We start from the raw sequence: 142,495 nt of genomic DNA on the forward strand, positions 1-142,495 counted from the left end.
AATTTTCAGGGGACACAAACGTTTGGTTCATAATACCTCGCAACAACCATGAGGCCAGCCGACCAGGAAGCAGGCAGGTGGGAACCAATAGCCATCAGGATGTGATTTTCTAACTCTTCCCCCCGAACTAAATCTCTGCACTGGAAGTCCCATCTGGGAGCACAAGGATGGGGCTTATGTCCCCCCATAATGATGATGGGGAAGATCCCCTGAACATTGACTCCACACCCTGCTAAGAACGACATGGCTTCAGTGTACATACCCACCTCACCCCACCCCATGGGGAGGACCTGTGTGTTAGCCACCAGGGCAGAAGCGCTATGCTTCTCATCCAGGCCTGCCTGCCAGCAAAAGGCTGAACCAGCCTCCAGAATATGCTCTGCAGACCTGCCCCTGGGCTGCCCCCTGAAGCAGTTGCCTGAGCTAAAAATATTCTCACTTTAAGGGCTGCTGTTGGGAGAAATGGAACGAATTTATCAAGCACTTGACACACAGTAACTAGTTTATAATGTTAGCTGGAATTAATATAATTATCATCATCAACATCATCCCTCAGACACAGAGTGGGCATCTGATGAATTTTTGAATGAAGGGGTGAATGGCTATGTAAGTTTAGTAACAGCACGGTGCCGATTTTACAGGCTCAGCCAGACACAGAGTCTGCATCTCCTTCTTCGTTTAAAAAATTACTGTTATTAATGTAACTAACATTTTTATTAAAAATAACATTTCCAAATTAAAAAGATATGGCATAAGACATCTGGACCCTCACATCTGAATCTTCGTTCAGTCTGTTGCAATATGTCATTTTGGTTGACATATCTAAGGAAAACCCAGCCTCAGACATCGATGTAGTTGGAAAAGAGATGAGCATTTTAATAGCTTTTTCAGATAATTGTGGGTATCTTTTTTGATACTACGTGAAAATTTGACAAGTGATGGTTTCTTAACGGTTAGTTGCAATGTGGAATTCTATATCCGTGCCTTTTGTATTGTGTTACATTAAAATCCACTAGTTTACCTTGCTTCGAATGGATCTTTTACCCATGCATGATTTTTTAAACAGCTCTATTGGGATATAATTCACATACCACACAATTCAGCCATTTAATGTGTACAGTTCAATGGTTTTGGCATATCCACAGATATGTTCAATCGTCAATGAATCAGTTTTAGAACATTTCATCACCTTAAATCATCTCAAACGGAAATTGTACCCTTTAGCTATCATTCCCTATCCCCCACCACCACCCCAGCCCTGAGCAAATAGTAATCTACTCCCTGTCTCTTGATTTCCTTATTCTGGACATGTCTCATCAATAAACCATACATGTCCCTTTGTCTGGTTTCTTTCACTAGCTTCATGTTTGCAAGGATCACCCATGTTGTAGCATGTGTCAGTGCCTCATTCCTTTTTATGGCTGAATAATCTTCTGTTGTGTGGAGGGTCCATATCTGATTATCCATTTGTCTGTTTTTGAACATTTGGGCAATTTTGAATAAAGCTGCTATGAACCTGCATGTTCACATTTCTGGATGGACTTTCACTTCTCAGTCTTAAGACCCCTGGTGGTTTCAATCCCCCGGGTGGTCTCTTTTTAATGCCTGGAAGTTTTGGATGTGGGAGTACTTGATTGATTAAGTCAGCATAGAATTTAAAGTCCAAACCGGGACACTCTGAGAGTAAGACAGGGCAGTGCGAACGGTTACTCCTGGACAACGGTCCCTCGAACATTTGGTCACTCTGCTTGCCAAGAGCCTCCCCTGCGGACACCCATGTCCCCCAGGATGGCAATCACCTTCTTAAGCATTATGCAGATGAGGCTACCTGCCCCTTTCCCAGTTTTCAAGCAAGCTTTAATAAGTCTGTGATGCCCCAGTCACAGAGAGTTTACTAACTTTCCCACCTGGCTGTTTGGGGTTTGGAACTTGACCCGAGGAATCTGGGCATGAAGACAACCCAAACCTCACCAGCCCCTAATCCCAAGTCTGGGTTCCAATGGGATATTTTGTCCAGCCTATGTTTTCTGAAACTCACTAGACTGAACTAGTGAACAACCTGAGAGAAGGGACCTCATTTGTCTGATTCAGCAGTCATGGAATACATGTTGGCTCAATGAACACATGAATGGAGGGACGATTGACTAAGCTGCTGGCTGCTCTGCCTGGAGAGAAGGTGACCCTGATGTGTGTGCACCACTGTTTTCCTAGTAAGCCGCTCACAGGCACGGGCAGCTTCACATCCCTCACAGCGCTCGGCAGACCCTAGCCTACAGCAGGTCCTGCTGTTCCCGTTGAGGAGCTTATTACTCTCATGAATATGCATGGATGTCGCCCTGGCTTTCTTGTTGTGTGAGTTTCTTACTCTCTTCTGAGATGCAGACACTATCATTCCACAGCCACTCACATTTGCTTCTGCAGGAAGACAGGCTAGGAACGTAGTTTGCAGGCTTCTAGCCCCTGAGAGCAGGAGAGAGCTCAGAAGGGAGGTGATGGTGCCGAGTACCAGACAACAGCCAGCCACTGACCTTCAGAAATTTTTCAATGGACGATTATGCACTTCTATCTTGGATATCTGTTTATGGTCTGAATTCTACTCTGAACTGTAAGTCCTATGAGGACAGAGTCCAGGTGTGTTTAACTTTTATCAAAGTTTACCTGGCACCTAGGATCATGCACAATAAATATTTGCTGCATGAAGAATAAATTAATAGCTGATGCCTGTTCTCAGATGTACAGCAATTTCACTGACAGCAGCCCCTTCCTAAAAATGGCAACCATGTATGAGCATCTAACATGGCAGGAGCATTGCCCAGGTTTTATGATCTAACCCTCCTGAAGTTTGCCCTTTCCTCTCCCATTTGAAAGATGTGAGAACCACGGTAAAGGAAGTGACATAACTAGTCTGAGATCTAGGAAGGGGTGGAGGCAACACTTGAAAGTATTTGTTTGATTCTTAAAAAAAGGAACAAACAAAACCTGTGCCCTTCTGACTACCGTGAGCTTCCTTTTGTTGCCTACAAATGTCCCTGCTGATTACGGAGGTGGGGGCAAGGGGAAGAGTTCTAGTAGCATCGCTCCTCAAAAAGGTACCCTGGATTGCTGATGTCGCTTTATATAGCTTGGGGAAACGAAACTCAAGCTCATCTGGGAAGCCGTGGGCCTGATTCAGCTTTTAAACACCTGCTCCAGACACGGCAGACCCGTGCTGCCTTCTCTGGAACCTTTTGTTGGCTCCTGCAACAAAGGAGAACTAGGAGCAACAGACATGAGACCCAGATGAGCCAGGAGTCACCGTCTCCTGGGAGACATGTACCTCCTCGCTCAGTGAAATTTCCAGAAACAAAGGGATGATGGATTCCTTAGCTTTACCACACCCATCCCAAGGCAGAACTCAGCTAAAGATGTGACATTGGTGAAACAGGCATAGATCAAGATGTTTAGGGGATAATGTGAAGACTTAAGCCCCCTGTGTTATGTTTCTATTTAGACTCTTGATTCCAGATTGATCTCAGTCATCCTCTTCGATTATAACCTTTAGTAGGAGTTGGTAAAATTCTATCCCAGAAAATTTAGAATCTTGAAGAAACGAAGGCCTGCACCTGAGTTTTACCAGTCTTACAGGTAAGCACTGGCCTGCTCTCAGTGAGGGTTACATTTAGCCGAAAGTTATAGAAAACTGGGATCAACCGAAGCTTGAACTAATGAGAGGTTTATTTTCCTTACCTAACAGGTAGTCTGTAGGCAGGTAATTTGGGATGCATGTGGCTGTCCACCATGCCCCCAGGGGCCTAGACTCCTTCTATCCCTTTGTTCTGGCATTTTTGGCATGCAGCTTCCACCCTCATACCTGTCACCTCGTGGTCACAACATGGCTGTTCCATCTCCTACATCCCATCTGCATTCCAGGAAAAAATAAGGACAAGAGAGAAGGCAAAAGGCAGATGGTAAAAGGTCAGCCCCCTTCTAATGAACTTTGCCAGGCATCCCATCAAACAATTTTTGCTTACATCTCATTGGCCAGATCTATATCACAAGCCACCCTAGGTAAAAGGGGGGCTGGAATGTATAAACTTTTGGCCAGGCACATTTATCACTTCCCCCACCACCACCTCCACCAAAGTTCTGTTAGTTAGAAGGATGGGGACCGTAGATATTGGGTGGTCATCTGGCAGTGTGTAACTGCAGCCACATTCCCTAGAGGCCAAACAAAAGTGAACATTTCATAAAAGCACAGTTTCAAAGGTGAAATTCAGGACCAGCATTGATTATGCAGAGACCAGCTCTACTGTGCATAAGAAAATAACGATCCAGGGCAGCAATTTGTAGAAGTTGGGTATCGCTGTCTTGAACACACGTTGCCTACCAGGGCTTCTGCTTTTTAACATATTCAGAAAGCAGGCAGTGAAATGGGTTTCTGTGACGTGTCCTTCGTATGTTACACTAGAGAGAGCCTTGGGGTTGCATTCGCCCAGGCTGGACCACTGAGTCATCCTTCCCCTGCTGGGGGATCCTGGACAATCCACTTTGAACTTCTTATGCACATGCATGTGATCAGGCCGGGTATTCAGCCCGCATGGCCGGGAGCAGCCACGCCGGATATTACAATATTGAAATACCTTCCTACCAGCTGGAAACAGCACCCCCCCGCCCCCAACGCCCCAGCCCCTCCCAGATTGCTGCCGGTGCTCTCCCAGAACCCCTGCCTGGTCCTGTGGCTGTAGCCAACCTCTATCCCAGTCCCCAAGCTGCACAGTGTTAAGATGTTTTCAATATTAAGCCCAGGTATGATAATATCACCAACATCTCCGGGTTGTTGTGGCACTGAAAAGAGATCAGAAATGTAAAATTCATCATGATGGCTGACGCTTATACACAGGGGTGACCTTCAGGCTACACTGGCGTGAACCAGCTAGGCGTTTGCTCTGCGCTGGGGCGTTCAGTAAACAAGTCTTCCTCCCTCCTTGGCATGTTCCGGATCCTCTTCAAGCGGAGGGTAACAGCTCAGACAAGACATGGCTAGAGGAAGAAGTGGCTTTTCTGCTCAATTACTCTCTAGATTGGCTGAGAGAAGCCCAGATGTCACTTGAGCTGCTGCGGGGGGGGGGTGGGGGGGAGACAGGGTCCAGGAATTACTGGCTGAGAAAGGGGGCCGTAGAAGGATCTTAAAGATGATGATGACGTAGATGATGATGGTGATGATGATGATGACCCTTTTTGACTAATCACAGCTCTCTCGTCTCGATAGAAGCACAGCCCCCAAAGACTCATTATCTGACCATCTGTCCAGATAGGGGTAAGCCAATCACCCTCACCACTGTTGACAAGCGTCTGCCTCTAAATTTCCAGCATTAGTCAGGTGCCTTTGACTCTTAGGTAGGGGATGAAGTTGAGACCAGAATCCTCCCAGTCTTGAGATTCAAAGATCCATCTAGAGTTCAGGGATAGAAAAGGGTATGCAAACACAGCATGCTTGCCAGAAAACATGCTTCCCTCCTTTGAACAAATCCTGGCATTGTCCACTTTAGGGGCTCTGTGCAAACAAGATATTAAATCTCCTGGAATTGTTGGTACCAACTCATCTGTAGAGGTGTCACTTGCCCCTCCCTGTGTGAGGTTTCTGTTTCCTCAGCCCACTGATGTCAGCCTGGACATGCCACTTGCTTTTGCCAGCGAAACGTGCATGGAAGTGTCACGTGCCCCTTCCCGGGGAAGCCTTAAGGGTCACAGTGAGGTTCCGCCATGACTCTGCCCTGCGCTGTGTGATGGGGTGTCCAGGTGAGAGCAGCTCCTTCAGGCTGGGTCCCAGGATGATGACAACGTGCAGATGGGATGATGGAGCAGACGGTGGTCCTGAGCATGAGTGAGAAATCGACCTTTATTGGCTTCAGCCACAGAGCTCTGTGGCTTGTCTGCTGATGCAACATCATCTAGTCCGAGCTGACCGATGCAGTTTATGGAGTGACTTGGAAGAGACACCAATAGCCCGGAATCAGTGGCATCCAGCTCTGCCCTTTCTGCTTGGAGCCAAGGGTCCCTGGACCAGCCAGTAGGAGCGACTACTCAAGGGTGAGACCGCATCCCCTGTTTGGGGAGCTTTTCCCCGGGGAGCCTCACTCACTGTTATTTTCCTGCACACCCTCAGGGCTTGGTCAACACAAGGAGGGCATCCTCATTCTCTCACCTCTCCTCCTGGAAGGAGTCGGACCTTTGGGGCCAGCGAGAGATGTCCCCCAGGCCCCTTACCTTATTGGTAAGTGTGTCAGCTACAAATTGGTATTTGCCATTGGCACTTGCCGTCTACCTTTACGATGATTAAATCATTGCTGCTGCAGCTGCTGACTTTCAACACCCCTTGAAAGGAATTCAGGGTGAAGAGCAGAAATGAGGCCCTCTGTGCTCTGGGAAAAGCTGGCAGAACAGGGCTTCAGATAGTTAGATACTTTCAGGAGCCAATTTTATGAGTCTAATTCTTCTATCTCCTCATATCTAGAAAAGCACTAAAATCCTTCATGGTGATGTCTGCTCCTCATGACTAGCAGAAACCTTTTGCAAAAAAAAAAAAAAAAATGTGCTGGATTGCATGGACTCCTCCTTCACCAAAATCACATATATACTGACCTTCCCCCCTACATCTTTGGAGCAGTTTCTCAGAGCTATCTGAAATGCTTCCTCATTTTGCCCCAAATAAAACTTAACTCACAACTCACACGCTGTGCCTTTTTTTTAAGTCGGCAAGTGTAACCAGGGGTCTGACCCTTTCACGTCCCTGACCCCCGACCCCCCGATTTTCCTTAATACCCAGATAATCCATCTAGAGTTCCATCCTGAGAACTCTGTGAAGTCAGGCAGCCCTTCTTGCCACCACAGCCCCCCAACCACCCAAGGCCCGGAGTCTTCTGGATTGTGAGGGAGGAAGGGCGTTTTCTTCACATCTCTTCTGGAGTTAGTCACCATGTCCCCATTCTTCCTCCTGGTTCTTTCGACTACTGTGGGCTCCCCCCGCGCCCACCTGCCCCGCAGCAGAGACCATCCTGCCCGCGTCACTCCCTGACTCTCCTCAACACAAGCACCACTAACCCAGAGCGGAACTGCCACACAGGACAAAAACCTCAGACTTTGGACTCAGTCCTATGAGAACATGTAAGGACTCAACTGGATGGCCCCAGCCCCCGGACACCCCAGCCCTGACTGCCTTCCGGCCCGTGTCTGCCCACCCTCCAGACCCTCTCCTCTCCAGCTTCATGCCCCAAACCTCCAGATCCCGTAATGCCGAAGGACTGCGACCAAATTGCCACTTTATTTTGCGATGCAAATAAACCCTCATCCTCCTCACCCTTGTCCTTCTAAATCGAATCAGCAAATCTGGCATCACAGAGAATTTCTAAAAGCCTTGAAATGAGGGTTTTTCTCTATCCCAGACCAGATCAAATTCTTAGGCAGCCCTCTTTCCACCTGTGGTAGGAACCCATCACTTGCTCAGAGGAAGGGGAGGGACCATCTTTTTCTCTTTCTGATACACAAGGGTATTTGGATGGATAGTAGAGACCTCGCATTTCCTCTGGCCAGGCCTGGGGTGCTGCACGATTGTCCTGTGAGGCAGGGGAAATCTCAGCTTCCCTCTTAGCCTCTGACCCCGCAGCCTCGCCCTTGCCCTCAGGTGGAGTTCACGGCTGGGGGCAGACCCACCTGGGAACAACTCAGATGTGGGCGGGGGTAAGGGCAGGATTCCAAAGTCAGGGCACTTACCCTCCCCAGAGAAGGAAAAGTGCCTTGGAGTTCCTCCCCACCTCCCCCTGCCCCTCCCCCTCCTCCCCACTGCACGTTTTAATAGGTGGGGGAAACTAGTAAGGCCGGGGTGCAGAGAAGACAGCATGAATGCTTTAAAGAAATGTATAATAATTTTAATCAGCATTTCCCTTCCATTTAATATCACAAACTTAGCTACTTAATCAAATGTCATGCTTAAGACACATTTACCTCCTTGGGAGAAAAATGAAAAATGGCAGCTCAATTTGGCTTTGGATGGGTTTTAAAAATAGTCAAGTCTGTGAAGGCCATTAGGTAAATGGCCTAAGAGAGCTTCAAAGAGAGCCTCCTGGGGGGTCAGCCAGCTCCTTTGTTGGAAAAATAGGGCAGGGCAGAGGCGAGGGGGCTCCTGGAGGGCCGGGGCCAGCCTGTGATTCCAGGTTCCTGGGCACAGATTTCTCCTGGTAGGGGACCAGGTGATCTTTCCACAGTGGGTATGTCTGAAAACTTCCGTTTTGCACTTGCTGAAGCTGGTAGGTTGTGTGTGTGTGTGTGTGTGTGTGTGTGTGTGTGTGTGTGTGTGTGTGTGTGTGTGTGTGTGATGACTTACACTCTCCTTCCCAAATTCCCAAAAGAGGAGAAAAATGAACCGGTCAGAAATATGAGATGCTGTCCAAGTACAAGAAACCAGTTACCTTCATGGTGAAATATGTCGTGGTTTTATTATTATTTCAGCCTGTAAAAAATGACAATGTTCGCATCAAGAGAAAAAATAAAAACAGACCGAATAATAGACGGTCGCTCTCTTTGGAGGAGTTGGAGTGACCAGTGCCCAAGGGTAATAGAAACTAGTGGGTCCTTGCCCTAAATCCGACTTTCTATTGTGGGTGGGGGTGGAGGGCAACCTCCCTCCCCCAGGGGTTGAGGCGGCCAGGGCTATCTTGGTGCGCCTCTGCTGTGTGACTTCCCCCCCTGACTCTGTCACTGCTTGGCCTCACAGCTGTTTCCCGAAAACACTTCTATTTACTGTGTTCTCAACCCAGAGGTTCCTACCTGAGGTCTGGTAAATCCTCCAGGGTAAGTGGGTAGAATTCAAGGAGTCTTTTCACTTGGATGGTGAAAAATATCACATCCGAAACCCAACATTTCTTTGTTATAAACGTAGGCAGCAGAGCGAGGTGGTATGACACACCAGTGACCACTAAACACAGAAACTGCAGCCATTTCCCTCGTGCATTGCCACGATTGTGGACAGCCCAAACTATTACTGCTGGGTGTCCGGACACCCAAATTGTGGCACATTTTGGATCTGGCAATTCGTTCCCTAACATGATAAAAGGAATGTACATTGCTATATCAAAAATGTGTTTTAATATTTTGATAATGTGTTTCAATACACTTGGTTTCCTAAAAATCCTGTGCATTTTCGTCTCTGCACTAAAAAACGTTCTGAGGCAAGGTCTGTGGGTTTGCACAAGGCTGCCGAAGGGGTGCCTGGAGTAGAGGGGGTCGGGGTCCCACCAGGCCCACCGGGCCCCTCAGCCTCCTCCAGGGTTATTCTGGCTCCTGGAAGGGCCTCCCTGGTGCAGCAACCCCCCTCGTCCCGCTAGGTGGCAGCAGTGAGGGCACCGCTTGTCTCCCAGCTGCAGGGGCTCAGCCCTTTGTTCCAGGACGTCCCTCTGGGATCTGCCCCCGAAAGCCCTCAGGGAGGGAGAGGGCTCCAGGGGAAGATCAGCCAGGAGTGGCCAGGTAGGCAAAGTGCTGACTCAGCCTGCTGTTTCTTCGGACAATAATAGTGAAACTGTGTGTGAGGCAATCTCATTTAACCCCCACAAAATCCTCTGTGTGGAAGGGACTATGGAACCCATTTCACAGACGTGAAAACTGAGGACCAGAGAGGTTGATAATGTGCCCAGGGCCCCACAGTGAGTGAACAGCGGCCCCTGGGCTGCCCGGGTCAAGACTTGTGATCTGGCCACCACACGTCCCTGTTCCCTGCCCCTCTCCTTCGGGAAGCAGGTCACCCCACTCTGTCCTCCTGCCTGGGTGGAGGAGACCCCTACGGCTCTCAAGGACCTAGAGGCTCAGGGATGAAGGGCCTGCCTGTGAGTCCAGAGGCGCTGGGCCTGGCTCCGCCCCACAACCGGCTCCCACCCCCCACCCCCCCACAACGCCCTTCCCAGGGAGTCCTCTCCTGCTACTGGGGGTCTCTCACGTGGGCTGGGCGGTTACAGAGCTTCACTGCGGGAGGCACCTGCATAGAACACCTCTCGCTTCCCCTCCCCGGACCCCCACATCCACACTTGCAGCACAAGAGCTGATTTCTAAGGCCTCTGATTTTTCACCTCCCTCGGGGGCGCTGAGAGTTGAAAGCAGGGCTTTGTCCGCGGCTTCCCACGGAGTCAGCAGGTCTGGCCTTCAATGAGGAGTTTCACTGTAGTCACTTCTCTCAGTGTAAGGGACCCCGCCAAGGGCCCTTTCTCCTGTAGTCAAGGCCTTGCAAGTACAGCCTAACCAGGTAGGCCCATGGGAACTCCTGGGGCCAAGAGTCTGGGGCGCGGCGTCCTGGAACTCGCAGGAGTCCTCCTCCAGGGCCTGGACGAGCAGCAGCTGCAGTCGGGCGAGCCGGGGCTGCCGGACGCCCAGCCCGGGGCCTGTTGCAGCGTCGGGATGCAGGACCGACCGGGCTGGGCGGGGGGCAGAAGGTGCTGAAGCTCTGACCAGGGACACAGAGACTTCTTACGCCAGGGCCCGAGGCACGCGCCCAGGCCGCGGGGAGAGAGGAATCCCGAGCAGCGGACCCTCCCCGCCTCCTTCAGACTTCCGCGGCCTTTTCCGCGCAGCTCCGCCAGTAGGAAACTTTTCTCCTAGCCCCCGCCCCAAGCGCCCCCCGAGTGCTTCCTCGGGAACGCCCCCTGCCCAAAACCAGCTCTCCCGGTGCACTGGGCGCACCGGTAACCGGGTCAGAACCTCGAACCGCTTCGCATGCCCTCCGGTTACCGTGGCAACACCACCCGGCGGCGCCCAGCGGTCCAATCCGAGCCAGCGGCCTCTCTCGAGCCTTTCCCAAGGTGGGGACCGGGACGAGGCCGGGGCTGGGGAAGGGGTGGCCGAGGCCCCGCCTGCGGCGTCACCAGGGCCGGGCACAGCCCCGTGCGGCGAGGCGGGCCACCGCAAGGCGGGGCGGCGAAAGGCAGCCGGGGCCGGTCAGGGGGCTCGGGCTCCAGTTTGAGGGGCGGGGAAGAGGGTGACGTGAGCCGGGCCGGGCGGGCGGAGTTGGGACCCGCTCGGGGAGGCGGGGGCGAGCGCGCAGGGAGGCAGACGCGCGGAGGGAGGCGACCAAACGGCGCGGGCGGCTCTGCGGCGGGCGCGGTGGGCGCGGGCGGCGGGGCCCCGGGATCCCCGCGCGCCTCCTCGGCGCGGCGCCGCCGCCGCGCGTCCCCACGCCCCGCGCTCCACGGCGCCCTCGCCCCGCGCGCCTCCCGCGCCCGCCTCCTGCTGGCCTCCCGCGCCGCGGCCGTCTGCGGAGCGAGCGCTCAGACGGAGCCCCCGGCCAACTTGAGCGGCGCCGAGCGGCAGCGGAGTCCCCAGCAGAGCCCCCCGGCCCGGTGGCGCGCGGAGGGGACCTGCGGCCGCCAGCGTCGCCGCTGTCCGCACCCCCGGACCTCGCCGCCCCCTCGGCGCGGGGCTCGGGCCGGTGCGAGAGCCGCGCCGCGAGACACGCACCGTGCGCGGCGGCGCCGCCCGCCTCCCTTTTCGCCGCCCCGGAGGGCGAAGCCGCCGCTCCCCCGACCCTCGCCGCGCGGCCGCGGCGCTGGAGCGCGCCCCTTCCGGGCCGGCAGCGGGCGCCCCCGCCTCGCAGCCGCCTTCGCCGGGTCGCCCCCGGAGGGGGCCGCGAGCTCCGCGCCCGGGCCGGAGGATGTGCGCCCCCGCGGGCCGCCCCGCCTGAACCATGCGCCCCAACGGCGGCGGCGCGCCGGCCGGCATGGAGCCCCGCGCGGCCGCGCTCTGACTCGCTCTGCGCCCCGCGGCCGGCGGGCGGCGGGCGGCGGGCAGCGGGCGGCGGGCAGCGGGCGGCGGCGGACCGAGAGCCGGAGACCGGCGCCGCGGGACGGAAGCGAGCGGGCGCGGGCGCCGCGCAGATGGCCGGGGCGAGCGAGATCTGAGGCTCTGCTCCCCGAAACGTGACCATGTGGATTCAACAGCTTTTAGGACTCAGGTGAGCAACCCGGCCGGCTCCGGGGAGCGTGTGGGCGCGCGGGTGCGTGGGTACCGAGCCGGGCTGAAGCGGCGCTTTGCTCGGTGTTGCGAATAAAGGGACCCCCTCTCCGCTCCCCGCGAACGGCCAGCCGGTGCCCCTGGAGCCGGGTCGGAACTCCGGTCCGGAGCTCTGAGCCCCGTGGCCCCGCCGGGAGCGGCCGGCTCTCCCGGTCTCTGAGGGTCCGGGTCGGGGCAGGGGCGCCCCGCTCCAGTTTCCCGGGTTCTGGGGCCGGCCGGGCGCACCCGCGGCTCCCGGCGCCAGCAGCGCAGTGTCCTGGCCGGCCGCCCCGGCGCGCCTCCTCCCCGGGGCCCAGGCGAGGCGCGGGCCGCTGGGCGCGGCGGGCCATGGGCCCAGGGAGGGGGCCGGGGCTGCCGGGGAAAGCCAGGGCTCCGGTCTCCCGGCGAGAGCTTGCCAGGCGGAGTTGGAGCCAACCAAAGCCTGATAGCCACGCCGCCCGCCTTTCCCCTTTCTCGGGGCCCCGTGGCGGACTGAGCAGGGGCCTGCCGGACTCCCAGCTGCCGATCCAGCTGTTTGCCGGTGACCTCCGGGCCCGACGGGCGCGCACAGCTGGCGGGCAGCTGGGGCGGGAGGCGCTGGGGCTCTGGGGGAGGGCGGGCGGGCACTCCCTGTGGGCACCCCCTCCCCCCCGCAGGCAAACACCCCGGGAGCGCCCCCGGGGGCTTGTCTGTGTCCCGGACTTCAGGGCCAGCTGGAAGAGGGGGTTGGAGCTCGGAGCCCCTGGTGGGGGTACCCAGGAAGACCCTTTTCGGCAAACTTTATCTGCCTGCCAGTGGTGCTCGGGTTTCAGCCCCTGCCTCGAGAGGTCTGGGACCCGGCAGGGCAGTTGTCCCCTTGGCGGGGCAGAGTGCCTCCAAGACGTCGCCCTCCTGCCGGGGGGCTCCGCGGAGCTGGTGCGTTTGGGTCCCGGATTGCATCCGAGACCTAGGAGGACACAGGCGGAGGCAGGGAAAGCAAGCGTGCCGTTCTCGAGTTTGTCCACTGGGATGCACTGCGCTCCTGCGTTGGGGAGAAAGGGGCCGGTCTTTGCCGGAGCCGGTGCCTGAGCCGCCCCCATCAACACCCGATAAAAGCTCGGGGGGAGCGAGCTGAAGGGAGAATCAAATGCGCGTCCTGATTTTGAGAAACTGGAAGAGGACGGAGCCCGCCAAGCGTTTCCTAGCTACCCTTGTTTTATGAGCCAATTCCCCACTCCTGGGGTAAAGACTGTTTAAAACATCTAGTGAAAACTGTCAAATGTTATCATTGGCGTTTTCCTGGAAAGGGGCATTCCTTGTCTTGGTGGCCGGGTCGTGTTCAGTGGGCTGGGCTTTAAAAGGTTAATCCTGAAGCGGATTGCGTTGGATACTGGCTCTGCCTGAATCGATGTCCTGTGCTCAGACTAGATAAGGTTTAGGCTCAGCCGTTCTGGGACGCAGACTGAATGGAGCGAGGGCAGCTCTGCCCCGGTGACCCCTTCCAGGTGCCTTGCCATCTGCCTCCCGGGTCTCAGCCAGACCCCAGGGCCTTTGGAAAGATCAAAGGGGTCCCTGCTCTGTGGAGGAGGGGGGGTGCACCTTCAGCTCCCAGATGCCTCCTGAGCTGCTGTCTGGCACTACCTTCCTGATTGACTGCCGGCAAGTTATTTGAACCGACATCTTTTTTTGTTACTAACTTGCTAGATTGAAAGATTAGTACATTCTGATAAAGAGAGAGGAGAGTAAATATCACAGAAAAAAACCTCTGTGGGTTCAAAATTCACTAAAACAGTTCCTCTAAAGCATCCCCGAATGAGATCTACTTGGGATTTTGCTTTAGGAAATAGTTCTGTTGGTGATTTTGAAGTTTGACCTTTTGGTTTTTTCCCTTCAGTGTTAGCACAATAGATTTTCTGTAAATGTGCCTCTGAGGACGGGCTGTCACCTCTCTGGGAGGCTGACAGGAGAGAGCTCTGTCATGTCTGAGAGCCATCCCCTGGCCAGGAGAAGGGGCCGAGCTTCGAGGGTCTGTGCTTTCACATCCCACCAGGCACAGGGTAACAGTCACTGAAAGCCAGGGATGGCTTGCCTGAGACCTGGTAATGTGCTTCTTCCTTGAACACAGCCCATCACCTTTGCTCCTAAGCCCCTCCATGGCTCCCCAGGTGAACTCTGGGCGTCCTGCTGCCCGGCTTCAGGCCTGGTTAGGTCAGGCAAACACGGAACCTGGGGCCCAGGTGACAGAAGGCAGTTGTGGGCAGGACCTGAGTGAGGACTCTCAGCTCTGACTTCCGAGGCAAAGTCTGGGCTTGGATTTTTGCTCCTGTGTTGGAAATGAGCTGTGCGTGGAGCCTTTTCTTCCAAGGAGGAGGAACAGATTGAGTCTTTTGGAGCTGTTTTTATGCCTTTTTGGTGGTCGTTGTAGCAAAGCTCCAAAAATACCGTCTATCAGCTCAGATAAAGGTATCTCTCTTGAAGGTGGATCCGGAGCCTGGCCAGCTGCATCGGAGCTCGTTCTAGGAGCAGCTTGGAGGGGATGCTTACGCAGCAAGCAGTGCAGATTTTGGAGTTTGGCTGTCTGCTTGTGAGTGGCCTCTGAGGCCACGGCCCTCCACGTCGCAGCTTTGGGGCTTGGAGCCTGCAAGACGCTTGCCTTGAGTATACGCGCCTTGAGGTGTCCTCAGGGGGGCAAAGGCCAGCTGTGCCATGCCCCTCCCAGGCTGTGTCCCTTGCTGTCCCTCTGCCTCTTCTTCCAGCCCAGGGTTCTGTCGCCCCTTCTGTTCTGAAGGCCCTGGGTGTGCCTGGGGTGGGGGGGTGGGTCTATAGCAACATAACGTGACTCTCTTCCTTCACTGGGCGCTTCACAGCTTCCCAGGCCTCTGCCGGCCACGCGGTACCACGTTCAGGCCTCAGTGAACAGTCCCAGTGGATTGGCTGTCCCCATCCCCACCTGTAAAGTCCTCCAGCAGCTGGGGCTGTGCATCCAGGCTTTGGAGGATGGAGTCAGAGGCTCTGTCCACAGACGTTGCCCTCCTGGTCAGTCCTGGCTCGTGCCCACTTCCAGCTGCTGGTACCAAATTGATTGCCACTGGAATCCCTTGAGTGTCAGTGGCCGTGATACTCATCCGGGACAATATTGCTGGAATTAATCACCATTTTCGGAGGCAGCTCACATCTTTCCTGCCACGCGGGTACATCCCCCTCCCCTCACGCCCACCCCCACCCAGGGGATCCACTGCCCAAGCAGAGGAGGGGGCGGTGCGCTCCTTCCAGCCTGTCCCTTCGGTTGATTTCTTTTAATCATCTGCTTCCTTTTCTTCTGTGCATCAAAGAGGGCACAGAAGTGGGGAGCAGGGCAAGGTAGCTTGCAAGCAGAGACAGCTCTACACCTCCCTGAGGTGCCTGTCTCCTGGTCCCTGGAGAGGGAACAGTTTGCTTTCCCACCACATCCTGCATCCTCCTAGATGGGGTCCCTCAGATGGCAGCGGGAACGGTGGAATCCCGTCCCGCCCTTATGGTCTCCAGCCCACTGACCCAGGCACCGTCAAGGTGTTTGGCAGGTGTGGGCTGGTGGTGCTTCCTCAGTCCTTCATTTCCCTGGCTGTTTTGTAGGAAAACCACAGGGTGCCCAGAGCATGGTGGGTCAGAGCTGCACCCTGGGTCACGGTGAAGTGGGTGAACACGAAACCCCGACCCGGCCGACCACTGCTGAGCCTCCCAGAGCCCCTGGGCTCCTGCCTGGGGTTATGTAAGAGTCATCTGCTTTCCAAACGAAGTTGCCAAGTTTTCTTCAAAGGGCTACAACTCAGTAGAGACCAAATTGATGTAGAGATTAGCTTGGAAAGCCAAATATATCCTTGATCTAGATTTTCATGTTTGAAGTCTGGCTCGAGAGGGTTTCTCCTGCCCGATGCCAATCAGACAGGAGGGGAAGGCAGGAGGAGGGCTCACTGCCGCTGGAGTAGACAGACCCCGCTGCCCCCTGACTCTCTGTCTCTCCGAGACCCCCTGGAATTCTAAGGAGCCAGTGAGTCAGAAGGCCGCCCAGTGGGGAGTGGTGGTTACATACCTTGGATTAACTCTTGAGTTCATAGAAAGTCAGAGGCTGCAGTCCACCCATGTCAGAGCTCTGGGGGCCCTTGGGTCCTGGTTACAGAAGAGCGTGCAGGACTCACCCCTACTGCTGCTGGTGGGCAGGGGAGGGAGCAGGGGCTGGCCACCGAATTGTCTCCCAGCAGCCTCTGCAGCAGCCGAGTTAACTGGATGCCCCAGCAGGTGCAAGGCAGTGGCTAGGTGGCGAGTGTTGCTTCTCCCTTTGGAAGGGGCCCTGTGGATGGTGAGAGGTCAGAAACCCACCATCCATCTGTGGGGATCTTCATAGTTGACAGATATCTCCAACGTGACCCAAAGAGAGGCCGGAGTAGAGGGCGGCGGGAACGATGGCATCCATCCCGCCCGGTCGGCCCCAGCCCACTGACCTGGGTACCACCAGGGTATTATGTATTGGCAAAGAATAGGGTCCTGCTGCAGCACCAAGGGGGCTGGGGGAGGAGGGGCTGGGGCTTGTATTTGCATTTCCATCCCATGCGGGCACTTTACAAGAGGCTGTCACTTTCTTTCTTTCTCCCCTTCCACCCAAGAAAGGTGGGTGGCAGCCGTGCAGGGTCCATCTGTGCTCCAGCCTTCCCCGTTCACCGTTCACGTGCTGGTTCTGTCCACTCACTGGGGCTTCTGCCATTTGGTGCACTATCTCTCGGGTGGCCAGCCAAGGAGGGCTGGTGTGTAGACCTTGCTGCATCTGCTCTCCCACCGTTTCTAGCCCTGAATGGACAGCAGCCTGGACCGTGTGGCCAGTGAGCCCTCCCTGCCTGCCCTCCCCAAGGAGTTGGTGTTTAGGCCTGTGTGTGACCTCAGGGTCTTCAGCTGGCAGTGGTGCACCTGTGCTCAGGCTCCCTCGTTGGCAGTAGGGACGATCTGTGGACTGTGGGCTCGTGAGGGCAGGGACTGTCTCATCCTTCATCACCTCTTGAGAAGAGTGCTGCCACTTAGTCGATGCTCAGGAGCTGTGAATGAGTCAATTTGCTGCCTGGCACAGTGCCCTTGCTTTACAAGTCTTGCCCTTGTAGTTACTCATCCCTGACTCCAAACTGAGACTCAGGAAAGGAATGCCCAGCCAGGGCTGGCCTTAGGTTGAGACTCTGTCCTGTCCCCAGTAAATATAGTACTTCTTTAACCTCACTTACTAGTGCTCACAATTCCACCATTAGAGATCCATTCATTTGGCTTGAGATTTAGTCACAAGTGGAATGTAGACATGTTCACGAAAAACTATCCCACTGAGTGCTTTCAGTTATTACCAGTTCAGTAGGAGCGAGAGCATCCACTTTGTAACTTTCTGAGAGGAAAGGTGGGTGTAGAAGGGAAGAGAACATGAAGGCAGGTGGCACAGGTCCGGCAGTGGGATGGAGGAACTAAGGTATCACCAAGAGAGGACCGGGAGACACGGGGGTGCAGATCAGGGGCAAAAGGCAAACTTATTGTCCTTATAGTGGGCTGAGGTCTCCACTCCCCGTCGGCTTTCTTGGGGAACTGGGACAGTTTATGTACCTACTAGGGACTAACTAGGGGCAGGGCTAGTTCACCTGAAAGAGAAGGTTCTGGTCAGTGTGAGTCCAGGTGGGCAGGTGGAGGATGTTGAAGAAAGTTAGTGAGACATACACACTTTGACATGTCTGCTCCTGTCTTAAATGTGAGCTATGGAATTTGCACTGTATTTGGATAAAATATGCATGCTTTTTTAAAAAAATTGAGGTATGATTTTCATAAACATTATATTAGTTTCAGGTGAACAACTTAATGATTCCATACTTGCATACATATGAAATGAGCAGTACAGTAAATCTAGCTAACATCCATCAGTACACATAGTTACAGATTTTTTTCCTTAAGATAAGAACGTTTTTGGGGAAGAGAGGGATAAATTAGTAGGTTGGCATTAACAGATACACACTACTATATATAAAATAGATAATCAGGGGCTTCCCTGGTGGTGCAGTGGTTGAGAATCTGCCTGCCAGTGCAGGGGACATGGGTTCGAGCCCTGGTCTGGGAAGATCCCACATGCTGCGGGGCAACTGGGCCCGTGAGCCACAACTACTGAGCCTGCGTGTCTGGAGCCTGTGCTCTGCAACAAGAAGAGGCCGCGATAGTGAGAGGCCCGCGCACCGCGATGAAGAGTGGCCCCCGCTTGCCGCAACTAGAGAAAGCCCTCGCACAGAAACGAAGACCCAACACAGCCAAAAATAAATAAATAAATAAATAAATAAATTTAAAAAAAAGAGGCTAAATGAACACAGAGTGAGGAATAAGTAATATCAAAAAAAAAAAAAAGATAATCAACAAGGACCTACTATATAGCACGGGGGAGTATACTCAGCATTTTGTAATAACTTACAAGGGAAAAAGATCTGAAAAGGAATGAATATCTATCTATCTATCTATGTATCTATATCTGAATCACTTTGCTGTACACCTGAAACTAGCAAGACATTGTAAATCAACTATACTTCAATTTAAAAAAATAATTAAAAAAAAAAAAAAAAAAAAGAACTTTTGAGTTCTACTCAACAACTTTCAAATATGCCATGCAGCAAACAGATTGGTGGTTGCCAGGGGTAGGGGTAGGGGTAGGGTTAGGGGTGGGGGTGGGGGAGTGTGAAATGGGTGAAGGGGTCAAAGGTACAAATTCCAGTAATAAAATAAATCAGTCCTGGGAAGGACTGATTTATTTACTGGATGTCATGTACTGGATGTCATGTATAGCATGATGACTATAGTCCAGAAAACATGTCTGCTGTAAATGTCTGTAAAACGTAGAGAAATGCCCTGATCTCTGCGTTCACTCATATCACTCATTTAGTTTATTCCTCAGTTCCTGAGCACCCAGGGCTGCCTGACCCTGAGCAGGTGCCGTGCAGACCAGGAAATGAGTGGGTTTCTGCCCCTAAAGACCCCTCACTCCAATAACGGAGGGGGAAATAAGTGCAGGGGTAAAAATACTCTTATCGGAGTAGAGATTAGCACTGTTTGGTAGAAATACTATACGGGCCACATTGGTATTTTGAAAATTTCCAGTAGCCACATTAAAAGAAAGAAAAAAAAAGGTGAAATCAACTTGAATGACATATTTAATTTTTCCAATATATGCAAAATATCATTTCAAGGTGTAGTCAATCTAAAATGGTACTAATGAGGATTCATTTTGTGTTCTTACGCTGCTCTAAGTCTTGGAAATCAGGAGTGTGGTTTATTTTCACAGCACATCTCCTGCTAAACTAGTCACTTTTAGTGGGCTCAGTGGGCCCGTGGGTAAGAAGCTGTCATATTGGACGTTTTCCTATGGAAATTCAGAAGTGAGAAAAGTAAATGTTTAGAGACCACCACCTCCCCAGCCAGTGTGTGATATTGGCACCATTGCTCCTTTAGTAAGAGCTCCGAGGAGGGCCAGTCTGGCTAGCAGCCCTCCTGATTCAACAGTGGGTGTTTGCTGATGACAGTTCTGTGCCAGGTCAGTACCAGGGCCAGAGGCAGAACAAGGAGCTGGGGCGGGGGCACTGGCTGCTGCCATCAGGGGCCCTCGGTCTGGAGAGGGAGCTGGGCTGTGCAAGCAGGTCCTTCATACCGGCCGGGGTCGCATACTGTAATGAAACGCTTTTGGAGAACTGCAGAGGGCATTTGTAACAGAGGTGTCACAGGCCGGGGTCAGCTGATGGAGAGGAAAGACCAGTGAAAGAGCTTGCTGAACTCAGAAGCCATGTCACCTGTCAGAAAGGAGAGCTGACCTCCTGGAGGGATGTTCCCAAAATGTGCCCCAGAGCCAGCAACTGGAATGAACTCACCCTGGGGTGACAGACATCTTGGTGGCCCCTCCTAGCTCCAGCAGCGCACATTCACTGGACCTGACCTGAGGGAGGGGCCTCCATCCTCTCTCCTGCCCCCCCAGCATCTGTTACCAATGCTGAGAGTCCGTGACACCTCGGGCCCATGGGAGGAGGAGAGATGGTGAATCACCAAGGCCTGGTTTCAATGAAGACCTTTAGGAACTTTGTAGAAGTAAGTGTGTGTGTGTGTATGTGTGCATGTGTGTGTGGTGTGGGTGGAGTGGGTGTGTCTTTGGGGAGTTTAGGGGCCAGTGGGCATCAAAGCACTTATTATCAGGACCTCCAACTCCAGGTGAAGAGATCAGGTTTTAAACAAAACTCCTGTAGGAGGGAACTTGCTATGTTCACCAGACTGAGGGTCTGGATGAGGAAGCCTGGAACACACCACATTAGGACCTGGCTTCTGACAAATGTGCAGAGAGGAAGCTTATTCCACTGGGGCTGGTGGGCTGCCTACCGATGCTGCACGGGTGTGACGGGGCTCTTGAAGGGATTTGGAGGGAGCGCCCTTGCATTGAGCAGCCCACTCTGTGCCTTCAGAAAACACTGATGGGGCACCTACTAAGTGCAAGGCCTCAGCACTGGGCACGGCTTCCTGGCAGTGGGGCATGATTTGTGAAGAGAGTGTACTTTGCTGAGGTGCCCTGAGTGGCCATCCTTTCCTTCACAATACAAATAAAGAATTTGTATTGTGGGTCAATTCCACAATTTGGGAGCTCTGTCTAAATTAAATGGTAAACTCTTTGAGCTCTGAGAAAGCTCCCATTTTGATCTCATCTAAATCTTTTTGAATGCACAGATACAGTTAAGCAGGGCACAGGTTCATTGTAAGAACCCTAAATTCAATCTTAGGGAACTTTGGGGCAACTGAATTGCAGATCAAATGCCTTCTTTTGACCAAATCCAATGGTGCAGCTTCTTCAAGTGGACATAATGCTTTGTCAGCTGTTGTGAAGATTCTAGCAAAAAAGGGTGAAGAAGGACTAATCACCAGTATCTCCAGGAGTGGTATCTCAGGAGTTCAATAGTGATTGATGGACCACAGTATACCAGGGCCCTGCATGGAATTTTCATGCTATTTCATGGAATCCCTGGTCCTTAAAAAAGAATGCTTAGGTTGGAGGAAGGGAAGGTCTCAGTGGAGAAGTTCTGGCAGCAGGAAAGTGGTATTAAAGAACAAACAAACAAAAAACCCCAGGAACTAACATTCTCAATTCTATAGACCAATATGGTTTGTGAAAATAGACCAAGAAAATCCTTAACAAAATATTAACAAATATGCAAATTCAGCAATATATTAAAAGAAGTGTATACCATGGCAAAGTGGGGTTCATTCCGTGGATGCAAGGATGGTTCAATGTTTGGAAATCAATCAGTGCAATCTATCATAAAAGGCTAAAAGAGAAAAATCATATGATCATATGTGTTTGATAAATTCTACACCTATCTATGATAAGAACTCCTAGAAAAAAGCAATAGAGGAGCAACTTTATCAACTTCCTCAACTTGATAAAAAACATCTATAAAAAACTACCACTGACTTCACACTTAATGTTGAGAAACTGGACACTTTTCCCCTGAGACCAGGAACAAGACAAGGATGTCCACTCTCACCACTATTATTCAACATAATGTTGGAAATTGTAGCCAGTGTGATACAGGAAGAAAAGGAAATAAAAGACATACAGAAAGGAAGAAATGAAACTTTTCCTATTTGCAGAGGATATCATTGTCTACATAGAACATCTCACGTAATCTGTTAAAAAACCTCCTAAAATTAATAAGTGAATTCAGCAAGGTTGCAGGATACAAGATAAATGTAAAAAAATGGATTGTATTTCTATCTATTAGCAGTTAACACATGGACACTGAAATGAAAAAATGCAATACCATTTACAGTTGCTCAAAAAATGAAATATCTCAGTGTAAATCTAACGAAACTTATGCTGACAACTTGTATGCTGAGAACTACACAATGCTGATGGAGGAAATCAAAGAAAGTCTAAATAAATGGAGAGACATACCATGTTCGTGGATGGGAAGACTCAACATGGTACGAATGTCACTTCTTCTCAGATTGATATAGTGGTTTAACACAATTCTTATCAAAATCCCAGCAAAATATTTGCACATATAGATAATTCTAAAATTTTTATGTAAACGTAAAGGAACTAGAATAACTGCAACAGTTTTGAAAATGAATAATAAAATGAGAGGGGTCCGTCTATCTGATTGTAAGACATACAGCTACCATTATCAAGACTGTGTAGTATCAGTGAAGGGGTAGATATACAGATAAATGAAACAGAATAGAGAATCCAGTGTTAGACTCCCACAAATATGCACAGTTGATTTTTGACAAAGGTGCAAATTTAGTGGAGGAAAGATAGCATTTTCAACAAATGGTACTGGAACAAAAGGACATTCATAGCCAAAAAAAAAAAAAAAAAAAAAGAAATCCTCACCTTATACAAAATTAACCCATAATGGGTCACACAATTAAATGTAAAATGTGATTATAAAACTTATAGGGAAAAAAAAGAGAAAATCTGAACGATATGGGGCTACACAAATAGTTCTTAGACTTGACTCCAAAAGCACAATCCATAAAAGGAAAAACTGATTAATTCGACGTCATCAAAATTTTAAAATTGGCTCTGTGAAAGACTCTTTTATGAGGATAAAAAGACAAGCTTCAGGGAAGGAGGAGGAGAGAATATATGCAAACCACATATTTGACAAAGAACTAGTATCCAAAATACCTGAAGACCTTTCAAAACTCACAGTAAAAAAAATGGAACAATCTAATTAGAAACAAATAAAGCCATGATGGGGTGTTGCACCAAAGAGGATATTTAGACGGTAAAAAAGCGTGTGGAAAGATGTTCAACATCACTGGCCATTAGACAAATGCAATTGAAACCATAATGAGACATTACTATTCATCTACCAGAATGGTTAAAATTAAAAATATTGACACCAAATCCTGGCGAGAATGTGGAGAAACTGGATCCCTCATACACTGCTGATGGGAAGGTAAAATGTTACAGCCACTCCAGAAAGCACTTTGGTAGTTTCTTATTAAATTAAACATGCAGCTGCCATACAGTTGAGCATTTTACTCTTGGACATTTATGCCAGAGAAATGAAGAATTCTGTTTACACAATAACTTGTAGGTGAGTGTTTATAGCAGCTTTCTTTATAAATAAAGTCTCAAATTGGAAACAACCCAGGTGCCCTTAAGGGAGGTGAATGGCTAAACACATCATGGTACCTTCACACCACGGAATAGTATTCAGCAATAAAAATGAGGAAACTATTGGTGCATGCAACAGCTTGCATGAACCTCCAGAGAATTACGCTGAGTGAAAAAAAAGCCAACCTCAAGGATTACATGCTATATGATGATTCCGTAGCATTCTTGAAATGGCAACATTATAGAAATGGAGAACAGGGTCCTAGCTGTCAGGGGTTAGAGAGAGAGTGGGATATAGAAGGGAAGAGAATAGCTATAACAGGACAACCCCAGGGACCCTGGTGGTGATGGGAAGCTTTCTGTCTTGACTGCATCCCTGTCAGTATCTTGCTTATAATATTGTACTGTGGTGTTGTAAGATGTTGCCACTAGGGGAACTGAGTAAGGGTGCACAGGATTTCTCTGTGTTATGTCTTGTAGCACTTGTGAACCTATAATTAACTCAAAATAAAAAGTTTCATTAAACTAGTATTCTCTACCTCACTGTCAAAGTTAACATCTGATGTGTGTGTATGTGTGTGTGTGTGTGTGTGTGTGTGTGTTCCCTCTTTAGGCACCATGTATTTGGATTTAATGACAGTCATAGGTGATGTGGAAATGGGGAAAGGGGTAAAAAAATTACCAAATTTGCTGTTGTGATTCTGCCACACTTTTCAGCATGCAAAATACAGCAGCATATGAACGTGCGGTGTTGCTAATGTGATGAGATCCTTTACCAGTGACAGTAATGAATGACCTGGTACATAATTATTGGATAAGAAGAGCTGTCCAGATCCTTACATAAATCAGGTCAGCTCTGAAAATAGTGCAGCCTTTTTGGGGACAGCCCCACTTTCCTGCCCTGGCACATAGGGTGGCATCAAGACCATGCTCCAAGGAAACACAAGAACAGTTGGTTTCTTGTTTCTAGATCAGTAAGACAAGAGCCTCAAGTTTGTGAAGGCACAGTGTTCGTTTGTGTCTTTGCTGTTTTCACTTCATTTGGTCTTTATGATAAAAGAGCTGGAGTGTGTGTGTGTGTGTGTGTGTGTGTGTGTGTGTGTGTGTGTGAGTATGTACATATGCGCTTTATTAATGCTTGTGGAATGAAGTTGGGTAATGCAGTGGGAAACTCTATGTCAGGTTTGACTGTGAGCCTCTGAGATCCCATGAACCAGACCTGTTACTTCTCTTTTTCTGTCCTTTTATGTTCAGCTAGGAAGCACTGAAACACAGTAGTTCCAGACCTTTCCATAACTCGGCTTTGCACTAAGTGACCCAGCCAATCTATACCATTTCAGTCTGTCCTCAGGATCCACATGACGACTCTGCAAGGCAGGTGTTGCTGCTCTCATTTTACAAAGGAGGAAACTGTAGCTCAGAGAGGTTAAGTGATTTGCCCAAGGTCACACAGCTGGCTAGTGGGGGAGCTGAGATTTGAATCCAAGTTTCATGGATTCCAGGGTCCATGCATGCTCTTCCCACTGTCCCCTATGGCTCCCATGTTTTATATAAAATCTCCTCACTCCCCTGATTAAGTCACACATTGCCCTTCTGAGAGAAACAAAATAAGATTTAAACAAAACCAAACATAAAACCGAGAAGGACCCAGATGCTGTGATGTCAGGTCAGCGCTTTGTGGAGCTAGCCCTGACTCTGACATTACAAGTCCTTCAGGCACCCACAATTTTAGGTAAAAGTTTTGTAGTCTAAGTGAGAGATGATTTTGCAGCAAAGAATTCATAAAATGTCATTGATGAAAACATACCTGTGCCACAGATACAGCTATTCAATCTATTTAATAATTAAAAATAAATATGTCACCAAATCCAAGGAAGCCTCTCTTGAAAGCTCTTGTGAAATTAAACTGGGAATTAATGAATGACCACACTGAGAAAGCTGGGTTTAACATACTTTAGAAGTCTGGATAAAAAGGATTGCCCACCACCGCGTGCATGTGTGCGTGAGTTTATTGAGGTATAATTTATGTATCATAACATTCACCCATTTTAAGTATACAATTAAACTTCTAGTAAACTTACTGTGTGTGCAACCATCATCGTAGTCATCTTAGAACATGCCCATTCCCCCCCTCCCCCCAGTAAGATCCCTTGTACTCTTCACGGTTAATCCCATTCCTACCCCCAGCCTCAAGCAACCCCTCATCTGACTTTTGGCTCTATAGATTTGCCTGTTCTGAGCATTTCCTCTAAACAGAACCAGATTTTTTTTGTCTGGTTTTCTTCACTTAGCATAGTGTTCTTGAGGTTTGTCTACGTTGTGGGCTTCTTTATTTCTGGGTAGCATTCCATTTTTTGGACATACCGCACTTGGTTTATCCATTCATCTCTTGATGGGCATTTGGCTTGTTGCCACTTTGTGGCTGATACAAATAACACTGCTGTGAACATTGTTTGCATTTCTTTCTCCGGCCCATGTACTGTGTAGCCATCGATGTAAATGCTTTGGCAAGGGTGGGGGTCAGAGAAGCCCTTGGTGTGTTATTCATTTAGTGGAAATGCACAAGCCAGGTATCAGGGATTCCACCTCTGGCTTTGGATTTGCTCCTTCCCTTCGCTCTGAAGAGAAGAGCTGACTACACATAAGCCATTGTTTATTTGTTCCTTTTTCATGTGATGCACATTCACTGAGTGTCGATTGTGTCTCCCCAGGGTGCTGCATTTTGGTGAGATAAAGACCAGGACAAAGTTTTCCATTCTGCCTTGGTACAAAGCTACTGTGAAGGGGAACATTTTGACTCATTAGAGCAAGGGCTCCTAGCTGGCCTGGGGGTGGCTCCCATGGCTGGACGGAGGCAGCCTGTGGCCTGGGGCTGGAGGGGAGGGGTTGGCAGGTGGTCCTGCAAAACGCTTCCCCACCACAAAGCATCCTCCTGCACTCAGCCGGCGTAGCTGAGGCAGCCTAAGGGGGGCAGCTGTGCTTATCTGGGATCCTGTGCTTTCTTCTAGTGGGGCAGTGGTGCCGTTTTAGGGAAATCCACCCTCATGGAATATCTTCCAACCACAGCTCTCATTTCAGATGAAAGAGACAGTGCGGGTGCAGAGCTTTTGGGTTTGCCGTGTTGGCTGCAGAACCTCCGGACCACGCCCAGCTACTGGGGATGGGTTGGGAACGTCACCTCACGCAGGTCAAGGATGGTCCTGGGAGATAGCCGTGATTTTGGAGATGGAGCAGGGCGAGTCCACACCTGATTCTCTTTCCTTAAATGAACCTTTGGGTGAAGCTCCGCTGGGCTCCCTTGTGGTCCCGTTCGAGCACCTGGATAACACACCTCACTTTGACGAGTCTCGTCACTGCCCGCCCGGCCTGGCTGCACCCATGATCAAAAGTGAATGTTCTCCTGTGGATCCAATCTCCCAAACTGATGCAAAAAGCCATCTTAGGCCAGGAATTACCCGGGGATGGCCGATGGGCTTCATCGGTGCGTAGCCACTGTTTTACAAAACTGACTTTTCTAAATAAGGATCAGTGACTACGTAGGGTTATGTCTTGCATACTTACAAGGAACCTCCAGAAACCATGGGACCAGACTGTGACAAAAGCCTCAGCCTGCAGACCAGCTGAAGACCACGTTCTCATGCTTAGCAAGGAGCACATTGTGATGAGGGGGAAGGATCCACCCAGGAGTTTGCTTCCCTCACTCCTCCCACCCCCCCTCTTTTTTGTACAGAGAAAATGCAGGACTGTACCCAGATGCTGAAAAAAGCTGTGCTTCCTGCCGAGGGACACGGTGGCTTTCAGAATGCAAGGATTCTTTAGGGAGCCAATTATGCAAAGACAAGAGTAAGCATGTTTATTTTTATGACACCACATTTCAAAATCCCAGAAAATGTTGATGGAATGGCCCCATTAGGCGCCGGCCCGTGGTGCTGTGGTATCACACCGGGCGGGTATCGGGGGGCGCTGGCAGGCCCTTGATGAAAGCCCGGCCCTGGGCTAATTTACTGCCCGTTACTACCTTGTCCCCAGCTTCCTCCTTCCCTTAGCATTTTCAGGCTAATTTGAGTCTCTTCACAGAAGCCTGATGCTTTAGAAAACCTGAGGCTCAAGCTGCCATCCGTTTCCCAGGTTCTCGTCCCCAGGGTCACCGGGGAGGTCAGGGCTGTGTTTTTGTCGCACCAGCCGCAACGTGGCGCCCCAAGGGTGTGCCGCCCCAGGACCGCAGCTCAGGCTGGCTCCAGGCCTGACGGGGCCGAGGGAGAGTTTCTCCTGCAGCCTTCATTCAGCAGGCATGGTGGCCTGCCCCTGGTGCTGTGCTGTGCTGGCCACGAAGACAAGGGACCCTCTCTGGCCCTGCAGGGACTTTTCATCAGAGCGGGAGCAGAGAGGTGCAGGTGGAATTGCAGGAGCCGAGAGGAAGAAGCAGGAGCTGCTGGGAAGACTTCCCGGAGGAGGTGGCATTTGGCCCCCATCTGGAAGGAGGAGGAGGAGGAGGAGGAGGGTGTGTCCAGACAGAGGGAGCAGGGTGGCTGCTGTTGATCAAGGAGCACTTATGGTGCACGTGCTTCACAGCCAGGGGCCTGGGGGCACCTAAGGGTCAGTGACTTTGTGAGGATGCACCCCCACCCCTAGGAGGAGCACAGGTGCCGGGAGTGGGCAGGGCCAGGTGACCAGCCGACAGTGCCGAGTCAAGGTGGAAATTTCCAGTAGGAAAGGGAGGACTGGGGGATTGGTTCCTCCTCAAATAATGTCATTGCGGTGGCTGCTTCCTTTGCCCACATGTGGGTCCAAACCTGTGTAGCAGAAAAGATGAAGGCCCTCTTCGTAAAGTAGCTTAAGGAGAGAGCTGGGGTGTGTGTAGGTTTGTGTGTAGGTGTGTGGGTGGAGGTGTGTATCTGTGTGAGGTGTGTGTATGTGGGGGGTATGTATATAGGCGTGTGCGGGGGTCTGTGTGTTGTGGGGTGTGTGTGTGTGTGTGATTGTGGGGTGTATGTTAGGTTTTGTGTGTCTTTGTGTGTCTCTATGTGCGTAGGGGTGTGTACAAGTAGGTGTGTGTGTGTTTTTGTATCTGGGTCTGTGGGGTGTGTGTGGTACATGTGTGTTGTGTAGGGGGAGTGGGTGTAAGGCATCAGTGGACGTGAAAATCCCCAATTAACAAATCTTTGCCCTTTTCATCCATCAGCTACCAAGCAGTTCAAAAACTTTAATTGACAAAATCTCTCAACAGCTCTCCAAGGTCAGGAGACATCATTAGCTTTATTTCACAGATGGGTAAACTGAGGCAGAGCAAGGTTAAGCAGTTTTCCTAAGGTCTTGCAAAGTCAGCAAAGGAACTTGACCAGACTTCCGGGCAACCAGCTGTCTAGCCCCAGTCCTGGGAGGGGGACACCGGGGACAGCACAGCACATCCTTCTCTTGTTCTGTGTGTTGTACGTGTCCTAAAGCCGGGAGCCCCCACCTGGGAGACGGGGTGCCTCCAGGGCTGATGTCCATGGAAGCTCCTAGAGGTGATGGGAAGGGTGGACTTCAAACCAGCACCCTCCATAATCTCCTTCAGCCCCTCCCATCATGCTAAGACCCCCTATTGTGTAGGAATTCCAGAGTCCTACTGAGTCACAAGCAGGTAGAATTTATGTCAGTGGCCACAGGGAATCTTTGGATTTCACAGGAGGGACCCAGACTTGGCCACCAGGAGGGATCCAGACTCAGCCAACACTCCTTTTTCTTTTTTAAAATGAGGTGAAATTCACATAACAAAATTAACTGTTTTAAAAATGTACATTTCAGTGGCGTTTAGTACAAACACAATATTGTGCAACTGTCACCACTAGCTAGTCCCAAACTATTTTCATCTTCCAAAGGGAAACTTGGTACCCATTAGCTGTCACTCCCCATTTCCCCTCCCTCATCCCCTGGCAACTACCAATCTGCTTTCAGTCTCTATGGAATTGCCTATTCTGGACAGTGCATATAAATGAGATCATACAGTATGTGACCTTTGGTGTCTGGCTTCTCTCACTCATCCAAATGTAGCCTGAGTCAGTGCTTCATTCCTTTTTATGGCTGAATAATATTCCATTGTATGGATAGACGACATTTTGTTTTCCATTCATTCATTGGCAGTGATTTGGGTTGTCTCACCTTTGGCTATTGTGTATAGTGCTGCTATGAACGTGAGCGTACAAGTGTCTGTTTCAGACCCTGTTTTTGATTCTTTGGGGTGTGTGCCTACGTGTCAGCGCTTCCCAAACACGAGTTTCATCCACACCTGCCTGGGTTGGAAATAGCTGCACCACTTGTGTGATCTTGAGCAGTTCCCATGGTCCCTCCAGGTTTCCTCATGTGAAGGATGGGGCTGTCACCCCATGTGGGGCTGGGAGGATGGTCACTGCGTGAAAAACACAGCCCAGCGCCTGGCAGCCCAGTGACAGAGCTGATCCCAACCCCTACCCCATCACAGAGCAGCCAGGTTTCCGCTTTGCCTGTGGTCCCAGTGCTGGAGCCCTGGGCACGGAGCAGCTGTTTCATCTTTACTCCTAACACATCCCTAGGGGAGAGGCTCGGGTGAGAAGCAGCACTTTTTATAAGCTCTACACTAAAGAGGGATTATGAGCCATTTGGGGAGTGGATTAAAGCAGTTGCCCCTGGGATGAATCTTATTCTCGGTGGCTTTTGCTTTCCCCTCTTCCTGGACCTCAGAGCTGAGCCATGTGGTCTATTGAAAAACACCTGAGCCGACGTTTATCCTTTTAGTGAGATGCCAGCCTGGATCCTGCAGTTAGGTGGGACCTCTGTGACCCAGCCATGGGCTGTGAACTTGGAGTTTCCCCAGTGATGACCCGGCTTCTTGAGCCTGTTGCCTTTCCTTGAGAGCTGCATCTTGCTAGCACAGAAGTGCGATGTCCACTCTGCTCTTGGCTCCTGGGACACTGCCACCCCTCTGGTCCAGTGCCCAGGTCCCTGATAAGTGACCCGGTGAAGGTCTCACCACCCGACCTCATCCATCTGTGGTTTCCAGTCCTAAGAACCTGCTGGGCGACGTGTGAAGAAAAAGTGTGAGATCAGGAACAATCCCAAATTAACTGGAACATCGTTTTCCAGAATGTTCTTTTGCCCTCTCCCTTTTGGAGGAATGGAAAAAGCAAACAACAGCCCACCATGTCAATAGGGGGATTTAAGTTTTAGGAAAACATCTTTTAAGGGATGTCCTGGCACGGAGATCATTTGAGAAAATGTCCTGAACCTTATTCATCATTCCTCCTCGGTGGAGGTGATGGTAATAGTAACACTTGCTGGTATTTTAGAGTTTGCATCACACATCCCATGCATCATTTCCCTTGTTGTTCACAGTCATGAATAAAGTTGGGTGATTTTGCTCATTTTATAGTGGAAGAAACTGAGGTCCAAAGCATAATGGTGATGATAATATTGATACAAGGATGACAGCCTTCATAAAAAATAGCAATAGCAGGCAACTGTTACCAGGAGCTTACGCTGTATCACGTAGCATGAATGCACCGTCTTTCTTAACACTCATGCCCATTGGAGCGTCGGAACCTGGGTCTTCCCATTGAACAGGTGCGGGGCCAAGGGCTCAGGACAGGCCCGCCTTTCCCGATCACAGCCCAGGAGGTGGAGGAGAAGGACCTCTCCCAGGCCCTGCAGTCCTTCTCCAAATGCCCTCCCGATTCTGTGCTCACGTCATATCCCCGTTCATACAAGGACATTGACATGATGACATGGAAACCTCGTTAGCCATGCTTCTAAATCTAAAAGGTATTGGCCTATTATTTTTCCTGCTTTTGTAGATCTGCAGACGGAACAAAATTGAATCCGTGGGTAACCAGAAAATGTAATTAATGGGAACACAGAGTTTCACAGGGAAGATGGTTAGAGCCTGCTTTCATTGTGATGGTCTAGGTGGGGACCTGCAGTGCAGACCTCCCACTTGCATGCAGGTGCTGCGGCAAGAATGTTACTTTTGGAAGTGAGCTCTCCAGAGCACTGTCCTTCCCCATTTGGTGGAGTCTTTCAGAACCCCTCAGCCACCATCCCTGGTTTCTGTGGCTTGAGGCTCTCTGAGCTGCATGGGAATTGTTAGGACATGTAATTTAAGCTAAGTACTGGCTGTCTCCCGGGTGTGGACCATGATGGGGGGTTGTTGTGGAGCCCATGTCTGTACTGGGTGGAGGGGGCAGTCGGGGTCACTCGGACCTTCCATGGCTGGACCTTTTGTCTGCCAAATGTTACCAAGGCTATTGGACCCCAAATCACTGGAGCATTAAAGGCTCCACACACACATTGAACAAAAATGAAACAGCCGAACCTTCAGGAGCCACAGGGCCACACACAGTCAGATGTTCCAGTCTTGGGGGCTCTGCAGGGATGGAAGACTGTTTCTGTAGGAGCTTTGCCCATATGGTGTTGGGATATAGTCTGTTTCTGTTTGGGACCCTGCACTGTACTTCCGATGATGGTAAGCCTCTAAGCCTGAAAGTCTGGGAGCAGAATGTCTGGCAGAAACTCCTCAGATACCCCCAAAGCAGCCATTTCCGGGGACCGGAACCCAGGGTAGAGGTGCTTCCATTGCAAATGCCAGCTCTCTCCAAGGTCATTTCCAGGGAAGGGGCCGTGTCTGTCTGGTGCACTATGGGGTCCCCAGTGGTGTATGTCCCAGTGGGTGATGGGAGAGAATTGTGGCTCCCAAGCAGGTCCTGGTCTGTGACTATGATGTGATGCTTTGCCCTGAATACACCACCTGAACACAAAGGGGACTTTGCAGAGGTAATTAAGGTCACTAATCAGTTGATCCTAAAATAGGGAGATTATCCTGGATTATCCAAGTGTCTCCAATATGACCACACATGCCCCTAAATACTGAGACAGAAAGATGGAGAGATGCAGCAGGGGAGCAGGGAGATTCAAACCATTAGAAGGGTGTGACATGGTGTGGATATGGAGAGGGCCACCCATCAAGGAAATGGGGACCTCAGTCCTGTAGCCATGGGGACTGGATTCTACTGGCTGCCTGAGTGACCTCAAAAGAGGACCCTTCCCTGGGGTCTTCAGAAGGGGACGCAGCTTGTCAGTGCCTTGATGTGAGCTTGTGCAACCCTGAGCAGGGGACCAACCACGCCACTCTGGACTCAGACCCACAGAACTGAGGTTCTGTGGTGTTTCAAGCTGCTAAGTTTGTAGTACAGGTGCAATTTGTTACACAGTGTAGCTGACTGATACAAATGACTTAGGTAACGAGGTGTCCTTGATGTCCAGTTTTCTTACCCCTGCCCCACTCCTCCTCTCTGTCTTCTCCCCATCCCCTTCTTTCTTCCTTTCTCTCCTTCCCTCTCCTAAGGCTTTCTCAGAATTACTGGTTCAGGAGAGGCTCCACTCCTGAGTCAGGAGTGGGGAATTTGGGGCCTTCATGGACTGCATTGAACTGCATTGCCCCCACATAGGGCAGCCAGGTAAAATACAGGGTGCCTAGTTATGTTTGAATTTCAGACAAACAACAAATGCATTTTTGGTATAAGTATGTCCCAAGTTTTACACAAGATATCCTTATACTAAGAAAGAGCTGTTGGTTTTCTGAAATGCAAATGTAGCTGGGCATCCTGTATTTTCATTTGCTAAATCTGGCTGCCCTAGTCCTGGAGATTGCAGACAGGCTGAGAGCCTGGGTTGCAGCTCAGGACAGTGGGCAGGGAGAGGGCACTGGAGAGAGGATTCAGTGAGAACCTTTGGGCTTTAGGAGCTATTATGTAGGTCAGGGGCCAGCAAACCACAGTCTGAGGGCCATATCCCACTGCTGCCTGATTTTATAAATAAAGTTTTATTGGCACATGGCCAAACCCACTCACCTGTGTATTGTCTGTGATTGCTTTTGTGCTACAAAGAACAGGATTGAGTGGTTGTGCCAGAGACCCCTACCCAGCCCACAAGCCTTAATCACTTGCTCTATGGGCTTTTCCAGAAACAGTTTGCTGATCCCTGCTGTGAGTTCAGAGGTCAGAGGGAAAGCAGAGGTGCTGGCAGTGGAGTGAAGGACTGAAGTCAGACACAAGGGTGGACTTTCTGACCAGAAGGGCAGCTGGCCGGGGCTTTGCACACAGTGGGCAGAAGCTCTTGGACGCTGGTCCGGGGCTCAGGTTTGAGGAGAAGATTGCAGAGCCCCAGTTCTGACTGCACAGGGGACAGGGTGGAGTAAGCAGGCTACACCCTCCGCTGCCTCCCATCTCCATATTTCGGGGTCTCTGGCAGAAAGTTCTGTGCAAACAAAAGCCTCCTTTCATCTGCATGTGCCTATTTCTGTCTCGTTGCCTACTTCTGCTCTTCCTTCTTGACATTCAGCGTTTTCAAACACAGATTCTGCACAGGGCGTGAATCATGTTGCCATGTGGCCATGGCGACGTTGTCTGGGGTGCTGGCTCCAGCATCTCCTGCAGGCTGGAGAGCGCTCTCCCTTCCCCATGGGGCCCAGGTGTCAGCCCGTCAGGACAGGAGGGAGGGGGCAGGACCCAGAGCTCTCCAGCCACCGTCCCTCTCCTGAGCCCCTTAGGGGCCGGCGATGGGAGCATGCTTATGCAGAGTCAGAGGGCGCTATCCCAGGATCACTGTCACTTCCTATGTGAGGTCCGGTGTTTGGGGGTCCCAGGACCACTCCCACTTCTGACACCAACTGCAGCATTTAGGGGTCCTCAGTACCACCCTCAGGTTCAGTAATTTGCTAGAGGCTCTCCCAGAACTCAGAAAAGCTCTTATACTCACAGTTAAGGTTTATTACAGGGAAAGGATGCAGATTAAAAGCAGCCACGGGAAGAGATGCATGGGTGGAGTGCAGGATGGAACCAAACACAGACTCCCAGCTGTCCCTTCCCTGTTAGTCAGAACATCTCACTTTCCTGGTGACAGTGTGTGACAGTGCACGTGGAGTGTTGTCCCCCAGGGAAGCTCACCTGAGTCTTGGTGTCCAAAGTTTTCTCTGGGGCTCGGTCACATACACCTGGTTGACTGCCCATGTGGCTGACCTCAGTCTCCAGTCCCTTGGGAGGTCAAGCAGATACTGTGAGGCCCAACCTTCCCCCCCCCAAATCAGACTGTTAGACTGTTTGGTGGCCAAGCCCCCAGGAAAACACAGACACTCTTATCAGGCAGGACATTCCCAGGGCCTGGACCCGCTTCACAGTGGCCATAGGCAAAGGGCAAACCTCCTTGGTCATGGTTAAATCCTTTACTACACAGCGTGCCTTACATCGGGGTCTGAGGGTCCCACATAATCCCACTGTGGACAGTGGTGTAGCCAAAGCCAGTTAAATGTTGCCCCGAAGGCCTTCTGGGCGGAATAACAGATGGAGAATGGTTTCTCCTTGAATCAGCAGGACGTCCTGGGGTGTCCAGTGAAGTTGCTGCAAGAAACAGCATCAAAGCTGCCTCGTTTCCTGCAGGGACTCAGACACTTGCACTGGAGAGGAAGCTTGTGTCCTTGCCCAGGGACAGCAGTCCTGTCGGTCACTCGCTGCTCCCCCTCCTCCTCTGTGGCTTTTGGATGCTCGGCCTCTTTCAGGAGAGGACCCTTTGCCGCTTGGTTCTCGTGCTGCAGAGATCAGTGGACACCGTGTGTTTGCCTCGTTTCATTTTGGTGCCTGTGTATCAGTCACACTCCTCCGATTCCCTCATCTCCTATGCACTTGCTCGTGGTTCTTTTTTGTTTTTTCTTCATCTTTTTTTTTTTTTTTTAAACCAGTTCCAAAAAAAGATGATTTGTGTGAAGGGAGTGAAAATTGAGTTTATTTACGACAAATTCAAACTTTGGCAAAGAATTCCAGAAGAGGCTACTGGCTCCCGAGATGAGTCTTGTTGCGTCACCGTCGTATGTGAAGTTTCCGGTCCAGCTGGCCGGTGAGACTGACCCTCGCTTCTGTCCTCCTGGGGTCCCCGAGGTCAACTAATGCACTAGCCCTTCTCAGAGACAGTAAAGGGACCCTGTGAAGTCCGCTTTCAAATAATACACACATCAGAAAGAAGAAGGAAGGCAGTTTCTTGGGAACTGCAGCCCAGAGACTCCCTGGACATTGATCTGGGGGTGGGACAGATGGGCCGAGGGAGGGAGACCGGGGATCGTTGGGTCCCCTGTGCGTCTGTCATCCGGGTTTCAGGGATGACACAGCCCTCAAACAGGCTTTGTCTTCCAGTGTCTCGCCAAGGGCCAGGCACCAGAAAAGAGCAATGTGAGGATTTTAGCCTCTAGATGCCAATGGGGGTATTGCATTATTGAATTTGCTAAGAGTGGGTAATATAGATGCAGTGGTGTTGGCTCCAGAAGTTAAAAAAAAAAAAAAAAGAGCAATGGACAAAACTGCCACTGTGAGCTGCTTTCTGTTGGGTGTGAGTAGGAGGTTAGGCCTTTGCCCAGCCCTGGGGGCTGGGGCTCGATTTTGGTGGGGAAGGGAGGGAGGGGGTAAAAGGCTCCACCTGCAGAAGCACCAGCTCACTTTTGTTTTCTTGACTCATCCTGGCTTCTTGCGACCCACGGCTCTGCCCTCCCAGCCCCGCCCACCTGTCCCGGCCCTTCGTGGAGAGGATGGTGCTAGGCTCTGCCTGCAAAGAGGCAGCCCTGCCGGTGGTCTTGCCCACCCTCGGGGGGCAGGTCAGAAGGTGACTGCACAGACCCTGACCCATGCCCACCACCCTCCTTCCTGTTCCATCACAGAGATGACCAGGCTGAGCCTGTCCCACCCAGAACCATGGAGAGAACTTTCCAGAAGTAGAAGCGACCATCTGGAGGGTCCCAGTACCCAGCGTTCTCTTTGGCTTGTTTGTTCTCACCCCCAGACCTCTGTCCTGACGTATGTCCCTGGCCGTCCGTGTCCAAGCCCCCCCCCCAAGACCCCATCCCACAGTTCCGTGTTTGTAGGATATTGGGGACCATCTAACGTGGCCTCGTTGACCCTCTGGCTCCTTCCACTGGGACAGATGAGTGATAGACGGACTGAACACATGGGCACATTGGAGCGGTTTGCTCATCTAGGAGGAGGGAAGGCTTGGGAGAGTCAGGAAGGGACCTGCGCTGTGTGAGCTGAGGTTCCCAGTCAGCAGGGCTGTTTAGGAGCATGTGTGGACCCTGTGACTGGACGGAAACGTGGGCAGGAGTCCCAGGGTGGCTGAGATTAGTTCCAGGTAAACAATGATGTCATTGTTGCAGGAGGTGTCCAGTGATGCAATCACCCGGTCATGGAGAGAGTGAGCTCCCCGCTAGAAGAGGTGTGTAAGCCCGGGCTGAGTGGCAGGTGGCAGGGACGGTGCAGAGGGGAGACCCCAGTAGACAGTCGGGATGGACTGTGACCTCAGGCGCGTTCTAGCTTGTTGGGCTCCCAAAGGCTGAGGACTCTGACCTCACGCCCCTGCTTCCCCTAATAGAGAGGCTGCCTGGTGTGTGCATCCCCTGTCGAGCCTGCTGCTGAGATTAATTGCTTTTATTTGTAGTAAGTGAGCTGTTTTCAAATAGAGGAGGGTCTCCACGGGAGATGGCCAGTGGCTTTTCTCTTCTCTTCCCAGAGGGGACCCCACCCTCTCCTGACCCACTCTGCTTTGCCAAGTGGAGGACAGAGAGGGGGTTAAGAAGGGATAGAAGGATTAAAAAGAAAAACAACCCAAGAACCTAACGTCTGAAACCAAAGCTGGCCTGCAGTGGGCGTGAAGCTGTGGTTTGCAGGAGAAACTCTTTTCAAGTCAGTCGGCGGAGATTCACATGGGGTGGAAGAGACTGGCCTCATAAGAAGGAACCAGCCAATGTTGCCAATGAAAATGACATGAAATTAAAAAAAAAAAAAATGTATGTGTGAGTACATGTTCGGGTCATTAAGAGCCAATAGTAAATATATCCATCCCATAAATGATGAAAATGAACCACTTTTTTCCTCTGTCCATGGCGGTCCTTGGAGCTAACTACTGGTTCAAATCAGAATGCCAATTCACTGATTTTAAGAAGAAATATTAGAGGATTCCCTGGCTGTCTAGTGGTTAGGACTCCAACCTTTCACTGCCAGAGCCCTGGGTTTGATCCCTGGTCAGGGAACTAAGATCCCTCAAGCCATGCTGCATGGCCAAATATAAGATATAAATGTGGAGTGTGGTACTTCTGTTGTTCTCGTGAATAGTGACTTTTCTTCCTGTAGGGGGCTTGGTGAGTGTGGATCAGTGCAGGGAACCAGTAAGTGGTGGCTTCAGCAGCCCCCAGTGGGACCGACTGAAGCATCTCCTGCAACATGGAAAGGGATGACCCTTTCTTCAGCACTAGGGGCCACGTCAAATTCTCCCTTATGAATCTTCCCTGTGACCCCCAATTCATGGGATTTTTGCGGGTTCAGTTGAGGAAGAGTGTGTATTTGTGAATCACGTAGAAAGGTGCCTGGAACAGAAAGTGTGTGTATCACTCACATCAGTGAATCTGGTCCAGCTTTGTGCACTGCAGAGCCCGGCCTGTTTCTAAAGATGAGCAGTGTTTGTATTAGTTATCCATGACTGCATAACAAAGCACCACAAACTCAGTGGCTTAAAACAATTCATATGTATGATTCCCCACTTTCTGTGGGTCTGGAGCCTGGCCTGGCTTAGCTGGGCTCTGGGCAAGGCTGTCGTCACCTGTAGGCTGGGGCTGTGGTCTCTTCTGAGGCTCAACTGGGGAAGGACCCACTGCCAAGCCCCTGGCTGTTGCAGCTCCTTGAAGACTGCCTGACCGAGGGCTCCATTTCTTGCTGGCTGTCGACCCTTCACCCTGTGGCCCTCTCCACGTGGTAGCCTGCAACGTGGCAGCTGGCTTCTTCAAAGCCAGTGAGAGGGAGCGTCCCTTAGCAAGAGGGATGTTAAATCTTAAGTGATGCTATCCCGGAAGCGACATCACCACCTTTCCTGCTTTCTGTTGGTTAGAGGAGAGTCCCAGGTCCTACCCACACTCATGGGAGTGAATTATATAAGGCATGGACACCAGGAGGCAGAGACCATGAGGATGGTCCACCGCTGTGGTAAACTGCTCTGCTGGGGGTTCCAAATAATTGCTGACATTTGTGAACATAATAGGACGACGGGCAAGGTGCACCTACCTTGAAACATCTCATACTCACAACAACCCTATCATCATTCCCTTTTAACAGCTGGGAAAACTAATTCTCAGAGAGGTTCAGTAACTTGCCCAAAGACACACAGCAGGTATCTGAGGTCAAGTGTGCACACCCATACCTGTTTCACCCCTGAAGGCCAAGAACAAGCTGCTGACTAGGACCCTGGGGGACATCTCTATGCCTTGCATCCCCGGCTCCTCCCAGTCTTAAAGGTACACCGCCTGACTTCAGACAGCACCCTCCTGAGTGTTCTGTACTGCACTTCCTAATGCAGTAATTTCTCAACAGCCCTCTTCACTGTCTGGTCCACCATACCTTTTACTTGATTTGTGTTTTGCCTGTCTCCTATCCCTAGAATGTAAACCCCACGAGGTCAGAGAGTTGTATCCTGTGTCCCCAGACTGCAGAACAGAGACGTTCAAAGAGCAGACATTCACTAAATATTTGATGGGTCAGTGAATGAATGAATGAAAGATCCTCATGTCTTGGACTCTTTGGTAGGAACCTCAGATCATAAGTGACACCAGCTGATTAGTTTTTTTGGGCTGCCATAACAAAGGACCCCAAAGGCAGGAGGTTTAAACAATAGGAGTTTATTATATCAAAGTTCTGGAGGCCAGAGGTCAAAGACCAAGGTGTCAGCAGGGCCACGCTCCCTCTGAAGGCCCTAGGGAAGAATGCTTCCTCGCCTCTTCCAGTTTCTGACAATCTTTAACATTCCTTGGCTTGTGGCTGCATCACTCCAATCTCAGCCTTTGTCTTAGCATGGCTTACTTTTGTCTGTGCCTCTGTGTGCCTTCACTTTCTTCCTATAAAGACACCAGTTGTATTAGTGTTCTCCAGAGAAGCAGGACAAAAAGAATATACATATACATATATATATATATATATATATATATATATATATATATTTGTATACACACATAAAAAGAGATTTATTATAAAGGATTGGCTTACGTGACTCTGGAACCTGACACATCCCAAGATCTGCATTCGGCCAGCTGGAGACCCAGGAGTGCCGATGGTGTAAGTTCCAGTCCAAAAGCCAGCAAGCTTGAGACCCAGAGAAGAACTAAGGTTTTAGTTCAAGTCCAAAGGCAGGAAGAGCCTGACGTCCCAGCTCAAAGAGGTCAGGTAGAAAGAGATCCTTCCTACTCAGCCTTTTTGTCTTATTCAGATCGTCAACTGATTGGATGAGGCCCACCCACAGCAGGGAGGGCAATCTGCTTTACTCAGTCTACTGATCCAAATAGTAATCTCATCCAGAAACCCCCCCACAGACACACTCAGAATAACATTTAGCCAACACCCCTTGGCCAAGACAAGTTGACACATAAAGTTACACATCACACCAGTCATTAGATTTTGGGTCCACCATGGTACAGCATGACCTCATCTTAATTACATCTTCAAAAAGACCATATTTCTAAATAAGGTCACATTCTGAGGTTCCAGGTGGACATGAATTTGGGGTATGCTATTTATCCCACTCTACCCCCTTGGGAGGCAAAGTCTAGGAAGGAGTTCAGTTGTGGGTCGGCTGGGCCCACGGCCTTCTCCTCAGTAGATGCTCGTGTGTGAATGACCGTCATGGGACTGCTTGACCATGGGACCACCCTGCTGGCCCTGGTTCTGGCCACCATCCAGGCCCCACTGTCCATTTCACTCCCATGCAAAGCCATCCTCGAGGCTGGTACACAGGCCAGGCAGAGAGGGCCACCTGGGGATGGAGAATTACAGCTGTATTTTCAGGTGCACTGGGGATTTTATATCTAGACAAATAAAATTTGTTTCTACCCCAGTAAGAATGCAGAGTCACTGTAGCATTGCTACTTAGGAGCTTGGGTTCCAGCACAAGCATCTTTCTAGATGTGTTTTTATATGGACTTTTGGCTGAAGGGGAGTAGAAATGGACCATTTCTCTGCAGAATTATAGTCTAGTGTCTTACAACGTATACAGTATATGAGCTAAATAATAGGTCTGTGACATTAGAATTCGGGTGGATTTGGAAACATTGTGAAGATAAACTTCTGAGCAAGTTCTGTTTCAAATGGAGTGTTTTCCAGCACCTGTTATTGGCTTAAAATCCTGAGGGGAAGAATTAAATAAATCAAAGAGACAGGTGCAGTTTTTAGATTAAACAGCCAAACTCATACAAAATCCCTTTGTCTAGACTGGACAAACGTCAAGTGTTATTTCAGACGTTTTGATGAAATGCCCACTGTTAACCGGCAGCCTGCTGAATGCCCGCACTGTTTGGTAAAGCCCCTTGGAAGCTCGTGTTTTCAGCACCGCGGACAGTGTGCAAAATTGCCACAGACTGCAACAGAGAGGGGTGTCCACTGGGCCACGCTGGTGGCATCCCCGTCTGCCAGCCACAGGCCAAGGAGAGGAGGCCAAGCGCCTGCCAGAGTCAGGCCGGGATGCAGCCGTGCCTGCCCCTCTGGCAGGCCTCCAGGAGGAGGCGCCAGGGCCTCTGGGGATGGCCTGAGGCAGGGCTGCTCCAGGCGTTTCTGCCCACTCCTCACCGGACAAGTCAGCTGGGGCAGAGGGGACATGGCTGCACAGAGGCGATCCCGGGGCAGAAGCTCCTCATTCTGAGAAATCCCTGTGCCCCATCATGGGTGTGGAGAAGAGGCCTCTCTAGAAATGCCACATCCTGAACTGGCACCTCTGGCTGTGTCCCCTTCAGAGGAGAGGCAGGCCACGACCAGGAAGCCGTGTGCTTGGGATCTGACAGACCAGAGGGGGGACACTGTCAGCTCATGACTCCGAGCAAGTCTGTCAGGGTCTCTGCCCAGATCTCCCCACCTGCAAAATGATGAGGGTGACGGTAGCCGTGGTGACAGCATCTCTCAGCCTGCTGAGTGCTGGACAACATGCTGGTCAGTCCTTAGCACCCCTGTGATGACCTATGTCTTACAGGTGAGGAAATTGAGGCACAGAGAGGGTAAGTTCTTAAGGCCACACAGCCAGGAGGGGCCAGGGCTGGGATCGATCTAGGGAGTCTGGCTGAGGGTCCGTGGGTAACACCGTGGCCCATCAGGGCCGTGGTGCCGTGGATTCGGAGATGCTCAACGTGCAGGCAGCTTTTGTCTTAGGATCGTGGAAGTGGAGGTGCTGGTGTCGCAGGGGTGTGAGGCTGGTTGATGAGGGTCTCTGTGAACGGTGACACATTGTCACTACTGAGGTTGTCGTTGCTACAGTGGCCTCTGCCTGCTCGGGGATGCTCCGCCCGTGCCCTGGTCCAGCCTGGCCGCCTGTCCTGCTTCCACCTTCCCCGTGTAGTTCCCTCCCTCGACCCCGCCCAGATCCACCCTCACCTGTGCCTGCACCTGGACCACCTTTCCTCTGCTCTCCAGGCTCGAGGCCACATCAGCCCTCAGAGGCCAACTCCCGTCCCCACTGCCCCAGCCCTGGCTGTCAGGGGCCCCTTCCCAGCTGCTTCTCCCAGGTGGCTCCTGGGTGCCTGCAGAGCATCTACTTGGTTTTGTGTGATTTCAAACCCAAGGTGCCTTGTGTATTTCCTGTCTCCCCACCCACACAGCACCCAGAGCCATGCTGAGCCTTCATGGGGCTTTGGACGGGGGCGTGACGCTGATGATTTTGTAAGGAGTAAGGTTGCATCGTTGTCAAGCTCCCCTTGTCAAGCCAGGTCCCCTCTGCCTTGTGAAGCCCAGTGGGCGGTGTGTGGGCTCCACCTGCACCACCTGCCAGAGACCCAGTTCTGCATTAATTGTAAGAGTCAGATGGCTCAAATCTGGACTCTTACCTGCTGTGTGGCCTTAGGTGCATTAATCACCCTCTCTGTGCCTCATTCCCATTATCTGTAGAAGAAGGTTAGTAACAGCATCTGTCCTTCAGGGGCACAAGAGGATTCAATTAAGGCCTTTACAGTGCCATGCACAGTGCCTGCCTGCAGCCCTTGTTCCGTGAAGGGCCGCTGGCATTCGCACTCGGCCGCAGAGCTCGGAACCCCCATCCCTGCAGGGCTTGTGAAAACACAGATTCCTAGGTCCAGGGTCTCTGATTGCGTGGGTCTGGACTGGGGCCTGAGAATTTGCATTTCTTACCAGTTTCCAGGTGATGCTGGTGCCGCTCGCCAAGGACCCACTCTGAGAGCCTCGGAGCCGGTCCGTTCCGTTTCAGTGGGTCTTCTGTGACCTTGGTGTGTGCAGAAGGCAAGGTGACTCCACGAACTTAGGAGAGCAAAGAGATGTGGGAAATGGCTTCTCGGTGCATTGTGGGGGACGTGGCTTCTTGTACTGGGTGCCTGCGGCCCTGGTCCTCCTGGGGGGCTCTTGCACATCTTCCGGCCTCAGAGCTGCAAAATCACCATGAGACTCAGGACGAGATGAAGTTGTCACTCACCCTTTGTCTCATTCATTCCGCTGCCATTTGAGGTCCCTGCCTTGTGCCAGCTCCAGAGTGGGTACAGATGGGGCCACGGGGGCAGGAAAGGCCATCCCTGCCTGGGAAAGCCCCGGGTGGGAGCTGGACAGGTGCCTCTGAGAAGGGTCAGGAGAGCGCGATGCACAGGGCTGGGGGCCCAAGGAGGGCATGCGGGGTGGGCGGGGAGCCCAGGGGAGCAGCCCATAAAGCCAGGGAGGGCGGGGCCCTTGGGTGTGCAAGGGCTGGGCTGGCCAGGCTCATTGGACAGATTTAGTTTCCTGTCTGCAAAGCTCCAGGGTTCAGAAAATGTGCTTCCCTCCGCGTGTGCAGGGTGGGGAGTGCATCCCGGCTATTCGGGGGCAGCTGTTAAAGAGCTGATAATTGTCCTCAGTGGAAACTGTTCTCCGTTTCATTTGCTCCTGGCTCAGCATTTCTTGCAGGTTTAAGAGTTCACAGGGCAGGTGGGAAGGAGTGGGCTGGGAGACCGCCTCGTGCCTGGGGCGAGGGAGCTGCCCGCCACCTCTGTGAGCACGGCTTTCCCAGCCATCAGCTTAATGAGCGGCAGGAGGCAGAGTTCAGGGGAGCAAGACCCAGGGCAGCTCAGTGGCCTGCCTGTGGGGGACAGAGGGTGGGGTTGGAGGGGCTGGAGCAGCCGGGAGGGGAGGGGAGGGGAGGGAGCAACGTGAACAAATGCCCTGTATGTCCTGATTTCAGGGAGCTCTTTCCCTCCTGCTTCTTAGACATTCCAGATACATTGCCTTTCCTGGGTAGAATCCTGGGATGAGAAGGTTTTGCAGGCACCTGGGGCTCATCACTTGCTTCCAAACAGAGCTGCGTCCTAACCATCGGAGACAGTCGGGCATCTCTCCATTTCACAGATGGGAAGGCTGAGGCACGGGGATATCAACTTGTCTAAGGGCAGCTAGTAAAGGCAGAGCAGGTACAACGATTGAACAGAGGTGGGATCAGACCATCTCGTGAGCTCACCTGCCCCTGGAGAGCCAGCCAGGTTCTTCCTTGGGAGAGCAGGGCTCCTTGGTGACCTTGGAGATGAACTCAGGCAATTGTCTTCAGCGTTCTGTCACTGTAAGTCATCATGGCAGGGGGGAAAAGGCAGAATGACCAAGCCAGCCTCCTGCTGCTGGAGTGTCTCCTCTTAGCAAGCCTTCTCTGCAGGGCGTGATAGTGACCGAGAGCCTGTCCACCGCCGTCCCGCGTCTGTGTGACAGCCAGCCTTCCTGGGTTCTGAAGGCCTGTGTTAGCGCGATTGTGTCCAGAAGAAGGAGCTGCGAAATGCTCGCAGCCCATAAATCATGAAAAACAAGGACGTAACCTTGGTTCTTCCTGCACCATCAATACATTACCCAATTCAATCATAAAATGAAAGAACGGTTCCATTTGTATAATTCCGTAGGAAACATCAGCAGATCTTTGCATTCTAGGTGCTGCCTGCACAGCCCCTCCACAGGCCGCATGAGGCCTCTTTTGATGGAACAAGTGTCGAGCAGAAAAGGGTATAAACAAGCTCCCACCTCACTGCCTTGCGTGAAGATGCTTATTTAGGGGATCTTTTAATGCCTCGCTGCCGGGGTTTATTTGCAAATGGTCTTCAAGCTGCTAACAATTTGTGTTTCACAATTTGTGGGAGTTTGGTGGCAGCCACGATCCTAACTAATAATGCTGACAAGTCACCAGACGTGGCATCTCCGTCTTCAAGCTGCTGCTGGCAGGCGCTCCTTCCTGAGACCAGGAACTCTGGGGCTGCAGCCCCCTCCCCAGGCAGGGGATGGACAGGCGGGATGAAGACCGCACCCTGGTGCCTTCTTAACGTGCACTGTGGGGCCTCCCCTTGCCCCCCAACCCCAGCATTCCACCCACTGCAGGGACAGGCGCTGTGGGTGGCCCGCCATCAGCCATCTGGTCAACCTGAGGCTACAGGGCTGAAGGTCTGTTTGCTTGGTTATTGCAACCTCTGCCAGGCTGGAGCTGGCAGGAAGGGTCAGGTGACAGACACAGGGACCCAGGCAGCCATTGAAACACACACCACATTTGATAGAATCCCTCTCTTTAGGGATTGTCTCCTGTTTTCCCAGGAAAAACCCAAACTGTAGCCTGGATCTCAGGACCTTTTCTGCGCCTCTGGGGTCTTTACCCCAAAAGCACGTGTCAGGTAGCTGTTGGTTGATAGTTGCTGAAGCGATGAAACAATTTAGCCTCATGTTTACTTCCTCCTTAAAACTCTTGGTAGGGAGGGTCTCCTCCATTCAGTGCCCCCTTATCAAGTGATCACACCTGTGTGAGTGTCCTGGGGCTGCTATAACCATAGACTAGGGAGCTCAGAACAACAGAAATATATCCTCTCCCAGTTCTAGAGGCCAGAGGTCTGAAATCAAGGTGTGCGCAAGGCCGTGCTCCCTCCGGAGGCTCTAAGGGAGATCCTTCCTGCCTCTTCCAGCTCCCAGTGGTCCCGCGCATTCCTGGGCTGGTGGTCATATCCCTCCATCTCCATGTGGCCTTCTCCTCCTCACCCCAAATCTCCTGCTGCCTTTCTCTTACGAGGATACTTGTCACTGTATTTAAGGTCCACCCAGCTAGTCCAGGATGACCTCATCTCCAGGTCTTTAACTTGTCACATCTGCAAGGACCCCTTTTCCAAATACGGCCACACGCTCAGGTTCAGGGTGTTGGGAGGCGGACATCTCTTTTGGGGGAGCACCATTCAGCCTGTGCAGCAGGCCTGTCACACTGAGCTCCTGCTGTGTGCTGGAGACTTTGCATCCATCATCCCTGTTCCTTCTGAAACCCTACCAGGCACCTTCTGTCCTTTGCAACTTACAGATGAGGACCCTGAGGCCCACAGAGGGGCAGATGCATGAAGGCTGCGTGGTTTGCCCAGGAAGCGAGCAGGCGAGCTGGCCTTCAGCCCAGGACTGTTGGGCTTCATGGACCAGATTCCTACCTTGATGACCATCTCCCTCCCTGCACCTGGAACCTTGAGCAGGGCTGGGGTCAAGGTTTCTTTCTTCCCTGAGAGTGTGAACCCTTAATTCCTTTGTGCCCCCAGCATAACCCCATTTCCAAAAGAGTGCCCCACGCACAGTTATTCAGCCTCAGTAAGTAAATGAAATGATAAACCCCAATCCTCCTAGATCCCTCACCGATGCTGAGGGAGCAGGTAAGCCTGGGCCAGGTCCGCACTGAGCCTTTCTGGTCAGGAGGCACCAGTAGGAATTTATCCCCTCGCTGCTATTCTGCCCATCTCAAAGCCTGCAGATAAAAAAGGAGATTCACTTAGATGCAAACGTGGACAGACCATCCTTCTGGAATGTTTTATCTGCTCTTCCCAGCTGCAGTCAGGACCACTGGCCACAGCCTTTGGCTCTGGGCAAGATGAACCCCTTGGTCTGTGTGTCCCCTTGGCCTTCCAGCAGCCACCAATCCCTGTGGTCCCTCAGTGTGACTCACGGGCTGTATCAGCCCTGCTTTTAGGATTTCAGTGTTCAAGCAGAAGATAGTCTCTGCTTCTGCAGAGGGATCAGGGTCGACAGAGGTAGTGTCCCTAAGTTGGACCAGTATCCTTGCTGCCCACTCCCTGCCCTGAGCTGATCAGGGCAGCTGCCCGTCATCCGTGAACCAGATCCCCTGCTAGGAAGCCCCCACCCAGGGTGTATCAGGACCAAGAACCTGGATGGTGACAAGACCCAGGAGACCTGGTCCCTCCGTCCACAACCTTTAGCTTGGCATCTTCTTCCTGAAAGACTGATGAACGTCTGTCTGTCTCTCCTCTCTCTCTCTTTGTAGAATCCACTCAACAAACATAGAAAAGTATTTGACTTTTAGAGCCACGATCAGAGTGAGAATGTAGGATGGAGTGCTTAGAAACCTCATGAAATCCACGTGGGCACTCACTCACCATATTGCAGAATCCTGGGGGAATTTAGGGAAGCCACGGATCGTTTTTGCAGTCTCTCCCCAAATTATCTGTTGTCTCTGCTGAAATTCAGAAATAGGTTTCCCTTAAACCCGACCTGGAAAAGTATTGAAACACCAGCACACTTTCCGTCAGCCTCAATGCACCAATCCAGCCATAACACCTCAGGCCCCGTGTGAGGTCAACCTGGGTAGCGGCAACCTGGTGGGCAGCCTCTGGATGGGGGCCGGAACCCCTGGGGTTTGTGTGGTGGACCTGAGTCTTGGTTTCCTTTTTGATTGGAAATGAACGGCCTAACATCTTATCTGCGTTTATCATCGGATGGTGGGGGTCAAGGGTTAAATGGTACCAGGTGGGGCAGAGAGCGGACAAAGTTTGAAGGGATGATAGCAGGAGTTTCTGTCCCCCATAACTAAGGCCTCTTTAAGAAGAGAGAACGTTCATGTGTGGATTATAACCGCTTGGGCCACAGCTGTGAAATGCTGAACTGAATTATGCGATGAACATGGCTCTCGTTCAGAGAAGGGAGGTGTCATTCACCCCCAGGACCGGGGTGGTCAGTGCAGACAGAAGACGGAGGGAGGCACCCCACAGAGGGACCGACACAGGTGTTGTCCATCCATCCATCCATCCTTCCATCCATCCATCTATCCACCCACCCACCCAACCATCCATCCATCCATCCATCCACCCACCTGATGTGCTGGGCATCAGGGGGGCTGGGGTACAGACCAGGACAGAGCTCAGAGCCTCAGGGGCCCCCGGCCAAGAAAAGGGATGCAGCTCTAAGTGGGTACTGATGAGGGCTGTGCCTTGAGAAGGTTTCTCTGGGCCTGGCCTTTCCCGGGGATGCAGGAGGGCCTTCAGAGGAAGACGCATTCACGCCTAGGCCAGAGGATGCAGGAGCGGTGGTGAGGATGGGAAAAGGGCGGTGGGGCTGGGCTCTGCTGCACAAGGCTGGAGGGGCGGCCCGAGAGCGGCCTCGCGAGACCCGTAGGGTCGGATGTGGGGCGTGCGGAGACTGGCTGGGGGTCGATGGCGCGTGGCCCGGGTGTTGGCCGAGCCGTGGGAGCGTCACATGCTCTCAGAGTGACCACGTCTGCATGGTCCGAGAGGCGGCATGGCTGCCCAACCCCTATCACTCTCAGGCTCGGAGGAAGTGGTTCCTCCACGGTCTGGCCAGGCCTTGGGCCAGCTCAGCATGCCCGGGTCTCGGAGGCACGTGCTGGCCGAGGCCCGGGAGGGTCCAACAGGGAGCTGGTCCGGCTGATGTCTGTTAGCTCATCGGTGGACTGTGGGTCCAAAAAGGAGAGGAGGGTGGGAGGGAAGGAGGGAGACAAAGAGACAGAGAGGGAGAGACAGAGAGAGAAACAGGGAGAGAGAGAGATGTCCTTAGGTGAAATGCAACATGTGAGAAATTTAAAAATACATTCAAACATAGATTTATTTAGTGAAAACACTCAAGGTGTAGCTTCTCACTTAAAAACAAACAAGTGATTAACTTGAGAATAGAATTCTGGGGGAAAAAAAGAGCCCCGATTCGATGTTTTCTCTCGTTGTTTTCCTCGCTGCGGAGATGATCTGCATACTGGGATCATATCAACTCACAAAGTGCAGGGACATCCCTGAGAGCATCATTCCCTTCCACAGATGGGGATACCGAGGCACAGAGGCACTGCAGGCCCCGAGGACCCCCGCTTAGAGCCGGCACGCGGGCAGCACACACCCATCAGAGGAGGAAAGACTCGTCGGGGCTCAGGCCCAAGGGTGTCTGAGGCTCCCTGGTGAGTGGGGTGGGAGACGAGGCCCCCGTCCTCTGTCACCCCATCTGTCTGGGGGGGGACTAGGGCTCCTGGCTGACCTGGCACAGCGGCCCTGGTCCAGGACACTCTCTGTTCTCCATGGGGTGTTCCCGAGAGCACGTAGAGGGGTCCCATGGGGGGTTCCCGAGACCACGTAGAGGGAACGGGGTGTCCAGAACAGCTCCTGGCTGAGTAAAGAGAGAGAAACACACCGACATCCTTCTGCCCCAGAGAGGTTTCAGACACAATTACCAATAAATCAGAACAGCACTCCCAGTATGAATTCAAGTGATTGAGGCGGTTAAATTGTGTGCCCTTGCCAAAGGGTGGCCCGATTAACAGCCAAACAAGCAATTTGTTACACCTGAAGTACCTACTTTCCTACTTTCCGAGCTGATGGCAGAGTGAGTGGCGCCTGGCGGAGCCCCCATGAGCGGGTGGAGGCTGGACCAGAGACCCAGCCCACCTTCCCTGCAGAAGGTAGAGGGCGTTCCCGGCAGATTCTGCGCATACGGCAGGGTGAGGACCAGACCCTCCAACACCGAAGGCCCTCCGGTAGCTTCCCTCTGAAAGGGGTGGCGGCAGGAAGCCACCAGGATGCAGGATGAGGACAGGGCCCCTGAGACCTGGGGTTTGGATTTGCTCCTCTGTGGGGGCTGCACCTGGATGAGTCTGGCTTTCAAGCTTCAGTGTCCTCAGCCTTGAGACGTGATCGGGCTGTGAGTGTCCAGCGTCAGCACGAAGGACCATGTGCTTTCCACGCAGCGAAGCGCTGGGCTTCCGTGAAGGGCAGCTGTGAAAGGTGGAGGAGGGACGGAGAAACGGGGCTGGCCGGCAGCATCCCTGTGAGGGGATGGGAGCCCCCGGCAGAGGCAAGTCAGAGGAGAGCTTTGTTCTTCTTTTCCTTCGAATGAGAAGAGGGGTGCCTGCCTCAGGGGGGCTGCCTGGCCCGAGGGCAGCATCCGGCTTTCACCGCTGCCCCAGGTTGTAACACAGAACCTCCCCAGCTCTGGGCTTAGGTGGCACCCAGTGCACCCCTGCGGACTCATGGATGTATTTCCTGCTGCCGGACAGAGACAAACAGGACCCGGCCCTTCCCTGGAGGAGCATAGAGTCAAGGGGGGGCCTCCCCACTGCCCAAGGACAGAAGTGTGCCCAAGTTCCTCCGGGAGGCCCGAGGAGGGACTGTACCCAACAAGACCCCACACGCAGTTTTCCAGGCTCCAGCCCCTGTCATTGTTCCCTGGGCAGGGCTGGCCACTACCCTGCCCTCACCTCCAGGGTCCGGGGTGCTGAGCTATGTCTGCAAAGGTGTCCAGAGCTCTCCAACCCTTTATGATGGGTATGACCTCTTGTTTTAAGGATGGGGGCCCAGTGAGCAGCCATCGGCTGCCCCCATGGCTGCACCCTCTCGTGCTCAGGGATCTGCAACCTGGAGCTGCCCCGGGCACCCCAAGGAGGCCCTCGGGTGCAGGACGGCACTCTTTGCACTTGCACCGCCGGGCCTGGCGGGCGCCAGACGCAGTCCTGGTTGAGAGAGGCGGCTCCTCCCCATTGATGGAGCATATGCCCCGGCCAGGTCCCAGGTTGACCTTGTTTCATTTACTCCTCACCGAAGGCATTCTGTCCATCTTACAGGTGGGGACGCTGAGAGCTTAAACCGTTGCCCAAGGCTGCACAGTCCACAAGGAGAAATGGGACTTTGCAAGTTCTCTGGACACTCGAGGTCCTTGAACCATTTCTGGTGGAAGGGGAGAGTCCCCAGGCTGTGACTCTGTTCCTGCCCAGGGCTGGGAGTGTCCAGCCGCTCTCAACATCCATGCCTCCCTCCCCCATCCTTCTCAGGCCGGAGCTGGGCAGGGCCCACTGGCCACCTCCCTTGGTCCCCCTCTGGGCAGCAGGGTTCATCCCCCTGGGTCTGTGGATGGTGCGGGTCGGTCAGCAGGGGTTGGTGCTGTGGGTGGACGGATTCCTCTGCCCCCTCAGTCCTCGGCTGCCCACGTGCCCTGAGAGGGTGGGGCACACAGCAGAGCTCCGGTGAGTTACTGGGCACCAGTCTTGGGCCAGCCAAGGGAGATCCAGGGAGGAAGGTGGGGTGCCGGGTCTTCTGATTCATCTGGACTGTGTGAGCCCCAGAGGTGTCTGGCGCTTGTCCCTCCTGAGAAGAGGGCTGCCAGGCACTTGGGTCATCTCTCCTGTGCCTGGGTCGCTGCCCTCTCCCCTCCTCCACGTCCTCGCTCAGCACCTTCCCTCTTGCTGACCCCAGACCCACACCTGGGAGGCGATGGGCATGGGCCGCTGGAGGGAAGTGCATCCGTGTGATTCACGGTCAGGGTGACTTTTCAATGCATTGCTGGGCAGGTCCCAAGGAAGGGCTGCCTGCGAATAAAACAAACCGAGGGAGCAGGAGAGTTTCCTGGTCAAAAGAAAAGCAGCCAGACCCAGGGGACCCCAGGGCTGGGAGCCACCACCACACGAGGTCACCGGGATTGCAGGGCTTCAACGTGGCTCCCCAAATCCTCCTCCAGGAATCACTCGCCAAGTGCATCTCTTCACCCTCCGCACCCATGAGGCAGCTAGCAGAGCCGTGGTGCCCCAGGGCCATTAGGGTCTGAATCGTGTGCACCCGGAAGGTCACCTCCCCCCGATGTGCAGATGAGGAAACTGAGGCTGGGGAGGCCGGCTGTCCCTCCATCATCAGGTCATCGTGGGGACTGACTGAGTTCGTGAATGTAAGAGCCCAGCCCCACCCCTGCCCCAGGCGAAGTGCTCGGTGATGACTGTTGAGAGGGGTTTTCTACACCCTGAAAGGACACGGGTCCTGGGAGGCCCCCGAGCTCCAGCACTTTCCTTGGCAGCCCTCCTGACTGCTGTTGGGCCTTCCCGAGTGGACCCCAGAGGTCAAGCCATGGCATTCCTTCTGTTTTCCTCATCTCCCCTCCCTGGTAAACGTCGAACAGCATTAGAGACCTGTCACCTCCTCTGAGCAGCCCTCCAGGTTCATCCAGACAGAGCTGAATCTGCCCCAACAGGTTGACTGCCTTGCCTCTGGGTTATCTGTCAGGTAAAACCCTTGTTGTTCCAAGTGGACTGCGCGCTCCTGATTCATTCATCCATTCATTTATCTGTTTGCTCCCTGAATGAATGAATGAATGAATGAACTTGCATTTGTGAGCCAGGCCCTAAGGTGTGCACTGATCAGAGAGGGTGGGGACACTGTCTCTTTGTTTCCAGATCCCCAGCGCCCATCACTGTAGCTGTGTAATCAAGGGTTGTGCAATAATTGGATAAAAACAAAAACTAACAAGCACAGTTAACATTAGTATTAAAGCGTAATTAATATTAAATAAGAATCAAATTCAATAAGCATCCACCTCAGGCTGCAGTTTTCCCCCCTCATCAGGACTCTGGGAGGTCGGTGGGGTCCTGTTCCTCTCCCATTTCATGGGGAGAAAGCGCCTGAAGAAACCCAAGAAGCCTCTGTGATGCTGGCGGGATGCAGAGACCCACTTAACAGGGTGGAGCCAGGGGGGCAGGCAGTGGTCACCGGTTGTCATGGGCAGGCACTGGGGGAGATGGACTCAGCTTCAGAGGAAACTCGGGAGAGAGGAAGGTGGGAGGTAGTCGTGGATGGCTTCCTCGAGGTGGTGGGGAGGAGACGGCCCAGAGGACACCCTCAGAAGCACCAGAGCCCCCACTCCCACCAGCTGCAAAGGGGCCCTTCTTTCTCCAAATGAGGCTGACCACACATGCCCTGGGCGCTGGGGAGCCGAGAGAGGGAGTTGCCTACCTGTGTTAGGCACCTGCGACCCCAGGGCACGTGTGACCATGTCAGGAATGCTTGTCACAGCTTTGTGGTACCATTTGCATCGTCTGGATAGAGGACAGCAGTGCCTCCGGACGTCCTGCAGTGCCTAGGACACGTCCTCCCACAGTGGTCCAGCCCAGATGTCCATGTGCGGAAGCTGAGAACCCCTGCGCGCGAGGGAGGGATGGGCAGGACGGGCAGGACCCGCTGAGCACATGTTTGGTGTGGGGGAGGGGCGGCGGGCTCTGAGGGCAGAGTTCTGGCTGTGCTACCTGGTAAACGGCGGTGCCCCCTGGGTGCGCTGATGGGTGTGCCGTTTTGAGGTGGGCAGGGGCTTAGCAGGGACTGTGCTGAGTTCTGCTGTGAGCTGGCCGTGAGGGTGGTCAGGCCCGGGGCTGGAGAGCTGAGTCCAGATCTGTGAGGGGGGGCTTGTGCTTGTGAGTGACCCCTGCAGGGACAGTATCTGGAACCATGGTGCTGGATCCCCAGGAGAGAGTGACAGTGAGGACCCGCTGCAGGCACTGAGCCCTCAGCCCTCCGGGCGGGAGCAGCAAGAGAGAGAGGTCCCTGTCCTGGTCAGCTCAGGCCGCCATAACGGCCACCACAGACCTTTGTCCTCTCCCAGTCCTGGAGGTTTGGGCGGAGCTGGTTCTCCTGAAGCCTCTCTCCTTGGCGTGTAGATGGCTGTCGTCTCTCCATGTCTTTATATAGTTGTCCCTGTGTGTGTGTCTGTGTCCTGATCTCTTCTTCTGAGGACAGGAGTCATGTAGAATTAAGATCACACACCTGTAACTTCATTTTACCTTAATTACCTCTTTAAAGATCACATCTCCAAATACAGTCACATTCTGAGATACTGGGGTCAGGACTTCAATGTATGAATTTGGAGGGGGACACAGTTCGACCTATAACAGGGCCTCAGGGAGGGGAGAGGTTGACCCCAAGAGGAGACATTGCTTGCGGGGCGGTGGTAGGCAGCTGGTGATGGCAGAGCCCATCTGCCAAGCTTGACACTCATCTCTGCTGGGTTCTTCTGGGAAGAATTTCCCCAAAGAGTGTTTTGACCCCCTGCCAGTGGTGGCCGCCCCAACAGCTTTATGCCAAATTGTGTTTGCAGCCGAGCTCTGGACACTCAACTTGGAGATTCAGGCGAGATGGTGCCCGGGATGGCGGGTTTCACAGCTGGGCCACAGGAGGGGACATTGGGTGTACTGGAAAAGGGATGGCTAGGAACACATGTTCACCTGTGTGTCCGTGTGTGTCTTTGTGTGTGTCCATGTGTGTGTGTGTGCGCGTATGGTCCAGGCTTGTGTGGCCTGCACGTGGAGTGCCTCTCGGGGGTCTGACGAGTCCTGATTCCCAGCAGGACAGCTGGGGTGGGAGGTGGAAATGACCCGGGGAGGCTCTCTACCCAAGCCCCCGCCCTACACCCGCTCAGTGCTCTGTGGAGGTAGTGAGTTCCCCATCACCGTTTGTGTTCAAGCTGAGGCTGGGAAGCTGTAGATGGCGGTGGTTAGAGCAGAGACGTCCGTCAGGCAGGATGTTCCCCGGCTCTGTCTTCCTGCATGACTGGCTGGAGCCTGGCCTCCTCACTCTGCACCCAGGCCCGGGGGGAGGTGAGGCCAGGTGGCCGCAGTGTGGGCTCGAGTCCTGCAGGCGTGTGTCAGGTCCCCGAGGCACCGCCCACTGGCTGGTTACCTGGGGCAGGTGCGCCGACACCTCTGAAACGTACATTCCCTTGTGGGTAATGTGGCGGAGTGGGGTTGCCTCTCTCGGGGGGTGTGGTTGAGGTAAATGACTAGCCCAACGGGGACCGGGGGGCTGGCCCAGGCTCGGCTCCTGGCTGTCCAGCATCACGCCCGGCACTTCCCATGGCCTCGCCCGCAGCCCAGTGGGACTTGGGTCTAGTCTCTCCCCCTCTTGGTGTGCTTGGGCAAGGGTGGGGTATCGGCAGCAGAGCCTCTGTTCTTGTAAAGTCCCCTCCTGATGGGGACACAGGAGATTGCTGTAGTGGAGACAGAACCGTGACTTACGTTGTAGGATTTGCACAGATGACTTCATGGACTTCCGGCAGTGCCGGCTCGTTTCCAAGTTACCATTTTCTTTCTCCCCCATCCACAGACGCAACCATCCCCTGCCCCCCAGACCCCCTCTCAGGACCCTGTACCCCGTGCAGGCCACCGTATGGGTCCCTCCATCCCCTGCAAAGGCCCCGTTTCACCTCAGCCTCATTTATACTCAGGTACAAAAGACTGAGGATGGTAACGTGCTTGCAGCCAGGCGTGGAGACTGCTGCCTGAGGACTTCCGGGCTCCGCGGGTCCCCTCAAGTGGGCTGGGTCTGCTTTTGACTGTGTGAGGAGGACCCTCCTTCTCCCTCCTCCCTGAAATCTGCCCTTCACAGACTCAGGAGGACCTTCAAGGTCATCTGCCCTCCCCCACCCCCATCGGCTGCAGGGGACCCTCCCCAGCTGCCTGACGGTTGTCAACCGTCCTCTGTGTGATGCTCCTGGTCCAACACCGGAGCCTCCTGCGAGGTTCCGGACCTCTCCAGGTTCTTCTGTAACTTCACCTCCTTCATAATGCCCACTCCAAACTCTTAAACTATCGATTTTGTCTTCCTCATAGGTTATCTTCTGATATTCAGGGACCCACCATGCTTCAGCCACACTGAGCCCCTCTGAACAGTGGCCCCAGCTTTCCCTAAGGGATGGTCCCGGGGGTTCTGGAGGTCAGAGATGGGCAGGGTTGGCCTGGAGACCACTGGAGAGAACTAGGGGGTCACAGCCTGAGCTGGTCCCTGGGGATCCTCTAGAGGTCCCCCACTCTTTGTCCCTGGACACACAGCTCCTCTGCCTTCGCCTCCTGTGGCCTGAGTCCAGCCTCCTCTTGACTCCTAAGCCACGTAGCTGGGCCCTTTGCCGAGAGCTCTGCCAGCATCTTGTCATTGTCTTTCCTCCCCTGCTCCCCCTTGCACAAGATGGGCATATGAGCACCTCAGGAACAGTGCCCAGAGGAGGTGGAGGGACCTGCCCCAGCCCGTACGCTGGGTGAGTGGGTGATGGAGCTGGGCTTTCAGCCCAAATCCGCCTGACCCCAGAGCTCTCCCTCAGCCATCTCGCTCTTCCTTCCCTATGCCCCGCCCTCCCCACCTCCATCAGGGCATCCTTTCGTTATCTCTGCAGATCCCACGACAGCCCTGCTTCTGAGACTCTGAGAAGCAGCCATGCCTCCACTGTTCTCCACCCTTCTTGGTTGGCTTACAAAGTGCCAGGCACGTGTAACGAGCTTCCTAAATACGATGTAACAATAGCAACACAACTGAAATAGATATTTCCCGTGAGAAGGAGGAGCTTCATTGGGTGCTTTGGAAGCTGGCATCATTTATTCTTGAGTCCACTTTCTAGGGACAAGACTATCAGTAACGAGCCATCTATCATCAGGAGCGGTGTCTGAGATTACACGAATGTTCTCTACGGGGAATGCGTGTTTTCCAGCGCCGGAGAGGCGATGGGACAGTTCTCAAAACCTGAAACCTTGGAGGAACACATCCTTCCCAGAACCAACTTCCCTCCGGGGCTGAATATTTATCTCCTTCAGCATCAGCTGCTTTCAGTTGTATTTTTAAGAGACTTCTTTCCAGAGAAAAGCACAGCTACTATTTTTGTGCTTTTTTTTCTTCTGCAAGATGAGAGTAACAGCCGTTCTTCTCAGAGGGTTACCGTGCGAGCAGCATGAGACAATTTGTGTTGAGCACTAAGCCCAGAGCCCCGCGCAGAGCTGGTGCTTAGTCCGTGTGGGTGATGGTTCTGGCACACACTCTGCCCTTTCTGTCCATGATCAGCTCTGTTCAGCCCTTTCTGTCCATGATCAGCTCTGTTTCCATAAATATGCATTTGTGCCGTGGCCCTTATCTCTTCACATGATTGTGTAAGAACTTTCTCATGAGCATCTTCCCGGCCTGACAGCCCTGGCCCATGGTACCCGGGACCCGTGTGGTGAAGGGTCACTAGTCTACAGCATCCCTTCTGCCCCGCCGAACCCATCCTATATTTCTTGTTAAAAATGGACATAAAACAGGATTAAACTGGGTCCCGGTGAGGAACAGGAGACGTTCCTCAGCTCTCAACCCTGGAGGCCTCTGGGGAGCTTCCTAAAACGTTACTGATGCTGGGCCTCCTCCCCAAAGATGCTGATTAGTGGGTCTGCTGCGGTGGAGCTGAGGCTCAGAGTTTTGTAACCATCCTTTCCCCCAACCAGGTGGTCCTCATGTGAGGCCTGGGCTGAGAACCACTGGCGGGAATTTGCAGAATTGACTTTGCCTTTCCAGGGTCTTCTAGACCTTGTTCTGAGTTGGCTTCGGTGGTGGGGATGGTTACTGAAATCAGGATTCTCGCCCAGCTCATGTCTGTTTGCCTTTGCCCAGAGAGATATGGAGAAGACAGGCTTGACCCCGGGATGGACCAGCTCATGCTGGGGGCCTGTCTCAGACCTTTGCCCCCACCTGCAGAGGAAGCATGGGAGGGATGGCCCAGGGTACCTGACAAGGCGGGCTGACAGACCCGAGGATGCTCCTCAGCCGCTGGGGCAGCTGCCGGTCACATTCTGGGTGCTGCCCAGAGAGGGAACAGACACCATGTTGGGGGGTCAGTAGCTGAGCCGAGAGGACCAGCTGGGCTGGGGGCACTTTGGTGGCTGGGGGCTGCCGTTCCTGGACGGCCTGCCTGCTGTCCCGCAGCAGCAAGGCTGCAAGAAGGCAGTGGGGATCTGGTCACGTCGGCAGGGGCTGTAGCATCAGACACGCAAAAGCCCTGCTCCCCACTCCTGGGGAGAGAGCGTTCCCACCCACAGGGCTACCCACCCACCGCTTGTCACCACTTCACTCCTCCGGAATGCTTGCGGGCGCGTTGCCCAGGCAACCAGAATGCCAGCGCGTTGCTATCCTTCAGTCTCCTCCAAGCACCTGTGAAGCCTGTAAGCACCAGCCCCCGTGCTCCAAGTTCTGCAGACGCCCCCCTCCGGAGCTCCCGGGGAAGGAAGATGGGCCCCTGGGTGCCATCCACAGCCACGGGGGGAGCGGAGGGACCACGGCTGGGAGCCGAGCCTAAAGCACTCACCATGGAGTCCCCGTGACACACTGTGGTGTGGGTACCCACGTTCACCCCATTTTACAGGTGGGGAAACTGAGGCTCAGAGAGGTTCCACTGATTGCCCAAGCTCACGCGGCTAGCAGGTTGGAAGTCAAGTAGCCACACAAGGTCGGCTTGTCACCACCACACAAGGCCGCTTCTGGAGCCTGTGTGGATTAGTCATTTCCAAGTCTCTCTCCTCCTGGGGATAAAGATGGTCATTCCCACCTCACCGGGCCCCAGGAGGAGCAGACCATCCGCGTGCTTCAGCCCTGTGGACCTTTGGGGCTGGATGAGTCTTTGTGGGCGCCTGTCCTGTGCACATGGATGTTTTGCAGCCTCCCTGACCTCTGCCCACTAGATGCCAGCAGCAGTGCCTCCACCCCCAGCTGCTGACAACCAGGAATGTCTCTAGACCTTGCCGAACGTCCCGTGGAGGCATGATTGCCCCTGTGCGAGCACCGATGGTGTGAATGCACTGCAAGGACCGTACAGCGTCACTGACGTGCCAGGGCTTATCGTCTTCCGCAAGAGCTTGTGAAGTAATTCCCTGGGACCTGCAGGGCCCTGACGGCTGGATGAGGTTGAGATCCAGGGGCGTGGATCCCACCTGCTCAGGTCCAGCACCCACCCAGCCGCCTCCCCGTGGGCGGAGCCTCTGTGCAGACTGTCCAGGGAGTGGAGTCACCGTGGTTACAGGTTATAGCGGGTTTGTTCTTGCTCTGCTTTTTCTAGTGTGTCCCTGTCCCCACAGGTCTAGGGGTGTTGGGACCTAGTTTCTGAGCACAGAGATCATAAGTCCCTGAGTCCTGGACTCGTGGCGACCCCAGCCAGGCCCCTTCGTTTGTGGGTCTCTTGTTGTCCACACCTGGGTAATGAGGGTTTGGGATGAAGACACCCACCCACAGATGCTCCAGGACAAAGGGGTCCGTCAGGAGACCGGTTTCCCTGTGCTTCACCCACTGCAAGGCGCCCAGGAGTAGGAGGGTGTCAAGAGGACCCCAGCCCCCGGGGCTGACCCCACATTCCGGAAAGGAGAGTAGCCAGAGACATCTGGTCATGTTGGAGCTTTCTTTCCTGAACTGCTCCTTCTCCGTGTCAGAAACCACATGTGCGCCCAACATCCACTGGGGCCATGGATGACCAAAACCTAGGCACCCAGAGCGCCTTTCCTGAAAGGGAGGGATGCTTTAATCCCCGCAGGTCCTGGGGCCAAGTGCGGAGCCGCTCCTACAGGACATCACAGTGACATCGGACTGGGAGCATCAGTCGAGTGATTCCTGGCTGTGTTTGTTTCATTAGGAAAATTGAACCAGTTACTGCTTTCCAGAAGAAAGCGCGTGCTCTGCTCCCTTCCTGAGCTGGTGCGGGGGGATAGAGGCTGAGCCACCTGTGTCCGTGAGAGGGGAGGGCGGGTCTCTGCTCCTGAAATGTAGCCAGAGCCCCTGCTGCACTGTCCTGTTGGTGATGGGGGGCTGGGGGGACACGGGTTGGAAAGAGGCCCCCCCGAGGGCTCCTGGGCACCAGAGGGTCCTATACAGAGGGCGGGGGGAGATGGATATCTCATGGTGTTGGAAGTCCGTGTCCCGCTCTCTCCAGGGCAGAGACCTTGGGGCAACACGGAATCAGGGATACCAGGACCTTTCCCCCACCAGGCCCCAAGCTCTCCCTTCTCACCTAGAAACGAATGTCTCTTCCTGGTGGGATGTGTCTTCTGTCAGGAGAAGACGTGGTGGTGAAACAAAGGCCCACCTACTGGGAGTTTCACTTTGCCCAAAGGTCAGAGTTGAGTGTGGCCGCCATCTCCCCTTAGCCACAGCTTTGGGGTCCAGAATTTGTCTTCAGACGGCTTGCTGCCTCCTCCACCCATCCTGGACCCCAAGCCTGCCGCCCCTTGGTCTCTGGTCTTTGCGAAGAGCAGCATCTCTCTGTCAGGCTCTAGGAGAGGGGGTATCTCTGAACGTCCTGAGAGCAAATCTCATGACTTCTTCCCTCCAGCTCCCTGAGTGGAGATCCCACGGCTGGAGCACCCCAGCTTCTCGCTGCCAGCCCACACCCCGAACGCACTTGGAACGTAGGTTTTAAAGGAAGGGAAAGTCCTGCCTGTCACCCACCATCCTCTTCGTTTGGGACAGTGGCTTCCTTAGATTTGTCCCATTCCATGGCTTGACTGCAAAACTGGTGAGGTTTGAGGAGTTAAAAACAAAGTGGGTTTTCCCCCCAGAGTGTGTGCTGTGCTTGGGGTCCTGCTTCCTAAATGAGCGTGCAGAAAGGGGAGGGTCATCACTTTTCAGTGGAGACGCCTGGCAGACAGGACACCACAGGTGGCTGAGGTCATCAGCAGAGGTGGGTCGTGTTGACAGCAGGCACCCCGATACCATGTGACAGGAGGGCTGCGCCTCTGAAGTTCCTCCCAAGAACCCATCACCCCAGTCTAACCATGAGAAAAACACCAGACAAATCCCAGTAGAGAGACAGCCTACAAACTACCTGATCTGTCCTCCTCAAAACTGTCAAGGTCATCGAAAGAAGGCAAGTCCGAGCATCCATCACAGCCCAGAGGATCCCAAGGAGACGTGATGACTAATGTTATGTGGGATGCTGGAACAGAAAACTGGTGAAACCCTAATACAGTGTGGAATTTGGTTCATGATCATGGACCCGTGTTTTCCCTTCGTTTTGACAAATTCCCCATGGTGATGTGGGATGTTCACATCGAGGCCTCTGGGAGAAGAGTACACAGGACCTCTTGGTGCCCTTGTGCAATTTTTCTATGAATCTGAAACTGCTCTAAAAAGAAAAGCTTATTTAAACAAACAAACCAACAGAAGTGGGGTCTGGACATAGGGTCATGCTGAGGAGGGGCAGGTAGACTCAGCAGGGGCTCCAGGTGAAGGGATGCCCATGTCTGCAGGGGGTTCGTGACGTCCACATAGGAACACGGACTCCCCCAGAGCCAGCTCTGTGCTGGAGGAAGCACATGTGTGTCTGTCCCACCTGTGTCCTCGGAGTCATTTCAGGCTGTACCCTGTCCGTTATTGATCACAGATGCACGGTTCTTCTTAGAAGATGAGGAGACCTCAGTGCCACCTGCTCCAACCATCTCGTATAAGGATGGAAACCTGGGGCTTGCGGAGTGGAAGCAACAAGCCCGTGCTCAGGCCAACCTCAAACAGAATTGTTCCCTCTGTGGCTTGTCCCCCGAACAAGCTGATGGCAAGCCCAAGCGAGACATCACGGGTGGGGGTCTTCCTCAGTCACCCAATGCTGGGGTTGTACGTGGGGTGCTTGTCACTGCCAGTGGCAGGGCTGGGACAGGCCGGCCACCTGTCGGACACCTCTCAGGTTCTGCCCTGTCCTGGAGATTCCGGGATGGCCTCTGGGCCGTGCAGACTCCTGCATAAACTTCCGGCCCAGCCCCAGTGCTCTGGCAAGTGGATACCAGCTGCTTGCACAAGGCAGCCCTGCAAACTCCTTGCTCGGAGCAAAGCGCACCCTTAAGTGGAAGAGATGTCTTTGTCTCCCTTAATTGACAGTGATTTTCTTCAGCGAAGAAAATATACAGAAGGTATCAAATTGAATCTCAATTTGCTGAATCTTATTAAACTGTTCTTGGGGAAAAAAGCTTTCAATAAAAATTTAAAAGGGAGAGAAGCAAAAAAGCTGCCAACTAGAAAATACAGTGGGATGGAGCAGTAGTTCCCAATTTGGGAGCGATCAGGTGGGGGTGGCTGGGGGCTTTTGTTCTTCATTTGAAAGTCTAGGCTGGGATGCTGCCGAGGGGGGAGCTGTCCGGGGCCCGTCTGTCACGGGGTGTAGACGCGGCAGCTGAACGCTCAAGCAAGGATCGTGTGGACGAATCTGCAGTCTCCACTGCACGTCCATTGCCAAGGCCGGCTCTGGCCCCAGCATCCTTTCTTTCCTCCCACCTGCCAGGGTCAGAGTACAGTATTGGGACGCAATGCAGTGTGCCCCAAGTCTGTCTACTCACTACCCCGGCACACATCCACGCCTTCAGATCTAAACTACATACCCTAAAATTCACGTCTTTGAAGTGTAGAGGTCAGTGCTTTTAATGTATTCACCGGGTTGTGCAACTATCCCCACCATTAATTCCGGGACACTCTTATCACCCCTAAAGCAAACCCTGTAACCATTAGCAGTCACTCGCTACCCCCCTTGCCCCCAGCCCCCCGGCAGCCACCAATCTACTTTCTATCCCTGTGGATTGACTGCTTCTGGGCATTTTTTGTAAACGGAATCATACAGCCTTTAGCCTTTTGTGACTGGCTTCTTTGTGACGTTTTCAGGGTCCATCCACGTGGTAATGTATATCAGCACTTCTTTCCAAATAACGTTCCACTGTAGGGCTGGACCACCCTTCTTTACCCACTCATCAGCTGATGGACACTGAGACTGTTTCCAGTTTCCTCTGTTATGAATAATGCTGCTGCGAACGTTCGTGTATGCATTTTTGCACCCAAGAGTGGAATTTCTGGGTCCACTTTGAGGAGCTTCCAAACTGTTTGATGGCTGCACTGTTTCACATTCCCACCAGCGATGCCCGAGACTTCCGGTCTTCCCACATCCTCGCCAGCACTCGGAATTGTCCCTCTGTTTGTAGCCATCCTCGTGGGGCTGAAGCGGTGGCACTTTCGTAAAGCGTCTGTGGATGCCCCAGAGTTTTGGGGAAGCCGGCCGCACTCGGCCTGCACCATGGCCTGGCCTCCTTGGCGTGTCACCCGCTGGCTCTGATGGTTAGTGGCTCTGAGGGCCTCCCCTGCAGATGTGTGGGGTCCTCTGCCATCTTGAAAAATGGCTGATGGCACTGTGGATGCCTTCCTGGGTGAGAGGATCTGTGAGTGGTCCTCCAAGAACCTCTTAACCGTGAAACGAATGTGGAATTGGGGGCTCCCCAGCCCTGTGCTTAGCAGTGTCAGAGGGACACTGCACGGTGCTCCTGGGGTCCTGCCTGGTTTCAGGACCAGCCGGAGGGATGAGGACAGAGGTCACTGGCCGCCCCTCACGTGGTCCTCGCAGATGTGGCTGAATCCTCTCCCACCAAGATGCGTCTTCACCCCAGGGGATACCCCACGGGAGTGCGGGAAGGTCCAGATTGCGCAAAGAGGCAGAAGGCCTGGTGACAGAGCAGAGGGTTTGGGGCCTTTGGCCCCTGTAGAGAGACCAATGATGGGTCCCCTGCAGGCCGCGGAATCGGTCCCTGGCCTCCCTATGGGAGGGTCTCCCTCTTCTCCGCCACCCCAGGCCCTGCATTTCCTGGCTCCTGGGTGTGGGTGGAGCCTCTGTCCTGACCTGTTCACCTGCCTCTTTATTTTCCCTCTGTGAACAAATCTACCAGTTCAAAAAGGAAGAAAATGGACTTGAAGAGGAAAAACAAATCTAACTCTCCCCGCTGTTGCGAAGGGTTGGCTTTTCTGCATAACAGCTGGGTGGCGTGGAAAAAGAAGGGTTTCCATGGTAACCAATTACAGCTCATGATTGGTGGAAAATGGCAGAACTATCCTGCATGTGAAGTTGTGCGGGGCAGGCAGGCACAGGCTCAGGGGCGGCGGTTTTAATTTCCTGGGGCGACGCTGCTCCAGGTAGTGGCAGCAGGCAGGTTTGCGTGACTGCTGTTCATTCAGCCTGCCTGGCAGGGCCTGGTGCTACCTGGTGGCGTCTAGTAATGCCTGGTGGGGCCTGGTGTGACTGTGGTACCTGGGAGGGCCTGGGGAGGCCTGGTGAAGTCTGCAGGTACCTGGGGAGGCCTGAGGGTTCCGGTAGTACCTGGTGGGGTATGGTGGGACCTGGTGAGGAGGTGGGGTATAGGGAGACCTGTGGTGCCCTGTGAAGCCTGGGGGTACCTGGCGATCCCTGGGGATGCCTGTCGAGGCCTAGTGGGACCAGGGGGGGTCTGGTGAGGCCTGGTGGTGCCTAGTGGGACCTGGTCCTACCTGGTGAAACCTGATAATACCTGGTGAGGTCTGGGGGTTCCTGGTAGTAACTGGAGGGATCTGGTTAGGCCTGGTGAGGTGGTGGGACCTGGTGAAGCCTGGGACGACATGGTGAGGCCTGGGCAATGCCTTGTGGTACCTGATGGTGGCCAGTGGTGACCCCCAGGCCGAGGCACCGCACCTGTGGGAAGCAGCATCTCATTTCCCTGAGGGCTGGACTCGCGTCCAAATGCACAGAGAGGTGGGAGAGCTTGAGCTTCGAAGGCATCCCCCTCACTGAGCCACTTGTGGCCACAGAGGAGCCGCCCTTGGTGTGCGCCTGGGGGCACCTTGCACCGACCTAAATCTCCGTGTGCAGCGAGCCTGGCCTGGTCCCTGCACCACGCGGGGCTGGCTGCGCAGAGAAATCGCACACCGGCAGCCTCTTGGTGCGGAGGCATTAGCATGATGAGCAGTTCCTAATTTCTGCAGTCAAGCACTTGCGTTTTGATTGAAAACCTGGGGCCTTATTATTTGAGGATTTGTCCTTTTCGGCAATTAGTGCTCATTAATACAAGTTTCTTCCTTTCAACATGCCGGGGGGACAGCACGTTCCTAAGTGTCAGTGAGGGAAAAGTCAGCCCCAGGCACGTGGACACACTCACACAGACATGGACTGACTCAGTCCCTTTGAAAGTCATGTGACACCCTTGGAAGAAAACCTGCCAAACTCCGCTTCCCCAGGCCTGGTTCCACAGTGTTTCTGGGCTGGCGACTCAGTGCAAAGCACATGCTCTCCCACCCCCACCTACGACCGTCCCTAAGTTCTGGCTTCGTGTCAATTTCCAGACGTGGCCTTGGTGACGAGCTCTGACTTCGAAGGGCGCCTGTCCCAGGTCCTCAGTTACCTAAGCCGGTGGCAGGGCGCGGGGCCCGGGTCCCCCCACCCTCCATGTGCACTGCATCCCCCCCTGGCTCTATCCTCGCCGGGCCCGGGGCGTGCTCAGCCTCGCTGCCCTCGCCAGGCTGTGCGGGTGCGCCCTCCCCAGCCTCCCCGTGCTGAGGAGGTAGAGGACAGGGTCCCCAAGGGCACCTGCACGGGAGAAAAATGTCAGCAGAACAAGCACTTGGGCAGAGTGGGCGCCTTGATGGACTTTCAGCTTCCCTGCAGCGTGTCTTTTCCTGAGCAAGATCCAGAGGAGGCCACAAACCAGCAGCTTTCCCCGTGTGTGTGTAACGGCATCTGAGGCCATGAGCCTGCTTTCAAATTGGCACATTCAACTGAGATACGAGGCGGGAGAGGGTGGGGCTGGCAGAGCGCGGGGCCTGGCCTGGAGCAGTGGATGCTGGGACTCTGCTCCACGTGAAGCCCCACAGGCTGAAACCCCCGTCCCTCCAAACCTCGGCCCTGCCGGCTGCAGGCTTAGCGTCACCCACCGCGGACCGCGAACGTCTGTGACCTAGAGGGAAGTGCCCGGCCTTGGACCCAGGGTGTGGACCACGTTCCAGCCCTGCCGTTCCCACCCCTCTTGGTGCCTCCGTTTTATTAAGGGTCAGAGCAAAGCGGGATGGAAGGCCCGTGAGATCATCTCTTCAGCTGACAGATGGGGGCTTTGGAGACTCGGTTTCCCTCCTGTAAGCGGATGCTTTGTCCTCAGCCGGCCATGTGCAGGCAAGCTCCTTGGAGGGGAAGCCGGGTCCTGAGCGCATGGGGTTTGGCCTGTGCTTCTAAGATGCTAACAGACCGCGCTCGAGTCGGCCTTTGAAGTGAACTGATGAAGGGTTTCATTCCCCTTTGGAAGCTGGGATTAGCGCTTATTACAAGAAGAGCATTTCCTCGTCCTGGTGGGGGGTGGAGAGAGCCCCCCAGGCAGAGGCCCCCCCACTGATGCTTTTCTCTCTTTCCCACGCAGTTCCATGTTCATCCGCTGGCCCGGCTGCTCTCTAGGAAGCCATGCTTGGATCCTTATAGCCATGTTTCAGCTCGCCCTGGATCTGCCCGCGTGTGAGTCCCTGGGCCCGGGCCCCGAGTTCCGGCTGCTTCCCCGGCTGCCCCACCGGCCGCCCCGCGTGTGGAGTTTTAAGAGCGGACAGCCCGCCCGGGTCCCAGCGCCCGTGTGGAGCCCCCGGCCGCCCCGCTTGGAGCGTGGTCACAGTCACGGGCAGATGCTGAGCCCCCGGGCCCGACGGGCGCACAGACCCAGGGACCAGGTGGCCACTCTGGGGCCCAAAGCGGGGCTGGCCAAGCCCCCAGCTGCTGCCAAATCCAGCCCTTCTCTGGGCTCCTCCTCCTCCTCCTCCTCCTCTGCGGGGGGCAGTGGAGCTCCCACGGACCAGCAGGCCCTCCTGCGGCGGGGGAAGAGGCACCTGCAGGGGCCCGTTTTCAACAGCTTTGACTTCCGAGGCAGCAGGCCCACCACGGAGACGGAGTTCATTGCCTGGGGGCCCACGGGGGAGGAGGAGGCCCCGGAATCCAATACATTTCCAGGCGTTTATGGCCCCACCAAGGTCTCCATCTTCCAAACGCGGAAGACAGCTGTGGCCACTGCCACCGCCACCGCCACAGCCACCACGGCCACCTCCGTGACACTGCAGACTCAGGGGGTCACCGAGCCCCTGGACCCCAGGAGTGGGAAACCGGTTGGGGTAAGCACAACGGAGCCTTCCACGAGTCCCAGCAGAGACAGTGGCAAAGTCAGCAAGCCCCCGCGGGTTCTGGGGGAGACCTCAGGTACGCCCACCTCTTTTCTGGTTGGGGCTGGGTTGGGGGGATATTTGGGGGGGGTGTGGCTTAGGAGGGATGCTGAGCTGTGCCCGGGGAATGCTGTTTTGTGAGACTCTTCGTTTCCCAGCAGGGAACCTAAAGCCATAGCCCCTCAGGGGAAGATGGGGCGCTGTGTGTCTGTGAACTTGCACGTGTATATGTCCTGGCAAATCTGGGTTGTGCTCTGCAAGGAAGGGCCAGGCTCTTCTAGCTGCTGGAACGGAGCAGGGAGAGGGTCTCTCCTTAGAGGTGGACCTGAAGTGGGCACTGTACCCACCCTGCCTGTGTAGGGGTGTCTGAGCCCCACCAGACACAGGGAAACATCTTCCTGAATGGCAGAACTCCAGCTCCTGGGCCAGCCTGGGAGTTAGATGTGAGCACACCTGCTGATGGAGACAGGGCATGTGGCATCTTCAGAAACCCTCAAGGGTATGGCCCTAAGGAGGGGCAACTGCCAGACTGGCCTAGAATTAGCAGTTACCTTAAACAGCAGGAGAGCCTGAGGCCCTGTATCAGGAGGAGCTTTCTGTGGTGTTAGCTGAGGCTTTGCGCCCTGACTCAGGTTGGGGGGGTGTCTTGTCCCTGAAGGTGGGTTAGGAGGTGTTTGGAGGATGGAGATCAGACAAGTGGCTTTGGTTCTTCTGCCCGTGTCATTTTAGGTGCGTGTAGACAACTAGCGTTTCTTGGCTTTGGAATATCTTTGCTGCAACATCGTTTTGTTGTTCGCTCTCCTGCTGTAACTCCTCCAATTGCTTCGAAAGGAGTAGCCCTTGAAAATCTCCCAGGCCAAAGCTTGTCCCTTCACTGATAGGCCTGCTGCATGTACCCAGCTTCAGGCCGGCCAGGGGACAGCCAGAATCCTGGACCCCTGTGTTCCCACTCACTGCCAGCATCCTTGGCTTCTGTGAACAAGCCATGGCCCTATGCCCCACCATGACTCCCAGGTTTACAGATGGTGTCCATGCCTGCACATCCTAGACTAGCAGCAGTATTTGCTGACTTGCAAAACAGGATGCAAATTCCAGGGCATGAGCCCAAAGGGGTGGGGGCACCGTGCAGCCTCCTCCACCCCCGGCTTGCTTCTCCACTTCCTCAGGGTTTGGACCTGACACGGATCCTCTGCAGAGCCCAGAGGACAGAGAGAACTGCTCCCCAGGGTCCCTCCGCAGCCAGGTTGCCATGCTGTCCCTTGCACTCTGTGTGTGCACCAGATTCTGTATCCCGGCCGGCAGGCGGGGTATGGTCAGTAGTTGGACAGGTTTCCATGGAGTGGGTGGCCTTTGTTCCATGACCTACTTCCTTCCTTCACCTGGATAAGAGAACTGCAGTTTTTATTCTGCGTGATTCTTCCCTAGAGAGCAACATATCTGTGGAAGCAAAGCCAAGCTCCATCTCAACGCCAGGGGCCGGGGGCCGGGATGGAGGGACGGAGGCTGTGAGCTTGGGGGTGTCACGAGAGAGGGTCTGCAGGGCTGTGCCTCAGCTGTCTTCCACATAGTCCCCTTCTGGGATCTGGAGACATACAGTCTCTGCCATTCATCTTCTCCGTGCCAGGCGCCCAAGAGCAGTTTACAAAGCATTCGTTTTTACCTCGATAAACTCGCAAGCCATCATCATAATAGAATTTAGTGGTGCATTCATTTATTGTCATCTCCTCTGCCTACGTCACGTACTATATAGACATGGATGAGAAAACGAGTTACCATTTCTTCCAAATTACATTTGTTATTACTAAAGTTAAATGCCCGGGACAGCGTTATAAGGCTTAGCAAATTAATTCGTAGTACATTGGATATTGCTAATCCAGCTTGACAGATGCTTATCTTGGAAAAGATTTATGGTTCTTCATAATATAATCTGCTGCTAGATTAATTTGTTTAGCACAACAAATTTCAAAGGGGGAAAGTATGTGTGTTTGTTTCTAATGCAGAGAAATGTTCATTCTGGGAAGTGATGCTGGATGCTGAGGAGGGGCAGCCAGTGGTCCTCAGCTTCGAGTTCAAGGCAAGGAAAGAGGGGACATGCTGATGCCCCTATCCGGGCTCATCAAAGCTCAGCTGGTCCTACATAAGTGATCCAAGCCCCAGGGCATTGAGAGCCCAGGCAGGGGTCCTGCAAATCTCCCTAGTCAGCAGATGTAGACCTAGGCCCCCCAACTCGTTGGAGTATGACTGCTACTCACACTTCTCCGACAGGATTTAAGGCAGCAAGCGTGGTCTTGGGGATCCCAGAGCTGTGGTCTGGGGGGCCTTGCGTGCCACGGTGAGCGGTACGTGCTTCCAGGCTGCAGATCTGCGTGTGAATCTGGGCTCTGCTGCACGTAGCTGGCTGACCCTGGGAAAGTTCTCTTCTCTGTTGACTACATTTTCTTCATTTATAAAAGTTTAGAAATATCTCTCCTAAATGGTTGCTGTGAAGTCTCAATAAATCAACCCCAAGTACAAAACACGGTGCCTGGCAACTAAGAATCCTCTATCTGCGCCAGATGTTTTTATACCCAGCAAGAGTGACTCTGAAGAGAGGGTTACAGGTGTCAAGGACAAACAGGCCCAGATTTGCCCACTCACAGCTGGGGGGTGCCCCAAAGTCTGGAATTAAGGCTTTAGGAAGTGATATGAAGAATTTGATAAGTCAATTCTGTTGTCCAAAGAAGTGTCTTTGGAATCAGATTTGGGAAGTTGTTTTATTTTTGCTTCTGTAGAGAAATGTTTAGAAGGGGAATGTCTAAACTTTCCTGTCTGTCCATAGCACAGGCATTGGTGGGTGTAGAAAGGGCAGGTGGCTGGTGATTTGGGGCACTCTGAAATCTGTCAGGAGCTAACATTATATGGAAAAGCTGCTGGAATTGTCTAAGGGCCCACTCGACATGAAGCAGGAATCACGCTCCACATAAAGCAGTTGGAAAATCTCTCCTAGTTTTAGTGTGGTAGTTGAGAGTGCCACAGCCTGCCTGCCAATTCCTGGCTTCATTTGTATTAGCTGTGTGAACTTGGGCAGCTTGCTTCTTATCTCTGTGCCTCAGTGGGAATTACAGAATTAAAAATCTCATAATGTTGTAAAGATTCAGTGAGATAGTACATGCCAGGTGCTCAGTGCCTGGCACATAAAGGTTCCTCAGGACATGTTTGCTGCTGTTAATACGATAATGATGATGGTGGTGGTGATGAAGATAGAGATGATGATAATGATGATGATGATGATGGAAATAATGGTGGTGGTGATGATGGTGGTGATATTGGAGATGATGGTGCTGGTGGTGATGATGAAAATGGTGATGATGATGGTGATGATGATGATTTTGATGGAGATGATGTAGACGATGGTAATTATGATGATGGAGATGATGGTGCTGGTGGTGATGATGAAGATGGTGATGATGATGGTGATGATGATGCTGGTGATGGTGATGATGATGGTTTTGATGGAGATGATGTAGACGATGGTAATTATGATGATGGAGATGATGGTGCTGGTGGTACTGGTGATGCTGGTGATGGTGATGACAGTGATGATTATTGTCCTTGTGATGATTTGCTGTCACCAGCTTACTGCTCCATGGTGAGGTCATTTGATGAGGTCCCACACTCTCATCCCTGACCTTGGTGCTCTGAGCAGAGGTGTAGATGATGCTTAGCCAGGAACTGCTTGGGATGGAAAATCACCTGGCTCAGGCCTTCACCAAGGCATTGAGCTGCAGCCTCACACGGTGCTGGCAGAGGCTGAGCGTCAGACGGTCAGCACTTCACCTGAGGTCGGGAAAAGAGGGCTCCCCATGGTGAAGCGTTGTTCTCCAGTGACAGCTCTCTTGCTGGTTGTGTTCTGAGTCTGGAATTACAGTGTCTCCCAGGAGAAAAACGGAGAAACGGAAAGTCATTTCCTGGGCTTTAATCTTCAGCCTCGTAAAGAGAGCTGTGGGCAGTTTAAGCTAGCTGGTCTCAGTCCCCGCGTTTGCCCACTGCAGGATCTCCTGGGCACTTGGCCTGCAGTTTGTGCTCAGTAAAGATTTCCCAGACCTGACGTTCCTCGACCCTGCCTGCTGGCCCCCGGCTCCTGCCTGCACAGACACGTCTGACGCTTTCCCCACCTGCCTGTGTTCACAACTCCGGGAAGGTGCACTGCCCAGGAGGGCCAGGGTCCCCCTTGTCATTCGAGATTTGTCCCCATCTGGATCAATCACAGATTCGTGACACCCAGCAGCTCAAGGATGTGATGGCTCAGATGTCCTCCCAGTTCTGTCTGGTAATTTTTACACTGGAATCCACTCATGTGTTTCCAAGGATGATTTCCAGGTTGCTTTGTCCTTGTCACCAGGGGGCCTTCACTGTCCTCTTGGTGGGAGGGGCTGGTGTCGTCTTCTCTCACCCTGATGGTCAGACGACCTGAACTGGGAGCGGGGAGACCTTGGGATCAAGTCCCATGATGATGGAGTAGTTTCTAAATGCCGGGATCGGAGGGGAAGGGAGAGAGAAGCAGATGTAATGGAGAGAGACATGCTCCTTCCCTTCTGTTTAAAGCTGCGACGGCGGTTTAAATGCTGAGCCCCTTTTAATTAGCTTGCTGGGTGTTTGCTACCAGGGAAATGAATCTGTCCTTAATTTAAAGATATTTGAGGCAAATGACTCACGAACTTCAAAAGTTTTGAGTGGCTTAATTGGGATAAGAGCATCAACGAACAAGTGAGCTTGTGGAGCTTTCCTAAACAGCCTAAACTCTGTAGACAGCGAGGCTGGTCTTTGGGGTCTTCACTGGGACTTCCCGTATGGATGCAGTGTGGCTTGTCCTGCCAGCTCTGGTTCTGGAGGGTGACCCGTCCTGGCCACAGGCGGGATCGTGTGTGTCTGCTGACGGCGCCGGCACCTGTCCAGCCTCCCTGAGCGCTCCCCTGCCTTTGCTGAGCAAAGCTGTGTTCACACCAAGTGGATAAATGAGCTGACTCATTAAAGCCGGCCTCAGGTTCTCCTGGAGATGACTCTATCACCGGCTTCCTTTTATTCCCTTCACATGCTTCCTGCTCCGACTTACTGCATTGAGTGCTTCTTAAGCTCTCTGTTTCCCTCAGGGCCTCATTCCCCTTCTGAGAGCACTTTGGGATCGGGAAGTGTGTTTAATTCTTATCCCAAACCGTGGTGGCCGTCCCCCTGCGCTTTCTACCTGTGAGCGGTGGCCCTCCACCCACCCTGGGCTGTTGTCCTCCCCAGGCCCTCAGAAGACGCAGGAAGAGACCTGAATTGATGCCTCCTCTACCTGGACACCAGTGGCCTCTAAGGGTGCCGGTGGGGCGTCCGGTGATCCAGGGCCTGGGGGGCTGCAGGAGATACACCCCTGCAGGATGCATCTCCCCTCCACGGGAACCGCGCTCGCAGATGCTTTTGAGATACGGTGGTATATGGTTTCATCCACTCACAGGGGAATGATTTTTAAGTGTTGAAATTAAATATTAGACAGAACATCATTTTTAGAATTTTTATTTGACTATGTTAAGAGAACTGGTCTCAGAGTTTCTGGCTTTTGATCAATTGCACAGCGAACCATCCACTCCTCAGTTGACGTTAAATGCTGCACCTTGGGGCGGGGAGGGGCCGGGGGGGTGGAAAACCCATCCCTGTGCCCTCTTTACAAGGAGCTTAAAAATCTCTTTGGGGAAGCCAGACAGGGAAGGGCACAAGAGACAGATGACAGTTAAGGACGCGAGAGGAAATGTCACAAACACCACATAGGCAATAGCTCAGGTGTTATTCTGGAAACACAGATGGGGGAGGAGGGGCGAATGAGGAGAGTCCTGATGGACGGGGAGGGTGAACAGGGGCAGAGGCCAGGGAGGCCAGCGCTGCTGGAAGCCCAGAGGCCTGCCTGGTAGAGGGAGGCCGGGGCAGGGGTGCGGTGACCCCGGGACTGTCTTCTCACCTCTAGAACAGGATCTGAAAGAGAAAACCCTTGGGGTCCCTGGTCCATCTCTGAACCGATACAGCAACGTGAGAGGCATATGCCCTTCTACCGAGCCCCAGAAGAACGGCCTTGCTGCCGTTTCCCTCCTGTTTTGTCATCAGTGAAAGGAGAGCCCTGGAGAGCTTTGGCATTCCCCGCTTACAGCGTCAACAGCCTGCCAGCCAGCCGGGGGCCCAGGCAGTGGGCCCAGCAGTTCCCGGTGCAGGCAGGCTCTGGGGTCAGCAGGGTGGTTGCTGGAGACGGGGTTTCAGAGCCTCTGTTTGGGGTGAGACGTCACCCGTTCTGTCCCCCGCCCCTGCCCAGGAGTGGTCCTGGGTTACAGTGACTAACGTGAAAGGGCCCAGGTGATTACACCTGGGGAAGAAACAGTGCTGTCACCTCTGCAGCAGGTAGGTTCCCAGTGAAGGGCAGGGCTCCCCAGAGCTCCCTGGCCCAGTTCCGGAGACTCAGCCCCGACTGCCGGGTGATGGACGGGCCACACGGTCAGACAGGAAGACCAGACCTCCGGTCTTTGCTTTCGATGTGGCTCAACGACTCTCTGCCCTGAAGTCTGTGGTTAGGAGATGATGATCAGTGATAATAGAGGATGCAGCTTCCCTTTCCAGAAGTTTCCTTTGGCAGCAGGGATGCCGAGTGTGTCTGGGGATCTGTGTGGGGGACAAAGCTGGGGCCGGTGGGGAGAGCCCCTGCCTTGACCGGACCTGCCCCAGGCCCTGGCGGCCGGCCTGCGGCCCAGTGGCGTGTCCTCAACTGTGCGCGTGACCTCGGGGAGCCCCGGCTTCCCTGCCTGCAGAACTGGGAAATGCTTTCCACCTCTCGAGGCCGTCCTGAGACTTGACCTTGTTGACCCCGGTGGAGCGCGGAGCTTGCAGCAGTGCCGGGGCGGAGCTGATGACTGATGACGGAGTCCTCCTCCTTTTGTGGCTACCTTGGGGGATGGAACGGCGCCAGTGCTGGGAAAGTGCTACTTATTTTGTGTCCTTCAAATGCTCCCCGAAGCTATTAGGATGAGGATGTGCAGGTACCCAGCCAGAATTGTTCTAGCTCTTCTGCGACCTCCCTCTGCCCTGGAAGGCTTTCAGCAATCAGACCTACCCCGGAAACCCAGCAGAAGCCCCTAATGAGCCTCATCGGCAGCCCCGTGTGTGGTTTGGGGGGCGTCACACCAAGGGGAGGTCATGAGCTGCAGCATCCTTTGCACGAGGACAGCCTGCTTCTCCTCAGACCCCCCCTGGAACACAACCCTCCCCCAATAAGTAGCCCAGGAAGGACTTGCCATGCTCCAAGCTCAGCTTCACTCTCCGCGTTCTCAAAACTGGCCTGGGGGGCAGGGGGTGGTGCTGATGCTGAGGGAGGCTCAGCCATCTAGAGTCAGGGGGCAGGTGGACCCAGACCCAGCTCTCCTCACCCCCAGGCCAGGGCCCTTTCTGTGACTCCGGGGGGACCCTCCCCACCACACACCCCTGTTGCCGGAAGCTTCAGGACATCCTGAGTGAAGTGGGGACAGGGGTCCTAAGTCCGAGAGGAAGCCGATTGTCTTATTTGCTTGCACTTTCTGGGCCGTGTGTGAGGTCCAGTGATGAAAGAACCTTCCCTGTCCTCTTGGGCCTTCAGGAAGCTCCAGGAGCGGGGGGTCTCCACCAGCAGAGCCTAGGCCGGGGGGCGTGGAAGGGTCAGATGCCCACACGGTGTGCTTTCACACACTGCCCAGAAAGGCCAGCAGCTAGGGCCCTGGCCAGGACTCCAGGGGTGTGTCCTTGGGCCGAGGGCAGAGCCCCTGAGAGACGCACACCTGGGTCCTCTTCTCTATCCCCCATCCGCATGAAGGAGGGCACTGGCATCCTCTGTGGAGACGGGGCAGGAGGAGCCACCCCGGAGGACAGAGGCAGCTGGAGAAAGCTGGGCTGGGAGGAGGGTGCCCGAGGGCAGGAGAAGGAAGTGCCGGGGCTCTAGGGCAGGCCCCCTGACCATCCAGACACAGCGCCCGAGTGCCGAATACACATTTGCAAATGCTCCCTTAACTCACTTCCATCGCACCTTTTCATAGAAAATATAGCCTGCCGAAAGCAGTGGTTCTAAACACTCGTGTGGTGCCCTGAGTGTGATTTAGAGGCAACACAGAGGAAGGTTACTTGTGATAAAGGTTGGTCTGTGCACATCTTCACTGGGAAGCGTAAGGAGGTGGTCAAAGGCACCCTCCACCTCCTCCCCGGGGCATCACCAGGAACATGATGCCAACACGAGCTGAGACAGGTGTGTCTTCTGGGCCTTGAGGGCAGGTGACTTTCTGAAATGGTGAGCAGCTCTCTGCAACCTTGGGGACAGAAATAATACAGCTTCCTTTTGATGTGCGTGGTGGTTGCATTCTGGGAAACTTCGGTGCTCCTTAAAATCATGCAAAGAATACTCTGGGTCTGTACGTGGAGGCGAAGGAGGGTGTCCGGGCTCAGAGCATTCAGAATGTGCCTGAATGTGTGGCAGGACGTTCGCAGTCACACGGGCCGTCTCTGGGGGAGCACGTCTGTCCCCCGCACTGCAGGGCGGGTAACATCGCAGCCTTACTCAGCTGATGCCAGTCATCGTGACAACCCAATGTGTCCCCACATTCCAAGATGCCCCTGCCCCCCGAGAATCCCGGCTGCAGTCCTAGGCATTCCTTGGCCTCGCCCTCACCTGCGTGCCGCACACAGAAGCTTTCTTCTGTGTGTGAGTGTCCTGAGGCTGCAGCAACAAATCACCCCAAACTGGGGGGGCTTAAAACCACAGAAGTTCATTTTCTCCCAGTTCCAGAGGCCAGAGGACCAACATGAAGGTGTGGGCAGGGCTGGGCTCCCTCCACAGGCTCTAGGAGAGCATCCTTCCTGCCTCTTCCAGCTGCTGGGCGCTCCGGTGTCCTTGGCTTGTTGCCGTATCCCTCTAATCTCAGCCTTGTCCTCAGATGGCTTATTCCTTCTGTGTCTGTGTCTCTCCTTATAAGGACACCCGTCGTTGGATTTAGGGTCCACCTGATAATCCAGGATGGTCTCATATTGAGACCCTTAATGTAATTACATCTGCAAAGGTCCTTTTTCTAAATAAGGTCATATTGACAGGTTCCAGGGATTAGGACATGGCTATCTTTGGGGAAGGGGCTGCCATTGAACCCACTACAATGGGAGGAGCTTTCATTAGCTCTGGCTGGGGTTGGCAGTGCCTGGGGATTTTCTCCTGCAGAGGTAGGGAAAATTGCAGATTTTTTCATCTGCCCCCAGTCCTGGCATTGCTGGAGAGGTAGGCAGGCCTGTGTGGGGAGAGCATTAGCCCAACCCTCACTGCTCCTCCCCCACAAGACCAGAGCTGCCCAGAGGCCCTGGGAGCCACTGGGGCTTGGAGAAAGTTTCCTTTGTATAAACTGAGCTTCACAGACAAGTCAGAGATCAAAATGCTTGAGCTCCCATTGGCCTCATCCCTGTAGATCATCATTCACTCATTTGTTCATTCAGTTCAAGTGTTTACTGAGCACCTACTATGTTCCAGGCTCTGCAGTGACATCAGAAGACAACACACACACACGGTCTTTGTCCCCTCCGGGGGCAGCAGACAGACAGACACACGTACAAACACAAATAAGGAAACCCCACGTATGAACGCGTGCGAGGAGGGTGCACACGGGGTGGGTGGGTGAGTGAGGCCGGGGAGGCAGACCTCCCCACCCGAGGACCCGGATGATGAGAGGGAGGGAATGATGGGGAAATGGAAGGTGGAGGCAAAGGAAACCGTGTGATGTGATGAGTGACAGAAGGGCTCTGGTGGGCGGGTCACGCGAATTGGAGTCGAGGAGGTCAGAGTGGTGGCTGGGGCAAGGTCGCGGGGTGCTTGGGGGCGGCCGTAAGGGCTCTGGGTTTTATCCTGAGTGTAATGGGGTGAACAGAGCGCCGTGGTCCTGCAGAGGCTCCTGGAGGGCAACCGTAGGGGAAGGACAGGAGCGCGGGTGATGGAGGCAGCCCAGCAGAGAGGGGAGACTGGGGGTGGGTGGACTTACTGAAGAATCGGACGGGGAAGTGAGGAGAGAGAACAACCTGGAAGGCCTCCAAATGTTGGGTCTGAGCAGCTCGTGTCTTCAGCTGAAAGTGGTGCCTTTGACTGAGAGGGGGCAGCGTGGGCGGGCACAGATTGGAAAGGAATGTCAGCCCCTTTAGCCGTGTCGAGGTCAAGCTGCCGTGTGCGCTGTCCAGGTGGGGACGTCTGCGGATTTCTGGACTTGTGAGTTTGCAGCTGGGGAAGGTCTGGCCTGGGGTGGAGACTCAAAGCCCTCTGATGTCTGGGTGTGGCGGATTGAGATCACCTGGAGAGAGTGTGGGTAGCATGAGACGGGGATGGGCACAGGGCCCTGGGGAGTCCGGGAGGTGTGAGGAAGAGGAGGAGGTGGGGGGGAGGGGAGCAGGAGGGTGGTACATGGAAGCCTGGAGGGGGGGAGAGGGAAGAGGAAGGGGGGAGGGGAAGGGGAGGGGAGGGGGGAGGGGAGGGGAGGGGGGAGGGAGAGAGAGAAGGAGAAAGAGGAGGAGGAGAACGTGGTCCAGGGTCAGAGCTCCTGGGAGGCCAGGAGGTGAGAATCAAGGGACCGTCCCCCTTGTCCTGTGTCAGGGGTGGACTACTGGAGGCTTGGTGAGAAGATGCCCCGGCGGAGCGGATTAGGGGGAGAGGGGAGGGGAGAGGACCACAGAGGTGACACAGGACTTTGCTGTCTTGTTTTGCTGTTTGTGATGAGGGAGCGTTCAGGCACACTGCCTGCCAGCATGAATGGCCCGGCAGAGAATGAAAACTCACGGTGGGGAGAGAACAGAGATACTGTGGAGGCAAAGTCCTTAAAGGATGAGGGGCTGGCCTTGGTGGCCGGAGGCCGACGTCTGTGCTCAGTGGAGAGGGCGGATGAGTCGGGCTTCGGTAGAGAGAGCGGAGGTGATAAGGGGAAGGCAGGTCTGGGAGGCCCTGCTTTTCCCAATGATGCCCCCCCCCTTTTAACTTGAGAACCTGCGCCAGCGCGGGTGGGAAGTGTCCTGGAGGGGCGTGAAGAGGAGCCTCTGCCCCCTCAGGCGTGGACAGACGGTCGGCAGGTGCACGCGGAGATCAGCTCGGATGGAGGTGGGGCATGTGAGCTGGTGGGAAGGAGGTGTCTGGGGAGTGGGAGACGTGGGCCCGAGGCTTCCAGGGGCAAGTGCAGAGGCCACCTGGCAGGATTGAGGCTGAGTGTGGGAAGGGCAGAAGCGGGACGGAGGGCTGGAGCCGTGCAGGGAAGTGGGGAGGATGCGGAGGTCCTGGTCAAGAGCAGGTTTGGATGTTTCTCTAAGTTCCAGCAGCCACGGGAGAGCTGCCCCCAAATGTGCAAGCCCACTTCTGTCCACACTGACACGGGCATGACCCAGCCCCCACCTGTGGCCCCCCACCTGGCGAGGTAACCTTGCTGTCCTCACCTGGTTAGGTTGCGGGTCAGCAGACGTGGAAGAGTACATCCCAGCTGCCACCCTGTACCAACTCCTGCATCCCCTCTACCAGCGCCTTGCAGCCTCCACCTGCCCAGTCAAACCGGTTCTTGGGAAAACATCACCAAGTTCACAGAGCATCCCAGGCTCTTTCTGCTGCCTTCTACCTCGAAGCCGATGCAAACGTCAGCCCCTTCCAGGTGTAGGAGTCAGTTTCTCCTCCCTGAGAACCTTGCCTGAGGCTAGAGGCCCTGCTAGCCACAGAATGGCCATCTGGAGCACACCCTTTAACAGTCTTCTCTAATCCACACCAGGACTGGCCCTGCTCCTGGCTGAGACTCGGACCTAGTCTTAGAAACGAGTTCCTCACTCTTCCCTCTGAGGCCCAGGCTTTATTGGAAATCACATTCTGTCCCTGGACATGGGTGGACATTCAGGGTGTGTGGACCCCAGGCCCAGGGCTGGTGCTACATTCAAAACAGTGGTCAGTGGTCAGCTGCCTGCTTGGCAAGACTGGTGTGCACCTCTGGCCAGTGGAGGGCTGACACGTCAGTGGACATCAGGCTGGGCACTGTTTCCAGAGGCTCAGGAGACAGTGAGCCATCGAGGGCGACCAGATGCAAGGCCAGCAGCATCTCGGCTCCTCTGGTTTCTCGGCCAGCAGCTGAGGACGGGCTGGTGCCTCCAGTCCATTATGAGGAAAGTTGAAGCATCCAGGCAATGAACACACTCTACTCTACCCTGCCACTGCCATGAGCTTCCATGGGGTGGGCACCATGCAAGGCAGAGCCCCACCTGGAGCAGGTGGAGGGCGGCAGGGAGGCTTTACACTCCTGGGATATCCTGAAGGCTCGTGCCCACCGTCCTTCTGGCCAGATCCCCAGATATCGGTTCTTCCCATCTGCAGTTTATCCTTGGAATCTTGACCACCATCGGGACACTTTAAATCCCTGTCCATCCCCCCGAGGTGGACAGGCACCTCTCTGCTCCTGAGTTAAGAACCTGGCAGCCGGGAGGGTGGTGGGGAGAGAGGAGGCCTCCTGGGGTCCGGTCCCTCAGGAGCTTCCTGGGGGAGGAGTGGGTCCTGGGCACAAGGTGGAGAGGAAAACTCCATGAGGAGATGTGGCCTAAGATGGAAGTTTCCAGGGGCTTGATGTTTCTCTCTGAATGGGCTGAGGCAGGGGCACCCCTGGCCATGGAAGGATGGGCCTCATGTCTGACAGCCCACCTGGACCCATCACCCTGATGGTCATTTGTTTATGCACTCACTTGTTCAAACCCACTTACAGGCATCCCAGTTTCCAGGCTGTAATAGTCAGCTGTGCTGTGTAACAAAGTCTGCAAGCTCAGGGGCTGAACACCACCTACTTGTCAGTTCTGTGGGTCCTTCACTGGGTCCTCTGCTCGGGGTCTCATGGGCTCTGGGCTCCAGAGGTGTCAAGCTGGGAGCAGAGGTCTCACTGCTCTCAGGCTCCTGGTTACCTCCTACACCCGGGCCAGGTGCTCACTTGGAGGCCCAACTAGGGAAGGGCCCACATGCAGCTCATTCCAGGCGTCACTTCCTCGTGGCCGTGAGACTGAGTGCCCCATCCCAGTGAACTCACTCAACTCCCCTGAAACACGGATTTTAGCACCAGCTCTGCCACAGGAGCAACTTTCCTGGAAACGTCCATCTTGGGCCATATATCCTCATGGAGTTCTCCTCTCCACCTTGGGCCCGGGACCCTCTCCTCCCCCAGCCCACTGTCCTGTGGTCTCTCTGTCATCAGAACCAGCCTCGCTGGGCCTGTCGCCTCTGTCCTGAGGACCCCCGTCAATCTCCCCAACAGCCCCTGATGGTCATGGGGCCTGCAGGACCCAAGGGTGCTGTCCCCAGTCTCCTGCTCCTTCTTGACCTGGCCAGCTTGGAGCCCATTGTTCTGTTGTGTCCTGGGGGAAAAAATTATTGAAATAAATTATGCATCAACACCTAGAGATGGATCCTTAATTAACACACTCAGCCATCTCGGCTTCCCACTTGCAAATAACACCTCCAGTGAATGAATAAGTGGCCTGGCTCCTGACCTCAACACTGACAAGATCTCCATTTTCTTGTGGCAGCGGAGCCAGTCAGAGTGGCAGGAACCCTCGACGGGGTCTGTGTCCCCATGGGTGTCACTACGCTCACCGGGGCACTTGGGTGGTCCAGCTGGAGCTGCGCTGAAGGCTGCGCTTTCCTTTAACTTGATCACCTCTGAAAAGTCCTGTTTCCAAATAAGGGAACATTCTGAGGTCCTGCGGGTTAGGACTCCAACATAGCTTTTGTGAGGGACACAAGTCCACTCAAAATGCTTGTCATTGGATTTAGGGCCCACTCAGATAATCCAGGATGATCTCATCTTGAGATCTTTAACTTGATTACATCTGCGAAGACCCTTTTTCCAAATAAGGTCACATTCCCAGGTACTCAGGGTTAGGACTTCAGCCTCTTTTGGGGGGGGACAAAGTTCAACCCATAAAAGTACCCCCTTCTTTCTTCCCCCCATTGTCAACCAAATACAGCTCCTTTCTCCTGTCTGTGTAGCCCCATGAGAGCAAATCCTTGAGGAGGGGGTGTTTGGTAAGATGGCTGCGGAGGGAAGGGGCTCTTCATCCCTGAGGACAGAAGTTTCCGGAAGTTTTCCTCGACCACACGTGGATTATTTAACGTCCTATCAGAGGAGGAACGGGGAGGAAGAGAGACACATCTGCAGCGTGTTTAGGGCAGAGGTTCTTGTAAAGGTTGCTTTTGTTGTTGACTTTGACTTTGGGGGAAAAACAACTCTACAAGACACTGAAAGAGAATTCTAGGCAGCGAGCTTGGCACAGCTGTTCCAGAAGCTGGGATTAATCTGCAGCTCACCTAGAGAAGAAGCGGGATGATGGGAAAACGCTTACCTTCCTCTTGATCTCGTCTCATTTTTACAAATTTTAAAGACAAGCAAAAACACCAGCCGCTGTTTCCCCTGCTGGATATGTCAATTCCTGGAAGGTGTGCCGTGTTTCCCACTGGTCCAGACATCGGGAACGATGCGGGGCCTCCCCGTTCTGCAGCTGGAGATGGAACCGCAGAACCTGAGGCCCGCCTTTCAAGCCAGAGCCAGAGGGGAGGACGCATCTCCCAGGAGGAAAACAACAGCCCTTTCTGTCCTGCAATGCTGAGCCCACACCTGCCAGATGGAGGCAGCCCCATCCTCCTGAAGCAACAAGCATTTCTGGAGCACCTGTCAGGGGCAGGGTGGAGCTGGGCATCCAAAGTTGCACAGAGAAGAAGAGACACTCCAGACCCCCTCTGACGCTTGGTCCTTGAGCAGGTCTCATCCCCTCCATGGCTGGATCAAACTTTGCCTGCACTCCTCCTTTTCCTCCAAGGAGAAAGTATGTCCTTCTCCCTTGGGTATCTCTTCTTAGTCTCACTCATAGATTCAGCTTCCGAAATTAAAAGGAGATTGCAGATGCTTTTACCATGAGAACATTTTATTGTTGTTTTCTGAAGTAACTGAAGAGCTGACATTTGCTCAGAGTCTTTCAAGATGTCATCTCCAGGGAAGAGCTGCAGCCTCATCTTGGCATTTTAAGTGCCCCCCGAGAGCTAAGAAAAGTACAGGATATCAAAGCATCTTGTTGTACACTTTAAATATATTTAAATTTATTTGTCAATGATACCTCAATAAAGATGAAGGAAAGGAAAAGAAAAGTACAGGGCAAGGCAGGCAGGCCAAGGGGCCATGGGTCTGGTCAGCCAGTCATCATGTCAAGTCAGCTTGAGAAGGAGGAAGAAGCAGGTGGTTTAAGGGACCGTGACCCCAAAGCTTAGCTGGTGGCATATGGAGGCCCACGGGGCAAGCTCACTCTGACACGGGGTGCTGTTTGCGTGGATTTCCAGAAGGACCAGCTTCTACAGGCTCCCGGCCGCCCTGGGACAAAGGCAGAGGTGCTCACACAGTAGCCTCTTAGGCTGGCAGCTTCTAGAGAAAAGCTGAAGCCAGGCTCTGGGATGGTGCCCTGCTCCCCCCTTTTTCTCGGGTCCGATCCGTCCTAGGGGGCCAGGGTTCTCAGCACTCACCATGACGGGGTCTGGGATGTCCTTCACCAGCAGCATCCTCTCCACGCTGCCCATCCTCCAAGACCCCTCCCTGGAGGCCAGGGCATCCCCTCCTAATCTCAGCTGTGATAGTAACAGAGAGGGAACCCCCAGAGCCTTGGGATGGCCGTGGGACGTACCCTCTAGGGAGACAGGCCCCGCTGGGATGTGAGCGTGCCTTCCCTCTTGGGGCCAATGAGGTGCATTTCCACAGCCTCCCAGGGTACAAGGACAAGCCTTTCAGCCAGAACCTCTGCTCAGAGGGCCCTTAACACACAGGTTTGGGGACAACTGTGTCCCCCTCTTCCCCAGAGAGGCTGAGGAAGGGGGCTGCGTGTTGATGTAGGACCCTTGGGGTCAGAGTGTACCGAAGAGGCCGTGCAGGTCCAGAGGACCCTAATGCCATCTCATCTTAGGACCCGGCTAGGGTGTCACGTGGCCGACCCGGGCAGGGATCCAGCCTCCCAGGAGGGGGTGGGGTGGAGGAATAACACAAGATGCTGGAGGGAAGCTTCCTTGCCTGGCAGCTCTGCTCCCGCTGGGGCTCTGGTCCACCGGCTTTCACCTGAGTCCTGGAGCCCAGGAATTTGTGCGATGCATGGCTGGGGCTCCTCGGGGAGTCCACTCCGAGTTACGCTCTGCCCACAGACAGCCTCATCGATGCTAGAACTTTCTATAAACAAGAGCGTCACCCCCTCCCCGGGTGCCCCACAGTGCCCGATGCCAGCTGGTATAGAGCAGCTTCGTAGAAGCAGCACAGGACTGAGATAGCTCGCTGGCCCCCTGTGGGACCTGGGGTGGGCCTGGGGCCCTGGGCCTCTGTGTGCACATCTGTAAAATGGGATGACCTCCGAGCCAGGCCTCCCTGGGCACATGGGTAACGGATGCTGGAACTCTGGGTGAGTTACAGTGTGCCGTCATCATCTCCCCTGCGTTCTCAGGAGGCCCTTGGGAGGCAGCAGGGCCCCACGGGGCTTGGCTCAGGGTTTTCACTTGATTTATTTTTTTCACGGACATGAAATGCTCCCTTCAGACTGCCTCCATTGGGGAGATGTGGGTCTGTACTTGCCCAAGGTCCCAGCTGCCCTGATAACTATCGTCTCCAGATCTTGGGCATAGAAGCAGGTCATCCAGTAGGGAGAAAATGCCCAGGCGAACCCCATTTGCTCGTTCTTTCATTCAATAAATCATTCATTCAGCCAACCAGAATATATCGAGCGCCTGGCTCTGTACTAGGAGCTGGGACCTTTATAGTCATCGGAATAGTCTCTGCCCCCGTCCTCATGAAGCACGTGACTAGTCCAGTGGGAACCAAATACAACTGAGCAGCTGCCTTCCCTGTCCCGAGAAGCCTGTTCTCATTGTTCTGGAAGAACGGAGCGAGGAGAGCTAATCCTACTCCCAAGCACAGGAAATCCACTGGGCACGACCTGTGGGGAAGTTCCAGGGTGTCCTGACCTGCCCCTGAGTGGTCCGGGATGAGCCTCCCCCAGCCCCCATTGGTGGCAGGGCAAGGGCCGGACAAGGCCACTGTGACTTGTGCTATTTCCCAGATGCCAGAGAAGATTCTGGTGTTGTGATCTGCCCACACGCCATCGTCTGTGTCAGAGCCAGAAATAGAAGGCGGAAGATTCTTGCTCTGATTTCTGTGCTCATAATTCTAGGGCAAGATGCCCTTACAAAGTGTGGATCAAAGGAGATGGGGGGAGAGCCGAACGGAGCAGTTCACGCGAGGGCTGTGCCGCACGAGCCGGGCCTTGCCAGTGCTCCAATTAGCTGCATTTATAACCCACCAGGTTCAAGTGTCGACTGGGCTCAGCCCAGGGAAAAACGGGAGCAATTTGCAAAAGGCCCTTTCAACCATGACAGTGAAAATCCACATACAGACCCGCAAATCTCCTGAACCCCAGGCGCTTGTTCTGGGGGGAGGAAGAAAGGTGCCAGCTGGGATGCTGCACCTTCTTAGAAGAAAACAACACATGAGTTGAGCCCCAGAAAATGAAGGAGGGGGGTCAATTTGCAACTCCTGCCTTCACTCTTAATAATTAGATGTATCTCATACCCACCAAGAGCCAGGTTCTAAGTGCTTGGCTTGAATTAAATCTTGAAAGAGGCACAGCAGTTCTGGGAGACAGACACTCCTCTGCTCCTTATTCCGCAGTGCAAAAACAGAAGCACAGAGAGGTTAAGTGACTTGCCCAAGGTCACACAGCCTATAAGGGATGGAGTCAGGATTCCAGGCTTCAGGGATGTTATTGTAATGCACTGCACTACCCCGGGCTTTATCTCCTTCAATCTTCTCAACAACTCTTTGGAGTCTATCGCACAGATTAGGAAACAGAGACTAAAAGAGATCAAGGAGTCTGTGACAGTCACAGGCTGCTTGGCCCCAAAGGCCTGCTGTTCCCAGCACCCTGGACCTTTGAGCACGCACACGTATGGAGTCAGCCATCCCTTGGCCAAGCCTGGCTAAGCCTCCCTCCCTGCCATCCCCCCTCATGGGGACCTGGCCTGCCCCCTCCTCTTGACCTGTTCCGACGTTCTTGGGAAGCCCCTTCTCAGCTGCTCACTTCACAGCCCAAATGCAGCTTCTGCTGCTTCCCCAGGAGGTGCAGGCCCCGGGAGGTCCCAGCAAAGGCGGTTAGAGCATCTGAGGAAAGGGAGGGGGCTAAAGACGCATGCGAGGGGCAGGAAAGCCCCCACACCCCGACATAGCAACAACCCTGCATCAGCTTTGGGAAACGCCATCCCTTCCCCCAGCTGCCTGGGGACCCAGCCCGATGTCCTCGGGCAATGAATGAACGACAGCCCTGCTGTCACATGATCTCAGTTCACGTCCCACTGGACAGAGGGACCCACAGGGGTGATGCCCCGTACAGCGCATGAGCTCTCTGTGGGCGTTCTTGGAAGGAAGGAAAGAGGCAGCCCTGAGGAGGAGCCAGAGGTGGGGGTGGGGTGGGGAGGCGGACAACTTTCTCACCTCCTTCTGTGCAGGTTCCAAGGTCCAGGGGCGTCCTCTGCCCCCAGGGCCCTCAAGCGCACCTCCCCCCCCCCCAACTCTGTGTCCCCGTCACAAGTCGGCTTGTCCACGTTTGCTGTCTGAGCTGCCGCCCGTCTTCACTGGGCGAGTGGAGGGAGCTCAGCTGGTCAGTGGATGCGGGGCTTCCCCCAGGCCTCCGGCGGGATCCAGGGGTCCTTACTGCTAGACGGAGAAGCCAAGAGGAGCAGGGTGGGCTCAAATCACTTCAGACTAGACGACAGCCTGTCTCCTGTCCTGACTCTCACTTCTGGGAGAGGGGGATGGGTGGTTCCCAGAAGGGATGGGGTAAGGCACGCAGGGTCCCGGCCGGGGACCCAGGGGTGGGGCTCTGCCTTAGAGGGGTCTGCCACCTGCCACACACCCTGCCCGCAGACACCACACACCCTGCCTGCAGACGGCCCGGGAGGTGCTCCAAGGCAGGCGTGTTGTGCTGGGGGGCTGGCCGCCCAGTGCCTCTGGGTCAGTGGCTGGCTCTGCCTGATCTGTCTCCTAAAGGCCCTAATTCTCTGTCTTCTGCCCTGGCCACCCCCAGCCAATCCAGGGACCCAGAGCTTAGGAGAAGAGGGCCAAGTCTCCTCAAGTCTGCAAACCAGCTCCGCCGCGTCCTTGTTCTAATGCCTGACTGCTCTGTGCCTCACCTTTCTCACCTGTGAAACTGGGATGCGAAAAATGCCTGCTTCATAGTGTTGTGAGGACGACAGGAGTGAATACCTGGAAAGTGCTCAGAACACGCCTGGCACACGGGAGGAACTATAAGGGGGTTTATTCCGTACATTTCATAAACTTCCATACATTTCATAGTCTGCACGCAGCGGCCAGATCTGACATCGCCACTCCCCTGCTCAGGGATCATCAACGGCTCCTCACTGTATACGAGAAAAGTCCATGCTCCCTAATCGCGTTCAAGGCTGTGGTCACCTCCGCACGTGGCCTCCAGGGACCCTCCTCCTTCCCAGGGCCTTACCTCTGCTTCTGGTGCTTGCCCTGTTCCGGAGCCCCTGGCCACAAACACTCCCCTTCCACAAATCTCTCTCTAATCCCGTGTGGCCAGAAGTAGTCTCTTCCTTCCCTCTGTGCTCAGGTCGCCTTCCCTGTTGTGCTACAGAAATTACTGCAAAAGAACACTGGAACGAGGTCCTCCCTCCACAGTTAGCCCCCAGCCCCTTCCAAGCAGAGCCCTGATAAGCGCTCTCTTTTTTCACCCTATATAACACATCGAGAGTAATTGCACCCACCGTGCTCCATAGTATCTATCAAATAAGTAAACGAACAGAGGATTTTTTTGCCCTGTTTTAAAATATTTTTTATTGAAGAATAGTTGATTTACAGTATCATGTTAGTTTCAAGTGTACAGCAAATACATATATATGTATTCTTTTTCCGATTCTTTTTCCTTATCGGTTATTACAAAATATCGAGTAGACTTCCCTGTGCTGTATGTACAGTAGGTCCTTGTTGGTTATCTATTATATATGTAGTAGTGTGTACATGTCAATCCCAAACTCCTCATTTATTCCTCTCTCCTCCAGTCAATTTTTTAAAAATCGATCTCCCAGAGGATCTTCTTAATGAAGAGCGCACCCCTGCCGCTCAGCCCCCTGCCCCCCAGCCGTGTGCGCTGGGGTTGCAGGTGGGGGAGCCCCTCTGAATTTGGGGTGCAGAGCTCAGGTGGGATCCGCCTAGGTCTCTGCGGGGACACGGGTGTCCCAGAGGTCCTGGGTGTGGAACAAGGCCTGGTGGTTTGTCCTGTGAGGGCTCGTTTGCAGGCCCTTGTCGAGCAGGAGCTTCACTTGATCCAGCATCCTGGGAAGGAATGGGTAGGCCAGGTAGACCCAAGCGGTGCAGGTGTTGGGCAAATGGGGTTATTACCCGTTTTTGCATCGTTGCAAAGTGGGGATGGTCTGAGCTGCTCCTTGAGAGGCGCCTGCCCCTTAGCAGCCTGTAGTTCCCGCCAGGAAGTGGATGGAGCACGTGGGCCCCCGGGTCTCTGGTCGGATCCCAGGCACCGGCGGGGAGGCGCTGGAAGGCAGAGCCACGGGTTGGGGTAAGGGGGGAGGCTGCCTGCTCCTGGCCTCTGCCCAGCACCCTGGCCAAGCCCATAAATTGCAAGTATTGATGACGACCTGGACCTGGCAGGGGCGGGCGCTTTGTTCTCTCTTTACACTGTTGTCAACGTGGCTTTCAGCTTGTTGCGTGGAGTCGGGTCCAGGCTGCTGGGTCCCGGCCCCCCGAAGCCCATTTTCCTGGGCTTGGGAAGAAGGAAAGAAAGGCCAGCCACCTAAATATAATTCTGCCCAGAGGCCAAAAGAGGAAGCCATGAACTTGAGGTCGGGGGTGCCGTGTGTGTTTGGGGGGAACCCAGAACCCACGTCCCAAGAGCTGGTTAGACCCCTACTATGTGCAGGGAGCTCGCCTGAGGACACAAGAGCTCCTAGCCCTGGTTTCACCCAGTACTGAGGACAGATGTTACTCCTTCACCCTAAAAGTGGTGTTTCTCTCCTTGTCATCTATCAGAGGTGCAGTTAGACCCAACACCAGGGTCCTAGAATCACTGCAGCCTCATACTTAGGATGGCCTGGAGCCAGGACATCTGTCCCGGAGTAGAAGAAGGTCAAAGCCAACAGGGAGCACAGACTTTATTCACCAAGAATCAGATCTTGTGGACCTACTATGCGCAAGCCTGGTGACGGGCCCTGGAGATGTGGGGTCCTGCTCTCCTTAGGCGGGAAGGGGGATTATACAGGAATTCACGTGAATGCATGATTGCAAACCACGGTGAGCATGCAGCACACCGGACACTGAAGCTGAGTTTACAGAAGAAGAATGTCCTTCCGATGTGGGGTCAGTGTGGCTGGGGAGGGGTGCAGTGGTTAGGGGTCACCAGGCGGCAGTGGAAGGGGCGAGCCCTGTGGGCTGCACGGGGCCAGCACGGGGTCCTCGGAGAGGTGGAAGAGCCAGTGCGTGGGGAGGGGGGCAGAGTGTGCAGGACGGAGGGGAAGATCAGGGCGTTCAGACCACGGGCAGCACTTCCCCAGGATCCGGAGACCAGGAGGGGCCCTGGAGGGTTAGAGCGATGAGATCCGACCTCTGTTCTCGTGGTTTACTCTGGCTGCTGTGTTCAGGAGAGACGCAGGAGCAGGAGGCCAGGTAGGGGTGCCGCTGCAGGGATGCAGGGGAAGTGAAGACGGGCAGGACCTGCACGAAAGCCCTGTGGCTGGACAGATTCTCCATCATCACCAGCCTGAGTCTGCTGGTACACACCGGGAGTCGAATGACACAGGGGGCCAGCTGAGGTGCCCGTCAAGCAAATGGATCTTGCTTGGCCACAGGTTGGGTCCTGCCAGCTTTGGGGAACCGGTCCATCCCGGCACAGCCTCTCCCCTCCATACACACGGCAGCCAGGTGACAGGCCCTGGAAATCAGGTGACTCCATCACCCGACACCCTTGTGTTTCCTGGGTGAGTGTTCACCTGAGGTCTCATTGCTGCCTCCTGAGCTTTCTGGGGAAATAAGTCAAAAAGTTAATTTGATTTTGAGCAGATTCTTAAATCAGTTCCCAAGAGGCAGAGATCAATTTGCATTTTATTTTTTCTTACTGAGTCATCTTGGCTGGTATTTCACACGAGTTGTTGGTATTTTCCGTGTTCTCTCACTGCACAGAAATGACCCTCAGAGCATATTTTGAAAAGAAGAAAGCCAAAAAAAAAAAAAAAAAAGAAGAAAGCCATCTAAGGATGGGGAGGAGGCAGCAGCCTCTTCTGTACATGTGACTTCTGTTCCTCACAGCACGAAGACTCACGGCGGCACTCATCTCTTACTTTGAGTTGTGTATTTGGTCAAAGGCACATTTCCTTCTGCCTCCCCACCAGAGTCCAGCATCTCTTCCTGCGTCCTTGGCACCTGGATATCTACTGGGGTGTAGGGATCCCCTAATGCAGACCCTCCCCCAGTGTGGGCGTCTCCATGCAGAGCACAGATCCCTTCAACTTGGAAGGTGAACAGGATCTGACGGGGCAGAGACCCCAAAGAATTGAAAGCAGGGACTCAAAGACATATTTGTCCACCCATGTTCACAGCAGTATGATTCACAACAGTCGAAAAGTAAAAGCAACTCAAGTGGCCATGGATGGATGACCAGATAAACAAACTGGTCCCTGCATGCAATGGAATATTATTCAGCCTTAGAAAAAGAAGGACGCCTGCTACAATATGGATGAACCCTGAGGACAATATGTTCAGTGAAATAAGCCAGTCACAAGAAGACGAATCTTGTACGATTCCACTTACATGGCTTCCCTAGAGCCATCAAACTCATAGAGACAGAAAATAGAAGGGTGAGGGCCAGGGGCTGGGAGAGAGAGATGGGGAGTCAGTGTTTAATGGGGACAGAGTTTTAGTTTGAGAAGATAAGAAAATTCTGGTGAAGGATGGTGGGGATGGTTGCACAACAGTGTGGATGTGCTTAATGACACTGAGCTGTGCGCTTAAAGATGGTGAAGATAAGTTTTATGTTATGTGTATTTTTATCACAACTTTTTAAAAATTAAAAAAAAGAAAAACCTGACGGCTTCATACAGGGTGAGGACCAGGGTGTCCTGCTTCTGGCCCCGAGCTTTGTCGGAAGCATGGGAAACAGAAAGGCTTTCTGGAGGTTCTAACCGCAGAGTTGCCGTCAGACTCTACAACCACAAATAAAGGGAAGTCCCTCTGCCAATGCACGTGGCTGAGGCCATTCAAGGGGGCGTCAGAGCAGGGCAGTGACTGGCAGGGTTGAGAGATGTCCTCCTGCATGGGATGGAGCTAAGTAGACAGGCAAGCATGTGCTGGGAGCCCAGTTTCTCCTGGGGAAGAGGAGGCACAGATAAGGAAAGGGGGATAGTGAGGACGATCTGAAGGTGTGGGTTGCATTTGGAGGGTGTGTTGGTTTTCCGGGGATTCTGCAACAAAGTGCCACAAACTGGGACAGTGGCTTAAAACAATGGACCTTCATTCTCCCCCAGTTCTGGAGGCCAGAAGTCTGAAATCAAGGGGCCAGCAGGGCCGAGCTCCCCCCAGAGGTTCTGGGGGATGATCTTTCTTGGCTTCGTCCAGGCTCTGGGGGTTCCCGCTGTTCCTTGGCTTGTGGCCGCATCCCTCCAATCTCTGCCTCTGTCTTCCCTTGGCATTATCTCCTCATGTGTGTCTGTATGTCCTCTTCTTATAAGGACACCAGTCACTGAATGTAGGGCCCCCACCCCTTCCCAGTATGACCTCACCTTAACTTAATCACATCTTCAAAGACGCTATTCCAAATAAGGTCGCATTCTGAGGTTCTGGGTAGATAGGAATGGGGGGGGGCGCTATTCAACCCACTGTGGAGGGGTTGGTGCAAACTCATGGTTGCCCCCGTGATCATGAAGATGTTTCTTGGCTCCCCAGCTAAGGGGCCCCAGGAGCAGCAAGACCCTGGCCTGAATTCTCCATTGAAGGGCAAGGGATCCTGGAAGAGATGGCTGATTCCAGGGCTGGGGCAGGGAAGGAACAAGTCAGGCCTGGAACACCTTCTGCCAGAGAGTAAGGAAGTGCTTAGAGAGCTACAGGGATGTGTCTGAAAGATGGAGAAGCCAGCTTGAAGGGGCTTCCACTGACCGAATCTGCAACAATGTTGGGTACAAAATAAGAAATGATGGCATAACCAGTTGAATAAAGTAGGGGTGACTGAGTGGATAAAGAAATTAAGAGAGGAGACCCCTCTTCTTGACGGTAGGATGCCAGCTAATAAAGGCAGAAGGAATGACAGAATTAAACAATTGCCACCTTCACAGTAATAATACAGGCAAGAAACATCGACAGACCATAAAAAGAGTGGGTGAAAGTTGGGAGAACAATGGGACCTTCCATCTCAAATTGTCTCCCAGAAAATGCTTACTTTCACAAAGGGGGAGAAGGAACTTTGAAATGAAGATGCTTGGCGGACACCATCTGGGCCCAGTGGTCCTAGTTGCCCCACCAGGGAGGGGACACGTGGAACTTCTGCTCTGGCAGATAGGAGTCACGGAGCACACAGCCTCACTTTGTGATTCCCCCTGACCCACCCCCCTGCCAGATCCACAACTCAGGAGGAGACGTCGGGCAAATCAAAATCACATGCTACAAAATGCCTGATTTTTCTGTTAGCTTCCAAAATGACAAGGTCGCGAAAATCTAGGAAAGATTGAGAAATTGTTCCCAGTTGAAGGAGACTAGACACAAGCCAAAACCAAACGGGATGTGTGGTCCAGGAGCGGATCGTGCCGGGACCATCGGCAAAGCTGGCTGGGGCCTCTGGGCACAAGGCACATAGGTGTCTGTCCTGTCCTCGCAGCCTTTCCTCTAAGTTTGAAATTGTTTCAAAACGCAAAGTAAAATAAATAACTAAATCTAAAAGCCTATCACCTTTTGCAGTTCCTCCCCAAGCCTCTCCCTGCATATGTGCACACAGAAGCAGACAAGAAAAAAAGTTCCTGCCATTGGAATCAACATAAGGCATAAAGGGGAACAATGTGACCCATCCCCAGTTAAAGCACAGCCAGGGACAATACTTTTACTCTTTTCTAAAAGCCCTGGAATTCAGAGGCCATTCCCACATGAGTTGTTTCCTTTGGTAACTGCATCCTAGCAGGAAAAAACAAACAAAAGGTGAGGCAATGATGGGAAAGATGACTGTCCCTCTGGACCGTATTCTAGTTTCCAGTTACCTGAAAGGGTAGATCGGTGTGCTGGCATGTTCTGGGAGATGCCCCTCAGGTCCCGTGTGCCCGGAGACCCCATACTAGTTCCATAGTTGCCTCCAGAATGTGACTCGGGGGTTCTGAAATGCGGTTCCACGGTGGTTGCAGTGTGGTCCCCGTCCCCAGTGACATCTGCCCCAGGCCAGGTACGAGAGGCTCTTGTGAAAGAAGAAATGTGTTCTCTGCTGCGGGACCCATGGGGTCATTTGGGCTTCTTATTATTGGGTTATCAGAGCGTCATCAGAGTCCCTGGGGCAACAGGGCATAGGACAGAGGTGGTGCAAGCAGAGGTCGGAAACCCAGCACTGCTTCGCCAGGAACTTGTGTGTGTGGTGGGGCAGAGGCAGGGCTGGGGGAGGAGGGCCGTGGTGGGGCCGTGAGATGGTGTCTGAGGTGGTAGAGAATCAGGGGAAGAGGGCTCAGCAAGGGCGGAAAAACAGGGAAAACCAAGGTTATGGAAACCGCAGGCATCTATGCCTGCTCTCCCCACGTACCCACCCTCCCACGTGTCTACGTATTCGCTCATTCATTCATTAGCAGCAGGCCATCGGGCAAATGCTGAGGCCTTGAAGGGAGCTCGGGATAGGTGGGCCCGGATGGTTCCCTCTAACTCTTCCCCCACCCACTCCTCCCCGGTGAGTTTGTCTTTTAGGTGTTGACCTGAACCTTTAAGTGCTCTGGGCAGCTGGGGCGGATTTGCATAGGGAAGGTCAGGTTGTCTCAACCCCATCTATGGGAGGTCTCGCCAAGAACAATTCCTGACTTACCTACTCAAAATTGATTTGGGAATAATTGGCCTCCTGATTTCAATAATGCTCATGAGCTGATGTAGTCTTGATGGTATAATTACGGGAGAAGGCGGGGCTGCAGCGTGCTGGACAGTCCCCCGAGCGCTCCGGAAGCTGGATTGCGGCTCGGGACAGGACGGGAGATGAAGCGATTGGCTGTCTTATTTGGGATCTGTCTGGACAGGCTGAGGAGAGTGGGGGAGAGGACAGTGCGGAGACACACGGCTTCCGATCCACGCCACTGTGTCCCCGAGGAACAGCAGAGTGTGTGGACCAAATGGGCCCTTTGAGGACCTCGGTAACTTTGTCCAGGGCAGTTACGTGCATGTGGGTTTAGACCCAGAAGGAACCTTGGCTCCCAATTGCTGGCTGTAGCCATTCTTCCCGTTCCCAGCCCCCAATATAATCCTTATATCTGTATGATGCTTCGTGATTTTTAAAGGACTCTCACACATTTTCTCCTCTGGCAGATGAGTAGGCTGAGAATTTTAAGTGGTTTGTCCAAGGTCAATGAATCAATCAGCAGAGCAATTATTGAACTCTATCAGAGAGCGTGGTGCTGAGGGCCCTTGGAGAAGGACGCAGGCCTGCCCCAGCTGCGCAGAGAGGGGAGTGCGGATCTGAATGCAGATGCAGGCACGTGTGTGCATACTGGTGTGCCCAGCCAGAGGCATGCAGTGCGCACAGGCACGCGTGCACCGGCACACACATGCGTGCACACACACTGTGCCCACACAAAGACAGATTGCAGCCTCAGGCCAAGCACAGAGGTTTGCCCGAGGGTGGAGGCGTCACCATGACGTGGTGGGAAAGCAAAGGAAACAGAACACGTGGGTCACGGGAACTTCAGGGGAGGCGGACCTGGGTGGGGCCTGGGGATCCAGACCCCATCTCCCCACCTTGAGCCGGTGCCGCCACACCAGGGAAAGAACACTTCAGAGTCTCCTTGGAAGGAAAAAAGCAGGCAATCCCAGTGGAACCTGCAGCTGCCTTTCCCCTCCGCTGCTGGAATTGAAATAATCAGAATAATCACAGGCAATCAGGCTAAATAACAATGTGTAATGATAACAAATGGTCGTCGGAGACCCTCCAAGGTCTGGAGTTTGTTGGAGAGTCTAGGATGACAATTTCCTAAATTAATTGTGCCGGGGCCTCCGCTTAGCTCACGTGTACGGAAACGGCTCAGGGACGATTGGGGCTCCTTCTTCCGAGCTGGGAGCAGGTGTCCTGGCTTCTTTGTTTTCTCTCCTATTTTGAAACTTGGGCTTCTCTCCACGCCTTTGGGGGCATTGCAGCCCCTGCCTTCCAACTTTCACAGCAGGTACAGGTCCGGGTGCTTTGATTAGGAAATAATAAAGTGCAACCCTGAGAAAGGGGTGTGAGGGGCTCCCCTCTGGGGGCCCCTCCTCCTTCTGCCGGGACCCTCCCGCTGCCAGTGAGCTGCGTGTCTCGCGATTGATTTATGCCCAGGAATGAATTATGCGTGTCCTGGAGCTCCCGGAGCGCCGGGTGGAGCGCAGAGGATGGGGCATGAAACGCTGCCTCTGAAAAGTGTAAGCATCCCTCCCTTTTACTTTTGAGTCCAGAGCAGGCGGGTCATTCGTGCATCCTAGAGGGAGTCCAGCAGCAGAGGTTTCCCAGTTTCCTGGGAAGCTCATGCTCTTAGAGAAAGTCCTTGCCCCACGCCCCTCTGCTGCTGGGCGAGTGGCCTGCTCAGCGTTCGGCTGGGACTTGAGGACCTGTGGAGAGAGTATGGATTTTGAAATCATGCTGAGCTGAGTCTGAACACGGGCTCTCCCATGTACCAGGCAACTGGCAACCGGGACCAGCTCCCTTCCCTCCTCACAGAGCGAAGACAGCAAAGTCTGCTGTGACAAGTCACCACAAACCGGGGGCCTTAAAATAAACAGAAAAGTACCATTCCACAGCTCTGGAGGCCAGAAGTCCTAAATCAAGGTGTGGGCAGGGCTGGGCTCCCTCCGGAGGCTCCAGAGGAGGATCCTTCCTGCCTCTTCCAGTTGCTGGGGGTTCCAGGCGGTCCTCGGCTTGTGTCTGCATCTTTCCAATCTCTGCGTCTGTCTTCACATGGCTTCTTCCCTCTGCCTCTGTTTGCCCCAAATCTCCCTCTCCTTTCTTTTCTAAGGATGCCTGTCATTGGATTAGGGCCAGGATGATAGAGATCCTTAACTAATTACAACTGCAAAGACTGTTTCCAAATAAGGTCACATTCAGAGGTATTTAGGATTAGATATACCTTTGGGTGGCACTATTCAACCCACTACACCTACTCTGTAAGATCATTGTTGTAAGAAGAAGCACTACTATGTGTTATGGCCTCCCAGCTCCTGGCATGCAGCCATGACCCCACAAAGGGTAGCTGCGGAAGGACCCAAACTGTCCTACATTGACCGCTCCAAGTCTGCCAGCAAGCTGATTTCACACCGCGACTGAAAATAGGCTTTATGGCTTCAGAGGAAAATCGGCACATTTGGTATCAACTATTTCCACTGAATTCCTTTCTTTTGCAGCTCAGTGGGCACCCGGCTTGGGTGGTAGTGGTTGAACGGAATGAACCCCAGAATTTGTTTTGCCTGTCGTTTGGTTGGTCATAGCTTGGCTTCTGGAAATGCTCCCCAGCTCGAGAAATTGCCTCCCCACAATGGGAGTTTGGTTGATGAGGCAGCTGGTGGCCTTGGGTCACCCCATGCCATGTCGGGAGGGGCTGTGTCCCTGTGGTCACTGTGCTGCTGGGACGGAGGGTCTGCATATGGGGCCAAGGGTAGCAGGGGCTTGCTCCGTGCTGCCAGCAGACGAGCATATCTGTGTCAGGTCCATCCCGGGCCTCTTTCCAGAAGCCCCTTCCGTGGGCACTTGGCTGCCTGAGCCCAGAATCCAGCCTTCACTGTTTGTGTTAGTTTCTTGTGGCTGCCGTGACAAAGCACCACAGATGGGGCTGGGGCGAGGGGGGCTTCAAACAGCAGAGACGGACTCTCAGAGCCCGGAGGCCAAGATCAAGATCGAGGTGATGGCCGGGCTGTGCTCTCTACGAGCGCCCTAGGGGAGGATCCTGCCTCTTCCACTCCCAGGTGACTCCGGGCTCAGAGCCGAATCGCTCTGATCGCTGCCTCTGTGGTCACGTGGCCGTTTTCTCTCTGTGTGTCTTTGTGCATCCTCGCATGTTCTCGTAAGGGCACCAGTCACATTGGATCAGAGGCCACTCTGCTCCAGTGTGCCCTCGTAGCTGATTACATCTGTCATGACCCTGTTTCCGAATAAGGTCTCATTCCAAGGCACTGGGGGCCCAGACCTCACCTTATCCTTTAAGGGGGGCATCATTCAGCCTGTAGCACCGTTTCTCAACCTGTGTCACATTCCAGGCACCCACCACCACACACAGTGCAGCCCGAAGGGCTCTGTTGTTTCAATCCTGTTCACTTTGATTCGTGCGTGTTGTGCGTGTGTGCACCTGTCTGCCTGTGCGTGTACCTGTGTGCACCAGGGGGACACACTGGAGGCGTGGACACACTTCAGGCCATCAAGGCAGGGCTGCCTGGTGGCCTCACTGCCCTCCAGGCTTTTGTGCTAAAGACAGAGACGGGAGGTGACCAAAGGGACCCGACAGCTGACCTCATCATCCTTGTAACTTCTAAAGTGGTTTTCCAGTAAACGCGGAGTGGATGGCACACGTGGCAGCCGTCGTGTTGATGGACGGAGGTATCCGCCCCATCCTTTGTAGCGGATCCCTGGGGGAGGCTGAGGTGGGGCGCATGCCACGGTGAAGGGTGAGGGGACGCAGGGAGCCTCAAATCTCCTGTGAAAAGCCTCGTCCTCCGTCACCGTGAGAGGACGCCTGCTGTCAAGTCTGATTGGACCAAAAGGAAGTGAGGGAGGGGTCTGACCTTCTGAGAGACAGAGAGACACAGAGATAGAGAGAGAGAGAAGGACTTTGCCAGCTTTGTCCAGTGCAGTATGTGGGGCAGCCGTGAACGAGTGTTCTGATTCCGTTCAGTTCCAGAAATCGGGTCACGTGACGAGCCTGGGATGCAGCGCTCTCTCCTGGGGGTGTGAGCAGGAGCCAGGGGGGCGGGGACCAGCCCACCGCCAGGGTGTGCCAGTCTGGACACGGCTATGCCCGTCTGTCTGGGGTGTCTGTTCCCCAGCTTTATACTGGACCTGGCCTTTTCCTCTGAAGGGCAGAGCAGGCTCGTGGGCAGCCCAGAGGACGGTATTTCACCCAGGAGGACAGAAGGCCGTGGAAACAAAACCCAAGGGAAAAGCATCCCTGCTCTCTGAAAAATGTGTTCCCACTTCCTGTGTGATAAGGGCCGGTCCCTGGGCCCTGACACACCAGCCTGGCCTGAGCAGAAGCTGAGTGCATGGGTGACTCTGGACACAGTGGCTGTGGGGCTAGACAGGGACCTCCTAGTTTCTGGACTCGGCTGCCCGCTGGCCCCTGATGCGAACACACCTACTCCCGCCCCCCGCTTGCTGCTGTCCTGCTGGATGGTGATCAGTGCCCGCAGGGAGACAGGGCGAGTTAGCCAGGGAAGCCACCAGGCAAAGTGCAGGGCTCGGTAGGCGGAGGAGAAGCCATCAGATACACGAGAGGTAAAGCCACAGTGTGTCAGTGACCAAAGGAGGGGCAGGAAGGAGGGAGAGGAGCAGAAGACACGGAGGTCGTCCACCGAGATGGATGGGCAAGGAAGGGACAGGTTTGTTTTGTGCATGAGGGGCTCAGGACTTCCCCAGGGAGATCCCAGCAGAGGCAAGAATGTAGAAGGTGAGGGTCTTGGTAAGAGAGGATGTCACAGCACGGTCAGTGTAGAGACGGCAATCAGAGCACTGAGACCTGCCAGGGTTGGCCAGGGAGCGCTCCCATGCAATCTCTGTGTGCCCTGTATTCGCCATCCTGCAGAGCGGGGAAGACTAAGTGGTCCACCTGGCACATAGCAGGTGCTAAACAAGGAGGACTGACTGTCATGTGGTAGAGTCTACACTGGCTAAGTAGGAAGGAGCCTGGTGCAATTCCTGGCGTGGAGCTCTCCATGAGGGTCGGCCCCCATCCTTCCTCAGCTTCTCGACATCACCAGGTGCATCAGGACCCAGGACTTTTCTTGCTTCTCTGAATCCCTTGTGTCGCTAAGAAAAGACCTAGACCTCCCACGCTCCCCATGCTCCACACAATCACAGTCACCTGAATGGTTCAGTCTTCCAAGGAGGGTTTGCCTGTCAAAGACCAGGAGCTAAAGGGTGGAATTCAAGGCATGAGACAAAGGCTAGATCCTCAGGGTAGAGGGAGACCTTGCAAAGCTGGGGACGACACATCCTGATGCAGGGGTGCCAGTGGGTCCTGTTCTGCCCAGGGCTCCTCATGCCCTTTGCACAGACTTCCTGCCAACAATGACCTGGGGGCTCCTTAGCCACATGGCCTTCGTTCTGGCCACCCAACAGGTCCTTTTCCATGGCCTTTTCTGATCATCCCATCCCTGCCTCTGAAGATCATGCATCTCCTCCTTTCACAGAATCTTACTTCTTTGCTTCTGGAAAGGCCCTTGTGCACTAATCAACCCAAAAATTTCAAAGTGCTTTTTAGTGAAATCTACTATCTCCAGTATGGAGAACAGGTTGAAAGGGAGCAGTACAGTGTGAACAGAAGTGGGGACCCCAAAGCCTCCTTATTCATCCTTCTTGATCCCCTAGAAGGTACAATGTCAAGGCTCAGAAGAACATTTGGATAGGGACCACAATGTAGGCCTAGTTCCCCGCTACACAGATGGGGAAACCAGGACCCCAAAAGGAAGCAAGAACTGCCCAAGGTCAATCACATAGGAATTAGCAGGAGTATATTCTGCTTCCTTCAAAAAAATTCATATGTATTATTTGTACATAAATATATAAATTATTCATATGCCTTCTTTATATATAAGATATTAGTATTTACCCAGTTCTCTCTTGAAATGCTCCATCTTGTAATCTGATTTCTTTAATAAGAGATTAGTCACTGTTATTTGAAATGTGGTGTCTGATAACTACAAAACCTGGATATTCTAGGAGACTACTTTTTCTGTCTGTTATTTTGTTTTTCTCTCTTGATTTTTGTGCATTGGGTCCTATCCCCTATTGTGTCTGGTAATCTTGTGTTAGATGCTGGACATTGTATCTGAAAAGCTATAGAGATCATTTGAAGTTTTAGACTAGAGGTTGCCAAACTACAGCCTGTGGACCAAACCCTACCTGTTTTCTGCTTTTGTACGTTACAGGAGCTAAGAATGTTTTTTTAAAACACATTTGAATGGTTGGGAAAAAATCAAAAAGATATTATTTCATAGTATGTGAATATTATCTGAAATGTGAATGTCAGTGTCCACTTTTTCTTTGGACACAGCCCCACCTGTTTGCTTGCGTTGGTCTGTGGCAGCTTCTGAGCTACAATGGCAGAGGTGAATGGTTGCAGTGCAGACTGTATGGGCCACGAAGCCTAAACGTTAACGTCTGGCCCTTTGCAGGAAGAGTCTGCAGACCCCTGCTTAGAGGCTGTTCCTCAGGCAGCGAGGTTGCAATCATGAGACTGGAAGCCAGCTTACCTCCTTTCTGGAAGGCCATCCTCCTTGGAAGGTTTCAGCCTCTTATGTCTGTAGCCCACAGATGCCTCCTTGACTCCAAACAGCTGTCATCTGGGGGGGTGGGGGTGGGAGGATAATGCTTTTTCTGTTCTCTGAACTCTCAGGAAATTCCTGGCTTCTGACTTCACAGACTGAACTTGAACATTTTTCTGTTTCTGCTTGTTCTCTCTGATGAGGTCTCAGGCTTGCGCTTTGAAAGCCTGTCTTGAGAACATGAGTTGGAATGTTGCAGGGACCCCAGAGCAAAGCCAAGAACCGCTGTTTTCCCATCGGTTTCCTTCTTCCTCCCCTCCCCTGGGCATCCCACCATCAGGGCTTCCTCCCTGCTCCCCTGGCATCACGGGGACTGGTCCCAAAGCCATCACTGCCTGGGCCTTTTATGTCCTGACCTTGCAGCAACCTCAGAGAGGCAAGATGCAGAGGCAGGCCTAGCCCGACCTGGGCCAGGTGCTTCCCAGCAGAACTGGCAGGTGGCCCTGCCTTGGGTGGGTGTGGTTCTCGCCTAGTGTCCCTCCCTGCGGTATACTCCAGGCATGGTCTGCTCCCATCCTGGTGGGACGAGGGGCATCAGACCACCACCTGAGGGCAGCGGGAGGGCCAGGCAGGGCTGTTGGGTGGAGATGGTGGTATGGGGGCCTTTAAATGTGGCTCTTTGTTTATTGTTTTAACAGAATGGTAGTTAGCAGTATAAAGACTGCAGCAGCGGCTATTTGGATTTAAGGATATTCCCCACTGAGAAGCTTTTCAAAAGTGGGCAGCTGGTGCTGGGAGTGCATGCCTTTCCCCTGCTCTCTAATACCCCCCACCGACCCCATCAAAATTGCATTGGAATTTCCCCAAACTTTCTGGCTACAAAGAGGTTTTAATGGAACCTGGGGATAACCATCTCTCTCCTGCTGGATCCGACGACACTGTCAGTGGATTTTGAAGGCAGACCTGACAGCCACCTGGGCCTCCGGGCTGGGCTCTGTTTGCAAGCTTAACACAGTGCTCCAAGGAGACCAGACCTTCCCACCCTGCCCCTCAGGCTCAGTCTAACCCTGAAAGTTTGGCTTAGAACTCGCAGAAAGGCTGTCACAGATGGGGTTTTGTTCCCTACATCAATGGGATGACTGTCAATGTAGAAATAGAGCAGTGCCCAAGGCGGGGGCCCAGACCAGGAGAAGCAAGCAGAAAGCAGCTCAGGCAGGGCTGAATGTATGGCTGCCTGGCTCGGAGCCTGGCACCCTGTGCTCCAGATGCTCTGGGCGGGTTTGTCTTGGACAGGAATCCCGGACAGCTCTTCTCTGGCTTTTTAATCTCCAAAGCAGAAGCTTGTCCCAGCCAAGATTAGGCAACAAAGATCGTCCCCCCTGGATCAGCGATTCCCACATTGAGTTCCTTGTCTCCATCCGCAAACGTTTGTTGACAGCCGAGGGTGCAGCAGCAAGTGAGCGGGATTTGGAGAAGCAGCAGAACCACAGGACGAGGTGCGTGCTCCTCTCCTGAGCCCACGTTCTGTCGAGCTACATGGATACTTAGTTTCCTCAGCATCTGGGGAAGGCTGGGTTAAACCAGCTTTCTGAAATTGGCTTCTTTTCTGGAGGATGATCGAACCTGTGCGTCACAAATCTCTAGGAGGGGCCTAAGCCGCACGCACAGAATTCTTGCTTTTTTGGAACACGGAGAAGAGCCTTTGGGGAAGGCAGGGTGGTCCCTTCAGGTGGGCTGCCTTAAGGAGGCCCACGGCCCCCTCCCTCACCCTTCTCTCTACCAAGCAAATCAAACCCATCCTTCCATGCCCTCACCCTTCATCCTGTGTGTCAGAGCCTGGCGTTCATGAAGGGAGAGCCTGAGGCTCAGGTATAAGTAGTTGTCGGGGACGTGATCACAGTGAACAAGTCTGCGAGCACTAAGTGCAGCATCTCAGATGACTGGTTCTCTGAGCTCTGGACTGGAAACGACCACACCCCTCAGGGACCTGTAATCCCCCGCATCACTCCTGCCACAAGACCTCCCAGGAAGTCCCACTCTGACCTTCACTCATGCAGTTCCGCCTCTTTCCCAGGAAGAACCATCCCCTTCCCTCTTCATCTAGTGTATCAGTTAGCCATGGCTCTAGAGATGCCACATAACAAACAGCACCAAACCTCAGGGAATGCAACCATACCAGGAAATTCCTGGGGTTCGTGCACATGGCTGGGGTTGCTCTCTCTGCTGATCTGGGCTGGCTTCCATCCCATGACTGAGGCTGTCAGCTCTGCTCCACCTGTGTCCCATCCCCCAGTGGTGTCCTGGGCATATTCCCATGGCAGCAACAACATGCAAAGGAGCCAGCCTCACACATAAACCCATGTCCAGCCTCGCACATAAACCCATGTCCAGCCTCTGCTGCATCACTGGCCCAGCCCAGAGGTGAGAGCTGGGGCAGGTCACCATATCGGGGGCTGGGAGTGGCAGGAGCACTCCAAGTGACAAAGATGGAGGGAGGGAGGAACACTTGGTGCCACCATGGTGACATCACAGCCGAGGGGCTAGTCGGAGGGTCTCAGTCTCTTGGGGGCCCTTTCTGTGCCTTCCTGGATTGGCTCATGATAGGCCCTCATGGTACCTCTTGTTATTGGAGCCTTTGTCACAGAGCAATGCAGTTATTTCTGAGCGTGTTGGGTGGCACCTGCCCCCTCAGTCTCTGACTGCAGTGTGCACAGGGTGGGGACACACCTGCTTTTGTCCCCAGCTGCAGCTTAGTGTCTAGCCCAGTGCCTGCACATAGTAGGTCCTCAATAAAGAGCCCCTGAATGTACATGTGGCACTTCCCTATTTAGCAGGGACCATCTGCAGATGAGGTGTCACCCTTCAATCCTGTCTCATTGGGGGACGGTCAGGGCCTGCGTGGGACCAGGGAAATGATGGGTGGCCGTCTGAGGTCCTGCAGGCAAAGCACAGAGTCGTGGCCCCGTCCCGCCTCGCTCATCAAAGGACACATCACGTGCCACTGCTCGATGACAGCGTTCCCCCCACCCCCGACGGCCTGAGCGCAGAAGGCCTTCTCATGAGTGACCCTGGAGGACGCAGGAATCAGCGGGCAGCTTCCATCTGAAATCATGTTCTCAGAGCCAAGTCCCAGACACGCTCTTTCCTGTACCCAAGACCCTGGTCCAGGAGCAGCGGCGGCACCCACACTGCAGGGGGCACCAGGCTAGTGGGTCATCCGCAACCTTCAGAGCAATTCCGAAGGTAGGAGGCTCGAAGTTCCAGAGCTGAGGTCGGAATACAAGTCCAGCCATGTCCAAACGTGGCGGAGTTCATTATTACACCCGTCCCTGTCCCATGATTGTCTTTACCTGTGACGCACCGATCGGCGATGGGTCTTCTGTCTGGGATTGCTGAATCCTCCTCCAGTACCCAGCCGGCATCTGAGAATCACTCACTCTGTCCTTCGCCTGGTATCTGCCTGTTGACTGCAGAGCCACGCTTAGGTCTGCTCCTCTCGGATGGAGTCACCAGACAGGCATGTCTGTCCTGGGCCACGGTCAACACGCTGAAATGTCACTGAAGATAGGGAGGGAACAAGGTCACACACCACAGGGAGGTAAATACCCCACAGTCTGGGCCCCACCTGTCTGATTTGGAGAGGTGTCTGGAGCACAGGAAATGTATTTTAAAAGAGAGCCTTAAATAAAAAGATCAGTGGAACTAAAGCCTCTGGGACTGGACGGTGAGTGGGAACCAGGCTGTGGTATCTCTGAACATCCTGGGGCTTTCTTTTATTTATTTTTTTATTGAAGTATAGTTGATTTACAATGTTGTGTTAGTTTCAGGTGTACAGCAAAGTGACTATATATATACACACACATACATATATATATATATATATATATATATATCACACATATATATATATATAAAATCTTTTTCAGATTCTTTTCCCTTATAGGTTATTACAAAATATTGAGTAGAGTTCCCTGTGTTATAAAGTAGGTCCTTGTCGGTTATCTATTTTATGTATAATAGTGTGTATATGTTCATCCCAAACTCCTAATTTATCTCTCCCACCTTTCCCGGGCCCCCTGGGGCTTTCTGATACGGATGCAGCACTGGTCCTTCTGTTTATTTGGAGCACGTTTATAGGGAGCCTGTTCTGGGCCACGCTCTGAGCCGGCATGCCCAGCCCTCTCCTGTGCCAGGAAGGCAGCCTGAGCCTCTGCCCAGACTCCGGGGTCACGATCACCAGGATGTGAGCCACTATCCTCCACACACCTACTGTGCGCCACCTCCTGGTCCGGAGCCCTGGCAGCGCAGGGCGCATGGCCTGCAAAACGGGAACGTGCAGGTGGCATCGTGAGGGTGGCTACGGGGAGTGGGTAGGCAGGCCTCACTCTTTGCCTAGAGGTTTGAGCCATTCACCATTTTATGGGCTAAATATAGACTCCGTCCCGATGATGGGTGCTGGTTCTGATGGTGAGTAATCTAGTCACAGACTTTGCAGCTGACACGTGGGACCCAGAGCTCTGGCTGCCGGGGGCCCGGGACCATGCCGCTCTGACGGCAGAAGGTCCTGTGCTCTCGGAAGCGCTGGCTGGTGGGGCACCGTGTGTGTCCCTCCACAGCCCCCTGCCCCTCCACCACACCATCTCTCCTTAGCATCAGGCAATACCACCAGCTGCCCCCCCCACGCCCCTCCCCAGCCTGCCATCCTTTGTTAAAATATTCAAATGCTGTTGGGAGTTCAGCGAAGGAAATGGGTCATTTCCATATTGGCTACTGAGCTCAAAGCTGAATATCAGCTGCTTCTGTTCTTCAATGGGATGAGCAATAAATTCAGCGTGTGTGTGTGTGTGTGTGTGTGTGTGTGCGCGCATGCACGCACGCTTGTGTACGCGCACATGTGAGTGTGCATGCCCTGTGTGCATGTGCACGTGTGTACCTATATGAGCCTGCACACTCTGGGGGGGGGATCAGCAAACAACACGGGAGAGGTGGGGACGGTGACACACTTAAGACGCCCCGATGTGCACACCGCCTGGAAGTTTAGGACTCCATCCCCTCTGCGTGGTTTGCATTTCCCTCGGGGACTGACCTTTCTGCCGGAAACAATGCTGTCATTAATTAGCCGATCTGACCCCCATGTTGGGGGTGGCCAGGGCCCCAGGCTGGGGGCGCATTTCTTGGGCCCCCTTCAGCATCCTGCTTGCTGCTGCCCACTGAATCGGAGTCCGAGCGAGCAGCTAGATGGATGGGGCCTGGCTTCCATGGGTGACCCACGTGCATGGCCATTAAATCCAATTCAGAAACCCTCCCGAGCCTTTGCCACTTTCTGAAAGGTGCGACCCTATGGCTCTACCCTCTGACCCATGTGGTCATGCAGTAGGAGAGGCACATGAGAAAAGGGTGGGCAGTGTCACAGAGGTCACCCCTCACTCTCCCTAGCTGCCCACCCACCCCTCCAGTCATGCCACATGCACTCTGGTGCTGTCCCCTAGGGCAGGGGTCCCAAACTTTCCCATAAAGGGCTACACAGAAAGTAGTTTAGGCTTTTGGGCCACAGCACTCAACTCTGCCTTTGTAGCACAAAGGCAGCCTCAGACAACATGTAAATGAATGGACATGGCCTTGTGCCAATAAAACTTTATTTACAATGTCAGACAGTGGGTGGGACGTGGCCCAGTTTTCTGACCTCTGCTCCAAGGCCTTGCTACGCTGAATGTGGCATCAGCGGCCCCAGGAGCAGGTGAGACGCAGGATCTCAGCCCCTTGGGTGGGAGGCCAGCTGAGTCAGGATCTGCATTTAACACCATCTCCAGAGGGAATTCGTTTCCATGGGGGAGAGAAGAAGCAGGGCTGTCCAGGACCAGCCTCACAGTTGCACAAGGAAGATGCCTGCCCTTAAGGAGAGAGCAGCTAATGACTGCCTGTATCCCCCGAATAAACCTTCCCCGGGATCTTTTTGCAAATGAGGAAACTGAGGCAAAGCGAGTGTGTCTGTGTTCTGGGGCACAGGCTGGGGGTGTAAAGTTACACAAATGTGTTCTCAAAGGTCTGGAGACCAGGAGCCAATGTCAAGGTGTCTTCAGGGCCGCACTCCCTCCAGAGGATCCAGGGAGGAGACCTCCTTGTCTGCTCCAGCTCCTGGTGCCTGCAGTTCCTCGGCTTATGGCCTCATCCCTCTGACCTCTGCTTCCATCTTCACGTGGATTTATTCCCTGTTCTCTCTGTGTCCTCTTCTCCTGTGTGCCTTATAAGGGATAACCAGGCATTGCTTTGAGGGCCTGCCCTGGATCTAGGATAACATCATCTCCAGATCCTTAAGTAATTCGTTAAATCTGTAAAGACCTGATTTCTAAATAAGGTCATATTCTGAGGTTCTGGGCAGACGTGGATTCTGGGGGGACACTGTCCCATCCACTACAGAGAGACCGAGTCACGTGTCACGATGTCGGCTGTCTTGGGGCTGGTGAAGTGTGCGGTTAAGACCGTGCCTCGAGTGCACGACCACCTCCCCGTGTGATGGCCCAGTCGGGGGACTGGCTGGAGGGTGTAGGATGAGGGACGCAAAAAAAAGTAAAAGAGGCTGTGGGTCTGAAGTCAGCTGTGAGGTGGATCGTGATTTTACAAATGTAGCGGGGAGGCTCTGGGCCTCCCGACCCTAACTGACCCCCTGGCGTGCCTTGAGTGTCACAAAGTTCAGAAGGTGTAGTAGCTTCCTAGGGCCCCCAAGATACTGTCTCACAGACTGGGTGTGTTTAAACAACAGAGTTTATCCTCTCACTGTTCTGGAGCCCAGAAGTTGAGACCAGTGTTGGCAGGGCCGTGCTCCCTCGGAAGGCGCTGGGGAAGCATCCATCCTGGGCTGTCTCCTGGCTTCCAGTAGATCCTTGGCTTGTGGCAGCATTACTCTGGTCTTCTCCCTGTGTGTGTCTGTGTCCAAATTTCCCCTGTTGACAAGGACGCCAGTCATATTGGATTAGGGGCCACCCTCCTCCAGCATGACCTCATCTTAACGAATTACAGCTGCAATGACCCTATTTCCAAACAAGGTCATGTTCTAGGGCAGTGGGGATCAGGGCTTCAACATCTGCATTTTGAGTGGGGAGACAAAATTCAGCCCCATGACGTGGAGCAAACCCTGCTGCCTGTGAGTGGGCTCTCCCAAGCTCTCTGTGCCCCGCATCCCACCCTCCCTAAGATCCCAGGTCTGAATGGGCAGAGCTTGCCCTTCGGGCTGAGAAGGGACAGAGCTGAGATTTGGCTGAGAAGACGGTGCTGAGAAGAGTGAAGGTAGCTGAATGCATCAGCTGGGGTCTGGATCTGGCTGCCATGTGACTGTGTTAGGCCCCAATCTCCCTCCGTCTCCTCATCTGCAGCACTGGGTTCTCAAGTTCAAGTCTCCAAAAGCGAAGGAAGTTCTCAACTGAGGAACTTGCCCCCAGATGTGGCCAACCCAGGGATGGGACAGCGTTAGTTGAGCCTAATGTCAGGGGACGTTATCTAACTTCAAGTCCCTTTTGGAGGCTGTAGACAGCAGAGTGCATGTCATTATCCCAGGACAATGGTTCCACGGCCACTGGCCAATGCATGCAGAGAAAAGACAGCAGTTCTCCAGTGGGCTATGCAGGGGAGCAGCTAAAAGCACAGGCCCGAAGAAAGCCTGCTTGGGTTCGAGTCCCATGTTTGCTGAGTCTCGGCTGTGTGTGCATAAAGGGTTAAGCTTGCTCAAAGGAAATTTCCTGACCCCACCTCCTTGGAGGTCACCTCTCAGCCCTTGGAATGTCCTGCCTCATAAGAGGGTCTTTGTTGACCTGGGACCTTGGACTGGGCACATATTCTATGCTAATAAGGGGATTTACGGTGGGGGCCTTGGGCTACTGTGTCAGCTCGACCTCTGGACGGGCTGGAAACCAAGGCCAGCCACGTGGGAAGTCAGCCATGTGGACGTGACCAAGCACCAACCAAGAATCTGGACAGCCAGGCTCAGGGGAGCTTCACTGGCCAGCCATATCCCCTGCATGTGGTCACCATGGTCACTGGGAGGAATCGGTGCTGTCCCTGCCTCCACTGGCAGGATGATGGGAAGCTCCTGGTCTCTCCTGGACTCTTCCCGTTGCTGACTTTCATCTGTAGCCTTTACCTGTAATAAACCGTACCTGGAGTCTAACAGCTTTGTTCAATGCTGTGGGTCCTTCTAGGGAATTATTGAACCTGAGAGTGGCCTTGGGGTCCTCCCAGGCTGCACTGTGCAACCTCCCTGTGGAAATGGGGAGCATCTTTGTGCCCACTTCATGGGGTGGTGCTGAGCTGCATGTGAACTAATTCACTGAGAACCACGGGTGGCATCACTGCCAACAAGAGTCACTTCACTGCATGGATTGGCTCTGCGGCCCCTGAGTCAGTCCTGCACCCCTGCCCCCAGCCCCATCTCTGTTATTAGTGAGGATGGGGCTGGAGGGAGAAGAGGGGGCATAACAGGGAAAGGACCATATTTCTCACGTTGCAGCCACAGAGGGTGTCATCTCAGGATGTTTCTGACCCACCAACCTCATGCTACCTCAATGATGGTGTCCGGGGAAGTCAGTTCAGATAGTGCGACGTGGGTTTGAGAAGTGGGTGCCCGTTTCTTGTTGTTCACGCATTTCTCCTGTTAGCAGACAGCCTCAGCACCTTTGATGTTTGGGTCCAGATCTTTCTCTCTCATGGGGCCGTCCTGTGCGTTGTAGGATGTCTGCCGGCATCTTTGATCTCTACCCACTAGATGCCAGTGAGACCACCCCCATCCCCTGTGCCTTCTGACATGTTCAGACATCTCTGGCCGAGGACCAAGGCGTCAGCCTGGCCCTGAGGTCCTTATGGGGTGATTCCTTGAGGTGTCAGCACAGCTGTTTCCTGGGTAAGCCTGTGTTCTCTCCACTGACGTCCTGCCCTAGGCTGGAGGGACTTCCAATGGGTGGACACATCATCTCAGCAGAGTCTTGGCTTCAAGCATGTCCATCACTCACCCCATGGAAGGCTCTTCAGGGTCACTCAGAAAATGGTGTCTTTGTGACCCCGCCACCAAGCAGGTGGCCTTGTTTTTCTGTGAACGCCCCGGTTTGAGAAGGTGCATTTTCCCTCAACAGCCTACCCCCCACCCCCCAGGTGGCCAACTGCCTCAGAAAGAGCCCCTCATCCTTGGGGTACCTCTTCCTCAAGAAAATGGGGCCGGCCTCTCACCTGTCCAGCCATGGACGTTGAGAGCTTCACGATGTTCCCAGAGACCATTTGTCAAAGACGTCCTGTGCAGTCAACATTTTGCAGTGTTTGTGGGAAAAGAATGGTCTCTTTGCGGTGGAATTGGCATTGCGGGCACTCACTGTCACCTGTCCAACCCCTGGAGACAGACATTCTTGGATGCATTTGTCAATGGGTCTTTCTTTCCATAATGCAGGTGCACGAGAGCCCTGCTTTGTAAATGAGCCACTATAAACCCGGAAATGCCATCTCTTTGCCTCAATTCCAGGCCCTTGTTCCTCCCTCCATCCGAGGGTACCTACCACCAGATGAGCCCACGCCACCCCTCCAGGACTGGAGGGAAGGTCCTGCAGGGGTTGGTTCCTGACATAGACAGTTAATTTGGCTCCATTTAATAAGAAACTCATCCAGACCCAGAGATGGATTATCAATTTCCCCATCAATCTTCGGGGCCTGATCTTATTACAAACCACCACAAATATAACCATAAAAGCCCTATTGATTGATGCAGCGCTTGGTAATCCATCTGTCGTCATCCATTATTCCGGGTATAATTTTTCATTATCTGCATGGCAGCTGATTCCTAGCACATTGGTATACAGTGGCAATTACCAGGAGCAGAAAGAACCCCTAAATTAGCAGGAACAATCACACCTGTCAGGAAAGGGAAGCAAGACTCTCCACACAGCTTGCTCTGTGCTCTGGATCCATGTCTGAATGGCAAAGAGTTTGAAGATTAATTCAATATTGACCTTGGAAGGTGGAGAGGAGAAAGTGGGTTGTTTTTTCCCCTTTCTTAGGGGTCTAGGGTGCACGTTCCCTTAAGGTAACCACCTTGTCAACCCAATCACAGCCCACCCAACAGCTGGCACAGAGGCTGTTCGAGGATGGCCTTGCCCAGGATCAGTAAAGTTTATGGCACAGATGTTCCTGTCTGCGTTATTTAATGAGCACCAAAGACCTGACCAGAGGGAACAACCGGTGTGAGTGTTGAAGGTGTGAGTGTTGAGAAAACTTTTTCAAGAAGAAGAGAAGTTTGGAGGATGCCCTCTTAAGAACAGTCCCATTTGTGGCAGGGAAAGCCCTGTCCGCAGACCAGTGGGGTAAGGTCTCTCTCAACGCAAGGATTCTATGATCTGAACATTTTTTAAAATTAATTTTTATTGGAGCATAGTTAATTTACAATGTTGTGTTAGTTTCTGCTGTACAGCAAAGTGAATCAGTTATACATATACATATATCCACTCTTTTTTAGATTCTTTTCCCATATAGGTCATTACAGAGTACAGAGTAGAGTTCCCTGTGCTATACAGTAGGGCCTTACTGTCTTTTACACAATGAGGTTTCTTTTCAACCCTAATGGAAAAACTGAGATAGACACATAGCTGAATTATTTCTGAGGGCCATTGGAGGGGCTTAATGGGTAAGATTCTCCCTGATCTTCACTCTCCAAAAAATCAAGAATCCTGTTATTGAGTATCACACAGAGTGATCTATTCTCAAACTGGCTTCACATGGACATACCCAGTAGGGCGAAACTGCCCACTGCTGGTTGTTATGAACCCACTTGATAAACGGAGGCTTGGCTGTCTTTGAAATTACCTTGACAGTGGCCAGTGAAGGTCTCAGAAGACTGTAGACCTTTGATTGTAGAGCAGGAATGTTCTACAGAACCAAAAGTTGGGAGTTTGAGTCCCGGCTTTAACCAACCATTCAAAATAGATTCTATACTTCTATTTAATTGATCAGCCACACCACCTTCAGCTATTCACCTAAATCAGGGTCTGCAAACTATAGCCCATGAGCCAAATCTGGCCATTGTTAGTTTTTGTAAATAAAATGTTATTGACACAGAGCTATGCCTATTGGTGTGCCTATGACCCACGGCTTCTCTTATTCAGGGTTGAGAAGTTGCAACAGAAACCATACTACCCACAAAGCCTAAAATATTTACTATCTGGCTCTTCATGTCAAGGTTTGCCTACCCAGGATCCACACAAACTTAAGGGACTTACAAAGATGGGGAAACAACTCCTGGCATCTGGGGAGGCCTGAAGGATAGGACAGATGCTTGAAACACTACCCAACTTCTCACAAGTGGTTCTATTATCTTCTTAGGAGCGACCTCCCAAAGAGAGGAAAAGATGAGGCATCCTTACAGGGTTTCCATCTTCCAATCTGCTTCCTACAAATATCATTCTTACCACATGAAGACCCGGTCCTTGTTCAACCATCATGACTGTGGGGTCTGTGGGGTCTTCTTGTAGCCATCGATTCCTTATGCTTGGCTCCCAGTGACCCATCAAAACGCATGGGCCAGGCGTGGAAGCACAAGGCTGTTTGTTTGCTTTGCAAGAAAAGTACGTGAGGAGCAGTAAGGAGTTTGCCTCTAAACAGTTTTATTACCAAGAATGTGGTTACAGATTTGTTCATCTGGAGTTCAATGTTTGATTTTTTCCCTGGAACTCCAGTGTAGAGAATTGCCTTGCGTCCTGGCTCTGCAGGATGGGCAGTGGATTAAATTGATCACGGGTGTGAAGACAGGCATAGAGAAGTCTTTCCAGAGAGCATAGCTGTTATATTATTGTTGTATTTCTGCCCAGATGATCCTAGCTGGTTATTAACCTACATATCATTTTTTTCCAAATTTTAACTTGGCAAGTCCTATGGAGAAATTTCACACAGAAGGCAGGAGAAGGACTTCCAGAACAAGGCAGATATTGGAATTATGTCATTACCTTTCTCCCTGCTCCCCTAGTTTTTTATTCTCTACTTTTCAGGTATCAATTTAATAATATGCCACACAGCTACTGTTGTAAGGTACTGTGTCAGGCATTATGTGTGTGTGTGGGTGGGGGGTGTAGGTGTGGATATAAAGATGATGAAGATTTGGCTCTTTCTTAAGGGCCTCAGAGATTCATGAGAACCTCAGGCAAAGGGCTGGTCTTCTATTCTTGCAGTCGTCAGTGAGGGGGTCCCTTGAGCCAACTGTCTTCCCCTCTGGGCCTCAGTTTCTTTCATCCACCAGAAGGGGAGAATCAATGCTTTCCCATCCTCACCCACAGAGGGAGTGGGAGAGAATTAAACATCTAAGATACAGCTGCTCATGGAACACTTCCCTTCCAAGGACTTTGGTCACTGCAAATACTCAACAGAAGAATTCCCCGGGTAACAAGATGTGAGGTCAGAAATCCGGTGGTGGCCTGGGCCTTCTCTGGCCCTGCAGACATTAGGGCATGGACCACAGAGTGCCCTGCTCTTCCAAGGGAACTCTCAGTGCCTCTAGCTGGGCTTGGCCTGAAGTTGGACAAATCCCTACTACTCCTGTCGACTCATTCCCATTCAGTGTGCTCGTTTACACTCCATAGATGTTGAATTGTCCTGACCTAGAAGATGGCATGTTTAGCCCAAGAAACAATGGTTTAGTTCTTGCCATGGAGTTTGAGGGTGTGACCTGCCAAGATGGCTGAGAGGCTTTTGGCATGAGCCTGGAGCACTCTTTAAGAGATCTATCCATGGAAGGGGTGGTTAGGCTCAAGCACCAGTCTCTATAATTTAGAAGATTATTCTCCTCAAGAATATAGAAGGTAGAGGTGCCAGCCTCTGTCTTGGAAGATGCAAGGACCCCAGATCAAAGCCAAAACTGAGATAAACAAAGTCTGAGCTCAAAATCATACAATACTACTGCTCTTAGTATGGGCTTTGGAACCAGCACATTCTATATGACCCCAGGAATTTACACAAACTTGCCCAGATGATTTTCACTTCCATGACTTATGATGATTGTATCTGCCTCTGAGGGTTGTTGCCAGGAATAAATGGGATAATAACACACCTGACAATTGCTAATACTTGTTGAGCGTACTTGTGATCACCATCCTCACTACCAACATCATTATGATCACCATCACCTTCATCATCACCATCAGTATCACCACCATCATCACCATCACCATCACCAGCATCCTATCACCATCATCATCACCACCATCACCATTCCCATCATCACTATCACCATCAGCAACACCACCACCACCATTATCATCATCACCATCAGCAGCAGCAATATCATTCCCACTTTCATCATTATAATCACTATCAGTATTGTCATTGCCATCAACATCACCATCATCACCACCATCAACCATCATCACCACAATCAACCATCGTCACCATCATCATCACCATCACCACATCATCATCATCCTCCTTATCTTCCTCCTCCTCATCACCACCCCCATCATCACCATCACCATCATCACCACTTTCTCAACATCACCACTATCACCACCTCCATCATCAATATCACCATCAGCAACAGCACCATCAGCATTATCATCATCACCATCATCACCACTTTCATTATCATCATAATAATCATCACCACCGTCATCACCACCATCATCAACATCACTACCATCATAATCACCATCACCATCATCAGCCTCCTTCTCATCACAGGAAGCACAAACACAGGATGAGCACGTACTCTTCATGACAGCATGGCCATCTCTTGACTGGACCAGAAGGATTGTGTAGATGGAGGGTGAGGGAAGACTGAGCAGCCATCTTTCCTGGCTGTCCATTAAACTGGACATCCATTTCAACCTCCCTCTGCCAACAAAGTCTGAGTTGGGTCTCAGGGAAGCTGGTAAATACATAGAGATTACTGAGGCAGGTGAGCACTTCATGGTGAGATTGAGGGTGGTCCCTATTGGCATAACTAGCTTTCAGCCCCACTGGCAAGCTGATTTGGCAGTCCTAGAGGGAAGGCAAGCTGGCTCAGAGATTTATAGTACATGCCACATATTGGGCACAGGTGCATGGGAAGCCATGGGCCAGAACCAACAGTGAACATTGCCACTTTAAAAAATGGGCACCAGAGAATCTGTTCCTGAGGGCAGACACCATGGCTGAGTTAGTCAAAACTGTCACTGACTGGCATGCAATAGGTGCTCAATAAATTATTCTTGAATCAATGGATAAAAGAATGAATGAAGGGAGGCCCATGGCATTCATGGATTTTCTCCAGTTTTCCGAGTGGTGCCTATCCTGTGGACTCAGGAAGGGAATTCCTTGGGACAAACAGAAATAGCCTGGAAGAGAGGCCGCCAGGAAGAGAAAGCTTGTTTTCTGGTCATGCCAACTTTGAATCATTTATTAACAACTCCCCCCATGTGGATCATATTCGATAGAGAGGTAACACCTGTTTGTGAGACTGTGTCCTTGAGAGGCCGCCAGAAAAATCTTACACTCTGAAACCCTCCACACTGGACCATGCACACGCGGTGTTCTCACCCCAGGACACGCCGGGTTCTCAAGTGTGATGGGTAGGCCTCTGCACATGGATGTCAGGAGTAGAGAGAGACAGACGCTCAAATGGCGGAGGTGAAACAACGTGGGGAGTCAGCACTCCCAGGGAGCAGGGTGCTGCCACTTGCAGGGGTCTCTGCAGAGCCCCTCACAGCCTTTAGCCCCCAGCTCCTCAGGTGTTGTTCTTGCTGACGGGAAGAGGGTGGGGCCAGAGCCCTGGACCTTTCAAGTGTCCCTCACTGACCAGCAGATTCAGCCCTAGTGTCCACGTCCCAGAAAGGATGTAACAGATGAATTGTCAGGAAGCTAGCCAGGGAGGGGACCAGAGGTGTTACCGGCCTGTCTTTTCTCTCTCCCTCTGCATCTGTGGTTGATGAAAGATGATGTGGGAGGAGGGGGGCAGAGGAGAGAATTCCTGTCCTCTGCCATCCTGGTCCTCGTGTGGGGTTTGCAGACAGCTCTCGGTCAGGGCTCTGGCTGCTTCTGGAGTGGCCAGTCCTGCTGTCCCTGTCCTGCCATTTCCCCTGCCCCCTCCCCCCACCACGTATACACACACAAGTGGAGACAGAGTCGCAAGGCCAGACTGCAGATCCTCTTCTGGGACTTTGGGAAGCATCAACTGCTGGGCCTGGATCTTTTATTCCCTGGAAGCTTATCTGAAAGTGAACTTCTTGGAAAGTATTCTGGAAAGGGGAAGATGCTCCCCCTTGATCCAAGTGCCTGAGTCTATAAGTGCCTGAGTCTATAACATACATGTCCCTCTTACCCACCTTCCCAGTAAATCCTGGGCCATCCTGGCTCCACTTGGGTCTGGCCAAACCCTGCTCCCACTTGCAGGCCAGCTGCCCTGGTGCCCAGACTTGAGGAGCAAAACTTACCCAGGTTGGGAGGAGAGAAAGGAGGGGTGACAGTGCTTACCTGTGCCAGATGAAGGGCTCGGCAGGTGTAAGAAAGGACACAGCTGCCCAGGGGCCGGGTCATAGCTCAGGGACTGAGAGAGGCCAGGCTGGGGCCTCCCTTCCTGGGCTCCAGGTGAGAGCAGCCCCGGTACCCACAGCATCTGGCAGGCCCTGTCAACGTGGGCCCCCTGCCAGGGTGTGTGCACATGATGGGGTTCAGAGCCGGGGTGCTGGGACAGGTCGCCACACCCCCCTTCCTGGGCCCCTTCATCTCATGCCCCTGGTTTCATTGCCCCCCTCCCCCTTTCTCTGTTTCCAGGTTTGGCGGTCCATCAGATCATCACCATCACCGTCTCCCTCATCATGGTCATAGCTGCTCTGATTACAACTCTTGTCTTAAAAAACTGGTAAGGATCCTCGGCCCTTCTGGCCTGGAAACGGGGATCAGTAGGGGTCCCCGGGGGAGCACACACAGAAAAGTCCTTACTTTTCACACGCGATCTCGGCTCACAGCCCAGGGAATTGTTTCTCTGTTTGGGATGGAGAGCAGCATGCAACTCCTGATCTGCTAAACCTGCTCACCTTTGCCCCGGGCAGCTTGGCTGGCTGGTGAGGGTGTCGCTCCCTGACACTGCCCTTCTGGTGGCTTTCTCTGAAGGACACGAGCCCGGCCTCCTTGACTTAGTTCCTCAGGCAGCAGGTGTCCTGCTCCCAAAGCCCATCCCTTGGATCCCAGCGCCCCTTTGAACGTCACCCTCCCAGCGCGTTTCTCCCTATTTCCCACCAGCAGCCTGGGTGGGGTCCCTGCCTGCCCCTCGCTGTCCTGGGCTGTCCTGGTCTCTTTCTCCTGCCTTCTTCTCACAGCCGTCCTGTGTCTGCTGAACTAGGTTACTGCTTTGCTCCAGGCGGCCTGTCTTTGCCTATTTCCTCCTGGAAATTGGCCTACTTTGAGGTTGGCCTTGGCTGGGTGTACACACCTGCTACACCCCTGGGAAAATCAGGGAGCTTCTGGCTGAGCCTGCTGCTCGCACGCCTCCCAGGCCCCTGTCTGCCTGCGGTCACTCCTCCAGCAAACAAGGCTCCTGTTAACATCGAAGCTGAGCGGCCCTCGTAGAATCATACACCCAAATCATCCCCCTGCTGACCAGTGGTAGGAAGTCAGACAGGCTGATGGGAGGGAGCTGCCCTGGAGCCTCCAGGTAACAGAAATGCGTGGAAAAGCCGGTCTCCAGGATTAGAGAGGATGGGGAGGGGAGTGGCGTGGCATCACCCCAGAACAGACCAGCAAGGCCTTGACGCTCTTGATGGCCGGCAATCCCAGGACCCGGGGCATTTTCTGGGGCAGGTGACAAGGACCACTGTGAGCTCCCAACAGGGCATCTTGGGCAAGGCTGGCTGTCCAGAGAAGGGGCTCCGGAGCCCTGGACCATACGGGTGTTGAGCGGGTCCAGTCCCACTGGCCATCCTGGTGAGGGAAAGCCCCTCCCCCGAAGGAGACCTCGGACTCTGTGACTTTGTAATAGGCAGGCAAGCTTCCTCTTGGTTTTCCCACACTTTTGGGTTGACAGCAAACCCTCAAAGAGTCCTTTGGGAAGGACACCTCAGGGGGGTGGGTGAGTGGTTCCATGACCTTGGGGATGTCCCCTGGCTTTCACATCCATCTTCTTACTTTCATTTATGGGTGGATCTTCCCCACCAGCAATCAGAATTTCTCTCATTGGGAAGACAAGGCAGGGAGTTAACACAACTTATGGGGAGACGGGCTCACACTCCCGCCCCTCGCAGAGCCCCCTCGCTTCGCAAAGGCTGTGAGCGTGCAGGGGGGAAAGGAGGAGAACTGGTGTCCTGAGGAGGCACCCCCCCCCCGTCTCCTCCTCTCTTCCCTCCTCTGTGGGGATAGCGCTTCCTTCCATCCTTGTGAACTTGCCCCTCCAGGGGTTGGGAGGGGTCCCTATGTACCTTCTCCATCAAACCCCTTGGCCAACAAGGGTGGGACCCCCGTGTCTGGTCTACACAGCATCTGGAAGCCTCTGTGGTCCAGAAGAACAGGGAATTAAGGTGGGTACCCACGGGGCACAAGGCACAGTTCTCTCCATAGATCCCGATGATCCAGTTTCATTTCCAACTTGTGAGCCTGGGCAGAGGAGGGGCTGAGGATAAGGGTTCCCCAGTTTTCACTCTCCCCAAAGATAATTGCATGGTCCATTCCAAATGAACGATGGCCACCCCGACCTGTGCACATGGCTTTCCCCGTGGGCACCCATCACAGCTTCCATCCCATCCAGGTGTTCCTGGGGAAACTGAGTCAGCGCCTCTTCCCAGCTGACATTCTTTGGCCAAACCAGGCCTCCGCTCTCCGATAACACAGGTCAACCCCTTACCTTCTAATCCTCCCTGCAATAATGGCCGCATTTAAAATTCAAATTTTATTTTATTTTATTTTTTTTGAAAAAAGAGCTGATTGCTTGATTGTGGTTGATCTTTCTGAAGAGGCTGGGAATTACCATTTAATATTAAACGATGTATAAATAATGCCTGGAGATAAAGGTTCCACAGTGTAAGCGCTGGAGATGTTTGTGGGTCTCGGCGTCTGCCCATCCCCCCACCCCCACCCTGACTTCTCTCTCCTCCAGCTGCGCCCAGAGCGGGAACCCTCGTAGGAACAGCCACCAGCGGAAGACAAACCATCAGGAGGAGAGCTGCCAGAACCTGACGGACTTCACGCCCGGCCGGGTGCCCAGCAGCCTGGACATCTTCACGGCCTATAACGAGACCCTCCAGTGTTCGCACGAGTGTGTCCGGGCGTCTGTGCCCGTGTACACTGATGAGACGCTGCACCCGGCCGGGGAGTACAAATCCACGTTTAACGGGAACCGGTAAGCACAGGCTTGGGCCAGACCCGGCCGTTGTCCCCTCCTGGGGAGGCAGGGCCTGTTTATCTGTGTCAGGCGGCCTTGTCCCCTCCTGGGGATGCAGGGGCTGTTTATCTGTGTCAGGCGGCCTTCCCATCTCTTTGTGATGGTCCAAGCACACACAGGCAGCTAAGTTTGCTGAGATGAGACAAGAGGGGCACAGTAGACATAAAATGGTGCTAAGACATCCAGCAGCCAGGGTTCACTTCCAGACCCCTGCGCTTAGTGGATGGACTTGTCTTGCCCGGCCCTGGATCCCGCATGGTGGAGGCTGAGCGGGCATTATGGGGTGCAGAATCCAAAGCCAGCCTCATAGTCTCAAGCCTCCCAAATGTCAACAAATCATGATCGGTCCCTCCCTGGTCAATATCTCTGAACCCCCATCACTAAAATGTCAGCAGCAAAAATATCAAATACCAACCAGACTCCTGGTTATTAAACACTCTTTTTTATGAATCATATGTAATCCCTCAAAGAAGACATGCCTCTAAAACCATCCCTGGGAATATTTAAGAAACCCTTGAGTCAGCTTCTGAAGGTTTATCCAGAATTAGATTAAAACATCAATAGCTATTTTTTTAAAAGTGAGCATACACTCATGCATCATTTTGTAAATTAAAAAAAAAGAATTCTTCAATAACTTAGAGATCTTAGGAAGAAATGAGCAGTACACCAGGCTGACCTGAGGGGCCCACAGTCAGTGGCAGGAGTGGCGGCTGGAGACACTGCCCAAGGTGCCCTACGGGGCTTCTCCCAGAACCCAGGTCGAGGAGACTCGGGGGGACCTTCAGCTGTTGTGCCCGTAGTTAATGTCACTTTGTCCCGTCCTGGAGAGCGAGTGGGTGTTCCTTAAACACCTTCTGCTTCTCCTCTCTTTGTGTCTCCACACCAGACTCTGCTGTATTGTCGAGAGCAGAAACCTCAGACCAGCCTTCTAAACGACTTTGCTTTTACTCGACAGCATTTGGGGAGCTCGTGGGTTGCACTCCAGCCGTCCAGAAGGACGAGTTCACAAAGAATTGGCAGAAGGATTTTCAAACCGTTTCATTGAATGCGTGTGTACCTGTCTGGATGTAAATCCTGGCCAGCCAGTGCTTCAGGCTTTGGGGGAAGGAGGGGAAGGGAGTGGATGGGTCTCGGTGTTTCGCTGTGTCTCTCTCTCTGCCCCTGTGTCCTAGGAGAGCCCTGTGCACGTGCAGGGTGGGCATAGCTGGCTGGTGTGGAAGCACTGGATGGGACAGGTTCTTGCTCTGGGGCTGAAGGTGATGCTCTGTTGGTTCCCACTGGCCTTGGGAAATGGTAGCTCGGTCTCAAAGGGGATGAAACACCTGGTGGCGGGGGGTGGGGGGCGGTGCGCATTTTAGGCATCAGGCCCTGCCCTCCCTAGAACGTGCAGTAAAGTGGGTAGAATCTCTGCCCTCAGAGGCAGAGACCCTGAGCTTTGCATTGTCCTGGAAATCAAAAACTGAAATCTGGAGATGGTACCACTGTGGGTCTCAGCACCAGATTCCTCCCATGTGTGGATCCCTCAGGCTGCGTGTCCTCCGAGGCCTTCCAGGGCGGAAGGGAGCCCTGGGCAGCATAGGGAGGGGAGGCCAGTGGGTCCAGGCCGAGCATCACCTTCCTGGGGTTCTTTTCGACTCGAGAAGCCAGTCTTCTGCCACAGGTCTGAGCCGGCCTGCCTGTCGGGTGTTATGTACCAGCCCTCGTGAGCCCGTTTTTTCTGCTTGCTGCAGACCCTCTTCTTCTGACCGGCATCTTATTCCTGTGGCCTTTGTGTCTGAGAAATGGTTTGAAATCTCCTGCTGACTGGCCGAAGGCTTTTTTACCTCCTGGGGGCAGGGCAGACGCCATGTGTCTGTTTTATGGTATGTACCTCTTTTATTGGACCTTGATTGATTTTCCCTTGGCCTCCCCTTTTCCACCCCCGTCTCACCTCTGGGATAACTGGGAGCCCTTCTGGACATGGCAGGTGAAATTCCAAGGGCATCACCGTTCTGGATGCAAACCAGAGGGCCGGGCTTGTGGTCTCTCTGCTGCACTCGTTAGAAATGCCCCATGTCCTGGTGGAAGGGAGTAACAGACTCAGGAACCCCCTGCTTGGCACCCTGGCCATTTCCGTCAGTGCTGTTCCATCCCCTAGGATGGCCTGTAGGGCAGGGAACACCAGTTCTGGAAACGAGCTACAAGTACACTTCTCATTTCCCGCAATGAGAAGAGATCAGGGCCCCAGCCAAGTGGGCAGACGTCATGCCTCCATCACATCTTTACATGGCGGGGAGGGGTGGGAGAACACAGAGTGGAATTAAAATACAATTTTGAAATATAAATATAAGAGATAAGAAAGAAAATGATAAAAAAGAAAGTGAAGAGTTGAGACATCTACTAATTTGAAGCCAGGGACCGGTACCAAAACAGGATGAATTTTCCACGCTCTGCTGGATAGGAACATTTGGTTTGCTTTCAATGATATTGACTTTGATGCTAACGTTAAATTGCTTTCTTCTGTGCCGAATCTCCCAAACACGCGAGCTGCTGGGGGGAAGAGCATCTCACCCCATGACTGCACATTCTGGATGCACAGTCAATAGAGGCGACCAGGGTTTTTGTTTTTTTTTCTTTTTCTCTTCTGATGCTAGGTTTTTCAAAGGATGGCATCTTGCTCATCCACAGAGAGCATCTTTTTCCCCCCAGATATTCCTTCTAAATGTGTCATCAGATCCCTTCCAGGAGTAGGGAACCCAATTTCTAGGCTTATTGATATTTAAAAAAATTTTTTCCTTACTTTTGCTCATCTTCTGATACGGGGACTGAGCAGAAAATGCCATTGTCCGAGTCAGGGGAGGGCCTGGGGCGAGGGTGGTGTCTTTTTGGGGTGCACATGGGACCCTCAGAGGCCTCTGCTTGCAACACTTAGCTGGGGTCAGGGGGCCCAGCTGCTTTGAGAAGCAGGTGTGAATCAATCAGTTCCTAATCCCAGCCCTAGTGAATTGCATCTTTGCTCCAAATCAAATCTCCAGCCCTCACTTCCTGTCCCAAAGCCAAAATGATCCACTTAGCTCTATGTTCAGCTGATGGATGAAGGAATATAACGAGATTAAAAGGGAAAGTGACCCTCCCCACCCAAAGGCCTTTGCTGAGATGTGCAGGTGAGGCAGGTAAGAGGAGGTCTGTCCCCAGCATTCAAGGGCCAGATGCCCTGGGCATGGCTCATCCGCCAGAAATTTGTGCCTTTGTCTGCCTGGATGTGATTCCTCATTAAGGCCACGGGTGAGCTCCCTTTGGAGTTCTGACCAGGCCAGCGACGGGGAGCCTGTCTATTAGCTGCGGAGTTCCTGCCTGCCTGATGAGGCCTCTGCAGGGCGGCCAGGTGGGCACCAGCATCTCCGTCGGGATTTCAAATATGCATAAACACATAAGGCATTGACCTGGGAGATGCCAGCCGTGCGCATCAAAGACCTCTGCTCTCTTCCTCCAAGAGCTGCGGGCCTGTGGCCCTGGAGGTGGACATGCCTTCCACTCCAGGTAGCCCCAAACTGGGGTGGGGTGGGGACAGTTCCCTAATGGGACATTCACATGGCAGCTCACTGGAGCACTCTTGATGTCTAGAGACTCACTCGGTCTTCTCAGCAGTGCATCTTACAGGGGAAACTGAGGCCCGGTGAGGGGACGTGACTTGCCTGAGGCCAGTCAGGTTGTAAGTGGTAGGGCCACGTGACCCCAGGTCACCTGGCTCCAGGGCCCTGCTCCGACCACCGGTCAGAGAGCCTTGACTGCCATCCCCCGTGGGTGCCCGACCCCAAGTGGGAAGAGGGCTGGGTTGTGGGAGATGAGGGTGGGCTTTCCAGCTGCCTTGGCATCCCTGCCGGGGCCGCTCAGCCTGAGTCGGCAGGGCAGGGACATAACAGGTGGGAGGCCAGCCCCCGAGCCTCCGAAGGCCTGGGCCGGGGACCTCCTCACTCACAGCGGCATATGGAGTCACCTCCCTGGCTTTAAAAGAAAATCGAACTGGGGGAGAGAAAAGTGCTCTCATTCACGTCTTTGCTCCAGAAGACCTTCCTGTGCCATTAGCCTGTTTCTCTCTCCAGAAGCACGGGGCACAGAAGGAGTGGGGTAGGCTCTCCCCATGTGCCACCCTAGATGGCCCCGGGGACCACGTTCTCCGGAAGGTGTCTGGACCCCACTTCCCAACTGCGCCCGAGGAGCTATTTCAGGACCACCCCCATCTACAGGAGGGGGCACCTCTGTGTTGGAGGAGTTCAACCCACTCACGTGGATCTCAGGTGGGCGGTTTGGGGAGGTGAGAAGAGGCGACGGGACTTACTGGGAGCTTGGCCACGCTCAGACACCGTGCCTGCAGACTCAGGGCAATGGCTCCCTCCAGCCATCTCCTCCCGCAGACACGGACCAGGAGGACCCCGCGAGCAGCCTTGTTAGTCCTTGATAAATGCTTCCACGTCCCTTCGCTGTGTCTCGGACGGACTGTTTATCACTCACTGGGAGGGAAGCATTTGGATTCAAAGTATCCCTGATGCTTACAGTTAGTGCCTGGACATGAAGATGGAGTGGTGAAGAGCCAGGAAGACGGCTCAGATTTACTGGGGTTCTTATTGTCCCTTAAATAAATAGCAATTAATACTAAAACATTCAATTAAGGTCTAAGAGCCAGCGGAGATATTTATCTCTTGCATAACTGTTAAGCCTCTCCAGATGCATTTTTAATGATGCTACAGCAGTTTGTTACCGCACCGTCTTGCATGCTCACGCTAACCCACACGTACATCTGGGACCTGAGCCCCGCCCAGTCTGCTTCCCTGCTGGCGGGTTGACAGCAATGCTGGGGCTTGTGAACACAGGTGACCCAGCCTGGGCAGAAGTTAAGCCTGTTTGCCTAGACTGAACCTCTACGAGAGATTCCGGCAAACTCTTGCCTCAAACCCCCTCCGTGGTTGAGCCTGATTGAATGCTCTGGATGAGATAAAATGAGGTGGCCTTTCCTGCTCCGAAGAAAGGGACCTTGGACACACAACTGCCATTGGCTCTTGGGCTAATTTCCTGTCATTTTTCATGTAGCGAGTAAACTTCAGAAAACCTCACCAGTGTTCAGATCTTTCCGTTTGCCAAGGCCACTTCATTCTGAGCCCAGCCTGACGAGTCATAAAAGCTCTTGCATCTGAAGCAAGTGAGAAATAAATCATGTGTTATTATTATTTTCAAAAACACGCCAAAGATATAACTAATAAAAAAAAAACAAACAAACAAGAAACGCACCTGAGCCTTCCCACTTTGTTCTAAAAAATACATTAACAGAATATCCAGCTTCTGGAAATCAAAGGAACATTTTCTTCAAAGCAACATCCAGACCTTCCTGGAAACCATTCTCTCCCCAAGCTGAGAACCGGCACCAAGGAAACCGGTGGGGAAGGAGCTTTTTTCGGGAAGTGGAGAAACTAACTAGAGGCTCCACGCTCCAGGAGGCCTTGCTGCCTTCTGCCTGTTCTCTTTGTTCTGCAAAAGCTGATGCTGATCTTTAAGCCCAGGACCCCCCGTGTGGTTCGCAGCCCGGCGGTGCCCAGGAGCCGCGCATCCCCGTCTGGGCAGCAGAGGGCACTGGTTTCTCCCAAGTCAGAATTCATCCTGGATCCGATCGCTCAGATCTCTCAGCAGCCACAGCTTTTCTTTCTGGCCCAGAGTCTTGCATGCACACCCTCGCCGGGTACACTACCTCGCCGGTGCCCTTCTCCAGGCAGGACGCACCTCCCCCTCCCGCCCCTCCCAGGGTTATTGCCAGGCTGAGAGGCTCTTGCTCTGAGCCTTTGGAGCAGAAAAACCCGAGCCCTCCCCCACGAGCTGAGTGTAAGTAGCAGGGTTTCAGCTGGAATGTAGGGCAGGCCTGGAAGATGGCCAGGTAGCCTCAGACCCCTCCTTCTTGCAGGGGACAGTCACCTCTGCAGGAAGCCAGCACTGCTGTTCCAATGGCAATTCAAGGCGCAGAGTTGGAGCCATCGCTCCTTCTCTCTCTCTCTCTCTCTCCTTGTTTTTCATCCTGAGATGCCAGATAGAAGCAGATGCTGGAAGGTTTGGAAGAGGCTTGGCCCCCATGTGGCCCAGGAGCCCCTCCATCCATCCTCCCAGGCAGGCAACATGTGAAGGTCATTCCAGGCAGATAAGGGGATAAGGGCAAAGCTCCTTTTACAGAGATGCCTCTTCTCTGAGTTTCATCCAGTGTTGATTTTTCTCCCCAGGCCAGGCTCCAAGCTGGCACCTGGGCAAACCTAGGTGGACCTGGCAGGCACCCTGTGACACCTGGGTGACGTGTGACATATACATGCTCAGATACAAACCAGTGCAGGTCGTCCTGTGCCTGAGGAGCCATAGAACCGATACTGTAACAGAAATGAAACAGAGAACACATTTAGAAAAGGAGGGGTTATCCACAAATGCCTCCCCAGGGAGGTGACCGTCAGCAGAAACTTGGGGGACTTCAGGTAGGAGATTTGCGATTTGAGGCCAGGGTGCCACCTGGAAGGGGGAGAGGGAGAGGGAGGGATGGGGGAAGAGGGGGCGGGACCTTGTCCTGAAGAATCTGAGGAGCCACTGTAGAAGCACTGAAGACTTTTAAGCGACAGATAATATCTGTTTGGAAAAACCCCTGGGAGACGCTAGCCCCAGGGAAGCAGCAGAAGCAGCACCTCCCTTGATCTGTCTGGTTAAGGTCACAAGAAAGGATAGGAGAGCAGCCCCAGGCTACAGTTCTCAAGGAAACCTTCCTTCTTAGGGAAGGAGGCCCTGTGGCTAACGGTCCCACCCTGGACCCATCTGAGGGTGGAGAGGGGCGCGGTGGTCATCCTGCTGGGACAGCGGGCAGTAGCTCAAACCGGAGACTGTTCCAGGACTGGGCAAATGGTCACGAGGCCCAGCTTTTAGTGTCCCCATATTTTTTCAATGTATTTTAAAAAATTTTAAAATTGTAGTAAAATACACAGAACATAAAATTGATCATTTGAACTGTTTCTAACAGGACAGTTCTCTGGCATTAAGTACATTCACAATTGCTTGCACAACCATCACCACCATCCATCTCCAGAACTCTTTTCATTATCCCAAACTGATTTTCTGTCTCCCAAACACTAACTCCTCCAGCCCCCAGCACCCAGCATTCCACTCTTCATCTCCATGACAACTCTAGGGACCACATATAAGGGGGGATCACATAAGATTTGTCTCCACATTTTTTTAACTTTCCAAAGATTAGAAAACAGATAGACATACAAGAGGGACATTCCTCTCTGTTTTAACCACCTCCCACCCCCAAATCCTAGAGAGCGGAGGGGGCGGGAGGGGCCGGGGCACAGCTGGAGTAATGCTGCCGAAAGTGGTCCAGCACACATCTGACGGAATGTCCGTTTCATCACACGTGATGACACCCATGCTGACAGCAGGGCAGGCCATCCCACAGGAGATGAGTAGATGCCCCATTTTGGCCTCCTGGAGTTGTCCAAAGAGGTGTCATTTAGAGCTAAAAGGCAAGGCAAGGTGATGAGCAGGGGCCCTGCCTTCCTCGTCCAGACTGGGAGGGGTCCTGGAGAGGGAACGGGCACTGCCACCCCTCCCCACGTGGAACAGACTTTGGCAGGCCGATGTCCTCGGAGAAGATGACGGAGTCAGTGCTGACCAGATGCTGTCCTGCGGGCTGCAGGTGTGTCCCCCCACCTGGATGCCCTTCAGCCCTCTGTCCTGTCGAGGATCACCCAGGGGGCTTATTTGATTCAGGAGAAAGAGCCCTACCCCCTAGTCTCTTTAGAAGAAGGATGCCATGACCTTCTTCTTTATACCATTTGAGGGTCTGCATTTCCTGCAGTGTGGGTGCAGGTGAGGGCTCTGAGTGACAGCAGAGAGAGGCATGGCCCCATCTTCATAATGGAGCTGCAGCTTTGAGCCAAAGCCCCTCCGGCCCGAGCTGAGGGGCGTCCCGACTCACCTGGCCGTGCCCGGGATGGCTGTAGTTCTCTGACTCCCTGGGGGATGCTGACTTAGGGGTCTGTCACTGAGGCAGGATGACTCTGGGGTCCCCATTTTCCGAGGTGGCACCCCCAGGCTGGGCAAGAGCCACCGGCTTCTTTGCAGCCCGCTGACCTGGCCTGCAAGCATGGTGGTTCACGTTCTTTCTCTCTCCAGCAAGATCACCTCTTGGGGAGATCCGGGAGGTGGTTTTTCTGATGCAATCCATTAGCCTCTCCTGAGTCCCAGCCTCAGTGAGCGTCCAGCTGAGCAGTGGATTGAAATGGACTCTATTGCTTCCCATAGCCCCTCTGCGGAGCTGGCGGTCCCTCTGCCTGTGGTGGTGGGAGCTGGAAAGGGAGCGAGCAGGATGCTGGATGCATTCAGTCACCTGCAGGCCTGGGGTGCCACACCCCTTGTGAGTTAATGCTGGGGGTGGGCTCAGCGCCCTCTCGTGAAGCCCAGACCCCCTCCCACGCAGGCAGGAGGACCACTCCATCAGTTACGGTAGTTAACACGAGGTTACCCCGGGATTCCTAGCGTGTGTACCAGCCCCTGGTGACCAGGTTCAGTGAGACAGCCTTGGCATCCCCAGGACACTTGGGTGTCATTAACCAGGGAGCCGTGCACGTGGGTCTCCGTGACGGAGGCTCAGAGGGGTTGCGTAGACACCTCCTGCCCTCGGCTCGCTGCCATTTAATCTCTCCTTGTTTTCTTTCCATGCAGGATTCCGTTGGTGAACCTGTAAAAAAAAAAAAAAAAAAAAAAAAATTACAAATGACAAAAAAACACAAAACCTAAAACTAAACTATCTAAGGGGAGGGTCCCCACACCTACCACTTCTGTTTGCCGGTGGGGAACTCACAGAGCAGGACGCTATAGGCCAAATATATTTTTATAAAAATGCCGACGCCTATGGGGAACTGCCTTCTCCGAGAGCTTCTTTGGGGAACAGAAAGAAGACGATCCAAGAAAAAGAGCTGGAGACAGAGAAAGGGCAGGAGGACACACCGGAAGCTGGGATTTGTACTGCGATTTTGAACCTGTGCCAATAATACCATTATGTGCCACGTACTGACCCGAGAGACTTGGTGACAAAGCCGAAGCCAAGCGAACCACGAGGAGAAATCTTACAGAAAACGGGAGTGGGCATCTCTTCCGAAAGAGTTGCTATTTCTGCTTAATGTACATATATAAATATATAAAGACACACAGACATACACACACACACACACACACACACACACACACATACACACACACCCCTTTTTTGTACTGTAGCAATTTTTGAAGACCTTCAATGTTCCTTTTTAAAGAAAAAATGTGTTCTCGGTTACAAAATCTGATTTCTTTAACATGCTTAGTATGAACAGAATGAACCGGTGTTTTCTACTTTGCAAACTCACACACAGGCATACACGCGCATACACACACACACGTACGCACATATATATGCATACATTGGAAATGCACTTCCGCGAGAGAGCGTCTTCTTCCTGGTGACCTGGTGTCCCATTGCCATCCATGCCAGGTGGCCCTGATGCACGCCAACTGGCCCTTGAATGGCATGTCCTGCGTTTGCTAGGTGTTTGGTGAGTGGCGCGATGTGTGATTTATTATCTTGGGCCAGAATGAAGAATGCCATGGTTTTATATACATACATACATATATGTAATCTATATACATATAAATACGATCTTTTTTCATTGAATTGTTTGAAGAAGCTACCTAATAGCCATGTGCACACGTGTGTGGCCGGCCACTTACAGATGGGCCTGAGCGTCAGATTGGTGGGGGCTGGTGGATTCTTGGCCATCTTTGTGTTATACAAGCATAGACTGAATTAAAGAAATTTTCCAGTTGCAAAAATTAAAGGAATATATCCTTGTAATGTGTGTGCATATGTCAGAGCAGAACTCAGAAATATGTGAGCTCCCCGTTCGTTTGGCAAGGAGCACTGGATCCCTGGGTCAGTGTGCTTTGCATTTCTTTCCCACATGTTGGCACTCAGAGGTTGCCTGCTTTTTCTTGAGCCCAAGAGTGACTTTAAATTTTGGTGCAGATGGTGGCAAAGATGCTGTCTCTTGTCGGCTCCCATTGGTCAACCTGTGTGCTCTGCCATCAAGAATTCTACTGTGGAGCCTCCCAGTGGAAATAGGGGCCTAGACAGGAGTCTCTTTACAGAGGATCCCAACCACACACTTCATTGAAAATACTCCCTCCCAGCCCTCACCTTACAAAGGCGCCCTGATGCCCCATCGTGCGGTTAGTGGGGGACGCTGTAAGGGATGGGGGTGTCCATCTGGGCTTCGTGCTTCCCAGTTAGACAGAGGGTGTGCCCTCCTTATGGGGACCCCAGATTCGGTGCACGTGGCCTGTCTCCTATGAGTGATTTCACCAGTAGGTCCTGCAATGCCACAGACCAGTTTGGCAGGCAGGGAACTAACTCCCCCCACCCCCCTCCCACTTATTGGTCAGGCCGGTGACCTGATTCTTCCACCAGGCTCCCTCTGCAACACCTTGAAATGTGCTTGAAAAGTTGGCTTTGGTACCTTTTGAAATATGGGAGAGTAAAATGATGCCAGTGGAGGGAAAACGTCATTTTTGTCGCACCCATTAAGATCGGTATTGGTGATAACTGCTCAAAAAGTAGGAAAGTTGGATGTTTGGTTTTCGTTTTGTCATTCCCCATCTCCCCCCAAAGCTTGAACAGGACGCTGCAAACATCCACCCCTGGCATCCATCGCCCCCAGGCTCTAGACTCACTGCACGGCGCTCCACTCTCTACCCGGCATCCAGCTCACCCATCTCATTATCCTCCGGTCACTCTCCCGCTGGAGGGTGGCTCTGGGGCCTTCCTGACTCAGGCGAGCACAGCTTGGTGTGAGCGCCAGCTGACGGCTGCCAGCATCCTTCAGGGCCGTGGGACCTGCCGCTCTGTGTCGGATGCTCTGAGACGGAGGTGGTAGCTGTGGGGCCTGTTCTACCACCGACAGCAGAGCCTGGGGTTCCTGGCAGGGGTGCAGCTCAGTGACTCCTGCGTCACCTCTGACTGCAGCTCAGCCCTTTCCCCGGACCTCAGGCTGCCCTCGGGATGCCTGAGCCCCGAGTGGTACCGAGCTTTCAAAGGAACCTGAAAATAACGACCCCCTCCCGCCCCCAACACACACACACAAACACACGCACACGCACGCACACACACACAAGCCCCTTGGCTCGCACTCAGGGCAGGGCTGGGGGACGCACATATGGCCACCAGACAAGCCACACTTGCAGTTCCCCACCGGGAAGTCTAACATCTGTCAAGACAAATCCACTTTGGGGAAGGCTACCATTTCATGATGATGGAGGAAGTGTGTGTAGAGATGTTTTATTTTATTTTTTAAATGGTTACCTGGAAACACGATCTCTATACAAGGAGACAGCAAATGAAAAGTGAGGAGGCTTACAAAACTCAGCTCCACCCACAGTCAAGTCTATGAAACGATACAACGTGGGTTTTTTTCCTGAATCAGGCCCCGTGTACACGTGTCCAAGCATTGTATGTATCTGTGTCTGATGAGTTTGGCCTGGCTACCCTTCCTCAGCCCTGGGGTGATGTCCTGGGTCCGTCAGTGTTCCTTCTTCTTGGCTTCTTGGATTTCAGAATCCATCAGCGATCCCTCTGTGATCAACCTCAGAGCTGTAACTTCTTAGGCCCCAGAGCCCCAGTTCTTACATTTGCTTTAGCTTTTTTTTTTTTTTTTCTTCTTCAAGAAAGGTACTCGAAGGTACTCACCATATTGTTTGGTGAGGTCCCCAAAGATTTGTCCACCTCCATCTTATTCCCTCAGGGAGTCTGAAACCCCACAATCATCAGCCCCTGGGCAGCACATCACCTCTGTCCCTTGCCTACCTATCGACTCTTAAAACTTTTAAAACAACTGGGCTTGGCTTTCAGGAACTCTCTGCTGTGTGGTCAAGTCTATTTCTAGGCTTAATCACTTCTATGTGTACTTGATGCCATCTTTATCTGGTTGAAATAATGGGTGTAATTCCTTTCGTTTACAAGTTCTGAGTGCCGAGTGGAAGATGCTCCAGGCAAGATCAGGAAAGCCTCCTGACTTTTTCCTACCAGACTCAGAGTCCAGCAGTGTCCAAGGAGAGGCCACTTAGGAAGCCGTGTTTTCTCCGAAGTGTTTCCAGTCCTTCCCAGTCCTGAGTGCGGGTGGACTTCTTGTGTTGCCTTCAACTCCCAGACATTCATCTCAGTCCTCCACGGAACATTTTAAACTTAGAAACCTACACTCATCAGCAGATCCCGTCACCTCTCTGAATTTGACCACCAGGAATTCAGTAATTACTACAGGGACCTTGCCCTCTTCAAACATTCTTACTTCTGACAAGTTTGTTACTCTTTCTCGGCCACATTTCAACATCAATCAGAACTTTCCTTGCAGGTTTTGGTCTTCAGGAATTCTGTGTGTGCATGTCCACTCCCATGTGTTAGCTCACGAAATGGACACAATAGAAAATAGACCCTTTTTCCCTGTATGGTCTCTATTTGACTCTATTGCCCATAGAGATATTCCATCTCTTTTGCTTCTTCTCCCAGATGGTTCAGCATCAAGATGCTTATCTTGGAAGATAATAAGAGGAACCAGGGCTGAGGTTCAGGGCTGGGACCAGCAGCTCTTTTATGGTCAGGCTGGATCTTCTCATACCTTTCATTTCAAAACGGCATCCGTACACACTTTTTCTTTGTCCACATTTTGATACTCTTTCATCAGGGAGCTCTCAGCCTAAGTGAGTCTCGACATTCCACTGGGCTCTCTTTACCCTGGCTCTTCCAAGGAGCTATTGCACAAATTAGGATGGGAGAAGATACTGAGTTCTGTTGAGATTCAGCTGTCATTCTTGCTGCAGCATGGGAGTTCTTTAAGAAGGCACTACTCGTATATGCACTTAGGAGAGAAACATCTCTTTGTGGCTCCTGCAATTAGCTGAAAATCCATCCATCTGCTTATTCAACAAAGACTTGCTGAACCTCTGCCATGTTGGTGATCAGTGAGGAGCAAGATGGACATGGTCCTGCCCCTGTGGGTTTTACTTTCTATGCCAGGTAGAGGAAGACAATTGACACAGAGCAAACAAAATAATTTCAAGAGAACGATGAATGATAGGAAGGCAGCAGAGCAGAATCATAGGAAAGAAAGAAAGAGAAATGGGAGTTGTCTGGGCTTCTTCATCTGGCCATCATTTCCAACTGGGAAATCATCACTTGCTTCCTGAAGGTCAGTCTGGGATTGAGGGAGCAAGAACGCCTTACTCTTATTTCCTGGATAAAAATGCAGTGCCAAGGAATAAGATGTCCTAGTCATGACAAGTTCTTCCAACCCTCAGTCATTCTAGCAAGGAGTGACATGACAGGGGAAACAGAGAGATGGGACCAGGATGAGGTATATCACCCAGGTGATGAACTTGGTCTCTTCCTGGATGGCTGTCCCCCTCTCTCCCAGGTCCCCTCCCCATCCCTAGATTGTCAAGTCACCATTAGGTCAACCAAGTCTCAAGGAGGACAAAGGAATTCAAGGACAGAGAGGAGGCCCACTGGACACCAGGGGCCCCAGGGAGAGCCACCCCTCCTCATTAGAGAAGGCAGCTGCCTTTTCCAAAGTTCAACCTCAATACAGAACATACTCAGTAACATACTTCTTAAACAACATCTGCTTTTATTCCAAAACATGCTGTGATTCATGTAATTTTGGAGTGGTTACTTTGGTGCAGTTTGTCAATTTCGTATGCCGTACTGTTTTTTGATAGTTTGTTTGTTTTCCAATGTAAATAGCACAGCCCACATAAATGAGCCAAACTCTCACCATCTGAGAATCTTTGATTATTCTTCCCAACTTGTGCTTTTTCGCCTACTCTGGGCCAAGATCTCTGTGTTAGTTACACTCAGCGTTATTCCTGGGGCTTCCATCCAGGTCTTAAATGATTGATTGTCATTTTGAAATATGCTCCCAGCCCTTCATTCCAAAAACTGTGAGGCATGGTTGGGCAGTTTTGCATTTCTGGGTTTTGAGTTTGCATTTGAATGTGAAGAGTGGGCTAAACAGAGGTGTAGGGAGAGAAGCAATCTTTTTAGATCACCCCACCCACTAAACAAACAGAAAGATTGAGCTTCTTTGGACCACAAATGATTCTAGAAAGATACCAGCCAGCAAGCCTACTATAGCCAAACTCCAGAGTTCAAATCGGTCGTCACGTGAGCATGCAAGTAGGAAATTTAACTATGGGCCCAGTCTCTCTTTATGCCAAAGGGGCAGCTGTAACATTTGCACTTTGTCAGGGGAGCAGCTCCGGCAGAGCAGCCAGCCTCCCGGGGTAGGGGGGTGGGCTCACACGTACCCACTTCCACTCTGCTTCACTGTAGTTGAGTAGGTTCAACAGCTAGTCTGCACCGATGAGAAAGCTGTGCACACAACGGGGCCAAGAATATAAAAGGGCAAGGAGAAGGCAGGTGAGATGCTTGTGTGGGCTCTTGAAGGCAGTAGTTCATGGACAGAGGGGGGTTCGGGGCGAGGGCCTTCTCTCCATGCATTCCCAGACACCACGACAGCGACAGGTCCACACTTCACACTTGTAAACGCACGGCCCACACCCAACTGTAAAGGCAGCTGAAGAGAATGGTCATCTGGGTTATAATATGTGTCTGTGTTGGAGCTGGAATGCTAACATCAATCCTTCCAGGAGCCCCATTGTGTTTCCCACTTGATGGATTCCCTGTTAAATGCTCCAAGAATTACTGGGCATAGAATCAAGAGAGTAGTTTTGAATGAATCCATAAATCTAAGTCTTATATGGAACGGCCTTAGCTTAAGAGGGGGGTATAAACTGGGCCGGCCCTGCCATGAGGGACACAAAGGTTTAGAAACACTTAGGGTGGGGGGAGTGTAAATAGCTAGTGAGTTGTGGGGGAAGGGTCAGTGAACCTGTAAATGGCCCTGTTATCTCTTCCATGTAGGTAGGAATCAGAACACACATGTACCATGGAGCGCATAAATTAAATGGGTTAATAGAATAAGCCGAGAGGGTTGCTAAGACATCCCCTGGGGCTGAATTAACTCTTGCTCCTATATTGAATCTCAAAGTAAAATATCTGCTGAGTCATGGAATAGACGAAGAGAAGGTCAGATTGTAGGAAACCCTTCTTTATAAAGTTAATTAATTTTGTCCTAGGTGGTCTCTGTCTTAAAAATAGAATCCCCTGGAGACCTGGATTCTTAACAACACCCAAATATTTGCAACACCAAATAACTCCCCAGAAGCTTCATTCATATGTGGACCCAAACTCGACTGTCCACACTGGTGAGGTTTTGTCGGACTTTTGAAATTCTGCAATAAATTCTTTAGTGTTGATGTTTATAGCTTTTGGATTGGTGAACTGGCTGTTCATGCCAGTCTTACTGAAGTTATTGTTTCCAGAGAAGTGGGGAGAACTTTTTTCATGGGAGAAACGAATCCTAAGTTCTAGTTTTGGGCATCATCATGTACCATGAAGACTTGTTGCCACTAAAAGTCTGGGATGGGGAACTCTCTGAGGACCCCCGATACACTTGTTTCAAGTCACCATGCAGGAAACTACAAGAACAACCACCATTGTCCCAAGCCAAAAGGGACACTTTCAAAGCCATTGTGACACCCCAAACCCAATTTCCAGCCTTTGGGGGATTAATTGGAGTAGGAGAGAGAGGTTTTTCTGAAGTTTTATGTTGCTGGAAACCACGTAGCAGTAGAGCAGTGAACCAATAGCATTGTTCTTGACAAGGTTTCCTGTGACAGCGGCTACCACCAGAAAGAACTCTCTCCCTCTGCCTCCAAAGGCTATTTTAGGCTGGACTCCACTCTGTATTATCTCTCCCTTAGGCGTATGGATTTCTAACATCAAGTGTTGTTGTGACTGCCTACAACTTAAGGTCTACAAGGCACCGTGAGTATTTTTTTCATGATGAACTTACAGCAAGTAGACATGAACTGACATGAAAGTTCTGGAAAGGAGAGATTTCTAAGGCACTGTTAAGTATTGTGCCATTTCCACGTACAAGCACAACTGCCAGTCAAGGGCCTTAAAGACAGGGATGGGTGGTTGGTTTTGAAAAGTCAGCAGGCTTTACAGAGCCCACCTGTGGCCACACATGCCTTGAGTCAAACTGTCGTGACCTACAGAAAACACAGTTTGTTTCATTATTTTTGTTCTTTTGCTTTTCATGTGCATTTGGGTTGCTTCCTCTGAAGCCAGAAGGGTGAAAGGACTTGAACGAAATCGGTTCTCAGTCGACTGACCATAAATTTGATCCTTTTATGAATTCCCAGCACAAGATGACATGGAATGGCTTGGGGTTCAGCAAAGGTTTCAGAGATGCATACGTGTTCTGCTTGGTGGGAAGATGAACACGTCCATGGCATTTGCTGCTCCCTGAGATGTTCTCCAGTAGTGGGGAGAGGAGATGTGGGAACTTGCAAAGTTTGGGAATGAAACGTTGAGATTTCGGGAAAATATTGTAATCAGTTTTGGGTTCTGGATAATTGGTTTCTTAAAAACTAGAGAGTGTTGTGGGTTTTTTTTTTGTTTTTTGTTTTTGCTTTTTTGGGGCAAACCCATTGGAATCCTTTCTTCCTCTTGCCCCCCTTGGAGAAAAAAGATGGTGGGTGATGGAGCCCAGGACACAGTTAACCTTTAGCTAAAATTATTTAAAGGAAAAGCAGAACAACAGCCAAGCCTCACCTGACCCTGAATGACTTTGTTAAGTTTACTTAACTCGTGCTTGATACATGGATCGACAAGAGATTAACTGATGTTCTGTCTCTCTACACATGCGCTGTTGAACATGAGTTAAACCCTTGAACGTGACTTAGACCCAGAACACATTAAACTGGACATTGGAGGAAATGTGAGACTACACATTGATTATCTTTCCAAAGTCTTTTATATTTTTTTTCAAAAGGAATAAATGTTTACTGAAAACATTTAGAAAATATCAATAACCAAACAGAAGGGAAACATCGGAAACCCTTCAATTACTGTCTAATTCAGTGGAACCTGTTCATGAAGGGCTGAGCGAGAGAGAGCAAGTCGCAGAGATCTGTCCATGGCAAGCACGGTTGACCTATCTGGCTCCAATGTATGTTTTTTAAAAAGTTAGTCCAATTAGCATTTGAGCACATCTTTGCCAGTGTAACTTGTCATGGACTCAAATCTTCGCTGATCATGAGAATGCCTCTATGACTAAGTGGAAAATGCAGTCAACCATTTGGATGTTTTGCTTTCACATCCATCATCAAGCATGGGCCCCTGGGCACATCTGGGTGTTTGGGAGGTATACACAGAATACTCAGAGAAACATCCAAACTCTTGGCTGGATTTTTCACGTGGGGCATCTATCTGAGCGTCAAAGACCTGAGAACCAGAAGGCTCCATGTTCTTTGCGATACCCCTCGTGTAATTGAACCACACTTGAATTCACCAGGTCTAAGTACATACATTTAAACATGGAAACATTTCTCCCTCTTCTTCCCCAGCTCACCCATGGAACTAGGAAACTCACAAACCATGAACCTGTGCCACAGGACAAGAAGGTCAATGGTGATGGCCACCCTGGCTCATTTTCACAGCTGTTAAGTTGAATGTTTTAGAACTTTATTTTTCTCCCCTCCTCCCACTCATGTATAGAAACACTGGGTTTATTTTGATTTTCCTAAATTATTTTCTGATACAATAAACTGTTTACTGTTTATTTATACTTTTACATGGATCACTTGTTATTTTTCCACAGAAAAACAGAAGCCTCTCTCTCTAAGTGTTATACATATATATCTATGCCTCAACTGTCCTTAATGACATATTTATATATCATCTTCCTGAAACAAATTATTGTAGTTTATTGTTGTGTTTTTCTTTAAATGCATCTCATAATTATGTTAATAAACAGAAATTACATGATATATTGGGGTGGGGGTTGGGGGGCTGGGTGTGATTTCCATACAGGTGAACTTTTATTCCAGATTTTTTTAAGTTGTTTCTGTATTTCAAAACTATGTAATTTGGAAAATATTGTCAATGCAGCACCTATATCAACTTTGCTTTGTATATTTAGTACTCTGATGTTGCTATTAAAAAAAGAAAACATAATATGAAAAAAAAGAGACAAAAGAATCACCATTAGTTCAGGCCGTGACCTCAAAATGACTTTTTCTAAATGCTATTTGTTTATTTATTTATTTTTTAACAGTATTATCTGAAACCTACTCTAAGAATATGGGTATTAATGTCTATGTCATGGTTCACATATTCTAAGATTTCCTGCCTGGATATTCATTATTTCCAAACCAATTATTTCCCAGTTCAACCACAAAGAAAACGTTTCCAGGTCTCTGGGTGTGGGTCCTGGGCTGCTTGTAGCCGAGTCTGTGCCAACGGGGACAGCCTCACAACACTGTACCCGAGACCACAATTGCCCCCAAGAGCAGGCTGGGGGTTCCCCATTGTGCTTTTGTGGACGATCTGAGTCCAGCTCACATCTGCAGAGATTTCCTGCAGAGGAAACTGCCCCCGAGAGGAAAAGAGGCACAAAGCTTATATTTGTGTGCCTATCTGTGCCAAGTAAGGGCCTCCATCCTTGGAGCCAGGGGACACACAGAACACACTGAGTTTACAGAGGCAGAAGATGGGCTCAGATCAGGCTAATGATGTGTGAGTATGGACCCTGCCACCAGCCCAGCGGTTCTTCATCAGGGGCAGTCTTACCCCCCCAGGGAACATCTGGCAATGTCTGGAGACATTTTTGGTGTCACGCTGCGGAGGGGGTGCTCCTGGATTCTGGTGGGTAGAAGCTAGGATGTTGCTAAACATCTTACAACACACTGGATGGCCCCCAAAGCAACAGTCAGACCCAGATGTCCACAGCCCCCAGGTTGAAAAGCCTGTCCTCACCTTCAGGGGATGCAGGCTGAACTCTGCTCTGGTGGTGGGCATGTGTCTTGCTTCACTGATGTGGATTAAAAGAGGATGCCCTTGCCTCAGCGACAGAGGTTTCCCTGCTCCCAGGGCTGCAGGCTCTCTGGTTGAGTCTGAGAAAGCAGGGACCTTAATTAAGGCCGTCTTCTTTTTCAGGAAATCACACTCTCAGCCCAGAGCATTCCTCTTCGGACAGCGCCTGTCCACACACCTGCTGTGGTCTCAGCGTTGGGGATCCCTTGAACACACTGCCAAAGTCCTACACACCATCAGCTGTCCCAAGATACCAGGAGCTCGCCTGGCTTGTGCAGGGCCCCTAGCCCAGGGGGTGGGGCCGAGCTGAACCCAGTGCCTCACCCCATCTGCCCACCTCCAGCCATGGCCTCACAGACCTCCAGAAACATCTCTGCAGCACAGTTCACCTGCTGCTAAGTTTCCTGGCCCCTCTTTAGGTGCATCCATTGCCAAGGCCAACATCCAGCCTCAGGAAGACAGGAGAGAAGGGGGCAGGAAGCTGGGGTCCCAGGGATCAGGCAACACAAAAGAGCTGACCTGCACCTCAGGACCCCAACTGAAGGTCTGCAGAGTTGGCGAAATGAGGTCTCGGCCATCTTTTCTGAGAAGGAAAACATATTCAAGGATGCAGATGTGCCAACGATTGGAAACAGGGGTAGAGGATTCCTTTCGAATCCGAATGAGCATCCTTCCCCCCTAATTAGCTCCGGAGTGCAGGTGGCACCCTTCCCCCACCTCCACCCCGTGGCCACTGCAGGACCCACAGGTGATTTACATGTTGCCTCATCCAGCACAGCGGGGACAGATGCGCTTCCATTCCGTCTCCTCTTGGAGCGGTGCCTTTGTCTTTGTCCTCACTCACCCTGGGATCCTCCGTTGGCTTCTGAGGCTGTGAGCCTGCAGATGGCTGTGGTGACCAAGGACTCCCCAGGGAGAACCTCTCCTCAGTCTGTGAGGGGCTTAATGCCCTGAGACACATTGATGAATGGGATACATAACTGTCTTTAACAAGCAGAAAAAACAATACCACTTTGGTCATTTAACTGATATAAACAAATCAACAGCCTGGATGCCATCAAAATAAACTCAATTTTCTCACCAGTGAGAGGGGGAAATTGGGATTTTAGAGTCCATTTGCTAGTGTGTATAGCCCTTGCCTTTGAGCTGAAGCCAAGGACATAAATATGGGGTCTCAGTATAGCTGAATACATTTGGTAGAGCTGACCATGATGGGTGTCCAAATGTGTAAGCCCAGCAGAAACCTTTTGGCACTGGAGGGTGGCTGGAGTTGTCTCCCCCTCTCGGAGCATTGGAGGGACATGGCCTGTGACACAGGGTTTCTTCAGCAACTGTCACCACTAACTGTAGGGAGGGCAGGGAAAGATGTTTATGGGGACCTAAAGGCCCACATCACTTCCCTCAAGAGGAAGTCAATTCAGCAAAGATGAACACTTGTCCACCACAAAAGCAACTCAACGAACCACCCAGGCTGGAAAAGACCACAGGATTCTAGATCCTACTAGTCTCCTGGTCTACGGGGACGCTGCCTGGAGACATTGTTGGTTGTCACAATTAGGGAAGAGGTGCTACTGGCATCTGGCATGTGGAGGCCAGAGATGCTGCCACACCTTTCTCAGGTAGAGGACGACAAAGAATGAAACGACCCAAATGTTAACAATGCCGACATGGAGAAACCCTGCTTTAGGGGAGTTAAAGTTGACCTTCTTTCTGCAGAGGGTAACTTTTAATACGCTGGGTGTTGCTCCTCCAACACATCTGGTCTGCCACTGGTTGGCTCCCAGGACTGACCGTACAATCTTCCTTAAAACACCAACTCTGTCAGGAGACAATGGTTGCATCACCAGCGGCATCCCAAGCAGCAAAGTGCAGGCTCCCCGTTCCCTGGTTTTTTTCTTTTTCAGCTTTTGCTTTCTTTTTTAATTTTTAAATTTTATTATTTTTATTTTTTTATACAGCAGGTTCTTATTCTTTATCCATTTAATACATATTAGTGTATATATGTAAATCCCAATTTGCCAATTCATGACACCACCACCACCCCCCTGCAGCTTTCCCCCCTTGGTGTCCATACGTTTGTTCTCTACATCTGTGTCTCAATTTCTGCCCTGCAAAGCAGTTCATCTGTACCATTTTTCTATGTTCCACATATATGTGTTGATGTATGATATTTATTTTTCTCTTTCTGACCTACTTCACTCTGTATGACAGTCTCTAGATTCATCCACATCTCTACAAATGACCCAATTTCGTTCCTTTTTATGGCTGAGTAATATTCCATTGTATATACGTACCAGATCTTCTTTATCCACTCATCTGTCGATGGGCATTTAGGTTGCTTCCATGACCTGGCTATTGTAAATAGTGCTGCAATGAATATTAGGGTGCATGTGTCTTTTTGAATTATGGTTTTCTCTGGATATATGCCCAGTAGTGGGATTGCTGGGTCATATGGTAATTCTGTTTTTAGTTTTTTAAGGAACCTCCATACTGTTCTCCATAGTGGCTGTATCAATTTACATTCCCACCAACAGTGCAAGAGGGTTCCCTTGCCTCCATACCCTCTCCACCATTTGTTGTTTGTAGATTTTCTGATGATGCCCATTCTAACTGGTGTGATACCTCATTGAAGTTTTGATTTGCATTTCTCTAATAATTAGTGATGTTGAGCATCTTTTCATGTGCTTCTTGGCCATCTGTAGGTCTTCTTTGGAGAAATGTCTATTTAGGTCTTCTGCCCATTTTTGGATTGGGTTTTTTGTTTTTTTAATATTGAGCTGAATGAGCTCTTTATATATTTTGGAGATTAATCCTTTGTCTGTTGATTCATTTGCAAATATTTTCTCCCATTCTGAGGGTTGTCTTTTCATCTACTTTGTAGTTTCCTTTGCTTTGCAAAAGCTTTTAAGTTTCATCAGGTCCCATTTGTTTATTTTTGTTTTTATTTCCTTTACTCTAGGATGTGGATCAAAAAATATCTTGCTGTGATTTATGTCAAAGAGTGTTCTTCCTAGGTTTTCCTCTAAGAGTTTTATAGTGTCCAGTCTTACATTTAATTCGCTAATTCATTTTGAGTTTTTTTGTGTGTGTATGGTGTTAGGGAGTGTTCTAATTTCATTCTTTAACATGTAGCTGTCCAGTTTTCCCAGCACCACTTATTGAATAGACTATCTTTTCTACATTGTATATCCTTGCCTCCTCTGTCATAGATTAATTGACCATAGGTGCATGGCTTTATCTCTGGGCTTTCTATCCTGTTCCATTGATCTCTATTTCTGTTTTTGTGCCAGTACCATATTGTCCTGATTACTGTAGCTTTGTAGTATAGTCTGAATTCAGGGAGTCTGATTCTTCCAGCTCCGATTTTTTCCCTCAAGGCTGCTTTGACTATTCAGGGTCTTTTTTGTCTCCATACAAATTTTAAGATTTTTTATTCTAGTTCTGTAAAAAATGCTATTGGTAATTTTATAGGGATTGCATTGAATCTGTAGATTGCTTTGGTAGTATACTTATTTTCACAATATTGATTCTTCCAGTCCAAGAACATGGTATATCTCTCCATCTGTTTGTATCATCTTTATTTCTTTCATCAGTGTCTTATAGTTTTCTGCATACCAGTCTTTTGTCTCCCTAGGTAGGTTTATTCCTAGGTATTTTATTCTTTTTTGTTGCAATGGTAAATGGAAGTGTTTCCTTAATTTCTCTTTCATATTTTTCATCATTAGTGTATAGGAATGCAAGAGATTTCTGTGCATTAATTTTGTACCCTGCTACTTTACCAAATTCACTGATTAGCTCTACTAGTTTTCTGGTGGCATCTTTAGGATTCTCTAGGTATAGTATCATGTTATCTGCAAACACTGAGAGTTTTACTTCTTCTTTTCCAATTTGCAGTATTTTATTTCTTTTTCTTCTCTGATTGCCATGGCTAGGACTTCCAAAACTATACTGAATAATGGTGGTGGGATTGGACATCCTTGTCTTGTTCCTGATCTTAGAGGAAATGCTTTCAGTTTTTCACCATTGAGAATGATGTTTGCTATGGGTTTGTCATATATGGCCCTTATTATGTTGAGGTAGGTTCCCTCTATGCCCACTTTCTGTAGAGTGTTCATCATAATTGGGTGCTGAATTTTGTCAAAAGCTTTTTCTGCGTCTATTGAGATGATCATATGGTTTTTATTCTTCAATTTGTTAATATGGTGTATCACATTGATTGATTTGCATATATTGAAGAATCCTTGCATCCCTGGGAAAAATCCCACTTGATCATGGTGTATGTTCCTTTTAACGTGTTGTTGGATTCTGTTTGCTAGTATTTTGTTGAGGATTTTTGCATCTATGTTCATCAGTGATATTGGTTTGTAATTTTATTTTTTTGCAGTATCTTTGTCTAGTTTGGGTATCAGGGTGATGGTGGCCTCATAGAATGAGTTTGGGCGTGGTCCTTCCTCTGCAATTTTTTGGAAGAGTTGAGAAGGATGGGTGTTAGCTCTTCTCTAAATGTTTGATAGAATTCACCTGTGAAGCCATCTGGTCCTGGACTTTTGTTTGTTGGAAGACTTTTAATCACAGTTTCCATTTCATTACTTGTGACTGGTCTGTTCTTATTTTCTATTTCTTCCTGGTTCAGTCTTGGAAGGTTATACCTTTCTAAGAATTTGTCCATTTCTTCCAGATTGTCCATTTTATTGGCATAGAGTTACCTGTAGTAGTCTCTTAGGATGATTTGTATTTCTGCGGTGTCTGCTGTAACTTCTCCTTTTTCATTTCTAATTTTATTGGTTTGAGTCCTCTCCCTCTTTTTCTTGACGCGTCTGGCTAATGGTTTATCAATTATGTTTATCTTCTCAAAGAACCAGCTTTTAGTTTTATTGATCTTTGCTGTTGTTTTCCTTGTTTCTATTTCATTTATTTCTGCTCTGATCTTTATGATTTCCTTCCTTCTACTAACTTTGGGTTTTGTTTGTTCTTCTTTCTCTAGTTCCTTTAGGTGTAAGGTTAGATGGTTTGAGATATTTCTTTTTTCTTGAGGTAGGCTTATATTGCTATAAACTTCCGTCTTAGAACTGCTTTTGCTGCATCCCATAGGTTTTGGATCATCGTGTTTTCATTGTCATTTGTCTCTAGGTATTTTTTGGTTTCCTCTTTGATTTCTTCAGTGATCTCTTGGTTATTTAGTAACGTATTGTTTAGCCTCCATGTGTTTGTGATTTTTACATTTTTTTCCCTGCAATTGATTTCTAATCTCATAGCATTGTGGTCAGAAAAATTGTTTGATATAATTTCAGTGTTCTTAAATTTGCTGAGGCTTGATTTGTGACCCAACATTTGATCTATCCTGGAGAATGTTCTGTGTGCACTTGGGAAGAAAGTCTAATCTGCTGTTTTAGGATGAACTATCATATAAATAACAATTAAATCTATCTGGTGTATTGTGTCATTTAAAGCTTGTGTTTCCATATTAATTTTCTGTTTGGATGATCTGTCCATTGGTGTAAGTCAGGTGTTAAAGCCCCCCACTATTATTGTGTTACTGTCAATTTCCTTTTTTATAGCTGTTAGCAGTTGCCTTACGTATTGAGGTGCTCCTATGTTGGGTACATATATATTTATAATTGTTATATCTTCTTCTTGGATTGATCCCTTGATCATTATGTAGTGTCATTCCTTGTCTCTTGTAACATTCTTTATTTTAAAGTCTATTTTATCTGATATGAGTATTGCTACTCCAGCTTTCTTTGATTTCCATTTGCATGGAATATCTTTTTCCATCCCCTCTCTTTCAGTCTGTATGTGTCCCTTGGTGTGAAGTGGGGCTCTTGTATACAGCATATATATGGGTCTTGCTTTTGTATCCATTCAGTGAGCCTGTGTCTTTTGGTTGGAACATTTAATCCATTCACATTTAAGGTAATTATGGATATATATGTTCCTATTACTATTTTCTTAATTGTTATGGGTTTCTTTTGTAGGTCCTTTTCTTCTCATGTGTTTCCCACTTAGAGAAGTTCCTTTAGCATTTGTTGTAGAGCTGGTTTGGTGGGGCTGAATTCTCTTAGCTTTTGCTTGTCTGTAAAGCTTTTGATTTCTCCATCGAATCTGATTGAGATCCTTGCCAGGTAGAGTAATCTTGGTTGTAGGTTCTTCCCTTTCATCACTTTAAATATATCATGCCACTCTCTTCTGGCTTGTAGCGTTTCTGCTGAGAAATCAGCTGTTAACCTTAACCTTATGGGAGTTCCCCAGTATGTTATTTGTTGTTTTTCCCTTGTTTCTTTCAATAATTTTTCTTTGTCTTTAATTTTTGCCAATTTGATTACTATGTGTCTCGGCATATTTCTCCTTGGGTTCATCCTGCCTGGGACTCTCTGTGTTTCCTGGACTTGGGTGGCTATTTCCTTTCCCATGTTAGGGAAGTTTTTGACTATAA

At 52.2% G+C, this 142,495-nt stretch overlaps 1 protein-coding gene across 1 annotated transcript; it reads left to right on the top strand.

Moving 5' to 3' along the window:
• The first annotated feature begins 11,845 nt into the window (after positions 1-11,845).
• Positions 11,846-118,861, top strand: AJAP1 (adherens junctions associated protein 1). Its single transcript, XM_007166211.3, has 5 exons — positions 11,846-11,968; positions 65,147-65,964; positions 114,440-114,527; positions 116,754-116,996; positions 118,769-118,861. The coding sequence occupies exons 1-5, from the start codon at positions 11,940-11,942 to the stop codon at positions 118,839-118,841; spliced, it is 1,251 nt and encodes a 416-aa protein (XP_007166273.1). The 5' UTR covers positions 11,846-11,939; the 3' UTR covers positions 118,842-118,861.
• The last annotated feature ends 23,634 nt before the right edge of the window (positions 118,862-142,495 follow it).

This window comes from Balaenoptera acutorostrata, chromosome 1 (assembly GCF_949987535.1).
Source record: "Balaenoptera acutorostrata chromosome 1, mBalAcu1.1, whole genome shotgun sequence".
In the NCBI taxonomy this organism is placed as follows: Eukaryota; Metazoa; Chordata; class Mammalia; order Artiodactyla; family Balaenopteridae; genus Balaenoptera; species Balaenoptera acutorostrata.

Bases quoted from the DNA above. Each gene is read 5' to 3' on its own strand.
- AJAP1 (XM_007166211.3), top strand. From the start codon at position 11,940: ATGTGGATTCAACAGCTTTTAGGACTCAG. The intron at 11,969-65,146 runs GTGAGCAACCCG...TTTCCCACGCAG, and splicing joins CAACAGCTTTTAGGACTCAG to TTCCATGTTCATCCGCTGGC. The intron at 116,997-118,768 runs GTAAGCACAGGC...TGCTTGCTGCAG, and splicing joins TCCACGTTTAACGGGAACCG to ACCCTCTTCTTCTGACCGGC.